This window comes from Eulemur rufifrons, unplaced genomic scaffold (genome assembly GCF_041146395.1).
Source record: "Eulemur rufifrons isolate Redbay unplaced genomic scaffold, OSU_ERuf_1 scaffold_107, whole genome shotgun sequence".
In the NCBI taxonomy this organism is placed as follows: Eukaryota; Metazoa; Chordata; class Mammalia; order Primates; family Lemuridae; genus Eulemur; species Eulemur rufifrons.
The window spans coordinates 294,156-419,568 of NW_027182889.1; the positions used below are offsets into that span (position 1 = coordinate 294,156).

At 59.4% G+C, this 125,413-nt stretch overlaps 8 protein-coding genes across 14 annotated transcripts in view; 4 read left to right on the forward strand and 4 right to left on the reverse strand.

The window, feature by feature from the left end:
- The window catches only part of DPEP1 (dipeptidase 1), a 5,822-nt gene extending 5,055 nt beyond the window's left edge, over nucleotides 1-767 (forward strand). Inside the window, exons 9-10 of the mRNA XM_069464762.1 lie at nucleotides 368-503; nucleotides 584-767. Of these exons, the coding sequence (XP_069320863.1) occupies nucleotides 368-503; nucleotides 584-754 (307 nt within the window). The 3' untranslated portion in view covers nucleotides 755-767. The remainder of the gene's footprint in view (nucleotides 1-367; nucleotides 504-583) is intronic.
- Nucleotides 768-4,981: 4,214 nt separating this feature from the next.
- On the reverse strand, nucleotides 4,982-11,476 carry CHMP1A (charged multivesicular body protein 1A). The gene is made up of 7 exons (XM_069464761.1): nucleotides 11,365-11,476; nucleotides 9,284-9,303; nucleotides 7,982-8,059; nucleotides 6,731-6,877; nucleotides 6,088-6,216; nucleotides 5,464-5,651; nucleotides 4,982-5,046 (listed from the first exon to the last, which is right to left on the reverse strand). Exons 1-7 carry the CDS (start codon nucleotides 11,369-11,371, stop codon nucleotides 5,025-5,027), a joined length of 591 nt encoding a protein of 196 aa, XP_069320862.1. The 5' UTR covers nucleotides 11,372-11,476; the 3' UTR covers nucleotides 4,982-5,024.
- A 189-nt stretch (nucleotides 11,477-11,665) lies between these two features.
- Nucleotides 11,666-20,024, forward strand: SPATA33 (spermatogenesis associated 33). Of its 2 annotated transcripts, none has more exons than XM_069464770.1 (3): nucleotides 11,666-11,714; nucleotides 11,924-12,142; nucleotides 19,611-20,024. In XM_069464770.1, the coding sequence occupies exons 1-3, from the start codon at nucleotides 11,678-11,680 to the stop codon at nucleotides 19,820-19,822; spliced, it is 468 nt and encodes a 155-aa protein (XP_069320871.1). In that variant the 5' UTR covers nucleotides 11,666-11,677; the 3' UTR covers nucleotides 19,823-20,024. The 2 variants fall into 2 exon arrangements, with proteins under 2 accessions (XP_069320871.1, XP_069320870.1); XM_069464769.1 differs by having other exon boundaries at nucleotides 11,670-11,714; nucleotides 11,924-12,097.
- Nucleotides 20,025-22,760: 2,736 nt separating this feature from the next.
- CDK10 (cyclin dependent kinase 10) lies at nucleotides 22,761-30,485 on the forward strand. 4 transcript variants are annotated; one of them, XM_069464793.1, is made up of 13 exons: nucleotides 22,761-22,858; nucleotides 24,984-25,056; nucleotides 25,698-25,769; nucleotides 26,358-26,460; nucleotides 26,597-26,678; nucleotides 26,968-27,035; nucleotides 27,554-27,606; nucleotides 27,820-27,889; nucleotides 28,520-28,579; nucleotides 28,881-29,004; nucleotides 29,073-29,212; nucleotides 29,552-29,604; nucleotides 29,868-30,485. In XM_069464793.1, exons 1-13 carry the CDS (start codon nucleotides 22,772-22,774, stop codon nucleotides 29,963-29,965), a joined length of 1,083 nt encoding a protein of 360 aa, XP_069320894.1. In that variant the 5' UTR covers nucleotides 22,761-22,771; the 3' UTR covers nucleotides 29,966-30,485. The 4 variants fall into 4 exon arrangements, with proteins under 4 accessions (XP_069320894.1, XP_069320895.1, XP_069320896.1 ...); XM_069464794.1 differs by lacking the exon at nucleotides 22,761-22,858 and adding an exon at nucleotides 22,937-23,281; XM_069464795.1 differs by lacking the exon at nucleotides 22,761-22,858 and adding an exon at nucleotides 23,547-23,615.
- An 8-nt stretch (nucleotides 30,486-30,493) lies between these two features.
- SPATA2L (spermatogenesis associated 2 like) lies at nucleotides 30,494-34,912 on the reverse strand. Its single transcript, XM_069464792.1, has 3 exons — nucleotides 34,691-34,912; nucleotides 34,044-34,347; nucleotides 30,494-32,438 (listed from the first exon to the last, which is right to left on the reverse strand). Exons 2-3 carry the CDS (start codon nucleotides 34,344-34,346, stop codon nucleotides 31,458-31,460), a joined length of 1,284 nt encoding a protein of 427 aa, XP_069320893.1. The 5' UTR covers nucleotide 34,347; nucleotides 34,691-34,912; the 3' UTR covers nucleotides 30,494-31,457.
- A 3,850-nt stretch (nucleotides 34,913-38,762) lies between these two features.
- Nucleotides 38,763-50,921, reverse strand: VPS9D1 (VPS9 domain containing 1). 3 transcript variants are annotated; one of them, XM_069464799.1, is made up of 15 exons: nucleotides 50,803-50,921; nucleotides 49,307-49,382; nucleotides 47,873-47,962; nucleotides 47,606-47,768; nucleotides 45,572-45,683; nucleotides 45,423-45,485; nucleotides 44,906-44,958; nucleotides 44,729-44,816; nucleotides 44,194-44,279; nucleotides 43,141-43,655; nucleotides 42,408-42,537; nucleotides 41,862-42,070; nucleotides 41,501-41,600; nucleotides 40,012-40,116; nucleotides 38,763-39,580 (listed from the first exon to the last, which is right to left on the reverse strand). In XM_069464799.1, exons 1-15 carry the CDS (start codon nucleotides 50,899-50,901, stop codon nucleotides 39,484-39,486), a joined length of 1,986 nt encoding a protein of 661 aa, XP_069320900.1. In that variant the 5' UTR covers nucleotides 50,902-50,921; the 3' UTR covers nucleotides 38,763-39,483. The 3 variants fall into 3 exon arrangements, with proteins under 3 accessions (XP_069320900.1, XP_069320899.1, XP_069320901.1); XM_069464798.1 differs by having other exon boundaries at nucleotides 47,873-47,965; XM_069464800.1 differs by lacking the exon at nucleotides 50,803-50,921 and having other exon boundaries at nucleotides 47,873-48,018; nucleotides 49,307-49,367.
- A 103-nt stretch (nucleotides 50,922-51,024) lies between these two features.
- ZNF276 (zinc finger protein 276) lies at nucleotides 51,025-64,411 on the forward strand. The gene is made up of 11 exons (XM_069464772.1): nucleotides 51,025-51,767; nucleotides 52,801-53,104; nucleotides 53,461-53,507; nucleotides 53,598-54,050; nucleotides 55,832-55,910; nucleotides 56,988-57,071; nucleotides 62,354-62,464; nucleotides 62,532-62,607; nucleotides 62,999-63,116; nucleotides 63,937-64,036; nucleotides 64,108-64,411. Exons 1-11 carry the CDS (start codon nucleotides 51,545-51,547, stop codon nucleotides 64,376-64,378), a joined length of 1,866 nt encoding a protein of 621 aa, XP_069320873.1. The 5' UTR covers nucleotides 51,025-51,544; the 3' UTR covers nucleotides 64,379-64,411.
- A 2-nt stretch (nucleotides 64,412-64,413) lies between these two features.
- On the reverse strand, nucleotides 64,414-121,260 carry FANCA (FA complementation group A). The gene is made up of 43 exons (XM_069464755.1): nucleotides 121,182-121,260; nucleotides 119,786-119,895; nucleotides 119,358-119,451; nucleotides 117,226-117,368; nucleotides 117,021-117,116; nucleotides 115,799-115,872; nucleotides 114,540-114,652; nucleotides 113,560-113,642; nucleotides 110,719-110,752; nucleotides 110,256-110,322; nucleotides 109,001-109,113; nucleotides 107,295-107,371; nucleotides 106,796-106,937; nucleotides 106,346-106,479; nucleotides 102,813-102,923; nucleotides 99,662-99,757; nucleotides 99,508-99,567; nucleotides 98,050-98,138; nucleotides 96,513-96,573; nucleotides 96,389-96,438; nucleotides 90,595-90,671; nucleotides 88,933-89,046; nucleotides 86,785-86,921; nucleotides 86,259-86,329; nucleotides 85,912-86,008; nucleotides 85,646-85,815; nucleotides 83,287-83,383; nucleotides 80,894-81,070; nucleotides 79,636-79,709; nucleotides 75,935-76,063; nucleotides 73,927-74,011; nucleotides 71,263-71,420; nucleotides 70,642-70,747; nucleotides 69,682-69,741; nucleotides 69,480-69,584; nucleotides 68,321-68,433; nucleotides 67,212-67,350; nucleotides 66,245-66,307; nucleotides 65,928-66,012; nucleotides 65,460-65,535; nucleotides 65,181-65,337; nucleotides 64,946-65,038; nucleotides 64,414-64,784 (listed from the first exon to the last, which is right to left on the reverse strand). The coding sequence occupies exons 1-43, from the start codon at nucleotides 121,258-121,260 to the stop codon at nucleotides 64,641-64,643; spliced, it is 4,353 nt and encodes a 1,450-aa protein (XP_069320856.1). The 3' UTR covers nucleotides 64,414-64,640.
- Between the last annotated feature and the right edge of the window lie 4,153 nt (nucleotides 121,261-125,413).

Consider the following 125,413-nt stretch of genomic DNA (forward strand, 5'->3'; position numbering starts at 1 on the left):
CTGCACCAGCCCCCTTGTGCCCCGGGGGGGCCCAGGTCTGCAGAGCCTGGTCCTCTCTCTATGTGCCCCGGGGGGGCCCAGGTCAGCCCAGGTCTGCAGAGCCTGGTCCTCTCTCCACGTGCCCCGGGGGGGGCCCAGGTCTGCAGAGCCTGGTCCTCTCTCCATATGCCCCGGGGGGGGCCCAGGTCAGCCCAGGTCGGCCCAGGTCTGCAGAGAGCCTGGTCCTCTCTCCGCGTGCCCCAGGGGGGCCCAGGTCAGCCCAGGTCGGCCCAGGTCTGCAGAGAGCCTGGTCCTCTCTCCGCGTGCCCCGGGGGGGCCCCCGGTCCGCCCAGGTCTGTAGAGCCTGGTCCTCTCGGCCTCCACACAGGCTCCCTACGGGGCTGGAGGACGTCTCCAAGTACCCGGACCTGATCGCAGAGCTGCTCAGGAGGAACTGGACGGAGGCAGAGGTCAGGGGTGCGCTGGCTGAAAACCTGCTGAGGGTCTTCGAGGCCGTGGAGCAGGTGAGGATGGGGCCGCCCCTGCGCTCCCCTGCCCCACCCCCCGCCCCCAGGCAGGCTGCCCCACCTGCGTCTGTCCCCAGGTGAGCAACAACACGCAAGCCGCCGCGGAGGAGGAGCCCATAGCACTGGAGCAGCTGGGCACCTCCTGCAGGACGCAGTACGGCTACTCAGACGCCCCCACCCTCCGCCGCCAGCCGGGGGCCCTGCTGGCCTCCCTGGCCCCCCTGGTCTTCAGTCTGCGTCTTCTGTGACCCACGGGGGACCGGGAACCCTGCTTCATGTACGAGGACTCGCCTCTTTCCTGAGCTGGCACCTGGGCTCCCTGGGGCAGGACACCTGGGGACAGCTCAGGCCACAGCCCCCCAGCAGACCCTCAATAAAAGCAGTGACCTTCCAACCCCGAGGGTGTGTGTGGTCAGTGCTGGCCCTGGAGGGCGGCCTGGGAGCAGGTTCCGTGGAAACGGCTCCTGGCTGGACATCGGGGCAGGAGCTCGGCAGTCTGCAACGCGCTCAGCAGAGACACGGCTTGAGGGCCTTTCAGAACACGCGGTCTGGGTTCCAGCGGCCGCCCCGTGAGCAGGCGTGAGCACACGCACACGCACCCGCGGACACTCACACGCACACCCCGGCCCGGCCCGCTCTGGCCGTGTGCACCTGACCGAGGGCCCTTTGTGACACGCGGAAAACCCGGGTCTGGACTGTGACCCGCAGGTCCAGACACACGACCCTCGTCACCAGCGGGGACTGGCGCTCAGTCCCTTCCCACAGGGCAGCCGCAGGGCGTCTAGGGACGAATAGCCCAACGCCAGCTGCCCCCCTTCCAGCCAGAGCCCCCGAGGACGCCCCGTCTAGATAGCCCTGGGTTCCACAGGGAGGACGGACGCCTCCGCCCCGGCCCCGGCCCCCGGCCCTGCACAGCGGGCTTGGAGTTTTCCCCCAGACGCCCTTCGTGAGCAAGTGTGAGGCCCCTGGGCCCACGTCCCTCAGAGCTGACGTCACCAGAGAATGCAGGACGGAGGGTGACCACGGCCCTGGTGTGAGCGGGAACAGCTGCCCGCTGGGCTCTGCAGGACCCCTGGGAGCCGCGAGCGATGGAGGTGAGTGGGGGCCTGCCGAGCCCAGGTGGGGTTGGTGCTGCCGCCCTGCCCCCCCTGGGTGCCTCCCCCGGCCGGCAGCCCCTCCGGAAGGGACGGCTGCTGAGTGTGTGACAGGGTTTCCGTGGGGAATGGAGCCCGGGGGGCCCCTGGCGGCTGCAGAGGTTCTAGGCTGAGCTTTTCTAACGGAGTGTTTTCTCCTGACACCCCCTCTCCCGCAGCTGCCGCAGGAATGTGCCTGGTCCTCGGCGTCCTCCCTGGGTGCTAAGGTAGGACACTCGTCCCCCACTCCAAGACCTTTCCAGAGGTGGGGAGGGAAGGACCCCCGACTGAGCCATCTGGGAATTCCGGTGAGAGGCTGCATGAAGCAGGGGGAGGCTGCAGCCCACCCCACGGCACAGAGCTCCACTGTGGGGTGCGGGCGGACGCCCTCAGCTGAGGGCAGAGAGGGGTCTCCCCACGCCACAGCCAACCAGGATGGGGCCCACAAGGTGACACACAGACAACCCTAACAGAGGTGGTGCAAGGCGTGGGAGAGAACAACCTAATGGATGTTTTGGCAACTACACACACACACACACTGTTCTCTGGTTAGTGAAGGGCGTCTCACAGGAGTGCGGTCGCAATTCTGAAAATACTTTGTGTACAAAAAATAATCAAGAACCTGAATATGCAAGAGGCAGGTTTACAGTCAAAAAAGTTACAAATAGGCCGGGTGCGGTGGCTCACACCTGTCATCCCAGCACTCTGGGAGGCCGAGGCGGGCGGATTGTTTGAGCTCAGGAGTTCGAGACCAGCCTGAGCAAGAGCAAGACCCCGTCTCTACTAAAAAAAAAAAAAAAAAAAAAAAAAAAAAGAAAGAAATTATCTGGACAACTAAAAATATATATACAAAAAATTAGCTGGGCGTAGTGGCACATGCCTGTAGCCCCAGCTACTTGGGAGGCTGAGGCAGGAGGATTGAGCCCAGGAGTCTGAGGTTGCTGTGAGCGAGGCTGACGCCACGGCACTCTACCCTGGGCAACAGAGTGAGACTCTGTCTCAAAAAACAAACAAACAAACAAATAAAAAAAAGTTACAAATAAAAAGGGCGATGCCAGACTGAATTTATGGCGTCAGTGCAGACCCGTGGTCCCCAGCGCGTGCAGAGGCAGGCGTGCAGCCACCGTGAGCGCTCCTCACGCCGACCCTGTCTTCCAAGCGCCCCCCACTCAGAGCCATCGGGGCCACGTGGGGAAACGGCCGGGGCCGGGCACCGTGCGGTGCTGCCAGGTGAGGGCGAGACCGAACGAGCCGGACGGACACCCCGCTGACACGTCGGGAGCCCCAGAGAATGATGCGGCCCCTGCACCCCACGCGACACGCAGCCCTGGGGCGGACCCACAGCGCAGGGCTCCCGTCACTCACAGCAGCTGTCGCCAGGAAGACTCTGGCCAGGCGCCGGCGTGCGGGGAAAGGACGGCGGCTGCACAGTGTGAGAATCTCTCCACAAGACACTTTAATTGAGAGGGGAGGACGCTCCGCAGTGGAGGAGCCTGACAGATGCCACCCGAGCCCGGTGGTGCAGTCGGTCCCCAGCAACGAGACACGGGGACGCCGCACACCCCATGCAGCCGAGGCCACCGCTGTGGCCTTCTCGCCAATAACCACCACCTCAACTTTAGCACGTAAAACACCGCACCAACCCAAGGTGACAAACGTTCTGCCACGTAACTGGCCAGCACGGTCCCCAACTGTTCAGCCCGTGCAGACAGAAGTGGGGCTGTCCCAGGTCGGGGCGGGACCAGGACACGCTGACTGGGACGACCAGGGACCAGAGACCACCAGCAAGAAGACCGGTTAGTGACGCGGAGGCTGGCAGTTTCCAGCTGGGCGGGCGTGCGTGGCTGACAGGAAGCTGCGGTGAGCAGAGCCGGCGGGAGGCACACGGGACCCCCACGCCCAGCTGCTCTGCAGGTTTAAAACTACTTCAAAGTAAGCAGGGTGAATTCTACAACTGCAGACTCCAGCTCCCTCGGTCTGGTGGGGCCCGAGACCCTGCATTCCACACGCCACCCCACCCAGGGGGCACCGGGACTGCAGGCCCCCCACTCCTCAGCCTCCTAAGTGGGGGGCTCCCCAGCCCCACCCAAGGCCACCAAAGCAAAGCCCAAGAATGTTTTCTGGGATAAATTATAACAGCATTTTAGGAAAAGGGTGAATGGACACACCCACTCTCCTTCTGTGACCCGAGGAGACGGGGCCCAGGCAGCCCCGTGGGTGGCTCTGTGGGCCGCTGCACCCTCCAGGGCACGGGGGTGCCTCCCAAGGCTGTCAGCCACGAGGGACACAGGGATCTTCTCTGCAGCCCAGCACGCGGGCTGATTCTGCGGGAGACCAGACGGGACCACACACAAAGAGCCTCCACCCCCACCCCCGACACCCGACACCCAGGACCCGCCATGTCTCGAAAAGGCTCAAGGTCAAGGTCTCCACGTTCGTGCAGAGCAGCCACGGACACAGGCTGCAGTCCATTGGGGTGGGGGCTGCAGCCGCCCCAAGCTCCCCACCTGCCACCTGCTCCTTCTACTTTGGCAAAAAACAAAAAACCCTGGAATCTTCAGGAAAATGAAGTAAACTTTAGGAAACAGAAAAAACAAAACCAGTGGCCCGTGCCCAGAGCCCCCTCGCGGCCGCCCCAGCAAGCCCGCCGCGGCCTCAAGGGGCAGGCCTGCCTCACTCTGGCCCCTCGAGGCCGCTCTCCCGCACCCTCACCAGCCACCCTGGCTGCCAGGCTGGGAAGGCGGGGGGGCGCAGGTGGGACAGGAGAGCCACACGGCAGCACCGTGGCGGAGGGACGGAGGGACGAGAGGCCCCAAGGACAGGCCCCCGACAGAAGGAGCCGGCACTGCCGGGAGAGCCGCCTGCAGCCCACAGGGCCCAAGGCACCTGAGGAGGTGGAGCAGGGCAAGGACAAGGACCAGGGCACACATGGGCCTAGGGCTGGGCGGTGGCTGTCCCCAAGTCTGGCAGGAGGCAGAGACCCCACCCGGAACGATGGAGGAGGGTCACAGGCCACCAGCCCTCCTGGGCTGTGTCTGTCCACTCGGTGGGACCCCTGCACGCTGGGGGGACTTCAGGAGCTGCGTGGCCGCAGGGCAGCCCCGCCAGCCAGGGTGAGCGGCGTGTGTCTGCCGTCGTGGAGTCCGGACGGCATCTCCCGGCCGGTCCCCATCAACTCCACGGAGAGCCGGGTGAGCCCAGAGTCAGACGTTTCCCGCAGTTTGCGCACACTCCACACCAGCACACAGACCACCGCCCCCTCCGAGAGAAAGGAACAACTCTGGGGCCACCCAGCCCTGGCAGGTGAGAGGAGCCGAGGCAGTTGGGGGACAGGGGCCGTCCAGCACGTGGCAGGGCAGAGGTGGCGGCGCCCACGGCAGGGCGGCTAGTTCCTCAGGGCAGCCAACCTGGAACCACAAGAGGACTCAGGTGAGGGGCAGGCCCTCCTCTATTGGGGTGCAGGGGTCACGCTGCTCAGCCCCAGCTTTCTACAGTTGTCCTGAGACAACGCGAGTGACGGAGCCTGGGAACAGCCACACGCTGTTCCGTGCTTACGCCTTACGCCAGGACGGGCAAGGGTCCCCCTTTCTGCAGTGGGCCGCGTGTGTGTGTAACCCACACCTAGCCCGGCCTGCGCCAGGCCTGGGGACACGGACGGGAGCCGCCCTCCTCAGCGCCCGACGGAGCAGGGTCCGAACCAAGACCCGTGCTCCCCGCAACGCCGGAGCTCGAGCCGTCCTGGAGCAGCCGCCACCCCCCACCCCCTTCCTTCCGCAGCACCGGCGCGTGGGCTCACGGCACGGCACTCGGGGCGCCGACCCCACCTCCGAGACAGCTGGTCCTCCTGGCTGCGCACCGAGCTCTCGCCCACGGCGGAGGCGCCCTCGGGCAGCTGGCTGAGCTGGTCCAGGACCTCGAGGCCGTTCTCCTCCGCGATCTGCACGATGAGGCTGTCCACCTGCTCCTGGGGCGTGGTCAGCGTGGTGGCCGAGCTCATGGAGTCTTCCATCACCTGGGAGAGAGGGGGCGCGTCTGGGCACGGGGGCGCCTGAGGACAGCTTCACGGGGCCTCGACCGCGTGTCTCGCTCACTCCCCCCACAGCCGCCGCCTTCTCAGCCTGTTCTCTCCACGAACTTTCTCTGGCTCTCACCCTCCACCAGGAACCTGCCTGCCACACGCCCGGCCCTATCCCAAGGCTACCTGCTTCAGGCGGGCACTTTCTACACCTCCACGTGCTCGTTACCACTGGGGACGCCCCAAACGGAGCAGGTGCCCGGGAGGAGGTCCTCTGCCCTCACCCCTCCCCCTTGAGGTCCTGGCAGGGACCTGGCACACAGGAGGCTTGGTGACACCAGGGAGCAAACATGCCCATGCAGAGAGCGTGCCAGCCTGCCAGCCACCCCTCCCCGTGCTGTGGCGCGCCCTCCCGTGTCCCCGGACCACGTACCGACGTGTGCACGTCCAGGTTCTGCACCTGCTGCTCAAACCTGTCCATCACCGCAGAGACCTTCTGCAGGTCCATGGTGCTCAGGGCCTTGTCCAGGGCTTTGGTCACCTGCGCCATGTTCTTGGTCACCTGGGACAGGAGAGGTTGGGGGAGGGAGCAGGATGAGTCCCCTGAACTCTCTGATGGGAGAGTTGGGGCCCCTCACCCCAACGGTAAACGGGTGTGGGCTGAGCCGTCACCACAGGTCCTCAGGAAACGCTGTCAGCTGAAGGGACAAGACAAGGAGCAGCACTTGGCCACTCGAGAGGGGACACAGCAGGTCTCCAGCACCGGCTTCCTCTTCTGGGCCACCCTGCTTCGAGTCCCCAGGATGGAACCGAAGGTTCAGACGTGACTCCCCTGCCCCAGCCAGGCCACGTGGGCTCCGCCTAGTGCATGACGCTGAAGGCCCACGGCCCCCCGCGTGGTCCCTCCGGTGACGTTCGTGTGGGCCCAGGGCCGGCCTCACCCGTGTCCGAGCCGGCACTTCCGCGGCCGCAGCTCCCAGCTGGTCCGTCTTCCCGCAACTCTGAGAGCGGCCCCAGATCCGACCCACAACCCCGGCCCTGCCGCAGCCCATCTGGCACCCGGGCCCAGCACTGACCCCTTTCATGGTGACAGCCGTCTGCACCTTGGAGGCCACCGCGTCCACGCGGGACGCCATGCGCAGCCAGTTCACGCCTTCATTCTTCTTGCGGATGGCATTCTCAGCGTACACACGGGCACACTCCACATTCTTCTGCTGAAGAGCCTAAGATTCAGGGGAAAACGACGGCCGGGAGAACTTGGTGGCCTGTGTGTCCCCTGCCAGGAACCTGGTGCTGACTGTTTGCTGCCCTGGGGAGGGGCCTTCACAACCCTTTCCAGGGATGCTCATCGGAGGGGCCTGTGAGCTCCGCGCAGGCGCAGACGCAGACGCCCAGGCCCTGAGCCTGCCTGGAGCACGACGGTCCGGGGCGGCGCAATGGCACCAGGCTGGAAGGGGCTCTGCTCCCGCCGACATCCGGCCCCACGCACACCAGCACCGCCCAGGAGCACAGCACCTGTCGGTGATGCTAAGTGTCCCGGGGCGGGGGCGGGGGGGGGGGGGGACGGGCATGACCGCAAGGGAAAGGGCACAGAGCGCTAGATGCAGACTACAGAGTCACTCTCTGGTCCCAACTGCCCTGGGGAGCCTGAGCTGGGGGAGGAGTCCCCAAAATCCAGTGCCCCACCCATTTCTCCTGTTGGGCAGTGTCAGGAACTGCATAAGACCTGGCTGACAAGCTCCACCAAGCGGGGTCAGATCTGCCCTCTCCTCCTGCCCTGCCCACCCGTAGGCAGCGGCCCCTTCCTGGGAAGCCCCCGAGAGAGCTTCCAGCCTGTGGACGGGCCCCCATGCCCCTGCCCGGGTTCTGACGCCCAAGGCACCAGCCCCACAGAGAAGAGGGGGCTGAAACCAGGACCGTGGTGGGCAGCTGGAAGCCACGTCCTGCACGACTGATGGTTAAAACAAGTTCGGAACATCAGGAATGAATAAGGAACGGACAGCTAAAGAACAACGGCAACGCTCTCATCTGCCTGCTCTGGACCCCCGGTGAGCTAGGAGGGGACGTGGGGGCAGGGGCCGCAGCCACCCGGGCTCCACCCCACCTGGCACCTCCCGTCCCTCGTCCCTCGAGCTTGCTGGTCTCACATGAGAAGCGAATGTTTTAAAGCTAGAAGTCACAGTGAGAACTAAATCATGATGTAGAAAGTGCCTTCTTTTAGATGTACAGATACAAAGACTTAAAAACACACAAAAAACAAAAATAAGGGTAGACAAGAACATAGACCCAGGGAAGCCATGAGCGTGAAGACACCCCCCAGCCCTCACCTTCTTCACTTTGGCCTGCTCGGCCTTGGAGTCCTTCTCTGCCTTCTTGGCCAGTTTCTCCAGCTGCTTCGCTGTGAACTGAGCAGACGGCGGACACCGAAGTCAGATGCTCGGAGCCCACCCGCCCCCGGCCCTGCTCCCCCGAGCCCACCTGCCCGGCCCACGCTGGCGCCTACACGCTTGCCAACCAGCCTGCAGGGCGCCTGCTCACCGCCACCCCGGCTGCGAGATGGAACCAGCTCAGGGAAGGGGGCCACCCCCTGTCTCAGGCTCTATCTGGGAAAAGGGGGCTGCTCTACAATGACTGTCTTCTCCTCGAACATCCTAATCCCACCCCTCCTCCAGAGCAGCAGGGGAAAAAGGTAACTCGCACTCATCTCCACTCCTGCTTATGGATGGAAAAAAGGCTCAAGAAAACCTGTCCCAGGTTACCCCCAAGGAGTAACACAGAATTCAAGACTAAAAGGACACCCGAAGGTGTTATCCTCAGGTTGCTGGGCAGCACATGCGGCTCTGGGTGCCCAACCGCGCTGCCGACACCAGAAAGAAAGGCTGCTCATGTCCCCACAGGGCCTCTGGGAGCCCCAGCCTGGAACCGGAGACAAGGGCCCCAGCTGCCACCTCCCGTGACGCCCTGAGCCAGCCTCAGCCCCGGGTCCCATCTACAGATGCTGCCCCTTTGCAGGCACCTGCCCATCAGTCCCTCCTGTCCCCAGAAACATCTGACAGAGCCACACTGTGACATGAGACTATCCCAGAACTGCAGTCAGCAGCGTGTGCACATCACTCTGCTCGGGGTCTCAGAACCAGTGACAAGACAAGGTTCACACGGATGATCAACCACGAGAGCATCTAAGGGAATGTTCAGAAACACGCCCTGGATTCCTGGAAGGCGCAAACAGCACCCCAGGTAAGAGGAATACTTAGCTGTCCAGAAAGCTCTTCTTCAAATGGGACCTTAAAGGATTTGAGGCCACACTTGGGTTTTAAACGCCTAGCGGAACATCAAGCCATGCACATAATACCCAAGCTCTGTTTCTGAAAGATAACACGGCCAGTCTTTCATGGATGAGCCCAAGCGCTCTGCTTCCACTTAGCCTGAGACAAGGAAGGAATTAATATGCCATCAAGCCAACTCAGTAATCCCCTCTTGGTCAGCAGTCTGAGCACGGTGTGGCAGTCGCTCCCCTGTTATAACCTGTCCCCTGGCTTTGTTTCTGGGGCTCTGGGTGACTTATACGATCTCTCCTCATTCGCTAACTACCAGGGCAGGGTTGGGATGAACGGTCGTTAGGTACATACCTTCAGCTGGAACAGAGTATCTGCAAAGAGAGAGGACATGGTTTGAGGATTTTAAGAGACGTGATAAGTAACACTTCTAACAAGGAGGTGGGCTCACTGAGATCCCCCTGGACATTAGGAACAGAACGCAGACGGGGGTCGTGTCTGCCTGGAGCCTTCAGGGAGGTCCCTGACAGCGGGTCAGAAGACAGACCAGTGTGCCAGCTCTGGTCCCCGCCAGCCACGGGCTCCAGCACAGGCAGACCCTCCCGAAACCTGCTTCCTCACTGGGGACACGAGGATGGCACCAGCCAAGCTCCAAGGGTTAGTGCGAGAACAGATGAAGTGATGGATATAGCACTTGGCTGTGGTGACAACTCAAGAGATATTTCTGGCTCACTCTGTTGCCTGGCTAGAGTGCCGTGGCGTCAGCCCAGCTCACAGCAACCTCTAACTCCTGGGCTCAAGCGATCCTCCTGCCTCAGCCTCCCGAGTAGCTGGGACCACAGGTGTGCACCAGCCTGCCTGGATAATTTTTCTATTTTTAGTAGAGACAGGGTCTCACTCTGGCTGAGGCTGGTCTTGAACTCCTCACCTCAAGGAATCTTCCCGCCTCCGCCTCCCAGAGTGCTAGGATTGCAGGCGTGAGCCACCGCCCCTGGCCTGCAGTCTCTTTTTTATATCCTCTTTCTTTTACTGAAAGCTAAATGGATACAAACAGCGAGGTGGTAACTCTTCTACCATCGAAGAGCAGATTCCACAGAAGCAGCCATTTCTGAGCTGTCAAATCAGGCTCGGGGACCTTCCCTGCCACACTCAGCGACCGAGGAGACGGAAGTGCATTAGTGAGTAAATCTCTCGATATTCACATTTGCTACTTGTTCACCAAAACTCCAGAGCCAGGTACCTTGGGGCTGATGTCAATTTATTCAGTTTCTAAATTTGGAGAGTGACGGTGACACCTGAATCCTAAAAGGGGTTACCACCCTACCCCAAAATGCGGAAATGAAACCTGTAACTCGAATGAGGGTCCCGAGTGTTCCAAATGCAAACCGAGGTTCCTAGCTGAGACCTCCCTGGTTTCAAATGTGCTCTGCGCACCTGTCAACCTACCACGTATCAGCGCAGGTGCTGGCCACGGCCAAAGTCGTCCGTGACTTTGGAAAACGGCTAACCACACCCAGGGTTTAGGCGAAACAGTGCTGGCCTGGTGAGGCCCAGCCCAGCCGGCTTGCTGTGTGATGTTGGCCAAATCACCCTCCCTCCCGGCCTCACCTCTCCCATCTAGACGTGTGGGGTAGAACGAGACTCTGGAGAACAGAAAGCTCGTTAAGGTAAAACCCGGCCCTGGACAAAACTGACATGGGCTCAAGAAAAGTTCCCTCAAAAGAGCTGCGTGAGCCTTGGAGCAAAAGCCAACTTTTGTGGGTGGGGAAGGAGTCAGGTGCTATTTTTCATCTTCTCTCTGAATCATCTGCAGAAAAACCTCTACACGTTTCCTCCATGACAATGACGCGGCTGTACTATAGCTTTTTACACTTCAAACGTATTTTTACAAGCCTCTCACACCAGCCCATAAACATTTCCGCAAACACAGGCACCTTCCTGTACCAGATTGTTCCCGGGCTTTGGTGTCGCTGAGCACGGAGCGGGAGGGCAGGGCTCGGGAGTCACCCGTCGGGGCGCCGGTCCTGCCCGGCTCCCCCAGGCCCGTCTACCCGCCCCGCAGAACCGGGCGCAGAGCTCGCATCTCCCGGAGCCGAGCGGGGGAGGCCGCTCCCGACCTGCCTGCGGCTCAGAGCACTTTTCCCCCGAGCTCCTGCTGTTCCTCCTGGCGCTGCTCTGGGGGCGAGGGCTGCAAGCGCCACCTTTCCCGCTGCCCTCTGACCCGGCACTCGGGGCCCCAAGGCAGCAGCGGGCATCGCCGTCCGTCCCCGGTCCTGGAGCTCGCGGGGAAAGGCGGCGAGACCCCGAGGAGGGCGGGCGGCGGGGAGACCTGGGGTCGAGGCCCCGGGGAAGGGGTCCCGGCTCGGAGGTCAAGACCGGTGGGCGGAGCCCGCGGCGGCCCCGCGCGACCCCGGAGGGCGGCGGCGGCCTCTTACCGTCCATGGCCAGGCCGGCGGCGGCGCCCCTCGAAGAGGCAGAGGGGGCGCGAAATCGGCCGACGACAGGTCCGGGCGGCGACCGCACCGACCAGCTCCGCCCGACGGGGCCTTCCGGGGTCGCCGCCCACTTCCGGTCGCGCGGCCGCTCTCGCGAGAGGGCGGCGCGAGAGGCGCGGAGGGCGGGGCGGCCGGCGCGGAGGGCGGCGTTGCCGTGGCGACCCGCGGCCGCCGCGTTTGTGAGTCGCTCCGGCTGCGGGCCGCGGAGGTGCGGGGAGCGCGGCCTGCGCCGGCGGGGGCGGCGGGCGCGCCTATGGGGCTTTCCAGAAGCAAACACACACCCAGGAAAGGTAACGCGGGCCCGCCGGCCCCGCGCCCCGCGCCGCCCCGGCCGCTCGAAGTCCTGCCCGAGGACGGCGACTGGAGAACCTTTCCCGGAGATGGAGTGTCTCCACGCTGTCTCGTCTTACCCCGGACCGAGGCAGGCGGCCGGAGGGCTGCAGGACGCAGGGCCCTGGAGACTCCGTAAGTCACAGGTGTGGTCACCCGTGTATTTCAGGTGAGGAGCAAAAGAAGGCAGCCACCGGTTCAGTCCCAAAACCTAAGGACAAGTTGGCGGAGAAGCGTCCCCAGGAAGCCAGGCAGGCAGAAAGGGAGGGCGAGAAGCCTGCAGACCCCCGTCCCGGGGCAGACGCGGCCAAGCACCACCAGCAGCCTTCGGCTTCCGGGGAAGGTAGGGGACTCCCAGGGGGACGGATGGAGGCTGCACCTCGGAGGAGTCTGGGGCTGGGGGAGGCCGGAGCCTGTTTCTGAAAGGGGTTTGTTGCAGGACCCTTGTGTGAGAGGTAACTAACCACCCAGAGTTCTTGTGGAAAACACAAGTTCAGTAAAAGTTTAGGTAAGTGTCCAAGTGATGGATGCACGGCCCACGGCCCACAGGGATGTGGGGTACAGCTACAGACGGTCCTCAGCCGAGGCATCCGGGAGGGCTGGATATCTTGGTCCGGCTGTGATTCCTTCAACATCCCACAGAATGGACTAGAACCTCGGGAGGCCGCCTGGGGCTGGAGTGCAGCTGCGGACCACCCTGCCTGGCACAGTGCGGAGGGTGACAGGAGCGGGCAGGACGGGGTGGGACGAGGGAGTTAAACAGTTTGGCAAACTTACTCACTTCCCAACAGCCTGGTGTGGCCGGACCTTTGGGTGTGTGGGCAAGATGAAGCCACAAAAGCAGGAGAAAGCCAGAAGACAAAGTCTCTCCTCAGTTTTTTGTTTTTTGCCTTTTTTTTTTTTTTTTGAGACAGAGTCTCACTCTGTTGCCCGGGCTAGAGTGAGTGCCGTGGCGTCAGTCTAGCTCACAGCAACCTCAAACTCCTGAGCTCAAGCGATCCTCCTGTCTCAGCCTCCCGAGTAGCTGGGACTACAGGCATGTGCCACCATGCCCGGCTAATTTTTTCTATATATATTTTTTAGCTGTCCATATAATTTCTTTCTATTTTTAGTAGAGATGGGGTCTCGCTCTTGCTCAGGCTGGTCTCGAACTCCTGAGCTCAAACGATCCGCCCACCTCGGCCTCCCAGAGTGCTAGGATTACAGGCGTGAGCCACCGCGCCCGGCCATCTCCTCAGTTTTATCACGTGGGTTGTGGAGATGGGACTGTTAAATATGTAAAACAAGGAGGTGTACCTGTAGTCCCAGCTACTCAGGAGGCTGAGGCAGGAGGATCACTTCAGCCCAGGAGTTTGAGGCCAGCCTGGGCAGCGTAACAAAATCCCATCTGTAAAAGAAATTAAAAATTTAAAGATAAAACAAGGGAGGTTGATAGGGTTTGTGCCTTGGAAGTGTTTTTCCAGCTCCAGAGTAGAGGCTGTCAGGAGATGCAAGGAGCCTGACAGAGGAGACCTAACACACCCCATTGCTGTGATCTGTGGGAACCAGTGAGCAGTGGCAATAGGAATTCTAGAAGGATCCAGGAGGTGGACCCCATCAGAACCCACTGTCTGATGAGATGGAGGGGGTGGTGAGCCGGGAGGTGTTTCAGTGGTGATGAGAATGAGCCTTCAGAGGGTCCAGCAGGAGGTGTGACGTGGCTAAGACAGATGAGTCCTGTGTTGTCGCCCCAGCTAGAGAGCAGTGGTGTCATCATAGCTCACAGCAGCCTCAAACTCCTGGGCTCAAGCGATCCTCCTGCCTCAGCCTCCCTGGTAGCTGGGACTACAGGTGCATGCCACCACACCCAGCTAATTTTTCTACTTTTAGTAGAGATGGGGGAGTCTCACTTTTGCTAAGGCTGGTCTCGAACTCTGGACTTCAAGCAATCCTCCCACCTTGGCCTTCCAGAGTCCTAGGACTACAGGTGTGAGCTACCACAGGCGGCCTTGGGACGTATTTTAAATTTGAGATTTGGGTGTTGGTCTTGGGAGAAAGACCTGGACTTGAAATCCCGTCTTTGGAACCCGTCACTTGAGAGTAAAGGCCGCAGGAAGGGCCATAGTCCTAGGGCAGAGGTTTGGAAAATGCTGCCTGTCAGGATGCTTTTAGCTGAAAGTTAGAGAAAAGCCAACTAAATGTAGCCTTCACGCTGCGGGATTTAGTGTCACGGATGAAGAGTCAGAGGCAGGGCTTCAGGGTGGTTTGCTGAGCGGCACGGCTGTGACATCAGGCCTTGGCATGTTTCTGCTTTGCCACCCTCAGCGTCAGGGACGTCTTACCCCGCAGTCCCCAGACAGCCGTACGGCTCCAGCTAGCACATGCAGACGGGACTGCATTTCTCCTTGCTGTATGTAGGCAAGGAAACCTTTCCCGGTTCCTTCGCCTGCCTGTCCTCTGGAGGGTGGGCTCAACTCGGGCAATTCAGCAGGGGCTGGAAGAGGCCGAGAGGCAGTGGAGGGGTGGGACCCCTGCAGCGGGGGAGGGGGGGTCGGACAGGCCCCCGCAGTGTCTGTTACACCGTCACTCACGCGTGGGGCGGGAAGATGGCGGTAAAGGGAAGGCAGCAGGTCAGAGAGCGAGAGTGACGGTGAAGCTCCCAGCACGACGAGGGCTTGTACTCTCTCCACGTGGCGCAACGTGCTCAGCCATGACAAGGAACACGCCGCCGACACATGCCGCGCTGCGAAGGAAGCCCCAAAGCATGCCATTAAGCGAGAGAGGACAGATGTAAGGACCACAGATAATGGTTCCCGTGTATGAAACGTCCAGAAAGGCAAGTTTTTGCACAGACGCAGATGAGTGGTTGCCCGGGGCTAAGGGTGGGAACGGGGACGGGCCACGGCTGAGCACAAGGTGCCTGTCTGGGGTGACAGAAGCTGCATCAGTGTCTGCCAGCCCTGAAGCTGGGGAGGCCACTTGGAGCCACTGCAGTTAGCAAAGCTGATGCCTGAGCCCTTCCAGCCCTGGTGCCAGACCTAAGAGGACAAGCCCCTGGATGGTCCCAGGCCTTCCCGGCTGGGACAGCAGCTATCACATGGCAGCTGCAGCGGTGACCAGCCCTGAGTGCGCCACCTTGGACATCCAGTCCCAGCGAGCCTCCAGATGACTCAGGCTCCAGACGACATCTGACTGCAATTGCCTGGGAAATAAAACGTGATAACTGGGGCTGGGCATGGTGGCTCAGGCCTGTAGTCCCACACCTTGGGAAGCTGAGGCAGGAGGATCGCTTGAGCCCAGGAGTTCAAGACCAGCCTGAGCAACATAGTGAAACCCAGTCTCGACGAAAAATAGAAAAATTAGCCAGGCCTGGTGGTGCACACCTGCAGTCCCAGCTACTACAGAGACAGAGGCAGGAAGATTGCTTGAGCCCAGGAGTTTGAGGTTGCAGTCAGCTGTGATCACACCACTGCCCTTGGTCCGCATGCCCAGGCAACAAAGTAAGAGCCTATATCCACAAAAAAAAAAAAAAAGAAGAAGAAGAAAAGAAGAAAGAGGATTGTTATAAGAAAACGTGAAAGATCTTGAGCCAAATGCAGTCTGGGCACTGGATGAGTCAGTGTTAATTTTCTTAGATGTAGCAAAGCTTTTATAGTTATGCTAAAATAAAATCCCTAACTGATCCAGAGATACACTGCAACATTTATGGGTGAAATTATATGTCTGACATTTGCTTGAAGATACTCAGGAAAAAAAAAGAGGAAGACGGGAAACAAGGGGCCGGAATGTCGACTGAAGCTAGTGGTGCACGTGTGGGCGCTGACGCTGCTCCACCTCCGTGTGTGTTCGAACACTTCCGTCATGTTTTTTATGTAGGTGGAGTATACTTACTGCAAGAAAATTTTCAAAAAGAAGAGAAACGTAGGGAACATTTCCATCAGCTGTTAAAAAATATCAAGCTGAGTGACAAAAGCCAGCCTCACGAGGTCACATGCTTTTGACTCCATTTGTGTAACATTCTCCAAGTGACAAAACTCCGGAGACAGAGAACAGACTGCTGGTTGCCTGGGGTGAGGGACGGGTGTGTTCAGAGAACAGGGATGTCTGTGAAGGGACAGCAGGAGGGAAATGGCTGTCCCTGTGGTGGTGGTGACATGTGATTAAGTGGCACAGATCCGTACACACGTGTACCAGTGCCGGAGTCCTCGTGTGGATACTGCTCTACAGCTGTGTTACCACTGGGGAAACTGGTAGAGGGTGCACGGGCTTCTCTGCAGTACTCTTGCAACTTTCTGTGAACTTATAATTATTTTAAAAATAAAAATTGTTCAACGTATCAAAAGTTTTAATAATTAAAATATAGTTCCAGTACAGGAATAGATGAAATATGAAATAGGGACAAGAGAATTCCATCTCTCCCTCCTCCCCCCTCTGACCTCTTTCCCTCCTCCTCCCTCCCCTCCTTTCCTGCTTCCTCGTCTGTCAGTGTAGTCACTGTGTTTGAGATTGGAATGAGATTGTTCAGCTGTGGCCAGAATTGATTTTCCTGAGTAGATGGCCGAGAATTATGAAGAGGGCCCATTTGCATCTCCTTAAATTATTCAGATATCTACATTATTGCTCCATGTGGAAAACCTAACATCACTGACTTGTGCATTATTGTCTTTTAACTTGTTGCTTAGCTTCCACATGTTTATTTTCAGTACTGGCTGAAAGTGTTAACTCTTTCATATTTTTAGCACAATGTGCTGCATACAACGAGCAAAGAAGGTTACATGTGTATAGAATTTCACTTTAGGTTAACTAAATATTAAAAAAAGAAAAAGAGGCCAGGCGCGGTGGCTCACGCCTGTAATCCCAGCGCTCTGGGAGGCCGAGGCAGGAGGATCCCTTGAGCTCAGGAGCTCGAGACCAGCCTGAGCAAGAGCAAGACCCTGTCTCTACTAAAAATAGAAAGAAATTAGCCAAACAACTAAAAATAGAAAAAATTAGCCGGGCATGGTGGTGCGTGCCTGTAGTCCCAGCTACCTGGGAGGCTGAGGCAGGAGGATCCCTTGAGCCCAGGAGTTTGAGGTTGCCGTGAGCTAGGCTGACGCCACGGCACTGTACCCAGGGCTTGGCGACAGAGTAAGACTCTGTCTCAAAAAAAAAAAAAAAAAAGGATAAAAATTGGAAATAAACTAAACCATGTTCATCAAAGGGAGCTGGTTACATAAATGATGGGACCCCATGACAGAAGAATACAGGCCGCCGTGAAGGAGGCGGCGGGGCCCCGCCGTCCTGTCTGGTGGAAAGCTCCGCCTTCTATGGAGTGTGTGTCAGCACATAAATGGCTGGAAGGATAAGAACCAGGATGTGCAATTGTAAAATCAACATGTATTAATTTTTTTTTAATTTTTATTTATTTTTTTTAAAAGCCAGTCAAATTTAGCAGTGGAGTGTTGAATACCAACTTTAGTGACACTAATGTTAATAAGTTCTGATTACCCACTACCATCGGACCAGCCAACATGTATTAATTTTTTTTTTTTTTTTTTTTTTTTTGAGACAGAGTCTCACTCTGTTGCCCAGGCTAGAGTGAGTGCTGTGGCGTCAGCCTAGCTCACAGCAACCTCAAACTCCTGAGCTCAAGCGATCCTCCTGTCTCAGCCTCCCGAGTAGCTGGGACTACAGGCATGCACCACCATGCCCGGCTAATTTTTTCTATATATATTTTTAGCTGTCCATATAATTTCTTTCTATTTTTAGTAGAGATGGGGTCTCGCTCTTGCTCAGGCTGGTCTCGAACTCCTGAGCTCAAACGATCCGCCCACCTCGGCCTCCCAGAGTGCTAGGATTACAGGCGTGAGCCACCACGCCCGGCCTTAATTTTTAAATAGTCTTTTTTTTTTTTTGAGACAGAGTCTCGCTTTGTTGCCCAGGCTAGAGTGAGTGCCATGGCGTCAGTCTAGCTCACAGCAACCTCAAACTCCTGGGCTTAAGCGATCCTACTGCCTCAGCCTCCCGGGTAGCTGGGACTACAGGCATGTGCCACCATGTCCGGCTAATTTTTTCTATATATATTTTAGTTGGCCAGATAATTTCTTTCTATTTTTAGTAGAGATGGGGTCTCGATCTTGCTCAGGCTGGTCTCGAACTCCTGACCTCGAGCGATCCACCCGCCTCGGCCTCCCAGAGTGCTAGGATTACAGGCGTGAGCCACTGCGCCCGGCCTCTTTTTTTTTTTTTTTTTGAGACAGAGTCTTGCTCTGTTGCCCAGGTTAGAGTGCCGTGGCATCAGCCTAGCTCACAGCAACCTCAAACTCCCAGGCTCAAGCGATCCTCCTGCCTCAGCCTCCCTAGTAGCTGGGACTACAGGCATGCGCCACCATGCCCGGCTAATTTTTTATACATATATATTTTTAGTTGTCCAGCTAATTTCTTTCTATTTTTTAGTAGAGACAGGGTCTTGCTCTTGCTCAGGCTGGTCTTGAACTCCTGAGCTCAAACAATCGACCCACCTCGGCCTCTCAGAGGGCTAGGATTACAGGCGTGAGCTACCGCGCCTGGCCAATTTTTAAATAGTCTTAACATATAAAAAGTTTTTATAATCAGTATGAAAAAATGAACTCTCCAATTTAACATAAGTGTAAAATAAGATGAAATGCATTTTTTGGATTTTTGTAACAATAAAAATGAGAAGAAGCTGGGCATGGTGGCACATGCCTGTAGTCCCAGCTAGTGGAGAGGCTAAGGCAGGATCGTTTGGAGCCAGGATCTTGGGGCTGCGGTGAGTTTTGATCACACCTGTGAGCAGCCTGCACTCCAGCCTGGACAACACAGCCAGACCCTGTCTCTGAAAACAAGGAACAGAGCAGGGATAATCTCAGGGCCCAGCGCTGGCCACGGGTCACCTGGCAGTTAAAACAGATGAGGCTGTGGGTGGCCTGGGTCTGCACACCTCCCTCTGCCACCCCCGGCTGACTAGCCTTGGGCAGGTGATGACCTCTCTGTGCCTCAGTTTCTTCATCTATAAAACGTAGGTCGTAGAAGACCTTCACCAGAAGCTGTTGTGTCATTATTCACTGCTGTTATTCCAGGGCTCAGAACAGACAATGAAAGCTGTCATTGTCATTGTCAACTCTTTATCTCCCCAGGTAACTGGTTCATGATGTGCTCAGTGGGGAGCAAAGCTGCAAACCAGCATGACCACACAACTGTGTTCTAGAGAAAGCACGTCTGTGAGAGTCTGTGTGCAGAGGGGGGAGTGTCCTCTCTGTGGTGCCGTAAGAGGGGCCCGAAGGGACGCGCCCCAGGCTGCAGCCGTGGCCCCCTGGGGAGCAGGCCAGGAGCGCAGCTGCTTCTCTGCGCGGTAACATTTGACAGGCTCGGCGGTTCACAGGTCTTACCCATTCCTTGTAACCTTAACAAGTTTAGGAAAATGTGGGCAACGTCGGAAATGTACATCCCTAGACCATTCTAATCAATAAAGTTCTGCATAGGAAGCTGCTTGTACCAGAATCATTGATAGAATCCTTTGGAAATTGCATTTCTGAACCTTAATCTCTGAGGCAGCCCCTGCCTGGACACGTGACCTCCCTCCCTCCTGTTTCTGTCACCCTGAAGCCATCCTGCAGCGCAGCCATCCCGCCGTGGATCGTGGAAGCCCTTGTTTTCCTCCTTGGAGGAGGGCATCCAGTATTCCCAACCCTCGTGGCTGAGCTGTAGACCCACTGAAGCTTTGGGATGTTCCCGGACAGTTTTGATCACTGTTGGCCTAGCCCATTTCTCTTCCTGCTAACCAGGAATGTAATTCCTTTGCTCCGACAGGCACTGTCTGCGATGTCAAAGGAGTGTCCCGTGTACCGACTGAGTGTCTGGATGTTTCTTTCTTCTAGAGAAACCTGACGCGAAGCAGAAGTCCAGCAGGAAGAGAAGTGTCATTCCACAGATCATCATCACTCGAGCCTCGAACGAGACTCTGAACAGCATCGGCTCCAGTGGGAGTGAAGAGCCGAGGACCATCCGGGAGCACGACACCTGGGGCCCCTACCACCGACACAGGAACCCCAGCACGGTGGACGCCTACAATGTACACACCAAAGAGTAAACAGGTGCCCCCACTGCGCGTGACTCCCTGTGATCTGGGTCTCGCAGCAGCGGCGGAGGGGCCAGCCCACCCTCGGGAAGCTGCGGGTGCCCTTCCTCAGTCCGAGAGGCTCGCCCCGTGACCACCTCGGTGTCACCTTCCCCAGAGCTGCTGGCAGCCTGGTGCAGGCGAGAGTGACTGGCTCAGAGAGTGAACTTTGTGGTAAAAGATGAATAAACTAGTATTTCCTGTTGCAAGTGGCTAGCTGCGCATGACGACGAACGGACAGCAGGTGGCGCCTCGAGCTCCGAGTCACGCTGGACAGTTAGGATCCTTTGCATTCAAATAGGCTGTAAGTACTTGGAAGTTACGAGATGTCTCCCAAACTTGGGGAAGAGGTCAGATCTTGAGGGCTAAACTTCAGGGTGTAATGTTGTCCAAACAGACAGGTGCAAAGTTACCCAACGGCCCGAGGGCTCCTGGCTTGACTGTAATCAGACCAGTGTACTGAAAGGCCCAGGAGAAGAATGTGGTTTGTGTCCTGGGGGTCAGGGGCAGCTGGGGCACCTGGGCTTCGCAGGTGGCCTTGTCAGCACTGCCATGTCTTTCTGGCTCAGGGATGAGGGCTCGTGACAGTGAAGGGCCATTCAGGGGACCCAAGCACAATGCTGTCAAACAGCTTCTCAGCTGACTCTGCCCTCACCAGAAACCCTCGGTCAGGCTTGCCTTTCTTCCAGCGTCGCCTAGGATGCCGTGCCCCGTCTGGTCGCACCTACTTAGTGACAACCTGCTAGCTTTGTTATTTTCTAGGCTGGTTGGCAAGCTCATACACGGTCTCCAAGATATGCTGGCCCAGGTGGACTAACAGAACCAGGGGACAGTGGCGTGTCCACCAGAATCACGGACACATTCCTAGTTGCCGGGGCGAGGGGGCTGCGGTCACACACACACACAGTGTCTAATACAGGCCTCCCTAGTACATATGCGCACATGTGTGTATACACAAGCCCAATCTAGTACATACATACGTATATATAGTGCTACATATGTACACATACAACCTAAATAATGACTGAAAAATGAATTCCAAAATGAAAAAGTATAGCACAACGATATGACATTTTTTAAAGACTTTCGCATAAATGTATTTTAAAGTTCCCAGGGGAGGGAAAGCAATCTGCCAGAAGATATCTAATTTTTTAAATTTTTTTCTTTTCTTTTCTTTTCTTTTTTTTTTTTGAGTCAGGGTCTTGCTATGTTGCCCAGGCTGGTCTTGAAAGCCTGGCCTTAAGCAATCTTCCTTCCGCAGCCTCCCGAGTAGCTGGGATTACAGACATGATCCACTATGCCTGGCTAATTTTTTAAAAAATGTTGAAGACTTGCCACTGAAGTCCTGGTTTGCATTAACCTACGTTACTGGAGCCCAGATGAGCCCATGCTCCTGGGCACCTAGGCGCTCAGCTTTCCAACCCTTACAAGGAAACCTCCCCGAGGAATCAGAGGTGGGTGGTATTCTGCATTCCATCGCGCACCACCCGGAACAACTGAGTGCCGTCCCTCGGCTTCCTGGGCCGCCTCAGCTGCTCTCCAGCAGTGGCCGGTGCACTTCCCTCTCTGCCCTCCTAGATGGCTCCACAGCCAAGCAGCCCTCCCCAGCCTGCAAAGACAAACGTCAGAGTGGCAGGAGAATGGGACATGCAACCCCTGACTTCCTCGTGAATGACAGTGCCTCGCCTCCTGCACAAGGCGCTGTCCCTGGCTAGAGATGGGGGCCAGGCTGGCGTCAAGCACAACACGACTACCACGGAGGTGGCTTCCAGGGACTGGCCCTGCTCCCCAGCGCCATCGGGAGCGCAGCTCTCACAGCTGGCTCTTGGAAGAGCTTAAAGCACTGCAATTGTTACCGATTTGCTGGAATTGACATTTGTAATTTAAGTGTCTCCTGAATGGCTCGCTACTGTAATCCCAGCACTCTGGGAGGCACAAGTGGGAGGATTGCTTGAGGCCAGGAGTTCAAGACCAGCCTGGGCAATATAGCAAGACCGTATCTCTACAAAAAATTAAAAAATTAGCTGGGCCTGGCAGTGCCAGCTACCCTAGAGGCCGAGGCAGGAGTATTGCTTGCGCGCCGGAGTTGGGGTTGCAATGAGCTATGATGACGCCACTGCAAGACCCTGTCAGGCAATCAGTCAATAAAATAATAGGGTGGGGAACCTGCAGCCTCAAGGCCACGTGCAGCCCTCCACTGCATCCAAACAAACCCCTTTATTCTGTAAAGTCTGGATTCGGCAAAAGGCAGAAGTGTTTTCTGTATGCGGATCAAAACCAATCGGAGTCTAGTCCAGGTTTGGCTGGTTTGAGCCCCACCAGCTCAACTGGATTTCAACAGTGAGGCCAGATTAGGGGACATGCCGCCCCTGATTGGGGGCCCACGCGCCAAGGGCGCTTCGGAAACATTGCACGTGGACTTTTCTTGTTCCACCTTCCAGGGCTGGCAAGGCGGACGCCCCCCGGAGTGGCTTGACCAGCCTCGGAGCTCCGTCTCTGCAGGGGAAGGGAGGCGAGGGGCGCCGACACAGCCGGCCGTGCGCACGGGGACCGCGGACACAGCCGGCCGTGCGCACGGGGAGCGAGGCCCGGACCGTCTCCGAGAGCGCCCCCACCTTCCGCCGCGCCCGTATCTGGCGCACAGACCCGGCCCCTCTCCTGGAGGACCCCTCGCCGGGATGGTCGCTGTGGCTTCCCACTCCGGCCTTGTCCTCCGCCGGTCCCGCGGGCAGGTGCCCGGGCTTAACGTTCGAATAAGGCCCGAACCGCGGTGGCCGCGGGATGCTAGGAGCTGAGGTCCTCAAGGGGTTCTCGAGAGGTTCCCTCGGTAACCGTTGCTAAGGAGAGAACACCTCCGGAAGTAGGTTATGCGCCTGCGCACAAGAGACACGGGGGGTGGGGCGGGGCGAGGCGGCGTTCGGCATGGCGGAGCCAGAAGCGGAGTCGGAGCAGATCCGCCTGAAGTGCATCCGGAAGGAAGGCTTCTTCGCGGTGCCTCCGGAACACAGGGTGCGCCGGGGGGCCACTCGGGGCAACGGTGCCGCCTCGCCGGCGGCAGGGCCGGGCGGCGGCACGCGGGGACCCGGTGTCGCGCTGCGGCGCCAGGGTTTCCGGCACGCGGGACGACGGTCCCAGGGCTCCCCGCGGCAGGGGCGGAAGCCGGCCGGGCGGTCCCGGGACCCGGCGGCCGGGCGCGGGCGACCCCGGTCGGCTCTCGAGACGCTGGCCTCCCTGGGAAGGGCGGGCTCCGGCTCCGCCCCGGGCGCCTTTGAGTTTTGCGGCCAGGCCGGAGCAGCTTGTGTTGGGCGAGGCTCTGCCCGTCGGAAGAGCCGGGGCTGGGCGTCTCCCGCCGGGCCGGCAGCTTTCGTAGCGCCCCAGTGCGGCCCTCTGCGCTCCTACTGCCCCTGGTCCTCTCGGCGCCCCCTGGCCGAGGTGCCTCCTCGGGTCGTTGAGTGGGTTGCACCGAGGTGGACGGGCGGTGGAGGGCCGGAGGTTCGAGTTGTGGAAACTGGATTGTGTTTTACCTGTTTGCTGATGCTCCGATAGGCCGAGTCACGGGTCCAGTGAGACTCACTCACAGACGGTGGCGTACAAGTAACAGGAGCCACACTTCCGCCCTGTGACGGTCCCTGTACGTCATTCGGGCGTGCAGTAGGTGCCTGCTGAGTTGAGGGCGCTGTGTCGGACGCGGGGGTAAAGCAGTGAGCTGGAAATCTGTCACAGGGAGCTAAGACACCCAGCCAGGGACAATGCAAAGTGCACCGTGGTAGGTCCCTTAGGACATAAAGTGTCAGGGATTTTAGAGAAAGGAATTGTTTTCAGCTGGGGGCGGGGCAGGAAGATCTTAGTAGAATGGGTGGCATTTCTTTGGGGCCACGAAGTGTGTCTAGGATTTGGAGAGCCAGAGACGAGAAGGGGTAGCGTGCTGGGCTTGGAGCAGCAGAGTCACGGAGGAGAGAAAGGGTAAACAGGAAGCACCGGAGAGAGGGATGTGAGAAGGGGAGTTAGGTGGGACAGGGAGGCTAAGGCGAGGTCATGGAAGGGCGCCAGGCTACGTGATCCCGATCTGGTTCCCCAGGTGTCAGGAAGTAACAAGACCTAGAGCCGCATTCTCAGGGAAGCAGGAAAGCCAGGTAGGAGCTGTTAGAATTCCAGCTTTGCTGCATATACTTTCTATTTTTTTATCTTTATGTATTTATTTTTTGAGAAAGGGTTTCGCTTTGTCACCCAGGCTGGAGTGCAGTGTCGTCGTCATAACTCACTGCGGCCTCAAACTCCTGGGCTCAAGTGATCCTCCTGCCTCAGCCTCCTGAGTAGCTGGGACTACAGGCGTGTGCCACCACGCCTGGCTAATTTTTCTATATTCTGTAGAGACAGGGTCTTGCTCAGGCTGGTCTCAACTCCAGACAGCAAACTTTGGCCTCCCAAAGTCTAGGATTACAGGCATGAGCCACCTCGCCTGGCCTGCATGTACCTTTTAGATGTAAGGGGAAGAGCTCATTCAGCCCACCTAGAAGTGCAGCACATTAAGAAAGTGTATTCAAGTACGGGCTCTCCACTAGGACAGAGAGACCCCAAAATACGTGACTCAGGTAAGGTAGGGCCTTATTTCTCTCTCCCCCAACAATCCAGAGAGAGGCCGCTGTTTTCCACAAGTGGGCCAGGCATTCTGGGTCCGTCCGTGTGGATGCTCCCCCCGTACTTCGGCCACATCTCAGGGTGGGTGGCAGCCAGCTCCCTTTCACCTGGAAGTCACACAGGTCCCTTCTCACATCCCAAGGCCGAATGCCACTAGGTCGTGTTTCATAGTTCAAAGGAAATGGTGATGTACGGTGTTGGGGACCGCAGTCTTTTCTACAGAAGTGTTTCCACACGTGGCTAGTGGCTCCCGTTACTGGACAGCAGACGTTTGGACCATGGGACAGTGAGTGGTTGGGCCACTCTTGATACTCAGAACGCTGGCCCTGTATCATCTCCTCGTTTTATTATCAGAAAAGCCCAAGTGTGTGGTTGCTTTTCTGTTTGGTGAGCAAGTCACGAGCGGGCTTCTTTGTACAAATTACGTGTGAATTTCCATCCTCCATTGACCCATTAGTTGCCAAATACCAACACTGGTGGCACCATTCTCTTCCAGCTGGGCCGATGCCGGAGTGTGAAAGAGTTTGAGAAGCTGAACCGCATAGGGGAGGGCACCTACGGCATCGTGTGTGAGTAGCCACGGTTCGCGCAGGGTGGGCGTGTCAGAGCAGCGCCTGTGCTGGGGCTGGAAGGGGCTCAGACCCTGCGCTCCAAACCAGGGCAGGAACTGTAGTTCCTGGTGTGATTCCCACCAGCTTTATACCATTTCTGGATAAACATAAGCATCAGATGGCTAATGTCAGTCATCCAAATGTGTAACCACAGAGTGGAGATAACGATTAGAGAGATAAAATATAGAACTTCCAAAAGCAGCTGGAGCTTTTAGTAGCTGCAAAATTGGTGTTATTCCAGGAGCTGCACAAATTAGCACAATGCTTTGTGGAGCTATATTCACACAAAGTAAGGGTTATTTATTTTCCCTAGATATAGTATCTTATTGGGTGTTAGAACATGATCACAAGACACCAGACAGTGCTCTGTGTGCTAATGACTGAGAGCAAAACAGCACCCCCGCCCCTCCACAGGGAGACGCCCCCGGGGAACCTGTGTCTTGGGCCGGGGGTGTGGCTTGCACAGTGAGGACTGAGTGTCCCTGGCATTAGGTTGTCAGAGAGGAGGAGGGGAGTCCTGGGAGCCCAGGAAGGGCAGTAGGAGGGAGCCCTGATGGGGGATCGGGCTGGACTCCGTCATGGACGTGTTTCCATTCCAGATCGGGCCCGGGACACCCAGACAGACGAGATTGTCGCGCTGAAGAAGGTGCGGATGGACAAGGAGAAGGATGGTGAGCAGGGCAGGGGGCAGGAAGCTGTGACTTACCTGCGGTTTCCTCAGGATTAAACCCTCCTGAGAGCCGCATGGTGCTGACGTTGACAGTTCCGGGTGGCCCTGAGCCTCAGCTCCCTGAGCCCTGCGTGCTGCTGCCTCCTGTCTGCTGGGCGGGGTCTGCGTCCCTTCATCGTCTCAGCACTGCTGTCACCCTCCACACTGAGCCGCTGAGGCTGTCACCCCCCCCCAGGTGTCCCCACCAGTGGGCGGGGCTCGCTGAGGCTGTTCCCCCAGGTGTCCCCACCAGTGGGCGGGGCTCGCTGAGGCTGTCCCCCCAGGTGTCCCCACCAGTGGGCGGGGCTCGCTGAGGCTGTCCCCCCAGGTGTCCCCATCAGTGGGCGGGGCTCGCTGAGGCTGTCCCCCCAGGTGTCCCCATCAGTGGGCGGGGCTCACTGAGGCTGTCCCCTCCAGGTGTCCCCATCAGTGGGCGGGGCTCGCTGAGGCTGTCCCCCCAGGTGTCCCCATCAGTGGGCAGGGCTCGCTGAGGCTGTCCCCCCAGGTGTCCCCATCAGTGGGCGGGGCTCACTGAGGCTGTCCCCCACAGGCATCCCCATCAGCAGCCTGCGGGAGATCACGCTGCTTCTTCGTCTTCACCATCCGAACATCGTGGAGCTGAAGGAGGTGGTTGTGGGGAACCACCTGGAGAGGTGTGCGATCTCCTGGCTCTGCACCGGGCCCCACTGAGCCCCCGCCCGCCCCTGCCTTGGGGGAGCCCCTTGGCAGCAGTGGAGGCCCTGTACCCGCCTGGGGAGGCAGGAGGTAGCACGCGTCTCCCGTTTCCAGCATCTTCCTGGTGATGGGTTACTGCGAGCAAGACCTGGCCAGCCTCCTGGAGAACATGCCGACGCCCTTCTCGGAGGCCCAGGTTCGTAGCGGGGGGCCTGGGGCGGGGCACGCCTGTGCCACACACGCCAACTCCACGTCTCAGCTTTAACGAGGTGGATTTTACTGCCTGTCGGGCTCTGCGGGAGAGTCAGGAGCCCTGGGAGCTCTGCTCATCAGACTGGTCACTGAGGAGGGGGCGGACGGTAGCACCTTCTCAGCTGGGCTCCTGGCTGCGCGCTGGCCGCTGGTCCTGGTGGCCGCTGGATGTGACAGGTCCGGGCTGGGCTCCCGAAGCGCACCCTGACGGATGCCGCGGGCCCTTTGCACAGGTCAAATGCATCGTGCTGCAGGTGCTCCGGGGCCTTCAGTACCTGCACAGGAACTTCATCATCCACAGGTGGGTGGGCAGGGTGTGGAGCATGGTCTTGGGCAGAGGGTTTGCTGGAGACGGTGCTAGTTTGTGACACTGGGGAGGGGGTCCCTGGCCTCCGGTGCCAGCGTGTCATTCCACGTGCTGTGTGAGAGAGGAGCAGACATGCAGTGGCAGTTCTTTAACTGCTCCTCGGGGAAGGGTCCAGGACCAGACAAGTCACAGAAGCCCTGGTACCCACTGGACCCTCAGGGACGGGTGGCGGGTGGGTGTGCGTGCGGTGGGCGGCGCCCACTGGCAGTGCCGTGACTCACACCAGGCGAGCAGCGGCTTCTGCCCTGGGCCGTCTGGGTGGGAACCAGGCAGAGTTCGACGTGAGACGTCAGCTTGAGGCCGGCTCTGCCTTTCTCCGAGCCGTCCCCGGCCTGCCCGCCCTCCTGAAAGGGCTGAACACGAGGAACGGGGCAGGAGAGTGTCACGTGATGACAGTCTGCCCTTGTCAAGCTTGCTTCAGGGGAGTCCCCAAGGTCTCTTTCTTGTCACAGGGACCTGAAGGTCTCCAACTTGCTCATGACCGATAAGGGCTGCGTGAAGACAGGTGGGTGCAGCGTGCTGGCCTCACGTGTGTGCAGTTGTCCTTCTGTGTCCACCGCTCTGCCTGGGCTGGGAGGGTGTTGGTCCTGACGAGCACCCTCAGGCCAGAAGCTGACGTGCCTGTGTGGCCCCAGGGTGCCTGTGGCTGGCTCTGTCCCAGGTGGTGACTTGTTACCCTCACTGGGTGACACGCTCCACTCTCCCTTCTCTGCTGCAGCGGATTTTGGCCTGGCCCGGGCCTATGGCATCCCAGTAAAACCAATGACCCCCAAGGTGGTGACCCTCTGGTGAGTCCCCCAGAAACGTGGGGCCCCCGGGGAGCAGGGATGCACGGTGCGCAGCTGTTCAGAAGGGCTGGGTCTAGGACGGCTTCCCAGGACACAGCGGGGCTGTCCCAGGGGAAGGGATGGCAGCCAGGCTCCGTGGCCTCGGGGAACCTGCCTTGTGCGGATGGCTGTGAGGGCACCTCAGGACGGGAAGGCCGTGGCCGCCCCACAGACGGGAGGGGGCAGCCTGCGCAGCGGCTGTAGTTCTGTCTCGTTGACGTTTTGAACAGGCAGAACAGGGTTGTGGTTAAGGGCGGGACACTGAAGTAGGTCAGACCCGGGTCAGGGTGTGCACGTGACGTCTTTCTGCCGCGTGCCGTGTAATCCCCATCTGGAAACGGGCTGACGGTGGTGGCTGGGTGTGGCCTTGTGCTGAGGATTCTGTGGTTCTGGTAACACACAGGACGCTGGGGACAGGGTAGCTCCCCTGCCAGCAGCTGCAAGCAGGGCGCAGGGCGCAGGACGGAGGGCAGAGGGCGCTGGGGTTAGCGATCCAGGTGTCCAGGCCCCCGCGGGGTCTCAAGGAGGCTGTGTCCTGTGGTGGGCTGGGCTGGAGGGGCCAGAGGTGTGAGGTGGGCGCTCTGTGTCCAGGTACCGAGCCCCCGAGCTGCTGTTGGGAACCACCACCCAGACCACCAGCATCGACATGTGGTGAGCAGGGGCTGCCGTCCCCCCGCCGCCGGGGCCTTGGAAGGGCCGGGGTGGAGCAGGGTCACCCGGTGCCCGGGCTGGGCCCCAGGACGGGGGCGGGAGCAGGGCTGGGAACCCCAGAGGAGCGTGAGAAGGAAGCTTCAGCCTTCACAGGCCTTTAGCAGTAAGGCCCACAGGGGGCCTGCTGGGATGGGGTCCTGGGCCTGGGTGAGGAGCCTGGTGGTCTCCTGCCTGTCCCACCGTGGTGTCTTTGGACCCAGCACGGGTCTGTGGCCACAGCGAGGCCCACTCCTCCCCGCAGGGCCGTGGGCTGCATCCTGGCCGAGCTCCTGGCCCACAAGCCCCTTCTGCCCGGCACTTCCGAGATCCACCAGATCGACCTGATCGTGCAGCTGCTGGGGACACCCAGTGAGAACATCTGGCCGGTGCGTGTCCAGGGCAGTCCCCCCCTCCCTGTACCCTCCCCCCACGGCTCAGCGCCTGCTGCTTCTAGGGCTTTTCCAAGCTGCCGCTGGTTGGCCAGTACAGCCTGAGGAAGCAGCCGTACAACAACCTCAAGCACAAGTTCCCGTGGCTCTCGGAGGCCGGGCTGCGCCTGGTGAATTTCCTCTTCATGTACGACCCCAAGAAAAGGTGCGACTCCCACCTGCAGCGCTGCAGCCGGGCCCTGCAGGACCACAGGGCCCTGACCTCTGTGCAGGGGTCGGACGAAGGCTACCTTAGACCTGAATCCTTCAGGGGTAGCTTCTCAAAACACAGGCCCCACCGCTGCCCAGCGCCGCCCTGGTGCGCGTACACGCACGTGCCAGGCACCCGGCCCACGCGGCTTCTGTCCACCCGTGCTGTGAGGTCCCGTTTGCCCACCCGCTGTCTTTAGGGACTTTGAACCACAGCTGCTCAGCTGGGTGGGATGTCGGGAACAGGCTGACCGAGGGTGAGGACCCCACTAACGGCTTTGCTGCCTTTCTCCAGGGCCACGGCTGGGGACTGCCTGGAGAGCTCGTACTTCAAGGAGAAGCCACTCCGTGAGTGCCAGACTGCCCCAGGCTCTGCTCCAGGGGGCTTGGCCAGCAGCCCGTTTTGTCTGGGGTGCAGTGTGGGCCCTGGGCAGACCCTGTCTGTAGGGACACGGGCCCTCCCTGGGGCAGGGGTGGGAACAGATGGAGCAGGGACTGCACAGGGCCAGGCCCAGATGCAGAGCTGGGTTCAGCCCCGTAGATGCCCCCCTCACCTGGGGCTCTGCCCGGGCAGCCCCCCACCCCGTGCTGAGCCGCTCTCTTCCCTGCAGCCTGCGAACCAGAGCTCATGCCCACCTTCCCCCACCACCGCAACAAGCGGGCCGCCGCGGCCACGTCCGAGGGCCAGACCAAGCGCTGCAAGCCCTGACGCTGGGCCCTGCACACACCTGCACCCCTCAGCCGGATCGTTCAGTCAGCAGTGGACAGACGGGGGCCCTCAGGCCGGGCTGACCAGACACCTGGGATCCAGCTTGTCCCCTTGGCTGGGACATCCTCCTCCAGCCAACGCCACCCCCTGAGACAGGCAAGGTGTGGCCGTGGGGCAAGGCAGGGGTGGGGGCTCCAAGCCTGTGCACCCCACAAGGGCTGAGCCAGGTCTGGTAGGATTTGAGACCCTCACTTCTCAGCAGGAACTTTGGGTGCAGCTCCAACCGTGTGAGCTGTGCACGTCCTGGAAACGCTGGTGGGTGCTGACCTGGGACTTGTGTCACCTCTTGGTCACCAGCAGCTGCCCAGGGCGGGGTGGGGGCCACAGTGGCACGCCCCTGAGCACACCAGAAGGGGAGCCGGGCTGGAGGCCGAGCGGGGTCTGGCCCCCAGAAGAGGGGTGTGGTTGGGTGTAATGCTGAGGAAGGCAGTGGGTTCCCCTCAGATAAAAGCTTTCCTGACACTGGTTTCTCCGTCCTTTAATGTAGTTTGGGGTTCTGACTCTTGCGACATCGACAGTGTCCTCTGAGTGGGCTGGGTTGGAGGGATGAGGGCGGCGCCCCGTGCCCAGGGAGGGGTGAGCCCAGAACAGCCTCACAATAGCCCAGGCCAAGAGCACCAGCCCCAGAGGTGGGCCCGGGCAGACCCCTCCTCCCCAGCCCGTGGCTACGGGAACTGGCTGCACTTCTACCCACTGCGAGCCCAGCAGCCAGCAAGGCCCCTCACCCCGCCTTCCACCTGGGAGGCCGGGGTGCTGGTGAGGACCCCTGTGCTCACGGCCTGCCTGGCCGGTGCCTCCTCCCACCTGTTCCCTGTCGCCTGCAGCTCTCGGGCACCATTTTCTGTCTGTGGAAACCTGGCCGTGTCGGCTGTGGCAGAGCCTGTGGCACCCCAGGGGCAGGGCCCAGGGCCTCACAGCCAGGTCCACTGTGCACCGGGCAGAGGCCCTGACTGGCCCAGTGGAGCTCGGGGGCCTCAGGGCTCCCCTGTGTGGACAGTGCCCTGGACACGTGGAGGGAGGCAATGTGTCCGGGACCACAGATTTCACGGGGCAGGTCAGGGGCTACAGGCCGGCCAGAGGCCTGAGGGGTCGGGGTTCCTTCTCAGGGAGAGGTTTGAGCACTGTGACACGGACACGTAGCCTGGGTCCTTCTGCCCCCACATGTGGGCACAGCCTGGGTACCAGGGACAGGGAATGTGAGGAGGGGCCGCTGCTGGCAGGGGTTCAGGCTTGGCCCCCCCCCAAGAGGTGCCTTGTATGGAACAAGGACATCCCCCCACCCTCCCAGTCCCTCCCAAGTGGGGCCTGGACTCGAACCCCTCCTGCTGCACCCAGGATGCCCCAGGGCAGAGCAGCCCTGGCCCTAGCCCCCCAAAGAGAAGCACCATGGGAACTGTCTCCCAAAAGCCCCCGACCTGGGGCCCATCGAGGCCTAGGGCCGGGCCCCAGGGCTGTCGTAGAGCAGGGTGTCCATCTGCGCACGCTGCAGCCACAAGCGCCGCTGGGTCTCGCCGAGCAGCACGCGCAGGGAGTGGCTGGGCCGGCAGGCGGGCAGAGCCGAGCAGTGGGCCGCGTGCAGCTGGCGGCAGGTGTCGCAGCACAGGGTGGGCAGCGCGCCGGGGAGCAGGCAGCCGTGCGCCTGGTAGCCCGGGGGCTCCGGGGCAGGCCCGTAGGCCGAGGCCGGTGCCTCTTCCACCCGCATACGCCGGGGGCTGGCCCCCCCAGGGCTCCCGGGGGCTTCGGCAATGGCCAGGTCTCCGGGCCGACTCAGCTCCCGGCGCAGAGAGAGGAAGGAGAAGGCCGAGGGCTCAGGCTCCAGCTCCTCCTCTGAGGCCCCATAGGGTGGGCTGCTGGCCCGAGACAGCTCCTCAGCCGGGGGCTCCCAGGCCCGGCCCCCAGAGCCCCACAATTTGGCACTCTGCTCCCAGAGTGGTGGCCTGTAGGCCAGCTCCACGGGGGGCGAGTCTGGGCCTGGGGACGGCTCCTCGTACAGACTGGCCTCCTCGGAGCCCTCGTCTTCCTGCAGGTCCCGGTACAAGTCCAGTGGGGCCCTGTAAGCGGCCGGGGAGCCCCGGGGGGGCAGGGGCGGCGGCTCCTCGTCCTGGGCCAGCCGCTGCTGCAGCCACGCCACGCAGGAGGCCACGTCCCCGCTGGCCCGCCGGGCCTGCAGCAGCTCCTCGGCTGGCAGCACGCTGGTGCCCAGCTGGGCCAGCACCTCTCCCAGGATCTCACACTCGAGCCGAAGGGCGAAGCAGCCCAGGGCCACCTGAACCAGCTGGCAGGCCGGGGGAGGAGCAGTCACCATGAGGCGGTGGTTGTCCCTGCGCACGTAGCCCATCTTCTGGAAGCTCTTGAGGAGGAGGTCCTCTGAGAGTACACCCTTGAGCACGTGCACGTAGCCCCCTGAGAAGGTCTGCAAGGGAGGGACCTGGTCAGCCACAGCCCCCCCTCCCCAGGCTGGACCCTGGGGCGCAGCAGACCCAGGGTCCGTCCGCCCTGGCCTTCTGATGCTTGGCCACCACCCACCCCCAGACTGATCTAATCAGTCTGGGGCGGGCAGGCCTGGGCATCAGAATTTTTAAATTGTACTTAAAAATAGTATTCACCTGGCTCATAAATTGGAACACAGGGAGCCCTTACATTGACAAATTCTACTCTTATTTCGGATGCACCTGGCCAGGTGTTTGGTTAAACAAACACAAACACAGAGGAATATAACGTGCCCCCTTAGCAGGAAGCCTCTTAAGTGCGCTATTCTGAACTTTGGTTTCTTCCATTTCAGTCTCGAGATCTTTCCCTGTGGGGACAGGGGCTTTGCCACTGGGTTTTCCCCACGTGGCTGCAGCGTGCAGTTGGGCTGAGCCCTGCAGTGACCAAACCGAAGTCCCTTCTAGCTACAGTTAGGTGATGAAGGAAAGGAATGGCTAGGACAGCGATGTGTGTCTCTCCCAGCTTGAAAATTCCTTAACTCTAGGACCTCGGCACTTACGGCATCTCCCACTACTGGGCCCCAACTGTGTGTGCGCGGTGCTCAGCACTCTGCGTTCATTCCTCCCGCCCTATAAACTGGACTATTCGTGTGTTCCTTTCTCAGAGGAGGAAACGGGTTGCGAGAGGTTAGGTAACTGGCCCAAAGCCACACAGCCAAGAGGCAGAACCAGCACTAAGCAGGTCTGCCCACCTGCGAAGCCCGGCATTACTCTGCTGGCCTCCAGCCTGCCAGCGTCTCAAGGGCGGGCCTGTCCGTCCTGCTTTCGCCGAGCGCTGTCCTTCTCCCCTCCCGTCTGAACGCATGGATCCGAGTCCCGGAACCTCACTCGGGCAGCAGGTGTCCCCGTGGAGCAGCTCGCGCGCCCCTCCGGAGAGGCTGCCGCTACCATGGCAACTGGCGGAGGCGTACCTCGCCCACGTGTGCAGTGACATCATCGCCTTCCTACTCTTCGGAATTAGCTCAGCGCTCCCGGCGGCCCTACCCCCTCCTGCGGGCCAGCAGTTCACCCAAAGGGGCCAGGCCAGCCCTGGGCAGCCTCCGATCCCGGGCAGAGGAGTGAACTAGGTCCGTGCCCGGCCCCTGCCGACTTGGCAGGGCACACACCCGTCCGCGTGCTCCTCCCAGCCTCAGCGTCCTCTGCAAATGGGATCAGCCCACATCCTGGAGGAATTAGGATGACTGTGGGACCTCAAGTCCCTCCTGAACGCCTGTCCTCGGATTTCCATGGCAACTAGGGCCGCAAGGCCACTTCGGGGACTGCAGTGATGCGGGCTTTAAAGGGCGGGGTTCCCCCCGCAGGCAGCATCCAAGCCCCTCCGCCCGCCCCAGGTTCTTAGCCCTGGGAGTGCCCCAAGGCCCTCGGTTGGGAGCTGACCCAACACCCTCCAGTCCCCTGAGTGTTCTGAGCCCTGGAGGCCACCCGAAACCCCTCTCTCCCGACGGGAGCCAGCCCCCGGCAGCCTGGTAGGAAAAGCAACCGAGGTCCTGTCGCCCGCGGGCGCGCTCCCCGTCGGTCCAGCGCCCTACCTTGATGGTGGTGAACTCCTTCCTCCAGGGCAGCAGGTACAGGTGCACGGCGGCCAGTTCCAGCAGCTCGAAGGCGCGGGCCAGGCCGCGCAGCGCGGGCGCCAGGTCGGCGCGGCCCCACAGGCCGTCGGTGAGCAGCGCCAGCGCGTCGTCCTGCAGCGCCCCGTGCAGGTCGAAGTCCTCCACCAGGATCTGCCAGAGCACGGCGCGCAGCGAGGGGTCCCCGCACACGCCCGCGCGGCCCCGCCGCAGCTCGCGCTCCAGGCACAGGCGGTAGTCCTCGGACAGCGAGCTGCTGCCCATCCTGCGGTGGGGCGGGGGGTCAGGAAGCGCAGACCCCTCCCGCGGCTGCGCGGCCCCGGTCTCTGCAGCACCCCCACCCTCCACCCGCAGGGCCCCTCCGGCCTGAGAACCCGCCCCTCCCGCGGCTGTGCGCCCCCCACCCCGGATCCGCAGGGCTCCTCCAGCCTGGAGCTCCAGTCCCCGCCAGCGGAGGGGCTTCCCGCACGTGCAGCCCCTCCCTCTAGCCTGCAGACCGCGGCCAGGCCGGCTGTGCGCACGGGACCGACAGCGCCCCGTCCGTGACCCCCGTCCTGACCACAGGCCCCTTCGCCACCAGATCGAGCTGCGGGCCCCGCACGCGCTACCTGTCCGTCCCCGGCGGTCCAGACGCCGCCGCCGCTCAGCGCTGGGATCTCCCCGGCCGCGCGCTTCCGCCGGGCGTGGGCTCCGCGCGCTGGCAGTGCGGTGACGCGAGAGGCGAGCCTGCCTGGTGCCACCCCTCGGCTACCGGCGGAGCGGGCGGGGCCTGGGGAAGGCGCGGGACTGCGGCCCCGCCCGCCGAGCGCGGCGCCTCCCGCCTCCCTCGGCTGGCGTCGTCCACCGCCGGCCCCGGGTGGGAGCTGCGGGCGGCAGCCTCTCCCGCGGGGCGGGGGCCGGAGCCCGCTCGCTCTTCCCGTGGGAGCGGCCTTCCGGGAGCCGACCCTCGGGAGTGCCGGCCGCGGGGAGCGGGGGTGGGGCGCCGGCGGGGCCGCCCCTATTGGCTGGCGGGGATTGGCTGAGCGCGTGGGGCGGGGCCATCCCGACGGGTGCCCCATTTCCTGGCGGGGATTGGCTGGGGTGCGGAGGGCGGGGCCTCTCGCGGTGGGGGGGGTAGGGCCGCCCGCACTTCCTGGCGGGGATTGGCTGGGGGCGCAGGGCGGGACCCCATTTCCTGGCGGCGATTGGCTGAGGTCGCGGGGCGGGGCCATCCCGACGGGTGCCCCATTTCCTGGCGGGGATTGGCTGGGGTGCGGAGGGCGGGGCCTTCGCGGTGGAGGGGGTAGGGCCGCCCGCACTTCCTGGCGGGCATTGGCTGAGCGCGCGGGGCGGGGCCATCCCAACGGGGACGTCCCATTTCCTGGCGGGGATTGGCTGGGGGCGCAGGGCGGGACCCCATTTCCTCGCGGGGATTGGCTGAGGTCGCGGGGCGGGGCCATCGGGCGGTGTCTTGGCGTCTCTGGCACAGCGGCCTCGCGGGCCCGGGGTCTGCACCCGTCAGGCTGCGTGGTCTCCGGCAGCTCTCGGCCCTCGGGGCTGGCAGCTTCGTCGGGGGCTCGTGGAGGCAGCGCGACGGCCCGGCCGGCTCCGCGGGACGTGCTGCCGTTTGCCCGGCGCCGTCGGCCCCTGGCTAAGTCGCCCCCGCGGCGGGCGGAGCGGGCGGAGGGTCCGGCGTAGCGCGAGGCCCACCCGCCCCACGCGACGGAGCCGAGCTTGCCACGTGGCCTGCCGGCCGCGGGTCCGAGTCTCAGCACGTTCGCCCGGCACTCGGTTGCGACCGGGCTGGCGCTTCCCGGACCCTGGTCCTCTCGCTGTTGACGGGACCCAGCCTCGCTGCCACGCCGACCGCGAGGGGCCGCCGACTTCGCGCGCCTCCACCTGCCTTCGCCTCCTCGAGCGCAGGGTGGGTCCCCCGCCCCCAGCTCGCGACTGAGTTCGTGCGGCCCGGTGCCTGCCGCGACTCCTAGGATGGGCCCGACCTGGTGTGGCCCTGCCTTGCCTCCGAGGAAGCCGGCAGCCGCATGGAAAGCCCTGCCCAGGGCTGTGAGGTCCTCTTGGAACCCGTGTATGTGGCTTTATACGGAAATAGGGTTTTTAGAGATGTAATCAAGTCAACATGAGATTATTCTAGATTAGGACAGACCCTAAATCCAGTATGACTGGTGTCCTTGTAAGAAGTGAGAAATTTAGACACATGCATGGGGAGGAGGCTGGAGTGATGCAGCTTCAAGCCAAGGATACCCGCAGCCGCCTTCTCCCGCGGGAAAAGGCGGGAAAGGCTTCCCAAAGCCTTCCGAGGGACGCAGCCCTGCCCACATCCTGGTTTCGGGTTTCTGGTCGGCAGAACCATGAGAGTAAATTTCAGTTCTAAGCCACTCGTTCTATGGCATTTGTCATGGCAGCCCCAGGACACTCATCCGAACCTCATATATCTGCTCTGACAGCTCTGCGGTCCCAGCCGACAGCAGCCACTGTGGACAGTGGACAGAACCCAGCCCTGGTCACTGGGTCACACTGGGGGAGGGACAGAGACAAGCTGTCCCCTCTGACCCCTGCCCAAGTGGAAGATTCATGAACAAAATAAATGACTTGTGTGTTTCAGCCAGTGAGTTGGGGTGGTTTGTCACAGTGGCAGCTGCCTGGGACAGGTGGGCTCACATTTCCTTCTTTGCTCCCCCAGGGATGGAGGCGCCTTGGCTCCGTCTACACACGTGGCCTCCTGGGGACCCTGGGCTGGGAGCAGCAGACTCGCCAGTCAGGGGGTCCACCTGTGCTTACCTGGCCCGGGACTGCCACCTGGTCCTCTGAGCTCCCTGCCCCGTGTGCCCCACAGCTGTGCACATGGGCTCGTCTCTCCCCCCACACCACCGTGCTCAGCATTCTCTAGCTTGATAATTTTCCCCAGTCTAGTGGGTGCAGTTATATGTTCATTTGCATTTGATTTTTGCTATGATTTGAACGCTACTTATGCGGAATTTTTTTGATTTCCCCCTTTACAGGTGGCCATTTGTAATCTTTGTCGATTTTCTAACTGAGGCTCCTGCTTTTTTCTTGCTGACTTGCAGGGTTTCCGGTCGGAAAGTTCTACTACTCATCCCTGTTTTATGGAGGAGCTGCAGGCTCAGAGAGGCTAAAGGAGTAGCCTAAAGTCACACAGCAAGAAGCGCCCCTGAACACAGCCTGCCTAATCCGTGCCAAGGAAACAGCTCAAAGTACTGGCCTGACAGGTGTGGCCCCTGATGCAAGCCAAAGGTGCTTCACGATCAGGGTCTGCTCAAGACAGCTCATCACCATTCTCTGAAGTGGGGCTTTAAAATCCCACCTTCAGGTAGGGCACGGTGGCTCACGCTGGTAATCCTAGCACTTTGGGAGGCTGAGGCAGGAGATCTGCTTGAGGTCAAGAGTTCAAGACTATCCTGAGCAAGAGTGACACCCCCATCTCTACTAAAAATAGAAAGGTTAGCCGGGCATGGTGGCGCATAACTGTAGTCCCAGCTACTTGTGAGGCTGAGGCAGGAGGATCTTCATTGCCCTCTAGCCGGGGCAACAGTGCGAGACTCTGTCTCCAACAACAACAAGAATCCCACCTTCAGACATCCATGCTGAAGCCTGGGGCAGGGATATCACCCCATCCCCACCCCTAGAGACACCAAGACTAGCTGGGGTCCAGGTCCGGGGGACTCAGAACTCCATGCCTCACAAGAGCACAGACTTATGACTGGAGAGAAGCATCTTGGAGTCAGCAGAGCACCAGGGCGTCCGGGGCAGGGTCAGGGGCTGAGTTTGGGTCTCCTCTTTGCAGAGGGCCGGGGCGCAGAGGACCGAAAGCTCTGCCGCACACGGGCAGGCAGGTAAGTGGCAGCCCCTGTTTTCCTTGGACTCTGGATGAGGGGTTGGGGGTGGGGAATCACTGAGAAGTGAAGCCCCAGGGCTGCCCACCCACGGAGGACCACCCAGGCCAGAGAACGGCCGTGTGAGGGACTCGGTCGCCCTGCTTGGTCCTGCGCCAGTGCGTGCTCCTGGGGTCCCCATCCCAGGCATCCCTGGCACTGTCTGCAGGCGGACTCTGGAGTCACCCTGCTGGGCTCAAAGCCCGTTCTGCTGCCACCTGCAGGGGTACGTCCCGTTTGCTCCCCAGGGGTCCTGTGAGGGGTAACCCAGTTATTACCTGCAGAGGGTTTGACACACGGAGCATCTGAGACACATCAGCTGTTACTGTTTTGTAAGACTCTTTCCCCAGGGAACCCAAACTGTCCCCACAGCCAGCCCCTGGTGGAACCCGGGGTCGGGGCTCCCCTTTCCTGTGGGGGGGCAGAGGGGCCCTCCCTCCCTGAAGGAGGCCACCCGGGCTCAGCCACCTGCCCTCCTCTCCAGGGCCACATGCGTCCACCGCAGGGCACTCGTGTACAGACCCACAATGACTCCCGAGAGACCTTCAGGGGAGAGCTCTGGGCTCAGGTCCTCAGGGACGACCTGTGACCCCGACCCCACCCAGCCCACTGGTGCCCGGCTCTGGAAGGCAAAGTGTAGCCCTGCCCAGCCAGCTGCAGCCCCAGGGGGTCCTGCTCCCCGGCACTGATGAGGACGGGCCAGGCTTGGTTTGGGGGTGCTGTGGCTCTCGCCACCCACCTCAGTGGCTCCTGGTGGATGGGGTGGGGGCTGCGGAGCCGTGTCAAGCGAGACAGCAATGACCTCTTTATTTTAGGCTGGGTTGGTGGTCATGAGCGGACACGTGACCGTCGGGCGCCGACCCGCAGCTCACACCGACCTGGGGGAGGATGTTCAGGGCAGAGTTGGCCGGGGGTCCCGAATGCTCCCCGCCTACTGCCACGGTGAGCGGGAGGCAGCCCACGGCGCCGGTGCCTGGCCCGTCAGGCACGCAGAGCAGCCCAGCCCGGGGAAGAGACACGTCTCACACCACCTGTGCCCAGGCCCGGGCGGGGGTGGCAGGCTCTTGTCTTAACTCCGACAAGGAGATGGCTCAGAGGAGCTTTGACAGTCTCGGGGGACGGGACCAGACGGCCGCTGCCACTGTGGGTGGGCTGGCAGCCCCCTCTCTGCTCGGATGCCCCCAGGGGCTGCCCCGTGTCAGTGAGGGTGTTCTGGGGCCCTGCCAGATGCTCACGGCTGAGCCTGCAGCCTCGGGGGGACAGGGCCTGTGTCAGGGCCTGGGGGACCCCCCAGCTCAGCTCCCTTGATGGGGCCTCTTGGCGCTGCCTGCGGCCCTGGGGGCAGATGTGCGGTGAGGGGGTGGCACGGGCTGGAGGACACCCCCAGCTGACATGCCCCCTGGTCCCGGGGCCAGGCGTGCAGGGCCCTGTGAGCTCCTGGACAGTCCTCAGTGGGTCCTGTGGCTCTGAGGAGCAGGAGGAATGGCCCTGGGGACCCTGGGATCTGGCCTCTACGATTTGCCCAGGGCCCCCCGGGGCAGCAGCTCCACGTAGCTGAGGGCGCTCTGCAGCGACGTCAGGCAGTAGCCCTCCTCTCCAATCAGGTACCTGCACGGACACAGGCAGCACGTGTCATCTGCAGGGACAAAAGGACGCCCCGGTACTCCAGAAGGCACCACGCTGCCCCCAGGTGGGGCTGTCAGGGCGGCTGGGCTGGGGGGGGCCTTTCCCACCTGTGCTGCCCCTGGGCCCGTCAGCCCCCCCCAGGCAGGTGTGCTCAGGGGACGACCCCTCAGCTCCTGCCTCAGGAGGGTGGGCCGAGTGAGGCGCCGTGGGACGTGCTGGTGGGGGCAGCCTATGAACAGGTGGCGCGGGAGGGGGGCCCATGGGCGTGCTCTGTGACAGGCAGGGCCACACGCCTGCAGCCTGTTGACACCAGACCACAGGCTAGGCCTGGGGATGAGGTCCCCTGGCAGGCGAGGCTGCCCTGTCCCCAGCTCTTCCCGCAGAGCTCCCGCCCTGCCCCCGCGGGCTGCTACCCCTCGTGGATGAACTCCTCCAGGGCCGCGCACTCCGACACCAGCTGGGGGAGGCCGCTCCGCAGCACCACGAAGGACAGGATGGGCAGCAGGTCGTCCGCGCCACTGCTGGGCAAGGCACGGCGCTGTGGGCTGGGCGGGGCCGCTCCCTCCGCAGGCCTGGCGGCCCTTGGAGCGGCCCTGCTGTGCCGGCCGCCCTCTCTGTGCTTCCTGCACACCTGTGGCCCAGGGGACCACCGGGGGCAGCGAGGCGGCCCGGCCCCTCCAGCCTGTGCCATCCCCCCACAGTCTCAGATCTCGTGACTCCAGGGCCTGGGGGCAGGATGGCGGCCCCTCCCCCTGTAGCTCCCTCCCTCACGCTCCGCAGGGTCCCCTCCGGTCCCCCAGGGCCCCTACACCAAGGGTCTGGGCAGGAACAAGCTGAGAGCGGTGTCACTGGCGTGGCACAGCGGGCACCCCGGATCCGTCACAGGACTTGGGGAGCCAGTGGAGCCCTGTGGGGCGCTCAGAACCCCACAGGGCAAAGAGCCCAGGGGACCGTGAGACAGGGGACCCGCCTGCTGCACCTGCAGGGACACAGGCAGCCCCCACTGGCCCCACAGACGGGGCTGGCGTGGGGGCTGCGTCTGACACTGTTTTACCCACAGTGACTTGTGCAGAAACCCAGCTTACAAAATGGGCGAGGCTTGGTCTGGCCCCTCCCACCAGACCCTGCCACTGAGGCCCGGTGGCCTCACCCTGGGTGGATGGGAGCGTCTGTTCCCTGCCCTGGTCGGGCTCAGCTCGTCACCTGCAGGCCCTGAGTGCAGGGCAGGTGCCACAGCCCCACCCCAGGCTGCCAGAGCAGGTGTGCTCGGGGCTGACCCCGGCCCATGGAGTAGGGTCGCAGGGACTGCGGGGACGCCGGCTCCAGGTGGACACCAGGGCGAGGTGAGGAGGTTGCTGGGCTCAGCTGAGTCCGGGGGAGACTGAGTGGGCTTGGGCATCCCTGCCCCGAGGCCTGCAGAGCCCAGGTGGGGAAAGCCCTGCCTGCCCCTCGGGAGGAGGAGGGTTGACAGACATTCCGGGACCCCTCGCTTCCGCTGGGAGGCCTGTTGGGGGGTCAGGCTCTTCACCAGGGCCCAGGTGGCTTAGGGGGGCCCACGACTCCCTTGCTGTCCTACATGTGAACCTGAGGGGCCGAGCACCTGCTTCTGGGAAAAGCAACCCTAAATTTCACCAGAAGAGCCGTGGGGTTCCTGATGCCCAGGGAGCCCTGGCCCAGCCCAGCGGCACGGTGTGAACAGCCCTGCCCGGGTGGCAGGAGCCCCCCCTCGCCTCCTCTGAGCCTGTGGTCCGCAGTGGCCATGGGCTTGTTCTTCCAGAAGACGGGCTCTGCCGCTCAGGAGAGTTCTCTCCCCCTACCCGGCTTCTGAAGGCGGGAGGACAGCCCCTCGCTTGCCCGCTGCCCTCCCGGGGTGGCCCCCAGCCCGGCCCTCCTGGGACTCACATGGCGGCCGCAGCCACGGGCTGGGGTCCGGCCTCGGACGCGACCTCGTGGGCGTGGCAGTAGTCCTCCGCACACACACAGATGACCCGCAGGGCCCGCACTGCAGCACGGATGTGTGGCTTGAGGGGTGCCGGGGTGCAGCAGGAGGCCCAGCAGGGACGGGAAGGCTGCCCCACTCCCTGGGACCACCCACTTGCCCCCGGTGTGCTGGGCTGGGAAGGGCCCGGCGAGCCCTGTGGACACTGCTCTCACCCCACGCACGTCCCAGGCCCCACATCCGACAAGAGGCACAGGTGTGGGCTCCAGGTCACCCACTGGGAGGGACCCTGCCACACCTGGCCTTGTCCCCTGGTCTCCTCACCTATGCACTCCAGCTTCTTCTGGGGACAGGTCTCCAGGACGAGCAGCCCCAGCTCCTGAGCTGCCGCGCAGTAGGGGTAGGCGGTGGCCCCCTTGGCCTCAGGGTCCCAGGGGAGCAGCTTGCTGGGGATGCCAATGGCCGTGGCGGGCGCGTTCCTGTAGAGCTCCATGCTCCTGCTCAGGGCAGCCTCGCGGGCGCGGTGCACGCTCCTGTGGCAGGGACAGGCCGGGCTCAGCTGCCCCGCGGACCCTGCCCCAGGGAAAGGCAGGCTATGGCCAGAGGCCTCTGGAACTCAGAGCTGGAGAAAGCTGGCCACGCAAAACAAGCAAATGTCCCAACTGTCCCTGAGACCCCAGCCACGGGAGGTGGGCGTGGCCCTACCTGCAAACTGGAGACACCTGAGGGCGGCCTCAGAGCGCAGCCCCCGCCACAAGTACCAAGAAACGCCTCAGGGATTGAGAGGAGAGCGACGGTGCCCGGGTGAGCCGGGCAGGCCCTGTGGGGGACCGGAGCTGGTCATGGGTGGCTGCCGGGCGGGGGCCGTACCTGTACAGGGCCAGCAGCAGCGGCCACAACGGGGAGAAGAAGGGCTCCTCGATGCACGCCAGGCAGCGGTCCTTGCAGGCAGCCGTGTTCAGGCTTTCAAAGGCCAGAAGCGTCAGCGAGAGCAGCCTGTCTGCCGGGAACAGAGCCGGGACGTCCCAACCGGGCCACCACCCCCAGCCCCACCTCTAGGCTGCAGCGCTCCTCCCCCTCGGAGCCACCCCAGCCCCTCAGAACCTGGCGGCGCAGTGAGGATGCAGCCCCGCTGTTGGGCCTCCCTCTCCAGAGGGCTCGGGGGTGAGGGGTCTACACATTCCCAAGTGGAGAGAGGCTGAGGGTTGAGCCTCGTGGCACCACCAGGCTGCACACACTCAACAGCTCCGGGGTTGAGATAAAGTGTCTGACCCCACGGGACAGCCAGGACCACCTGCTGACCAGAGGCTCTGACAGACTGACCCGGACGGGGCAAAGGAGCGAGAGGTAAACAGGCCCCATCTCCCTCGTCCCTGTGCGGCCCTGGGAGGACATGGTGGGGACTCGCACACCCGCCCCACCAGCTCTCCGAGGGCCTGCTGGGCAGAATGCTTGGCCCCAGGGGAGGGCAGACGGAGCTGCGGACCAGGGCTGGCACAGCTGCCTCCAGGGAAGGGCCCTGTCCCAGGGCCCTGGAGGGCTGCACTTGCCGGCTGCCCTGGAGTCAGAGCAGCTCCCCCACTGCCAGGCCTGTGGGCCTCACCGATGGCGTTGTGTATGTCCTTCACGGCACTCTTCAGCTGCTCCAGCAGGGGCTCCTGCTGTACCCCGGGGGTCTGTGGCTCGGGCTGCCCCCCAAGACCCCGGCCCCACCTCTCGGATGTAGCCAAGAACTGTTCCAGGTCCTCAAAGGAGCTGTCTTTGTCTTGCAGGTGGGATGAAGCATCCCCCAGGGGTGAGGGTGGCTCCCCAGGGCTGCTTTCTGCCCCTCTGTCCGGGGGGCCAGGGTGCAGCGGGGGTGTGGTGGCGGGGGCCGGGGAGCTGTCCTGGGGCCGCAGGGCCGTGCCGGGCTCTGGTGGGGAGAGCATGCAGTACAGGCTCTGTGAGGACCGGAGCCGGCGGCTCCCCGGAGCCAGCAGCCGGTCGGTGTCTGGGGTCCCGGAGCAGCAGCCTGGAGCAGGCGCGGCTCGGGCGGCCCCGCTCACGACAGGGTACAGCGTGCTGTACACGGCACACTGGAGCTTCTTCAGGAGCTGCGAGATCGGATGGTCGGGAAGGCTGCAAGGAGAGGGGTGGCTGTCTAGGAAACGCTGCAGCCCCAAAGAGGCAGCGCCCACCACCGCCCTCCTGCCTCCGCAGGGATCATGCGCCTCTGTGGCCACCCGTCAGAATGGAAGGGGCGGCAGTCTGCCTGCTGGCCCAGCCTGTCACTGACCTCACCCGTCTGGGCTTCAGGCCCTCATTTGTGACATCCACCTGTCTACAAAGTTGCCACACTGTGAACCGGTTCAGAGAAGTGATTCGTGGGTTACTTCCTGTTGGTGATGTTGCAAGTAAAGTCTGACTCACCCAAGTGGGGAGGTGGAGGAAAGCCAAGGGAACCTTCAGTGCAAAGCCGCTGAGGTCCACAGGGGCCATGGTAGGGGCCGTGGGCAGTCTGCCCCTCTCCCCGGCACAGCCTTCCAGACCTCCCAGTTAAGCCCCTGGCTCGGTAACCCCCCTTCCATGGCATCCAGCAGCAGGGGAGGAGCTGAAGGCCAGTGGACAGGAGCTCCGTGGGGCCAAATCAAGAGGGGCCCTGAAGGCTCAAGAGTACCTGAGCAGGTGCGAGACCAGGTTCGTCACCAGCGACAGGTCCCCCGGGCTCCTCTTGAGCTTGGCCCTCCAATGCTTTGGCCAGTCCTGCAGGACAGGGCACCTTGGAGGAAAGCACGGGGTTCTCCCACGACGGGATGCCCCTCATCCCATGCCAAGGTTGGCCCCAGGAGACTGTCCAGGCCTCTCCAGGGCCCTGGCTCACCCCTGCTTTGCCCCGCCCCGGCCCCGCCCCACCGAGGGAGCCCCGCCCAGTCCAGACCCCGCCCCCACTCGAGGGAGCCCCGCCCCGGCCCCGCCCCACCGAGGGAGGCCCCGCCCCCGCCCTACCCAAGGGAGCCCTGCCAGGTCCTGGCCCCGCCCCACTGAGGGAGGCCCGCCCAGTCCTGGCCCCGCCCCCACCTGAGGGAGCCCAGCCCCGGCCCCGCCCTACCCGGGGAGCCCCGCCCAGTCCTGGCCCCGCCCCACCGAGGCAGCCCCGCCCACCCGGTGGAGCCCCGCCCCGGCCCCGCCCCCGCGCGTGCCGCCACACTCACGTGGTCCTGCTCGTACTCGAGGATGGCGGCGTAGAGCGCCCGCTGCTCGCGCTCCTCCGGGGTCAGGGCGACCTGACTGCAGAACCTCCTGCGGAGCAAGGGCGAGGTGGGCCCCGGGCCGGACCTGGGGCACGGCCCCCCCAGGCCCCCCAGCTGCCCGGGCGGCGGCAGACGCACCTGTTGGCGGCCTCCTGCAGCCGCAGCCGGCGCTCCTCCATCTTGCGCTGGAGCTGGCGGCAGAGTCAAGGGGCGCAGAGTGCGAGCCGCGCGGGCCTCCGCCCCTTCCCGAACCCCGCCGCTTCGCGGCCCCGCGCACCCGGGGAGCCCGGCCTGCGGCGCGGGGCGCGGCGGGCGGGCGAGCAGGGCTGGGAGGACGGGCCCGCCCGGGAAGGGGCTGCCCAGGGGAGGCTTCTGGGGGAGGCACATCTGAGCGGCGAGGTCGGGTCGGCGCTGGAGAAGGCTGGGGGGCCGCGGGCAGCCGGCTCACGGCCAGGAGAGCCAGAGGGGGGCTGGGAGCTGCGGGTGAGGGGGCGCCACCCCGGAGGACGTGCCCCTCTAAGGCGTGAGGATTCTCATTGCTACGCTCCAACCCTGGCACCTCTGCTCCCCCACGCCTCCCACTTATCTGCCCTCAGCTCAAGGCCAACGCTGTGAATTTTCCCTCAGGGACCACCAGGATGATCAGAAAGGATGCTGTCTCCTCCCGGGCTTTGGCGATCACCAGGTTCTCCATCATCTGCCTCTGCAGAGACAGGGTCTAGGAAAGGAAGAAGTGAGGCATGCTCCCGAACCCCCAACCCAACCCTTCCCGAGCCACCCCAGACGTCCCTGGGCCCCACTCACCAGGGATGTCTTCTGCATGGCCTGGCTGGGGTCCAGACGGGCCATCCGGGCCTCATATGCAGCCTTCAGCTTCTGGTTCTGCAGGGAGGCCTCCTCCAGTGGTGTCAGCTCTCTGGAAATGGGGACAAGCTGCCGTCCAGGCCCCAGGAAGCCCAGGGGTGCTCCGGTGACCTGAGGAGCCCTCTTCTCATCCCTCCGCACCCACTCTGGTGGTGATGGGGACAGGCAGGACATGGAGAAGGAGTGGCCTGGAGAGACCTGCTCTTTCTAACCTGCGCTGCTGAAATATAGGCCTTCGTGTTGCCGGGACTTTTGCGGAGAAGCTGCATCGGCCACTGGACTTTTATGAAGACCAGTTATGTATGTTTGGCAATGACGTGAAACTTTTTCTTTTTTTTTTTTGAAACAGACTCTCACTCTGTTCCCTGTGATGTCAGCCTAGCTCACAGCAACCTCAAACTCCTGGGCTCAAGCGATCCTCCTGCCTTAGCCTCCTGAGTAGCTGGGACTACAGGCATGTGCCACCATGCCCGGCTAATTTTTTCTATATATATTTTTAGTTGGCCAGATAATTTCTTTCTATTTTAGTGACATGAAACTCTTTAAAGGCATTGCATGGGCCAAACAGACTAGATTTCCTGCAACCCAGGAAAGGACGAAGTCTGTCTCTACTTTAGGACAGTTGCCAATAGCCCTTCCCGCTTGAAAGCTTTTGGTTTCACCTATCTTCCTGCTGTCAGAGGTGGCAGAGTATAGGTTGTGGGAAAACAAGACTGAGTAGGAAAAGTCCGTCTTTGGACTGAAGTCCTGTGCCTGGCCCTTCCCAGGAGCTGCACATGCAGGAATGAGGTGACTGGGAAGCGCAAAGAAGCCACAGCAGGGCCAGGAGGGGTGGGTCCTTCCTGTGTATCCCACTTGGGGCTCTGGGCATCTTGCATCTGTGTCTTGGTGTGTTTTCATCAGTTCTAAGAATTATCTGCCATTATCTCTTCAAGTAATGCCTCCCCTCCCATTTTTTTTCTCCTCTCTTTCTGGAACTCCAATTAACTTATGTTAGACCTTCCATCTCTCATATTTTCTTTTTTTAAAATGCCCCTTCCCACCCCGTCTCTCATATATTTTCTGTCTTCATTTCTTTTTTGTGTCTGTGACACATTTATGGGTATCTTTTGAGCTTTTTTCCAATTCACTAATTTTCTCTTTGGCTATGTCTGCTCTGGTGTTATAAACTTGTGTATTCGTTTTTGGGTGTTTGTGGATTTTTACTGGGAGGATATAATTTATTCTTGTTCCCAACTAGTATTTAAAAATAATTTTAGTATTGTATTTTTTGTTTTACTTTTACTTAGTTTTTTATTAGTTAGGTCAGATTTTATAGTTTCTTATTCCCTTTAAATGTTTTCAGACTAGTTGTTTGTTTCTACAAACATAACATATAGTTATACCTTGGTGTACACGGGGGATTGATCCAGGAACACCCCCCGCCCCCTGGGATACCAAAATCCATGGGCGCTGAAGTCCCTTATTTAAAATGGCATAGTGTTTGCATATAACCTGCACACAGCCTACTGTATACTTTAAACCAGCTCTAGATTACTTATGATACCTCAAACAATGTAAATACTATGTAAATAGTTGTTATGCTGTATTGTTTATTTTGTATCTTTTTTTCCAACTATTTTCAATCTGCAGTTGGTGGAATCTGTGGATGTGGAACTCGTGGACACAGGAGCCCGACTACATATATTTAATCTGTGTCTGGTAACTCCGAAGCCCTTGCAGGTCTGTTTCTGCTATCATCCCCTCACGGTTTCCTGTTTCCTTTTGTGTTTGATTATCTTTGACTGTGTGCCACTTATTTTATGAAGGACGGAGGTGCTTTCCTCCAAAAAGAATTTGGATTTGCTTCTGCCAGACAAAAGGGTATTCCATTCCGGGACCCATTTTAACTAAGTTCCCCACAGTCAGCTCACCTTCCTGGGCCTCTAAACCTAATCCCAGACTCAGCCCCCGTCCCATCTCGCCCCATCTTACTTCTTAGAGCTTTGTGACTCTACCACCTGAAGCTTCTGGAAGATCTCAGGTGGCAGAAAAGGAGAGAGCTTCCCTCCTTCATCTGAATACACCCGGCGGTGTCGGCTGGTGGGTGAGGGGACGGGAGCAGCCACGGGCATGGCTGGCTTCAGGCGTGTTTTCCCTGCAAGCCATACAAAGCCAGGGGTTGGCCGGGTGGGCCCACATCCCACCAAGGAGATGCAGACTTGGGGGACGCCCCGGAACTGCCTCCTGCGAAAGACCCACCGAGCTTGGCGGCCGTGGACTGGGCCCTCTCCAGACACTGCTCCGCCAGCTTCAGCATCTTGGAGGTGTCCGAGGGCACGGTTTCCCCAGCTTCTGGGAAAGGGACAAGAAGGTCGGTCACAGCTCGCTCACTCATCAGATACTTGCTGAGGTGAAAACAAGAAAGTGGAAACGCTGGGCAGACCGACCCTCCACTCACTGCCGACCCGGCAAGCCCACCTGTCCTCACTCAGCCCTGATCACTTGCCAGGGTTCACCGCGTGGCCCTGCACAGGCTCTGTGCTTGGCCAGCCCAGCGTCACACCAACCCTGTGCCCCTCATCGGGGCCTGACTTAGGGCCTTTACCCCCCACTGAGGCTTCACTGGCAGCCACAGCCCCCCGGGAGGCAGGACACGCAGCCTCCGCGGCCACTTCAGAGAGTCAGGGACGAGCCGAGGGGTCTCACTGCCCATCTGCCATGTGTGCACAGACCTGCCTTCCCGTGGGCTCCACGGCACCCTCAGCCTTGCTGGCCCCACACTGCTTGCTCACCCGAGCCTTCTCTCCCTGTCCCTCTGGGATCTCTCCTGCCCGGAGACACCTGTGGGAGCTGCCACTGTGTGACTGTCCCTGGCCTCCACCAGCCCCAGCTCCTGACCCACCTCCCTACCCCTCTACAGCAAACCCGTGTCAGGCCCCCATTTTCTTCTCATGCCACACCCACTTTTAGCCCATGACTTCCCCCCAAATTGCCAAATACGGTGGGCCATTCAGGTTTCTGTGTCCTCTGCCACCTCCTGCTCCCAACTTATCAATCTTGGGGTGCCAGAGTTCGGCTGAGCTCACTGGCTCCCTCGGGCACGGAGGCACCACTAGCTCTGCCTCCCTGACCCCTAACTTGCCCCCGAACTTAACGTGCTCACTGTGGAACTTTCTGTTCCTCCCCTTACAAGACTGCACCTGCCCCGTCTGGCGCAGCAAGTCTAGCCCGTTGCACCTGCAGGGCACATCCCCAAGCCATTCACTCCTCCCACCTCACAGTCCTCGCTCGAGGAGGCTCTGCCCCCACACTGGCGTCTCCCACAAAGTTCAAAGCCTCTTTGAGCTTCCCTTCATACCAGAATGACCCCACTTCTACCAAAGGTGCACAAAGCCCTGCCCCACCCACCCCTCTGGGCCTTTGCACAGCCTTCTGTTGGGGGTGCTGCCCCACCTTTGTGTGGCTCACTGCGGCCAGTGTCTTGCCCCACCCCAATCTCCACCCCCTTACCCACAGCACTGGCCCCTTCCTGCCACCAAGTCACACTGTGACAGCTCACAGTCACTGAGTGCTCACCACCTGCTGGTGACCAGGATGGAAGGACACAGGGGACGCCCCAGGCTTGGGACCCACTGGGGGCTAAGCTGCCCACGATTTGCCCAGCATGGAAAGAGCAGCGAGGCTGAGCTGTACCTTTAGCTGTTTCCACCTCTTCCAGCAGCACCTGGGAAATGTAGTGGATGCTCCTCAGGTATTCCGTATATGCCTCCTGTGTCCAGGAAAGAGAAATGGCAGGGATCAGACCTGTGTAGGGTAATGGCTCTTGCCATGCCTGCCTGGTGCCCTCGTGGGAAGTACAGGAGCGATGGTGTTTATCTCTGAGACACACCCAAGGGACGTCAGCCTGCAGTGTGGTCGGCTCGTCATCCCTCGGGGTTTGATCTGTGGTGCTCTGCCCAGGACACAGAGGGTATCCCCACTCTCCAGACTTGAAGGAAAACATGTCAGCCCCTGACAGTGATGTCCAAACACTTCCTCCTACCACTTCTGCGTTAGGCAGTTGAGCCAGGGACCAGCGGCCATCGACGTCGCTCTCCCTGCCTCTCTCCAGTGCAGGAAGGAACTGACGTTCTCTTTCAGGGGCCTGGGGAAGCAGCCTCAGCAGCTGCTGTCACTTTCCACCCTACGCAACACTTTCCTTCCTGGGCAACTCAAGGGCCATTCATTCAGTGGCTTAAAAAGATGTTCCCAGAGAAGTCTGGTGTTGCACATCCTAGAATCGTTCAGGGAAATCCCTTTCCTGGAACCCAGAGTAAGTGTCCCTTGTGCACACAGAGCCTAGTACACATGAATGCTGCCAGCTTCAAGGGACGGTGACTGCTCTGTCCAGGGCTCTCTGACAGAGCACAGGGCATCGAGAACTGTAACAGCACAGTGTTTGTTTTATCCCAGCTGTAAAATTACCCACCTTTAATTAAGTCTCCATCTCAGAGATAAGACAGAACAGATTCCAGGCAGGATTTCTGACCTGTGGGGGCACCTGCTGCCCCGGAAAAACAACTTGGGAAGCAGCAGACTCAGGAACTAGGATGCGTTTCCTGGCACAGGCAGACCCTCCCCTCCTTGGGCAGCCCAGTGTGGCTCAGCCGGCTTTTCTGCCTGGCCCCACTTGGAGTTGGCACCCACTCTCGGGAACAAGCCACACCCTCCCCTGCCTGCCCTTCCTTCCAGACACTCCGAAGGCGACTGCAAACAGCCACATCGTGAATGGGCGGGCAGTGGCCTTTTCTGGATTCCATACCGTATGGCAACCTGATTAAATCCACAGGGTCTCTGCCCGGAAAATACACATAAGCATGGGATTATTTGCCACATATATTTTGGAGGATTGCTTCACAGGCCCTCCTGAATACCCTGCGCAGCTAAAATCTCAGCTCTAATTCACCGACTCACTGAACAGACAGGGAAACTGAGGCCAGGAGAGCGCTGTGAGCTGTCCAAGGTCACACTGCAGACTCCGGAGCCCAGCGTCCCAACTGTGCCTCCCGCCTTCGTCCCGGGCCCCAGGAACTGCCGGTGGAGTCCGGGGTGGGCGCCCGGTCCGGTCGTCGCCCACCCGGCCCGCCGCTCGGCTGGGGTCCCTTCTGGAGCCGCCGCGGCGGCCACGCCCTGCCCCCGCGTCGCCTCACCCGGGGCCGGTTGCCAGTGTCCAGCTCGATGGCCCCGTTGGCCAGCTTCATGGCGCTCTGCAGCGGCTTCACCGCGCCGTCCCCGGCCGCAGCGGCCATGGCGCCGGGCGGGGGAGGCGGCGGCGGCCCGGGGCGGGGCGAGCGCTCGAGAGCCCGGAACGGAGCCTGCGCGGGCGCGGGAGCCGCGGAGCCGCGGACCGGCGGAAGTGGCCTGCACGCACTTCCGGCGTCCGGGCCCAGCGGACCTGGGCCGCGGCAGGTAGAAGCGGCGGGGGCGGCGGAACCCCGGGCAGGTCCTGTCGCAGGGGGATGGTGACAGAAGCTCCTCACGGAGTTGCCGCGAGCGCCTGACGGCAAAGCCGACGCGTGTCTGTTCGTGCGCGCCCCTTCCGCTCTCGGCAGCGCGCTCCGGCACCTGCGCGCCTGCGGCCTAGGCCGGCGCTGCCCGCCCCGCGCCGCACTTTCCTGGCGGGCGAGGCGGGAGGAGCAGGTCCCGGCGGGCTGGTCGCGAGTCTGGGGAGCCTCGTCCGTCCCGCGCCCCGCACGGCGCCCGCAGCGGGGGCAGCGGGCTCTGTCGCGGTGGGTCGGAGAGGGGAGCGGTCCGGGTCGCCCGCCTTGCCGGCCCCGCTCCCCTCTGCCCTCCTGCTCCGCTCTGCTTCCAACGCGCCAGGCGGAGCCAGACAGCGGCGGGGCCGAGCGGGGCCGAGCAGTACCCGGCCGGCCTTGGGCGGCGGCCGCCGCCATGAAGCGGGACCGACTCGGCCGCTTCTTATCGCCTGGGGCAGCCCGGCAGCGCGGGGGCTCGGGCAGCGGTGCCTGTGGCGGCGGCCGGCCTCGAGGCCGCCCCTCCCGCAGCGGCGGGCAGAGCGTGGAGGGGGCGGCGGCTTTGGTGGCGGCGACGCGGCTCGACTGGGGCCCGGCGCAGGCCTGCGCGGACGCGGGCGAAGACGGCGCCGACGAGCCAGGTGGGTCCGGCCGGTCTGGGGGGTCCAGTAGTGACGGAGGCTCTGGATGGGCGGAGCCAGCGCCCCAAGAACCACATTCCCTCCACCCCCCGAACCCCAAGTGACCACGTCCCCAGGGCCGCCTCCTCTTCCCCCGCCCCTTTAGGCCTCCCAGCTCGAAAGAGGCCTCATGTGGCCAACTGGGCCAAGAGAGCTGTCGCACTGCCTCTCTGGCTTCTGTGGCAGCTGCGTGGGGGTGACCTTTGGCAAGACAGCCAACCCTTTGGTGCCCAATTCTCTAAGCTTGTTAAGGACTTAGTGCTCAAGTTTCAGAGTCAGTTTGGGGCTTCTGTCCTGGTCTTGCTTCGTGTTCTGTAACACTGAGATAATTGCCTAATCTCCCCGAACCTCAGTTTTCTCTTGAGTAAAACAGACCCCAAGGGTGTCCTCAGAACTGCTTGGTCGCCGCTTGGCAGCTGGGGAAGGGTGGTGACAATAGTGCACTTTTCATGATGCCTCTGCTCTCTGAGGTTGCCTCGTGCGCGCTGTCGCTTACTCCTCCTGGGGGCAGGAGAGGAGGCGGCACCACCTACGCTTGGCCCACAGGAAGCCCAGGTGGTTTCCCTGAAGGCACAGCGTGGACACAGCGGAGGAGAAATGCAGTTCCTGGCCTCACCTGTGACTGTCCACAGCTGTGGGGGCTTTCAGAGTTCCCTGAAAGGTGTCTTGGGCCCGTGGCCCTCCACTAGAAATGCAGTTCCTGGCCTCACCTTGACTGTCCACAGCTGTGGGGGCTTTCAGAGTTCCCTGAAAGGTGTCTTGGGCCCGTGGCCCTCCATTAGCCACATGCTCCAAAAGGCCGAGTGTTCCGCTGGAAGCCCAGCGCCCAGCCTGCCTTTGGTGTCTGCGGGGGCCCATGGAGGGTGCTTCTCCACCCCAGGCGCCGGGAGGCCGGACGATGGCGCTCCCCTGCTCAGAACTTGCGTCTTTGGTGTCCCGTGCTTACCGGCCAGCCTCCCAGGCTGACGCTGCTGCCTCCTGTCACTTTGCCCAGGGACAGGCCGGGCTCTCGCCATGGGGCACTGTCGCCTGTGCCACGGGAAGTTCTCCTCGAGGAGTCTCCGGAGCATCTTTGACAGGGCACCCGGGGGGCCCTCAGAGAGACCGTCCCCAGGGGAGCGAGTCTTCCTCAGGGACTTCCAGTGCCTGCTGGGGGTGGCTGTCCACCAGGACCCCGCTCTGCCTCAGTTCGTCTGCAAGAACTGCCACGCCCAGTTCTACCAGTGCCACAGCCGCCTCAAGTCCTTTCTGCAGAGAGTCAACGTCTCCCCGACAGGCCCCTGGAAGCCTTGCGCAAGGTCGGCGCTCCCGCTCTGGTTCGGGGCGTGTCCGGGGGTTCAGCACCCCACGTGCTGGGTGCTGTTCGAGGGACAGGGAGCGCCTGGGGAGGAGCCTCTGGGGTTGGGGCGTGGGCTGAGTGGCTGAGCAGAAGCCAGTAGGAGCACCTGTGGGCCTGGTGCGAGGCAGGCGGACAGGCAGGTGTGTGAGATCTCTGAGGGCGAGGGGCAGCCCCGGAAGGGAAGAGGGGAGGGTGCTCAGGAAGGGGTTGTGGGTGGAGGCAGAGGTGAGGTTTGAGGCCTCAGGAGGCTTCTGTACGAGGAGCAGTGTGAACCCTGGGCTGCCCGTCTGCTCACGGCCACACTGATCTTCGCAGGGTCGGCGCCCAGCCCCCGACAGGCGCGGAGGAGGGAGCGTGTCTGGGTGAGTCTGCCCCTGGCGTGCGGGTGGGCTCTGGAGGTCGGGCTGGGGACTGACCAGCCTGGCGCTGACGTCTCTGTTGACTCTTCTCAGTGGATCTGATCACTTCGAGCCCTCGGTGCCTGCACGGCTTGGTGGGGTGGGTGCACCGACACGCGGCCGGCTGCGGGGCCCTGCCCAGCCTCCAGAGGACGCTGTCCTCCGAGTACTGCGGCGTCATCCAGGCCGTGTGGGGCTGCGACCGGGGCCACGACTACGCCATGGACACCGACTCCAGCCGCAGGGCCTTCTTGCTGGACAGCGCCTTGGCGGTCACGTGGGCGTGGGACAAGGAGACGGCACCGCGGCTCTCGGAGAACCGCGGGTCTGACCCCACTGGGGCTGCGCCTCAGATCTCCCAGGGCAGAGGGACGGGGACCACGGCTGGGGCCGAGACCAAGACCCTGCCTAGCACGGACGAGGCCCAGCCCCCTGCAGACGGCAGTGCTGTGCGGCCCGGGCCGGGCTCCCCACCTCAGCCAGGCCCACCCCCCAGCGGGGCCCCAGGTAGGAGGCACGGCCGGCTCGCGCCGGGCCCGGATTCTGTGTTCCTGAGCGGGACAGGGTTTCAGCAGAGAGTGAACGTTCCACCATCCTGGGTGGGGGTCGCAGTGTGGCCTGAGAGGAGCTGACGGAAACGACGAGCCTGTGGCTGAGCGCCACACCGCAGGGCTCGGGGAGGGGCTGCCAGCCTGTCGTGGCCTCTGGTTCCTCCACGTCAGGACCTGTCGGCAGTTTCTGTGCAGACACGCGTGTCCGGCATCCAGGCTTCTCTGAGCCTGTGCGCCGTCCTTCCTGTGGGCCAAGGGGACTGAGGGAGAGAATGGGGCCCTTGTGTGTGGGACATGGGGGAAGAGAATGGCTGTGGCCTCAGCGGCGGCTGGTCTGGGCCAGCTGCAGGTCATTCTCTGGGCCCCAGCCAGCTGCCTGGTGACACCCTGTGGGGGCCAGTGTGGACTGGTCTCTTCTGCTCACAGGCAGAGGGGAAACACAGGGCCCTTGTTTGGGGCCTGGACCCCACAGCGCTGTGGCTTGGTGCAGCTGCTCGTGGCATCAAGTTAGAAGGGGGCCAGCTTCCCGCCTGTCTCCCTCATCTTGTCCGGGCGTGCGCACCTGTCCCCATGTGGGCACTTGGCTCCCACCTGCGAGTCCTCAGTGGAGCTTTAGAAAAACACAGCTGGCCTGGCACGATGGCTCACGCCTGTAATCCCAGCACTCTGGGAGGCCGAGGCGGGAGGATCACTTGAGGTCAGGAGTTCAAGACCAGCCTGAGCAAGAGCGAGACCCCGTCTCTACTAAAAATAGAAAGAAATTAGCCAGGCAACTAAAAATATATATAGAAAAAATTATCCACTTGTGGTGGAGCATGCTTGTAGTCCCAGCTACTCGGGAGGCTGAGGCAGGAGGATCTCTTGAGCCCAGGAGTTTGAGGTTGCTGTGAGCTAGGCTGATGCCATGGCACTCTAGTCTGGGGAACAGAGTGAGACACTGTCTCAAAAAAAAAAAAAAACCAAAAAACAACAAATCATAGTGACAATGACTATGAGATTCAAACATATTTAATGGCCAGGCATGGAGGCTCACACCTCTAATTCCAGCACTTTGGGAGGCAGAGGCAGGAGCTTTGCTTGAGACCAGCCTGGACAATAGCAAGACCCTGTCTGTACAAAAAGTTAAAAAATCAGCCAGGCATGGTGGCTGCTGCCTGTGGTCCCAGCTACTGGGGAGGCTGAGGCAGGAAGAGCCCTTGAGCCCCGGAGTTCCAGGCTGCAGTGAGCGAGGCTGACGCCACGGCACTCTGGTAGCCCAGGCAACAGAGCAAGACTCTGTCTCAAAAAAAAAGAAAAAAAACCCAGCTGTCCAGATGATGCCTTGGCTACAGGTGCAAATGAGACAACACGCTCCAGGGGCCTCGGGAAATGGAACTGTCACAGGCAGCTTTTGAGTCCTCGTGTGTGTAATGCTTTGATGATAATTTTTTAGATGTCTCAAAGCATGCACAAAGCACGGGCCACCTAGGATGCCTGGAGCTGGTCTGTGGGAGGCGCTGGGCCTGCTGGTGGTGACTGTTGGGGGTTTCGGATGCCCACTGCTGCCGGTGCCGCTGCCGGTCGCGGGGGTGGCACGAAGGGCCAGGGGAGGGGCTGGGAGGTGGGGGGCTGAGGCTGAAGGACCCCGGGCTCCCTCCTGGAAGGAAGGCTCTGTCGCCAGGTGAGGGCGGTGCCTCCTTGCAGGCGAGGCACCTTCTAGGCCCTGTGGTGACAGGGGCCTTGTTCTTTGTTTCTCAGGGCAGTTGGGTGAGAAGCAGGTTCCGCCTTCAACCTCGGATGATCGGGTAAAAGACGAGTTCAGTGACCTTTCTGAGGGGTGAGAGAAGAGTGGGTTTAAACAGCCTAAAATTTCTCCTTTGAAAACCACATTCCGCCGTCCTCGGGGCCTGCTGCCCGCGCCCTGGTCGGACGCTCCTCGGGCTGGGAGAGAGGAGTGGCCGGGAGCTTCCTCGCCTCTGGCTCCTTCCTAACTGGGGGCTTCTTGGGCACCAGAGGGTCCCCCCAGAGCTGATGCAGTTGCAGAGGGAGCAAAATACTGATTTTTAACCCAGAGCAGTGTGGAAGTTCCTCTGCTCGGACTGCCCAGGGGTGGACCCTTTGCTGCTGCTGCTGTTCCTCCTAGTTTTGTGCCAACCCCACGTTACTAGAACACAGGAAGCCAGACTCCAGCCCTGTCTTGTGACGTTATGACTTGAAGCAGAGGCTGTGTGTGGGGGACACGCCTGTCTTGGCAGGGGAGCCAGCAGAGCCTGTGGGCTCCCAGGGCTGAGAGCCCCGGGGCGGCTGCGTTCACACCTTCCACCGACCGCCAGCCCTGGCTGCGGCGCATTCGCACCGTCCCGACAGGCGCAGCCCAGCGCGTGGTGCAGCCCAGCGCGTGGTGCAGCCCGGCAGGTGCCCAGGGACGAAACCTAAGGTGCTGGGTGTCAGGTGTGGCCGCAGGCTGTCCCATAGATGCCAGGGGGCTAACCAGCAAGTCATGTTGTAGCGTGAAAGTCACAATTTTTCTTGCCTTTGTGAATTTTGGAATGGCTCACAGGGAGGGCACCAGCTACACAGGCGTCACGGCTACGGTGAGGCAGTGGCTTTCTCCGAGGCTGCCCCCCAAGGAGCCCGCCCGCCGCGTGGAGTCTCTAGATCCTCCTGGGACCCGTGGGCAGGCTCTGTGCAAGTCCAGGTCCTGGCACAAGAGAGCGTGGCCTCGGGGGTGCCAGCGTGTGGCCCTGGCTTGCCCTTTGTGTTAGGAGATAGGATTGGAGATTGGGGGATTTTCTTAAGACATTTTCAGGAGGACTGAAATGTGGAATGCATGTGGCATCTGTGGACAGCAGGTCTTGCTGGGTCTGCCACCCACCCAGGCCGGGGCTTGGCTAAACGTTCTCTCCTTTTCCAGAGACTTCCTGAGTGAGGATGAAAACGACAAGAAGCAAAACACTCAGTCTTCGGACGAGTCCTTTGAGCCTTACCGAGAAAAGAAGTAAGTGGACGGCGGAGCTGCCAGGGCCTGGCGAGGGGGCGCCAGGTGGAGGCCCCACTTCCTGTTCTGCTCCCCTCGGCCCACACGCTGCTTCTCTCGGGCCCACGAAGTGTGTCTCCCGAGAGTGAGCCGGGGGCCAGTGCGCAGGGCCGGGTGGGCAGATGAGGTCGGTCCTCGTGGCTGTCAGGCCTGTTCCTGGGGGCTCCAAGCTGGGACCTGGCGCCACACTGTGGGTGGCCGGCAGGCTGGGGGAGGCGCCTCCGGCGTCCTGGCAGCGGCTGGCCTGGAGTCCGTGTCTTTGTGGCTGCCCGGCAGGCTGGGGCCTGGGGCTGAGAGGGGAGGGGACAGGTGGCCCTTTTGCCAGACAGAGGCTCACAAGATAAGGGTCCGCTGTGCTGAGCCCCTGCTGCTGACAGGGACAGCACACTCATCTGCGTCACTGGTCCCTCTGGGCCCCTGAGAGTGCAGACAAACGTGCTTTGGATGGGGGACCAGTGAGCTATGTTTTGAGAAGCCTATAGGGGCAGGCGCGGTGGCTCAGGCCTACAGCCCCAGCACTTTGGGAGGCCAAGGCAGGAGGATTGCTTGAGCCTAAGGAGTTTGAGATCAGCCTGGGCAACACAGTGAGACCCCGCCTCCACAGAAAATGGAGAACTTAGCCAGGCATGGTGGCACACGCCTGTAGTCCCAGCCACTCGGGAGGCTGAGGCAGGAGGGTCGCTTGAGCCCAGGAGTTCATGGCTGCAGGCTGTGGGCACCACTGCTCTCTCCCTGGGTAACAGAGACCCTGTCTCAAAAACAAAACGGAGACATTTATAGTAAACGGGGTTATTTTATTTTAGTAGAAACTGCTCTGCAGGCGGTGAGACCAGATGGTAGTGGACGTGGTCCGCTGCTGATGGTGACAGCCCCTGGCTTGCAGGCTGCTTGGTCCCCAGTGCTACAAAATTAGTCCCAGCCGGGAACCTGGAGGGACCAGGCCTCTGAGCATTCTCCTCACCTGACCGCAGCGCCCTCGCTCTAAGCAGGCGTGCTCACCTCGGTCTTCAGCTGGGGCACAGAAGAGACTGCCGCCATGTGTTAATTAGGGCTGCCTGGTTCAGGGCAGACTGAGCCGCCGGGGGGCAAGGGCGGCCAGGCAGCAGGGGCGGCCCTGTGACCACAGCTGTCTGTCTGCGGACTGGCTTGGTAAACACGCAGGCGTAGAGACCGCACGTGCTCTGCGCTTAGGAAGCTGGGGACAGTGTGGGACCAGAAGAGCCAGTCATGGGCAGAGGCCACCAGCCAGCCAGGCGGGGCAGCGGGCTCGTTGTGGAAAACAGCCGGACCCGGGGAGCAGCAGCAATACCGAGTTATCAAAAAGGTTCTTTTTAGTGTATCGTTACGGGAAAGGACAATTACTTAAAACCTGCGATTCACTGCAACCATTTCTAAGTGCGGCGTCAAGCACATTCGCAGTGTTGTGCCACCGTCACCGCTGTGGCCACCGTAGGCGGGTTTCGTCATCCCGAACAGAAACTCTGTCCCACTGGGCCATGGCTTCCCCTCCTCCTCCCAGACTTGGTAACGCCGACCTAGGTGCCCATCCTGGGTGCCTCGTGTAAGTGGGACCAGACGACATTTGTCCTCGTGTGACTGGGTTCTGCACTTAGCATGAGGTCTTCGAGCTTCACTCGTGTAGTAGCGTGTCATCATTCCTCCCCGTGGCCCAGTGACATTCCGTTGTGTGTGGACCACAGTGTTGGTCCATTCGGTCCTTGTTTGGTTGTTTCTACCTTTTGGCTACTGTGAGTGACGCCGTGAAGTCTGGTGTGCACGTCTGGGCCACCGTGGTGACTCGGGGCCACACCTAGAAGTGGAATTGCTGGATCTTGTGGGGATTCCGGGCTTAACTTTTTGAGGAGCTGCCGGCTGTCCGCGGAGGCTGTGCCGTCCCCGTCGCCACCAGCTGCACGAGGAGGCTTCCGGCTTCCCCACCTCCTCCACGTTTGGTTTTCTATCAGAAATTATCCTAACGGACGTAAAGTGGGGTCTTGTCATTGTGGTTTGCGTTTCCTAACGGTGGGCGGTGCTGAGCGTCTCTCCAGGTGCTTATTGGCCATTTTTGTGTCTTTGGAGAAACATCTGTTCAAGTCCTTTGTCCATTTTTTAGTCAGGGTGGCCTTTTGCTGTTGGATTGTAGCGGTTCTTTATATGTTCTGGATATTAAGCCCTTACTGGTTATATGATTTACAAGTATTTTCTTCCATTCTGTGGGTTGTCTTTTCACTCCTAATAGTGTACCTTGAGCACAAAGTTTATTTATTTTTTTTTTTTTTGTTGAGACAGAGTCTCACTCTGTTGCCCAGGCTAGAGTGAGTGCCGTGGCGTCAGCTTAGCTCACAGCAACCTCAGACTCCTGGGCTCAAGCGATCCTCCTGTCTCAGCCTCCCGAGTAGCTGGGACTACAGGCATGCGCCACTATGCCCGGCTAATTTTTTCTATATAGATTTTTAGGTGTCCATATAATGTCTTTCTATTTTTAGTAGAGACGGGGTCTCGCTCAGGCTGGTCTCGAACTCCTGACCTCGAGCGATCCGCCCACCTCGGCCTCCCAGAGAGCTAGGATTACAGGCGTGAGCCACCGCGCCCGGCCAAAGTTTATTATTTTTTAAGAGATAGAGTCTCACTGTGTTGCCCAGCCTGGGATGTGATGGCTGTTTATAGGTTCGGCCATAGCACCCTGTAGCCTTGAACTCCTGGGCTCCAGCGACCCTCCTGCCCCAGCCTCCTGGCACTGTGCCTGGGTACACCACGTTTTAAATTTTGCTGAAACCCAGTTCACCTGTTTTTACTTTTGCTGTCTGTGCTGTTGGTGTCATATTACAGAACCATTGCCAAATCCAAGGTCATGAAGATTTGCCCCCGTCTTCTCCTGAGAGTTTTATAGTTTTAGTTCCTAGATTCAGGTCATGATCCATTTGAGTTTATTTCTGTGTGGTGTGAGGTGGGGTCCAGCTTCCTCCTTCTGCGTGTGGCTGTCAGTGTCCTGCACTGTTGGTCGCAGAGACTGTTCTTGCCCAGTGAGTGGTCTCGGTGCCACTGTTGACAACGAGCGGATCACACGTGTGAGGGTTTTGGTCTCGGTTCCATTGGATAACTCTGTACGTCTGTGATTATGCCAGTAACGCTGTTTTGGTAAGTGTAGCTTTGTAGTAAGTTTGGGAAACAGAAAGTTTGAGTCCTCCAACTTTGTTGTTTTTCAAATTTGTCTTAGTGTAGTTGTCCTTTGAAATTCTATGTTAAATTTAGGATGGATTTTTCTATTTGTACAAAAAAAGTGCTGTTGGGGCTGGGCCCGGTGGCTCACGCCTGTAATCCAGCACTCTGGGAGGCCGAGGCGGGCGGATCGTTTGAGCTCAGGAGTTCGAGACCAGCCTGAGCAAGAGTGAGACCCCACCTCTACTAAAAATAGAAAGAAATTATATGGACAGCTAAAAATATATATATGTGTGATAGATAGATAGAAAAAATTAGCCGGGCATGGTGGCGCATGCCTGTAGTCCCAGCTACTCGGGAGGCTGAGACAGTAGGATCGCTTAAGCCCAGGAGTTCGAGGTTGCTGTGAGCTTGATGCCACGGCACTCACTCTAGCCCAGGCAACAGAGCAAGACTCTGTCTCAAAAAAAAAAAAAAAAAGCTGCTGGGATTTTGACAGGCAGTGCAGTGAATCTGTGCAAGTATTGCCATCTTAATGTTCTTATCCATAAACACAGCATTGTCCATTCATTATGTCATGTTAATTTTCTGTCAGCAGTCTCTTGTAGTTTTATTTTTTTCTGAGACAGAGTCTCACTCTGTTGCCCAGGCTGGAGTACTGTAGTTTCAGTCTCGCTCACAGCAACCTCAGACTCCTGGGCTCAAGGATCCTCCTGTCTCAGCCTCCCCAGTAGCTGGGACTACAGGCATGTGTCATCATGCCCAGCTAATTTTTCTACATATATTTTTAGCTGTCCATATAATTTCTTTCTATTTTTAGTAGAGACGGGGTCTCGCTCTTGCTCAGGCTGGTCTCCAACTCCTGACCTCGAGTGATCCTCCCGCCTCAGCCTCCCAGAGTGTTAGGATTACAGGCGTGAGCCACCGTGCCCGGACTCATGTAGTTTTCATTGTACAAGTCTTTCTCCTTAAGTTTATTCCTAAATATTTTATTCCTTTTGATGCTATTGCAAATGAGTTATTTTCTTAATTCCCTTTTGATTGTTCATTGGCAGTATATATAAACATAACTGGGTCTTGTGTGTGGATTTTTATACCCTGCAATTTGGTGAAGTCATTTGTTAGCCTTTTTGTGTGTGGATTCTTCAGGATTTTCTACATCTAAGATGTCATCTGTGAACAGAGATCATTTTTCTTCCTGTTCTTTTATTCGTGCCCACCTGCTCTGCCTGGGACCTCCAGTGCTGTTGAGCAGCAGCGGCAGAAGTGGGCGTCCTTGTGTCTTCCTGACCTCAGGGAAAAGCTTCTGTCTCTCACCACTAAGTCACCACTGAGCACGGCGTCTGCTGTGGGTTCCTCGTATGTGGCCTTTGTCATGGTGAGGGGGTTCCCTTCTATTCTTTAAACAGGGATTTCTTTAAATGTCTGGATCCAAGAAGGGAAGACGAGTGTGGTTCTCTCTCTGTCTTCTGGCAGAGCCGCAGGGGAAGCTGCTGCCTCTGCTCTGGCCCTCAGGGACCTGCCAGGACCACCGCAAGGCAAAACCCCGCGTTTCTGGAGGGCTATGGAGGGCGTGGTCCCCATGGCCCATCCTGGCCCCAGCCAGCGTCTCCAGGAACGCGGGTCCGTGTCCCTGCAGCCCGTGTCCCTGCAGCCGCGGGGAGAAGGGGGAAGGGGCAGCGGCTGGTGGGCTGTCGCTCACCAGAGAAGAGCACCCTCCCTTCTCATGCCCCCCTGGCTGCTGAGTGATCAGGCTTGAGATTCTGAGCTTTGCCCTGGCAGTTGCGGGGGGGTGTTGTGAAGCCCCTAAAGCTTCCCCACCCCAGCCCGCCATTTCCCGTGATGTCTCCAGTTTTCGGTTTTGATGCCCAGCACAGGATTCAGTCCCAGGAACACGTGGGTGCAGCTGCGCTCGGCCCTCCCAGCCTCCCAGAGCTGCTCGGGCTTTTGGGGCCACGGGGGTCTGAGGTGCCAGTTCGCACGGAAGGAACTGGGTCATGGACGCCGAGAAAAACCCTCTCGTGTCTGCTTGTGGGTGCAGGTGAGACACGTCACTGAATTTGGGCATGTGTTTTTTTCTCCAGGATCTCTGGTAAGAAGAGTGAGAGCAGAGAAGCCAGGAAGGCCGAAGAACCAAAAGTGCGTAAGAAGCCGGGGCCCAAGCCCGGGTGGAAGCAGCAGCTGCGCTGTGAGAGGTGAGGGACGGGAGTGCGGGGCCCGCCCGGCCTGCGGGCGGCGTCTCCACGCGTGTTCTGCCTGCAGGGAGGAGCTGCCCACCATCTACAAGTGTCCCTACCAGGGCTGCTCGGCCGTGTACCGAGGGGCCGACGGCATGAAGGTGAGGGCCGGGGGGGCCACTGAGGGGTCAGCGTGAGCCGGGTGGGGGGGGGGCAGGGGGTGTTTCTGCAGGGCTGGGCACACACTCGTGCCCAGGGACTGTCCTGAGCCCTGGCTGATGGAGGCTTGCAGTAGCCACCGCCAGGTTGTCCCCAGGGGGAGGACGTGGAGCCGGCCTGTCCCTCTAGAGCCGCACCCTCGTAGGCCTAGATGCTTCTCGGAGTGAAGCTGGGAGGGGCAGCGTGTGGTGCCACTGCCCTTCCTGGAGGAACTTCTGCTACCGCTGAGGGCTCAGCCACCGGCCTCCCAGGGCGCCGAGCAGGGTCCCTGGGGCGTGGGACGTGCCACTCAGCCAGGTGAGGCCCTGAGGGTCTCCCTGGTCCTTCCTGCAGAAGCACATCAAGGAGCACCACGAGGAGGTCCGAGAGAGGCCCTGCCCCCACCCTGGCTGCAACAAGGTGTTCATGATCGACCGCTACCTGCAGCGCCACGTGAAGCTCATCCACACAGGTAGCTGCCCTCGCAGGCCGAGCACCCCAGGGCGCACAGCACGTGTTGGGGGTGCACCCCAGAGTATACCCAGCCCGCAGTTGGGGGGCCGTGCCCAGGTGGGCACCCTCCTGGGAGGCCCAGTCTGTCTGTGTGGCTCCGCCTGCCCCTGTGACAGACACCCGGCGACAGTCAGTCTTTCCCAGGATCTGGGCGGTTTGTCGTAACCGACAGCCAGGAGACCTTGGTGTCCTTTTGCAAGTTCATTATCTAAAAAAACCCACTTGTTTTAATCCTTTTTGGATTATAAAAGTAACTCATGTGCATTTAGGAATTTTTAAAACACAGGAAGAGCACAGAAAGCTGGGGACCAGCTCCCACGCGGGAGTGCTTGGCTCTCCTGGGCTTTTCCCTGCGTGTCCTCACCGCGGGCCCGGGTTACAGACTCCCAGCAACCCTGTGACTCCCTCCAGTGGCAGCGCTGTACTGTACGCAGCACACAGGTGTCAGGAAGCAGAGCTGTCCCCAGGCCTGCGTCTCCCACCCCTGCCCTGTCCACGGGGGCCAGTTCCCCCGAGTTGAACTCCTTCCCCTGTAAGGTAAGTTTATCACGTACACAGCTGGCCCTCGGACACAGGTTCCACTTACACGTGGATGCTTTTGAGCCAAACACGGTCCAGTATTCGTGAATTCAAAACCTGTGCAGAGGGTGACTCTGCAAGGCCGGCCGCAGGCCTTTAGTGCGCCGTTCCTGACTGTGCCACTCGAGACCACCCCTCCCTGCCGCCCCGGGGAGACCTGAGCATCCAGGAGCCTGTGCTCACCAGCCTTGGCCTTTCAGAGGTGCGGAACTACATCTGCGACGAGTGCGGACAGACCTTCAAGCAGCGGAAGCACCTGCTGGTCCACCAGATGCGCCACTCGGGAGCCAAGCCTCTGCAGTAAGTGCCGGCCGGGCGCCCCTCGGGGCGGGGCTGGCACCGGCCCTTCCCCACACGCCTCTGTCCCCCAGGTGTGAAGTGTGTGGGTTCCAGTGCCGGCAGCGGGCCTCCCTCAAGTACCACATGACCAAACACAAGGCAGAGACGGAGCTGGACTTCGCCTGCGACCAGTGCGGCCGGCGGTTCGAGAAGGCCCACAACCTCAACGTGCACATGTCCATGGTGCACCCCCTGACACACACGCAAGACAAGGCCCTGCCCATGGACGCAGAGCCGCCACCTGGGCCACCGAGCCCCTCTGGGGCCACCGAAGACCAGGCTGTGAAGCCCGAGCCCACCTGAGGCCTCCAGGTGGGACGTGGGGTTCCTCTCACAGCCCTGTGTACACGTCGCCAGGGCTGGTGGTGGTGGTGGCCTGGTGTGTAGCTCACGTGGCCTGTGAGCTGTTCTGGGACCAGTGGTTTACGTTCCTACAAACACCAGCTCACTTGGGGCCAGACAACGTATAAATATTTGAATCCTTTCCCCAGGAAAGCAACCAAGGAGGTTTGTAATCCACTTTTTAGTGCAACAAAAGCTCCATGTTATGCTTGTAATAAATTATTCACAAAGGAGCGGGGCTGGTGCATGGTGACGGGTCCAGGCGGAAGAGGGGGGGCTCCCGGTCCGGGTCGTCGGGCGCAGCCTGCTGCCCGCGCAGGAGGGCGGCACTCACTTCGGGGTCCCAGTCCCCACGCTCAGCCAGCAGCTGTGGGGAGACACGTGTGCTCGGCCCACGGCCCCTCGGGACAGAGGGGACCCCTGCAGACCGTGGGGGAGGGGGAACCCAGCCGAGCTGTGCTGGCAGCACCGCTGCCCGGGGACCTCAGGTGTGACAGACCCACCCCAAGGTAAGCCTCCCGGTGTCACCTCCGCCATGTCTGAGAAGCTCTCTTTCGGGCACCGAGGTATCAACTGCAGCAGAAAAAGACGCGCTTTTGTGATCAGTTCTACAGGGCTGCCCTAGAGAGAAGACAGGCAGAGCCGCGCGGTAGCGGCGCGTACTGCGGCAGGACCCGGTGCCCCCACCCCTGCGGGCCGTGCCACCGTGGTCCCGGGCGGGAGCCTCAGGCTGGGGGAGCCTGGAGGTGGGACTGGCACCTGCCTGGCCCTGGAGCTCCGGGTTCCTGCCGGCCGGAAGCGCCACCGCACTCGTCTCCCCAGCCACGAAGAGCTGGATCAGCTTCAGGTACATGTCGACGGCCACACGCAGGAAGGCCGCCTCCCTGACGGCAGCGTCTGCGTCGAAGTAGGAGAGGAGACTAGGGGCAGAGACGACAAGAGCTGTCACTGATGGTCTCTGCTCGTCTGGGAGGCAGCGCCACAGACGACCCTGACTGCCAGAGTCCAGGGGCTTCCCTGCACCAGCCCCGGGTGGCCTCACCTGTAGAAGGCGAAGGGCAGCAACCGGGCCTGCCGACCCGGGGCCACACAGAGGAGCAGCTGCCCCAGCCCGGCATCTGCAACAACCAGGACAGGGTCAGTCGGCCCCGGGCACCTCTGCCTGTCCAGGGCGGGGACGTCCTGTGCTCCGGGAGGCCTGGGGCTCGGGCTGAGGACGCCGGGCACCAGGCAGAGCTGCTGGCAACAGGACCAGGCAGACCCCAGGGGGCCCCACCAGCCCCAGGAAGTTCTCCTGTTGCCTTGAACAAGTCTGCACTGAATTTGTCCCAAGTAAAATGGAGCTGATGAGCTCCTAAAAACGAATGTGAGGTGAGCCCCAAGGAGGGCTCGGTACCACCCATCTGAAAGCTGCTCCTGCAGAAAATGACAGTCGCCATCAGCACCTTCCCCACTGCTGCTCCCCACCCGGGACAGGAACGTCAGCCCCGGGTCCCTCAGTGTCTCTCACCCGTCTCCGTGAGCTGGAAGAGCACGAGCCAGGGAATCCTCCTCCTCTGCAAACACGCCAGGACCTCGGCGCACACGGCCAGAGGCTGCAGGGAGCCGCCGGCCTCCTGTGCCCCGAGACAGGAGAACCTGAGAGGGGCCGTTCGCAGCACTGACCCGAGCTCACCCGGGGCCTCTGCACCGAGGAGGGGCCGGCAGGACGCAGGCGGCCGGGGACCCCCTGCACCTCCTGAGACGCCCAGGGACCCCGACTGGGTCTGGGGCCACTGCCCAGCCACAGTGGGCGGCGGCCACCTCCACCCGTGAGGTCCGACTTACTTTTGGGGTCAGATGTGACGACAGCAGGCCCATCAAGGAAAAGAAGAAAAGGAAAACCAAGAGCTGCAAATAAAACGTGCCGTTATTACAATAAAATCACCTGTGTGCTGTGATTCCAAGCCAGACCCACACGTGCCTGCTTCCTTCCCTGAACCTGTACTCACCTAGGCCATAAGCCCTTCCAGTGGATCGTCTCAGAATAAAAGCAACAGCTTAATTGCAAACAAATGATTACTGACTGCATCATTTTATATTTGTCTCTAAGCACAGCTAAAAGCAGTTTGAAAAGTGACCAAAGTGACAAATCGTGGCTGCTGGAGTCTCCTGGGCTGTGGGAGCCGTGAAGACAAGCTGCGGCCGTCCTGACCCCGGGAGGCCACCCTCCTGCGCGGGCAGGAAGTCCCTGCAGCCACTGAAGTCCCTTCTGCAAAGGGACTGGGAACAAGCCTGGTCTGGCTTTTGTGATCACGAGAGCCCTCGGCTCTGCTGCTGTGAGCCGAGTCCCAGACGCACCCCCGTCAGGAGTGGGGGCCGGCGGACGGCGCAGCCCAACTGCCTGCTGGGAGTTCCCTGCTGTCCCCTCAGGGAGTCGGGACCTGTGCACTGGGCACTCGGCATAGAAGCATGTGGGTGCTGCTGGCCCTGGGGGTCGGCGGCCTCTCCAGGGTGGAGTCCAGAATGGCCCCTGGCCTGGGACTGGCTGGGAGCGAGCGCCCTCCTCTGCCCCTCGCCAGCCCTGCCCTCGGCCTTGTGTGCCCAGGGCTCCAGTGCCAGGCTGCCGTGGAGTGCAGCTGAGGGTGCCCATTAAAAACCCAAAAACTCAGTAACAGATTTACTTCCAAATAAAGTGACAAAAACTCCAAACCCCATGTTTGTTCTTGGAAAAAGTTAATTAAGCAAACCCTGAGAAATGACGTTGACTAAAAGGAAGTTTACTAGGAAAATACAAGTGGACCGGGCGTCTTACCTCCTCTCTCGCACCGTCCAGCCTCTGCAGCCGCCTCCCGACGTCTTCCCTCCCGACGTGCTGCATCTCGAAGTGCAAGGCGGCAGCCGAGACCCAGGCCAGCTGGGGGGACGGGGAGGCTGCCTCAGGGGACAGGGAGCTGGAACAGAGAACCAGGTCGTGGGCCACAGTCTCCTTCCTGTGCCGTGACAGCCGCAGCCACCTGTGGGGTCACCTTGCCCCAGGGCCCCGGGGCTCAGAGCTGCGGGCAGTGAGGGCTGCACCCCCGATGCCCTGGCGCAGCGTGAGGACCGGGGCGGGCGCGAGGGCCACCCCAGGCAGCGAGGCCGATGCCATGGCCTTCTGAGAGCTCCGGCCAGCCTCAGGGAGAGGCAGGGCTCGTCCCGTCACCTGCCCTGTGCTCTTGGGCTCTGGCTGCCAAGCTCAGCCCTCCACACCTGGCCTGCGAATGGGCCAGGTGTCCCCTCCTGAGACAGAGGACGAAGGAGCATCTGCTACCAGTGTGGCACCTAACACTTTCCCAGCAAGTTGACAATGTGGCAGAAAATAAAATACAATGTAGTTGGTTTAGGAAACTCTACCCCATCTGATCTGTCTCTGCTGAGGGGTGGGGGAGAGACCTGCTTTCCTCTGGTTTTCTGAGCAGAAAGCAGGAGGGCGTCAGGGACTCAGAGCTCTGGTGACAAAGCCACTCTGCGAGGCCCTGAGCACACAGCTCTGCTCCAGCTCAGCAGGCACCGTGGACCATCGGCGGCCCTGAGGACGGTGGGCTGACCTAGACCACTGGGCCCAGCCCAGAGCATCTGACTGGGGTCCACGGGTCGGAGTGGCCTGAGAATCTGCACCCCGACACACCCCCGGGACACTGCCAGCCCCAGGTCCTGCCCCGGGACCCCGTACCCAATGGAGGAGGGGCAGGCGGGCAGGAGACGCTGAGCTGGAGGGAGACGGCTGAGTCTGCCTTCCCCAAACACGCTCGGGCTTCACAGCTCGGTCCCTTCCCCTCCTCCCGAGGATGCGACCGCGGCGGCCCCAGATGTCTGGACCAGCCCAGAGCAGGTCCCCAGGCCCAGCCCGGCGCCCCGCCCCGCCCTGTGGCCGACACGCACCCTCCGGCAAGGCGCCGGGCGTCCTGCAGCCTCTGCAGCTCCCGGGGCAGCGGGTTCCGGCAGCGCCGCCGCCACTGGCACAGCAGCACGGGCTCCAGCCTCGGCCACCAGCGCTGCGGAGAGAGGGCGCCGAGTGGGACACACTCCCGCGGCCGGAACCAAGACCCAGAGCCTTGAGTGACCAACACTCGTCCGTCACCTCGTAACTTACTCATGAACTGACTCACTAATTATCTTAAAACAGGGTCTGGCCCGAGCGCAGGGGCCTCATCACAGCGACTGCACCATCGGACTCCCGGGCTCAAGCCACCCCCTGCCGCAGCCTCCCGGGGGCCGGACCGCAGGCGTGTGCACCCTGTGGGGGGGGGCTGGACCGCAGGCGTGTGCACCCTGGGGGGGGGGGCTGGACCGCAGGCGTGTGCACCCTGGGGGGGGGGGCTGGACCGCAGGCGTGTGCGCACAGGGGGCCGGACTGCAGGCGTGTGCACACCGTGTACGGCCTCCCCCTCGTGTCACGCTCACAGCAACGCCAGGAGGCGTCTCGCCCTCACCGACACACACGGGTCTGGGGAAGGGGCGCCCTGCCTGCCTCGTCCTGCCGGAGCTCCGAGCAGGGACGTCCCCCCAGCTGAGGCAAAAGCAGCCAGACGGGAGCTGCCAGGGCTGCGCAGGGGCTCCCTGGGGACGAGATGGGCCCCGTGTCCCACGGCCGGGCAGTGGCCGGTCCCCGACCTCAGGACGCCGAGGGGGAGGACAGCGCTCCTTTCCAGAACCCTCACCAGGCAGCCAAGGTCACCCTGCAGGCTCCTCCCACAGCCGGGACCCCAGAATGTGACGTCACACATGGGAGTCTGCCACACAGCAGGGAGCTGGGGCAGCCTCTGTCCCCACCCCCCGAGGCAGCCAGGTCAGGCACACGGTCACACCACGGGGGACACAGGCTCAGCCCTGAGTGAACACAGAGACCGAGTGAGGCCACGACACCCACAGACACGTCTGAGATGAGCACGGGGTGGGGACGGTGCTGGGACGGGAGACTCGCCGTCCCCTGCTGCTGCCGCGAGAAGGACACAGTGGGCCACGCAGCAGCCTCTGAGAAGCCCCGGGCGGCTGCGGAGCCCCCACGCACCCCGGGCCCCCAGGGCCGACGGCAGCCTACCAGCGCGGACGTCAGGATCAGGGGGCACCGGGCCTGGCACTCGGCCAGCAGCAGGTCGGCCGTCAGCGAGGGGTCGCTGCTCTGCAGGCAGGCGTGCAGCAGGCCCTGCGGAGGACGACACGCCGCAGCTCAGCGCCGGCCGCGACCCGGCCCGCGGCAGACCGGGCGCCGTGGGGCTCGAGGAGGCCGGGGCGCGGCTCACCCTGAAGAAGTGGGCGGTGATGTCGTGTGTCAGGGTGCCTCCCTGGGAGCAGCAGTCTCTCTGCAAGAGTTCAGAGTTCAGCGAACGGTAAGGAGGGGCCACAGGGCAGGAGGCGACGCCAGAGAGACCGCTGAGCAGATGCAGACTCAGTCATGAACGGGACGCTCGGGGGGCTGAGCCGGGAATCGCAGCCCAGCCGGCCCTCGGCCTGGACCACCGACCTGGGGCCCAGCCTGGCCTGCAGCCCACAGGCCGTGTCACGGCGTCTGCGCAGCCTCATCCCTCGCCCACCCGCTCGGCCACAGACGGGACTGCGGGTGGGAGCGCGGGAGGTGCGTGTGGCGGCGGAACTGCTCAGGGACCTGGGATGACACCACTGCCCAGCCGCCATCTGCCCTCTGTGCTCTGCTAACCAAGCACTTCATGTCTTCTCAACTAACTGCCATCGCGTGCCAGTCTGAGAGCTTCCAGAAAACCACCGTTGGTAAGAATCTGAAGACAGTCATAAAGAGGCCAGGCACGGTGGCGCCTGCCTGTGGTCCCAGCACCGTGGGAGGCCGAGGCGGGAGGACGGCTCGAGCCCAGGAGCTCAAGGCTGCAGGGAGCTTATGGGGCCACAGGGCGAGACCCTGTCTCCAAACACAGCAAGAAAAGGCCCCTAGGAGAAGCCGCCCTCGGGCTAGTCTGGCCCCGACACTGGCATGTCTCTAAGTGCCACCTTTGGCTTCTGTTGGTGTCTAAACCGAAAGGCAACAGGGCTGCCTGGCAGCGGCAGTTACCAAATCACCACTCGGCTTCTGTACGCAGGAAACAGTCAAAACTGGGAAAAAATAAGGGAGGTGTGTGGCATCCAGAACCATCTCCAAATCCCCCGGGGCCAGCTCGTTAAACCTCGAGGGGAACCTCGCGGAGAAAGGACGGCCAGCCGGCGTCTGCGCTGGGCCCCCCGCGGGCACCTACCAGCTCGGCGTTGACCAGGTGGAAGAAGTCCTCGCAGCTGGGGGCGGCGGGCGGCTCGGCCTGGAAGCTGCCCAGGAGGACGGAGGGCGGCAGGCGGAGGAGCAGCCTTGGGAAGAAGGCGGACGGTGACGGCCCAGCACACGCTTCCCTCCCGCCCAGGGGCTCAGACCCGCAAACCCGGCGCCCGGGGCTGCGTCCCTGTCCCGCCGCAGGGCTGCCCTGAGCTACGTTCGGGCACCGTGCCGGCCACGGCAGGCCTCAGGAGCGCGTTACCAAAAACACCGCGTCTGAACAGCTGCGTAAAGCAAGCAGCACGCACCGCCGCCGTGCCGCACCCTGCAGTAAACACGGCTGCCGGGGACATCTTGGAACACGCCATTCTCCTCACCCGGACGTGAGGTCCCCACGCCACCTCCCCCGACAGGGGCTCCTCCGTCGGAGGGGAAGGTTTTCACCCAAAGCCCCTGTCCAACCTCCAGAACTCACTCCCTGGGACGCACCAGGGAGATGGAACCGTCACGGGCTCGGGGTGGGGACACAGAAATGAGTAACTGACGGGGAGAACTGCATGTGGAGACAAAGGCTGGGACGGTCGCTACGGGGCTGCTGGGCTGGGGTTACCGTTTGCACATGAGCAGCTCCTGCTGTCTCTGGAGCCCGGCGGCCACGTCCCACCCGCTGGGCAGAGCCTGGAGCCTCGTGCGGAAAACCCGGAAGAGGAAGTGAGCCCGCGACGGGGGGCGGCCGCCCCGCTCCAGCTCCAGCTCCACGGCCATCTCCTGGAAAAGGGGGGGCCGCGACACTCACACCCCCGTCTGCAGGGTGCAGCTGTCTCTCTCGGCCTCGGGGCTCGCTGCTGGCCACGCTGGGGACCCGGGGAGAGGAGCTGGGGACCTGGGGGAGAGGAGCAGGGACCCGGGGAAGAGAGGTGCCGAGGACCTGGGGGAGAGGAGCAGGGACCTGGGGGTGGGGGGAAGAGGCGCCAGGGACCCGGGGGGAGGAGCCGGGAGCGAGGTCTCCGCAGGGCCGGGGCAGGAGGAGCAGGAGCAAGTGGGAGCAGCTTTTTCACCCGGAAACCATTTTCAAATTGCTGACGTGAAGGGACGGGGCAAGGACACCCATGTACCCTTCATCCAGGTGCGGCCACCCGACATCTCGCCCAGCGATCACGCTCGCTCGCCCAGTCGCCGGGTGTGCGTGCGAGTCTCCCGGACAGTGTGCCGGTGAACTATGAACACAAAGGCCTTGACCCCAAACACGCCAGCCTGCGTTTCCTCAGCTGGTTCCGGCTCCCTCCGCCGCGAGGGACTCCACCATCACATGCGGCCACAGCTGTGTCTGTCCTGTCAGCTGCCAGACAACGGGGACCCCAGAGGGTGCAGGGACAGGGGCTTCTACTGCCACGGCTCACCAGCCTCCGTTACTCTGGAACATTCCCAGAGTCTTTGCTTTTTATGACACTGACATTTATGAGAAAAAGGACTGTGACGTCTTAAACGCCAAAGGACGCTCAGTCTGACCAAACAAGTTGTGAGTTCCGCGTTGGAACCCTCATTCACACTTTGTGCCCTCCTCTCTGAGGTACCTTCGACGATGACAAATTCCTCTTTCCCAAGGACGGTTCGGACTTTCAGAGTCGACCGGGAACCACATCACGGGCAGCACCGCAGCCACAGGACCTGCCTCTCTGCCCTCCTCGTCCACCTGGGGCTCTGAGCACTCCGGCAACACATCCACCAGCAGAGACCATCTCTGCCTTGCCAGCAGGCTGCCACTTCCGGAAGCTTCCAGGGAGCTCGGTGGAGGCTGCGTGTGCTATTCGCTCCAGCCTGGGCCACTGCAACTCTTACCCTGCCACGTGACGGCTGACGTCTGAGCTGACTGGGGGACGCTTTGTGGGTGGCCTCACCCCGGCACCCCTGGTGGAGGGTGCAGCCGTGAGCACGGGGTCCCACAGCCGGGCAGCCGCAGCCCGAGGAGTAATCCAGGCAGCCTCGCTGCGAGGGAGGGCAGGTGGGCCAGGCGTGTCTCGGAGAAGGCGCGGCTGAGCGAGGTGGTGGGCAGGGACCGGGCCCAGGACGGCACGGACGCAGCAGGCACCAGTGCAGGTCTGCGTCCTGAACGTGTGCGTGTGCCGTCCGTGTACAAATGCGGGTGCAGAGACGGCGTGTGAGCACGCCCACGCCGGGCACTGTGCCGACCCCCGCGTCTGCCCCCCTGGCACACGCTCCCTTCGACACCAGACGTGGGTCGAGAGAGGGTCAGGGTCTCGGGTCTCCGTGTGGGATGTAAGTTTCCCAGCACGCAAAAACACCCTCCAGGGCCTCTCTTTCGTTTCCCACATTTTCTAAATCAGGTGCTTTAAAAGAGGCACCAGGAAAACCAGCAGGAGGCACGAGGCCCACACGTGCGATGGTGCCAGTGAAGCGGGGCCCGCAGGGCCGTGGGCGCACTGTGCTCCCAGGGGGCCCGACACCCGCAGATCCGGGCAGGAGGGGTGTGGACGGTGGCCTCCCTGCTGTGCCGTCCCAGCACCTCCACCACGGCGAGACCCCGATGGCCCGTGTGGGCGCCCAGGTGTCCTCGCAGGAGGAGAGCCCAGCCCCCACCTGCGAACCCCACGCTGGCCTCGCCACCACGTCACCTGCGCAGGGCCTGGCGCCTGCCTGCAGTCTGGAGCGGAGAACAGGACAATCTCACCACCACCGTTGGTGCTTTCTTAACGTCCACTTTTTTCAAATTTTAAATGTCCCAAAGCTTGGAGATGTTTCTAGCATCACAGATTTTTTTTTTTTTTTTAAGAGACAGGGTCGTCTCACTCTGTTGCCTTGGCTGGAGTGCAGTGGTGTCAACACAGCTCACTGTGACCGCAGACTCCCGGGCTCGAGGGATCCTCCTGCCTCAGCCTCCCGAGTAGCTGGCACTACAGGTGCACACCCACCACGCCCAGGTACGTTTTCTATTTTTTGTAGAGATGGAGTCTCACTCTTGCTCAGGCTGGTCTTGAACTCCTGACCTTGAGTGATCCACCCGCCTCGGCCTCCCAGAGTGCTAGGATGACAGGCGTGAGCCACCGTGCCCGGCCAATTTTTCTGTTTTTAGTAGACACGGGGTCTCGCTCTTGCTCAGGCTGGTCTCGAACTCCTGAGCGCAAGTGGTCCTCCGGCCCCGGCCTCCCAGCGTGCTGGGGTCACGGGCGGGAGCCGCGGTGCCCGGCCTACAGTGAACGTCTCACCAGAAGGCGGCTTCACTGCAGCGCACCCCAGTCTGGCGTGTCCCTCTCACCTGCAACCTGGAGAGAATGTCCGCATTCCCGGTGCGGCCTCCGGGGACCCAGTCAGAATCCTCTGAGTGGTCACAGCTCCTCGAACTGAAACGGAAACACAGTGAAGCCTCCTCAGCATGGCCTGCGGTGCTGGCTTAGTGTTATTAAAATGGCAATATTACCCAGATTGATCTACAGATTAAAGGCACTCCTTACCAGGATCAGGAGTGTCTTTGTCAAAATTGACAAGCCGATCCTAAAATTCAGATGGAATTGCAAAGGACCCTGAATGGCCAACATAGTATTGAAAAAGAACCAAGCTGGAAGACTCATCGTTCGCGTTTTCAAAACCTGCTACAAAGCTACCGTAATCAAATGCTGCACCACGGGCCTAGGGCAGACGGGCCAACGGGAAAGAACTGAGGGTGCAGACGTAACCACGTGAACAGTCACCTGACCTTTGACCCGGTGCCACACCCCTCAGTGGGAAGGGACAGTCCTCCCGACCAGCGGTGCTGAGAACACTGCACAGCCACGTGCAAAAGAATGAAGCTGGACCTCACCACACACAGAATAACTCAGAACGGATCAAAACCCTAAAGAGCCAGCCTGAGCAAGAGCGAGACCCCATCTCTACTAAAAATAGAAAGAAATTATATGGACAGCTAAAAATATATATAGAAAAAATTAGCTGGGCCTGGTGGTGCATGCCTGTAGTCCCAGCTACTCAGGAGGCTGAGGCAGGAGGATCCCTTGAGCTCAGGAGTTCGAGGTTGCTGTGAGCTAGGCTGACGCCACGGCACTCACTCTAGCCTGGGCAACAGAGTGAGACTCTGTCTCAAAAAAAAAAAAAAAGGAATGACGTTCTGATCCGTGGTACAACACGGATGAAGCCCAGACGTGTTGCTCAGCGAGCAAAGGCACACACGTGTTGTATGATTCCACTGACATGAACGGTCCCAAGCAGGCAAATCCACAGACAGAAAGCAGAGTCGGGGGTGCCAGGGGCCGGGCCGTGCAGAGGGAGGAGGCTGCACACACTTGCCCGTCCCTACGGAGCTGCGCCCACGGCCCCAGGGGACAGAGGCACTGGCTGCGATTCTGTTCCCAGCCACCGCGCACCAGCGGGAAGAACTTCCCACACTGCCGGCTGTGCCGAGACGGAGCCTGTACGCAGGAAAGAGACCTCGCACGGTGAGCTGATGAGAACCGACCGCGGACACCCGCGTCCCTGGGCCCTTGTGGAGGACACGAAGCCTCCTTCCTGGACTGCGCCTTCAGCAGGACTTGCTGGGACAGAGTGTCCTGGAGGGTGACAGCAGAACTCATCTTCAACAGCTCAGGGAACATGCCGTTATCCCGAGCCTGCGGAACATGGAACCCTCAGCCTCAAAGCAGGCCAAGCACCCCCAATCTGAAATGCGCGGGGTCAGCAGTTTTGGATTCCCCCCCCTTTTTTTGATTTTGGAATATCTGCATTATACTTAACAGTTTAGCATCCCTGATCCAAAAACCCAAAATGCTCTAATGAGCACTGGAGTGTCACGTCAGTGCTCAAAAAGCTTCAGTATCTGGAGCATTTCAGACCTGGGATGCTCGACCTGTAACCAGCCAGACAGTCACTCTGAGTCCAGGAAGTGGCACCTGCGGTCACCAACGGAGCCCTGGGGGTGGAGACGGCGGCAGACGACCCAGACGAGGCAGAGAGCGGCTCCCAGCCAGCCCGGCCCACACGCGGCCCCTCGCGGGCTGCTGCCCTGAGGACCCCGAGGGTCCACGTGGGCTCCCACCCCTGCCAGACCGTGTTCCGTTCTTCACCTCTGCCAGCCCGAGTGTCGGCTGACAAGTCAGAAAGACACGGCTGCTGCTCGTGGCAAATCCATGTGCATAAACCAGCCACCGACCGGGACGCGGACAGACTCGCGCTTCGAACAGACTCAGACTGGCTGTAACGATGCGCTCAAATGTGCTTCCCCAGGAACAGTTAGACTGAGAGAGGCAAGCAATTCCCGTGCTTGCGGCGCTCACCTCTGGCAGAAGTCCATCAGCACGTCGACAAGGACCGCGCAGGCCACCTCCAGGTCCCCGTCGCAGCCCCCCGCGGCGGCAGGCGCAGGGAGGTAGCGCTCACGGATCGCCCACTGGTGGAAGTCCTGCCTGCAACACGGAACCCTGCGTGAGCAGTTCTGACACGCTTCCCAGCCAGGGTCTCTGTGAGCTGGAGGGAGCCCCGCACTGAGGAGCACACAGCGCTCATGCCTGCCGGGCACATGGCAGGGCGCGGCCACTTTCTCCGCAGGACACGGTGCCTGGTTCGCTCAGGGCCACCTCAGCAACCGCCTCCAGCACCGATGGACACCCATGCAGGGCCGGGCGCGGTGGCGCATGCCTGTAATCCCAGCACTCTGGGAGGCCGAGGCAGGAGGATCAGTTGAGGTCAGGAGTTCGAGACCAGCCTGAGCAAGAGCAAGACCCCATCTCTACAAAAAAATAGGAAAAATTAGCCAGGTGTTGTGGCGTGCCTGTAGTCCCAGCTACTCGGGAGGCTGAGGCAGGAGGATCGCTTGAGCCCAGGAGTTGGAGGTTGCTGTGAGCTAGGCTGACCCACGGCACTCTAGTCTGGGCAACAGAGCGAGACTCTGTCTCAAAAAAAAAACAAAAACAAAAACAAAAAACCCCTGCAGGTGCCACTCCACCGGGGCACTGCTGGCCCACAGCTGACGGGCTTGCGGACAGGGGCCACTGCACAAACACAGGCCAACACGTCACCCAGGGTGTCTGCACCCCCGGGGCCACCACGAGGGGGGCAGGTGAGTGGGAGCCGCTGAGCGGGGAGGCCCCAGGGCCACACTGACTGCGAACGGCACAGACCCATCGGCACCGGGACCCACTTGTGTAGAAAGAGCCAAACCCAAGGGAAATCTCTCCACACAACCACAGTCGGGCCACGGAGCAAGTGCTCTATCCACGCCGTCCAGAATTGGTACGGAATCCACTGGAGTATCACTTGTGTAAGGAAAAAAGGAAACCCCAGGAACACCCTGGACACAGTTTCAGCATCACTCCCGCTCCCCTCTCCCCTAGCGTCCCTGGACTCCATGAGAGACAGACGAGACACCGCCCAAAGACAGGACACTGCCCGCGTGGAGGTGGCACAGCCTGAGCGTAAACAAACACCCTTTTGTTGTTCTTGCTGTTGCCCCAGCGTCTCCACTTCCCAGCACTTGTGTGTTCCCTGTGAACCGCACACGCTCACCAGCGCGGGAAGCTGGCCGCACACACGCCTGGAGCTCTCTGCCCACGAGGGGCGCGGGGGGTGGGGACCGGGGCTGACGGTGGCCCGAGGCCAGCTGTGACAAGCTCTCTCCACATCTGTGGGGACGTTTCCCTCCCTGACCCCCGCCCTGGACCCAAAGGCCTCTCAGCTGCCCACTCACGAGCCCAGAGCAGAACGTCTGGCCTCTGGTGTCGCAATCTTCAGCCCAAGACCCTCGGGGCCCAGTCCTTCCAGTACTGGTTCTTGGTGCTCCCACTGCAAAGCCCTCGCCCTCCCCAGAGCCCGCACCCCACCCCTTCTGCTCCCCCCTGGCCTCTCGCCCTCACACAGCCCTGCCTGAGGTCCGGGCGCTCCCCCTGGCCTCTCGCCCTCACACAGCCCTGCCTGAGGTCCGGGCGCTCCCCCCTGGCCTCTCGCCCTCACACAGCCCTGCCTGAGGTCCGGGCGCTCCCCCCTGGCCTCTCGCCCTCACACAGCCCTGCCTGAGGTCCGGGCGCTCCCCCCTGGCCTCTCGCCCTCACACAGCCCTGCCTGAGGTCCGGGCGCTCCCCCTGGCCTCTCGCCCTCACACAGCCCTGCCTGAGGTCCGGGCGCTCCCCCTTGACCTCTCGCCCTCACACAGCCCTGCCTGAGGTCCGGGTGCTCCCCCCTGGCCTCTCGCCCTCACACAGCCCTGCCTGAGGTCCGGGTGCTCCCCCTGGCCTCTCGCCCTCACACAGCCCTGCCTGAGGTCCGGGCGCTCCCCCCTGGCCTCTCGCCCTCACACAGCCCTGCCTGAGGTCCGGGCGCTCCCCCTGGCCTCTCGCCCTCACACAGCCCTGCCTGAGGTCCGGGCGCTCCCCCCTGGCCTCTCGCCCTCACACAGCCCTGCCTGAGGTCCGGGCGCTCCCCCCTGGCCTCTCGCCCTCACACAGCCCTGCCTGAGGTCCGGGCGCTCCCCCCTGGCCTCTCGCCCTCACACAGCCCTGCCTGAGGTCCGGGTGCTCCCCCTGGCCTCTCGCCCTCACACAGCCCTGCCTGAGGTCCGGGCGCTCCCCCCTGGCCTCTCGCCCTCACACAGCCCTGCCTGAGGTCCGGGCGCTCCCCCCTGGCCTCTCGCCCTCACACAGCCCTGCCTGAGGTCCGGGCGCTCCCCCTGGCCTCTCGCCCTCACACAGCCCTGCCTGAGGTCCGGGCGCTCCCCCTTGACCTCTCGCCCTCACACAGCCCTGCCTGAGGTCCGGGTGCTCCCCCCTGGCCTCTCGCCCTCACACAGCCCTGCCTGAGGTCCGGGTGCTCCCCCTGGCCTCTCGCCCTCACACAGCCCTGCCTGAGGTCCGGGCGCTCCCCCCTGGCCTCTCGCCCTCACACAGCCCTGCCTGAGGTCCGGGCGCTCCCCCCTGGCCTCTCGCCCTCACACAGCCCTGCCTGAGGTCCGGGCGCTCCCCCTGGCCTCTCGCCCTCACACAGCCCTGCCTGAGGTCCGGGCGCTCCCCCCTGGCCTCTCGCCCTCACACAGCCCTGCCTGAGGTCCGGGCGCTCCCCCTGGCCTCTCGCCCTCACACAGCCCTGCCTGAGGTCCGGGCGCTCCCCCTTGACCTCTCGCCCTCACACAGCCCTGCCTGAGGTCCGGGTGCTCCCCCCTGGCCTCTCGCCCTCACACAGCCCTGCCTGAGGTCCGGGTGCTCCCCCTGGCCTCTCGCCCTCACACAGCCCTGCCTGAGGTCCGGGCGCTCCCCCTGGCCTCTCGCCCTCACACAGCCCTGCCTGAGGTCCGGGCGCTCCCCCTGGCCTCTCGCCCTCACACAGCCCTGCCTGAGGTCCGGGCGCTCCCCCTGGCCTCTCGCCCTCACACAGCCCTGCCTGAGGTCCGGGCGCTCCCCCTGGCCTCTCGCCCTCACACAGCCCTGCCTGAGGTCCGGGCGCTCCCCCTGGCCTCTCGCCCTCACACAGCCCTGCCTGAGGTCCGGGCGCTCCCCCCTGGCCTCTCGCCCTCACACAGCCCTGCCTGAGGTCCGGGCGCTCCCCCTGGCCTCTCGCCCTCACACAGCCCTGCCTGAGGTCCGGGCGCTCCCCCTGGCCTCTCGCCCTCACACAGCCCTGCCTGAGGTCCGGGCACTCCCCCTGGCCTCCCGTCCACGTCCACGTGCCACCCCGCTGGTGGCCGGGACCACACGCCGGCACACGGCTCCTCGACAAGCCCAGTCAGGGCCGGGTGCAGTCCAAGCCCTCACCTGCACAAAGGTGCCATATGGGCAGGCTTGTCCCTTTCCCTCTGTTCCCCCAGCTTCTGGACTATTCTAGAAGTGCCTGGTACCTGGTAGAAGCTCAACAAATGTTTCTTGAATAAAAGAATGAACAACCGAAATCGTGTCGAAAGTTACACAGCTGAACCAGACGTTAGGATGAGGAAATGGTGACCAACGTAGGTTTGAGACAACACAGTTTAAAGGCAGCTCCTTTCCACACCGACCTCGCCGTGTCCGAAAGCGTGTCGGCTTCAGGCCGCACCTCCAGTTCCAGCCGCAACCAGTCTCTGTAAGTCAACTGAGAGAAGGAGGGACTCACGCGTGTGCACAAACCACGGCAGGGTTACGGAGCACGGTGTCATTTCACCTCACCAGGTCCCGGTCCCTGTTACCATGTTATAGCAAAACTGCAGCTGCAGGAGTCTCCCAGCACGGACACTCACCTGACTGCGTCAAGAATAACTTACATTCTTACGAATAATTTCTGTTTTTATACCATTTCCCTGGCATGAACCCACTCTAGCACAGAGACGGTAGCACTGTGACACTTTTTTGCAAGCCTAAAAAGGCCATTTTTATGAAAGGCATCTCACAGCGGCCCGAGAGGGTCCTGCTGACCCGATGCTGAGACCACACCCTCACTCTGCACCCCCTCGGTGTGCGAGAAGGTTCCACACGCCTGGACGAGACGTGCCTCCCTCAAAGCCCGTGACAGCGTCAGTGCCTTACCCGTTCCACATGGAAGAAAAAACTAAAAAAAAAAAAAAAGGAGAAAAATTGAATTCTCCAGCGTGAGCGCCATCGCCCGGTTTCGGCAGTTAACCTGCGGCAGCTGCAAGCTGTTCCCGTCGGGTCAGCTCAGCAGCCCAGGAAGGAGAAGAATCAAACAGATCCCGAGGCCAGAAACATGCCTTGAATATTCATGACTGCATGTTTCTTGTTTGAAAATTCTCAGAACAGTTCCACAGTCAACATGGACTGACCTCAGAACCTCACACTATGGAAAGCAGAAACACGTGTGCCGTGCTCTCCATTTGCTGAGGGCCACACGCCCTGCGGGGGCCACACGCCCTGCGGGGGCCACACGTCCGTGCACACGGGCAGGGCAGGACGGCCCCCAGGCTGCCCGCCGCGCTCACCCTCCCTGGGCTGCACAGCCCCACCCCTGTACGAGTGATACCGCTGGCGGCAATACGATGGAAAAATGTAATAAAACAATTTTGAGATTTTTTTCTAGAGACCAAACCACCAAACGTCCTAGGAAGCCGCTGGTTCCACGGGCGTGTTGGTGGGAGCAGCCCCGGCAGGCGGCGCAGAGAAGCCGAGTCGACCTCGTGGAGCCGGGCGGGTCTGTGTTTAGAAGTTACTCTTGGGAGAAACTGGGCAAAGCGTGGCAGGGTCCTTCTGTGTTGGGAACCCGATGGAGACCTCGCCTCGGGGCACGGGGCTCACGGGGACCCAGCGCGGGCGGGCGGGACCTACGTGCAAGTCTGTGTCCTTCAGCAGCTCCTGGAAGCTGCTCTGTCTCCACAGCAAGAGCGTGGCTCTCTGCCAGTCTGCAGGCGCAGGGCACAGGGGACTGCAGGGAGGGCCAGCTGTGTCCTCCGGGCAGGGAGGTTCCCGGGTCTCTGAGAACAGTCTGAGCACGAGGAACTGGAACTGAAACAGAGGCACAGCGATGCCTTACCCTGTGCAGTATCACCGCGCGAGGCTGGACCTGCCCATCCGCAGGCATCGGGCCCTCGCCCGGGTCGCAGGTCTGGAGGCAGGACTGCAGGTCACAGCTGCCCCAGGGCGGGGGCCGCTGCAGGCCTGCGGGAGCAGAACCACCTGTCCTGGGTGTTTCCACTACAAAGCGTGACAACAGGGCCAGTGACACGCTTTATCAATTACATCATGCTAATTTGCGTGTCTGCTCATCAGGGAGACTAGACTTTCTTCCCGAGCAAACACACTGAGTCGCGGGTGCTCAAGGGACCACGGCCCCTGGCCGGCGAGGTGAAGCCAGGGCGGAGGGTGCCGGGTCTCTCCCAACCTCACTCCACACTTTCTTTACTAAGTTCCTCAAAGTAACTGGCTGGGAAGTGCAGGCGCACCCTGGATGCCCGGGGCTGCACCCGGTGCTGACTCAATTTATCTGGACAGGGCCGGAATCTGTACTTTGACAAGCTTCTCTGTTGATTCTGGTGTGAAATCTGCAATTGAAAACCACTATTTTATACACAAGGGATGTACAAAACTCTACAAAAGGGTATCACTGGTTTGCATTGTAACCGTACCTTCACTTTTTTTTTTTTTTTTTTTTTGTTGAGACAGAGTCTCACTTTGTTGCCCAGGCTAGAGTGAGTGCCGTGGCGTCAGCTTAGCTCACAGCAACCTCAGACTCCTCGGCTTAAGCCATCCTACTGCCTCAGCCTCCCGAGTAGCTGGGACTACAGGCATGCGCCACTATGCCCGGCTAATTTTTTCTATATAGATTTTTAGTTGTCCATATAATGTCTTTCTATTTTTAGTAGAGACGGGGTCTCGCTCTTGCTCAGGCTGGTCTCGAACTCCTGACCTTGAGCGATCCACCCGCCTCGGCCTCCCAGAGTGCTAGGATTACAGGCGTGAGCCACCGCGCCCGGCCTATACCTTCACTTTTGACATTTAGGGTTTCTAATACTCATCCTGCACTCACTAGATGAAAGGAGTTAGAATTCTTCTTTAAATGGAAACATACTTTTTACAAATACTTATCTTTTAATTTACCTATCTAGGTTGGGTGCGGTGGCTCATGCCTGTCATCCCAGCACTCCGGCAGGCTGAGGCGGGAGGATAGCTTGAGCTCAGGAGTTCGAGACCAGCCTGAGCAAGAGCAAGACCCCATCTCTACTAAAAATAGAAAAATGAGTCGGGCATCATGGTGTGCACCTGTAGTCCCAGCTACTTGGGAGGCTGAGGCAAGAGGATCACTTGAGCCCAGGAGTTTGAGGCTGCAGTGACCTATGATGACACCACTGTATTCTAGCCCAAGTGACAGAGTGAGACTCTGTCTGAAAAAAAGCAAAAGAAATTACCTATTCTATAAATATCAGTATCTATTTCTTTTAAAAAGGGGGGATGCTTATCACCAGGAGTTCAAGACCAGCCTGGGCAACATAACAAGACCCTGTCTCTACAAAAGATAAGAAAAAATTAGGCCAGGTGCGGTGGCTCATGCCTGTAATCCCACCACTCTGGGAGGCTAAAGAGGAAGGGCCACTTAAGGTCAGGAGTTCAAGACCAGCCTGAGCAAGAGTGAGACCTCATCTCTATAAAAAATAAAAAATACAAGCCGAGCATGGTGGAGGGCACATGTAGTCCCAGCTACTCAGGAGGCTGAGGCAGGAAGATCACTTGAGCCCAGGAGTTTGAGGTTGTAGTAAACTATGATGATGCCACTGCACTCTAGCCTGGGCAAAAGAGTGAGACCCTGTCTTAAAAAGAAAAAATCAGCCGGGCATGGTGGCGCATGCCTGTAGTCCCAGCTACTTGGGAGGCTGAGGCAGGAGGATCACTTGAGCTCAGGAGTTTGAGGCTGCTGTGAGCTATGATGACACCACTGCACTCTAGCCCAAGCGACAGAGTGAAAAAAAGCAAAAGAAATTACCTATTCTATAAATATCAGCATCTATTTCTTTTAAAAACGGGGGGATGCTTATCACCTTGCAGCCCCAATTTAAACTGGAGCAGGAAGAAAGGGCGGCCTTTGGCCGTCGGTGTGGGAGGCCGCCCACGCGGAGGAGACAGCACCAGATGTGGTGAAACCACACACCCAGGTGAATGCTGAGGTAGCGAACACCTCTGCCCGCTGGCCGTAGAGAAGAACTGGAACAGGAACCTAGCAGACCTACCTTTTTTATGAGGCCCGGAGGTAAACAACTGTGCAAAGTATCACGTGACTGGGAAGAAAATTTGCACAAAGAATAGGAAATGGCCGCTGTACAAAATCTGAAAATAGAAAAACAATATACAAACGTGATCCACATAGAACAAAACATGAAGGAAAAGTAAGTGTGACTTTCACAGAATGGAGTTTAGTGCATCCTAAACCACGTGGTCCAGGCGTCAGTACCGGGTTTGCAGAACCTTCCCGCAGCCTCCACGGGCTCGGACAGGACAGGACAGGACAGGACAGGACGGGACAGCCTCCACGGGCTCGGACAGGACAGGACAGGACGGGACAGCCTCCACGGGCTAGGACAGGACAGGACAGGACAGGACGGCCTCCACGGGCTCGGACAGGACAGGACAGGACAGGACAGGACGGCCTCCACGGGCTCGGACAGGACAGGACAGGACGGGACAGCCTCCACGGGCTCGGACAGGACAGGACAGGACAGGACGGGACAGCCTCCACGGGCTGGGACAGGACAGGACAGGACGGCCTCCACGGGCTGGGACAGGACAGGACAGGACGGCCTCCACGGGCTCCGCCCACGCCGCAGACAGACACGAGGCAACACACGAGCAGGGGGCCGTGTGCAACACAGGTTTGCTTCCTGTGCACACGCGTGTGGAGAACCCCCCAGAAGCGGAAGGAACGTGGGGTGTGGCCAGGCCCCGAGTGGTGGGGAGGAGGCTCGTGGCGGCACAGACACCCCTCGCCGAGGGGGCCGTGTGCAGCCATGTGCAAGGCAGGCGACAGAACTGCAGAGAACACGCGCTCGCTCCGGCACGGCCCCTGCGCAAGGAGACACGGACAGAAAAGCGTGTGCCGTGTTTCCGAGATGATCCCGTGTTTGTGCAGGGCGTGAATGTGGCGCAGCATCACCCAGGGGACAGGCCGCAGAGCCTGGGAGAGGACGAGTGGGGACAGCACTGGCCCCGGGGCCCCGGGAAGCCGAGGCAGGTGACACAGATGGGTGCCACAGGTCCGCACGCAGGCAGCCCCTCACCCTCTCCCAACGTGCCGGCAGGAAAACAAGACAATCCACACGGGAGGAAGCGGCAGTGGGACAGTCGGCCCCTGTGAACACTCGCTCCCCACTCGTCACCAGGAACGTCAGAGCGACAGTCCTCAAGGCCATGGTGATGTGCCCACGACCATTCCCAACACGTCACTGCTGCGACACCAGGCGGTGAGAGACACACAGCACAGCTCGTGGCTCTAACGGCACACACGTCCAGAGGCCCCTTCCCTTCCGTCCCCCGATGCTGGTGACGTCCCTCCACAGCTGCCAACCTCGACGTGCGGCTGACCGTGTCACCGCGGCAAGGAGGCAGACGTCCAGCACTGGGTGTTCTGGGCTCCGGGGCCGGCGAGGTGCCCAGGGCTGCTGCTCACGGGCCATCGTCCGCCGAGTGCCAGCAGGGGCCGAGCGCCGGCTGCGCCAGGTCCACGTGTGGTGGGCGGAGACAGCACGGCCCACAGCTGCACCCCCGTGCACACTCCCTGCACCTTTTCTCAGACAGCTGCTCCCGTCGGTGCCTCCGCCCAGACCCTGTCCTAGTGCCAACTGCCCACTCGGCCCCCACAGGGCCTCTGGGCCATCGTGATGCGGCTCTCGGCCTAACCTGGGCTTAGCTCTGCCCAAGGAGCCCAGGAGCCGGCCCAGTGCTAGCTACCAGCTCCCGCCAGTCTCTGGCCTCTGTCTGGCCGCAGCGAGCCCATCCCCCCCACTCAGCTCAGGCCCCGGCGAGCTGCCGCTGCCCTGCGGAGAAAGGGGCGGGGCAGGAACGGGACTCGAGCAGCCGTGCCCAGGGAACACGTGTGGACTAACACACAGGGGGCGTGTACTGACACACACCGTAAGGACGAGCGTCTCAAAACCCGTCCGTTTACTTTTTGGCCGTGGTTCCTGGCGGTCCAGCCTAGGAAGACGGCACACTGCGCGGCCGCTGAACACCGGGAACCCGGAAACCAACCGCAGGGAACCGGTTCAACCCACGGCCCAACGACCCCAGGACAGAAGCAGCTCCCGGGTCGCAGGGGGAAAACAACGGCGTGGAAAGACGTTTACCATCTGTTATTACCTTTAGTAAGGTTAATTTCAGCAGTTCAGTGCACTAGTCCAACCCGTCTTTATAAACAGAGAAACAAACATGCACAGCACACGTGAAACGAAGACCCAGGAGGACACCACATGCTAGCAAGTGACTCCCTGGGCTGGTGTGGTTTTCTGCACGCCTGTGTTCTCCAACTTTATCCAGCGACCCCACGTTACCTGTCTTGCGAGAGGAGGGGGGCGTGGCGGGGCGGCGGTGGCTTACTTCAGGCAGAAGAGCGAGGACTCCCTGGTCGCGCAGGTCAGGAGGCTGTCGAGCAGGTCGGGGAAGGGGAGGCCCCCGGCAGGGGCAGGAGGGAGCGCAGAGCCGGCCTCCCCCAGGTGCACGGCCAGGGCGGCCAAGCCCAGCACGTGGGAGGCACTCAGGCTCGGGCCCTGGAAGGAGAACGAGGCCGGTGGCAGAGCGGGCAGGGGGCGCCGCCCAGCCGCACGGCCCGAGGCACTGACGACAGGCCGGAGGCAGGTGCCTACCTGGAGGCGGAGCAGCTGGCAGAGCCGGGAGAGCACCGCTGGCAGCAGGGAGCACCCACACACGGTCCTCACGAACAGGGTGGCCCAGGGGCCCTGCCTGCAGGGACAGCCCCGCTCCGTCAGCGCCGGCCACCCTCGGCCCTGCACGCGCCCCAGCGCACAGCCCAGGCACAGGGGCCCCAGCAAGAAGCCAGGTCGTTCCCACGACAACCAGCTTCCCTGCCCAGCCGCGTCCCCACCTGTGGGACTCGGTGCTGCCGTCTCTTCCTGCCGGGCCCAGGGTCTCAGCGCAGCAGGAAGAGGCAACAGAGCAGGTCAAGCTGCTCAGCGAGACCCAGAGCCTTTACCTGTCGGGGGGCGCGAAGCTGGAGGCCGCCATCAGGCTCTGACAGAAGGACGTCAGCAGGAGGTCCGCCACCTGCAGGGACACGACCCTGAGACGCAGCCCGCGGAGCAGAGCAACGCGGAGTAACCCCGAGTCCGTTCCCACCACGGACACTGCGGTGCAGACAGAGCCCAGACAGGCTTGCGTTTGGAGAGAGAACAACGTCGGTACCAAGGACCCTCCCCAGATCCCAGGACCAGGACAGTCACAAAACATGACACTAGTGAGCAGCATCAGCAAGTCTGTAGGAGCCAAAAAACACCATTTTAAGCTTTGGGGCTGCAATGGCCTTTGTCACATATTCTTCACCGACGATGTAAAGAGAGCTCTCCACACACACACAGGCTGGGGCACAACGGGCCACCCAGGCCCTGACACCTGATCTCAACACGCAGTTTACCGAGCAAAACACACACACACCAGGCAGACGGCACGGTCGGTGCTTCTGCACGACCCGAGAAGCCGCACTGGAAGGCACTCGCACCCACCTCCTGTTCCTGCTGCTTGAGTCCCGCAGAGACGGCGCCGAGCCGGCCCTCTGACGTCTCGCAGCTGCTGTCGTCCTTTCCGTGACGCAAGGCTGCGCCCAGTCTGTCGCAGATCACCGCCATCTGAGCAGACACGACTGCAGAGGACACGCGAGCCGGACACGGGGACATGGATGGACAGGCGCGTGGGGCGGGGACGTGGAGGGACAGGCGCGTGGGGCAGGACCTGTGGTGGAGCCCCGGCCGCCCTCCAGGTGCGACTCTGTCCCCACCCCAGCTGCTGTCGGGCAGTGGCGGGGACAGTGTTTCTCCACGTTGCAGGGGGGCCGTGCCAATGCCGGGAGGCGGCAGCCCTGAGACGCGGGGCAGGTGCTGGCGGCAGAACGGGGCCTGGCGTCCCCCGGCTGCTCTTCCCCACCCCCTGGAGGCAGCACACCCTTCACCAGCACGAGCCCCCGCTGTCTTCCTGTCCGAAGCCCCAGGCCGACTGTCCCAAAGCCGTAGGTCTGTCTGAGCACACGCAGAGGCTCCACGCCCGCCGCGGCCTCCAGGACACCAGCTCTCCGGCCACACCTCGCAGGCCCAGGTACAACACGCAGGCCCAGCCACGCCACGCAGGCCCAGGCACAACACGCAGGCCCAGCCACGCCACGCAGGCCCAGGCACAACACACAGGCCCAGCCACGCCACGCAGGCCCGGCCACGCCACGCAGGCCCAGCCACGCCACGCAGGCCCAGGCACAACACGCAGGCCCAGCCACGCCACACAGGCCCAGGCACAACACGCAGGCCCAGCCACGCCACGCAGGCCCAGGCACAACACGCAGGCCCAGGCACAACACACAGGCCCAGCCACGCCATGCAGGTCCAGCCACACCACGCAGGCCCGGCCACACCACGCAGGCCCAGGCACAACACGCAGGCCTGGCCACACCACTCAAATGTGGGTACCACTGTTCCTTTTAAAGACAGGGCAGCTCTGACATTTATCAGTCTTTTGACTAAGCACTGAAACTTGTCCTCAACATCCCCAAACACCACATTCTGCGCAAGCACCGCCTCAAAACGGGCTGCTGGCGACATTCGTGGCTTGGCGGAAGCCGGGCTCGTGTCTGAGACGCACCCCCAGCCGGGGCGGCCACGCTAAGGAAGCTGTGCCTGTGTTTCCTCCATGAGACTCTCAGTCTGGGTCTGAATGAAATCAATTTGCAGTAAACATAAAACTATTGTAGCTGCTCAGTAAAAATATGTCTGATTTATCTTAGATTCCGCGTGTATCGTGATCAAACTCGCTGCGCGTCACCACTGCGCAGCGGCAAGTGCTCTGAGCTGGCGTCTGACTGCAGGCCACACCCGCACTTCCTGTGTCACGGGACGGTCACATGGCGGCAGGGTCACAGGGTGAGACCCAATGTGTGACGTCACATCCACTGAGGCAGAGAGGATGAGAAAGATAGCCACACGGCCTCCTAACTTTTCTCTCTTCTCCATCTCCCGCCCTACTCAAGACGCCAAACAGCAGAACATCCATCTTCTGCCAGGGGTTTGGGACAGCTTGGGGGGGACCCGTGCCCGCCGTCTCTGAAGGAAGGCAGCGCCTCCAACACGCGTCAGCCCGAGATCAAGGTTAACGCCCACAGGCTGGCCCGCACTCCACCCACAGGTGTGCACGTCACAGACACCCGGTCAAGGTTAACGCCCACAGGCTGGCCCGCACTCCACCCACAGGTGTGCACGTCACAGACACCCGGTCAAGGTTAACGCCCACAGGCTGGCCCGCACTCCACCCACAGGTGGGCACGTCACAGACACCTGGTCAAGGTTAACGCCCACAGGCTGGCCCGCACTCCACCCACAGGTGCGCACGTCACAGACACCGTGGTCAAGGTTAACGCCCACAGGCTGGCCCGCACTCCACCCACAGGTGGGCACGTCACAGACACCCGGTCAAGGTTAACGCCCACAGGCTGGCCCGCACTCCACCCACAGGTGCGCACATCACAGACACCCGGTCAAGGTTAACGCCCACAGGCTGGCCCGCACTCCACCCACAGGTGCGCACGTCACAGACACCGTGGTCAAGGTTAACGCCCACAGGCTGGCCCGCACTCCACCCACAGGTGCGCACACTCAGACACCTGCGCTCACCGTCATAGCGGTCGGGGTCCCTCATGCAGGCTCTGAGCTCGCCCAGCGCAGCCGTGAGCCGGCCCAGGGCCTCCTCAGCACCGCCGGGCTCTGCCCTCGTTCCTGGGGCTGCATCTGTGGGGGGCAATTTTAGCAGTTAGGCCACACGGGCAACACACTCAACAGGACTCTTCATTACGAAAAGGGAAACCGCACCCAGCTGAATACGGAACTGTTCATTCCCCCGCGGACGGGGCGCAGAGTCGAGGGGAGGCATCCACTCATGCTGTCATTTCAGAAACTAAAACTTCCGTAACGCCCGAGGGACAGACGGTTCTGCGTGCAGCATCACCGCAACCGAGCAGCTCAGCCGGCGGCTGAGACCAGGGCGGAACCACACGGCAGGCTTTAGCGCCTGTTCCTTGCACTGCTGAGCACACGGTCACCCTGTTTTTACAGCAGTGTGTGACACACGACGGAGAATCAGCGTGAGAGACAGTGACCAGTGCGCAACCAACGCTGGACAGATTTACCACAGAAGGACGAGCCCCGACTGCGCACTTGCCAAAGACCGTCGGTTGAGCCTCCAACACACCATTTTCAACATAACAAGGAAGATACACCACGTTATAAAAGCAAAACAAGTTCAAGTTCTGGGCTGCAGAGACACAAGCATAAAAACGTACCACAGCCCACGCGGGTCTCACCCAAAATGGAATCAGAACCCACAGGCTCTAGGGTTCTGCTCCTAAGCTCTCTCAGACAAATCATGAGAAAACATACTGCAAGTCCCCAAAACTAGAAGGAAGCAGTTAGGAAGGCCCAGGGGTGAGGAGCACAGCTCTCAGGAGTGGACCCTCGCCCTCCTCCTCCTCCCCCCCCCCGCCCCCCCGTTCTCCTCCTCCTCCTCCTCCTCCTCCTCCTCCTCCCCCTCGACATCCCAGCGCAGCCATGAGCTGCTCCAGTGCTGGTCCAGGTGGGAGCCCAGGGACCTTCACTCTCTGCCCACCCAAGTTTCCGGGGTCTCCACGGTGGCTGGAACTTTTCTAAGCTTGTGAAAGGAGGGGTTTTGGCCAACAGAACTGGGAAACGGCTGCGGTTAGAAAAGTCCCACTTAGCCTACCCGGCCGTACAGATGTCAAACACCAACACAGCTTCAACGGGGCCAGGCCCCTCCTGACAGCCTCTCGCTGCTGCCCAGGTGAGTTGGGGCCCCGGGCACCAGGAGGGGAGCGTGGGGCTGCCACGGATTCAGTTCCACAGTCCCACGGACCTGACCTCCCCTGCACGGCCGGCCCCTAAGGAACCCCGGCTCACGCTGCTCACGGAGCTGCCCGGGGGGTCAGAAAGCGACGCGCCGACCCCACGGCTGCACACGTCAGCACGGAGGCCGCGGCCGCGGGGACACCTGGACCTCAGACGGAGGCACATGCCGGCCTCAGCCAGGCACAGAGACGGCGGGTCATCAAGCGGGACTCTGTGCTGCACACAGCACATGCTGCACAGTGACTTCGCAGGAGCTGCAAGGACAGCGGCCTGAGCAGCCCCTGCCGCGCCAAGACTGGCCTGTGCTGTCAGGGACAGGGACCCCCTGAAGCCAGGACACCGGCCCAGCCGGCGCCACCTCGCACGCCAGCCCACGGTCAGGGAGCCGCAGGGCACAGGCGCAGCCGTGCAACTTACTTTCTGGAGTCTTCTCTTCAGCGGCGGAGCAGGCGCGGCAGTAGGCGGAGTACAGAGACGGGGGGATCTTATCTGCTCTGGGTCGAAGCAAACAATGAAATCACGTCAACTATGACTCGAATTGATTCTGAAATTTACAATTCCAAAAATTATTATAAAGTAAAAATATACTGTTTGAATAAATTGTATTAATACAACACCGTGTGGTATGTACAGTATGGTCCTGTTTTAAGGGAAAAAATTATATATATGATTAAAAATGTCCATATATTGATTTAAATGGTACTGTTTCAGAAAAAGTCATATTAATCACGTATTAGTATCTGGGAGATTAGACTTTTAACCACACCACTGGGCAGTGGGATTATAAATTATTTTTATTTATCTCATTCAATTTTTGATAATTTCCAAATTTGAAAACTGAATTTATATTACTTTTTTTTTTTTTTTCGGCGTCTGGGATTCCGTCAGCGAGGCCCGGACAATGGGCCGCTGGGGGAATCTGAGGTGCACATGAGTTTCCAAAGGCAAACCACATGCTCAGCCAAGGAATAAAATTAGACCCCACCAAAATACATAAAATTTCAGAACACGAAGAACAAAGAGAAGACACTATAAGCCTCCAGAGAGGAAAAAACAGGCCACATGCAAAGAATCCTAAATTATAGCAGCTTCTAAATTCCCAACAGCGGCGCAGGAGGCAGGAAGGACCGGACCAACACTGCCTACAGCGTGAGGAGCGACTTTCCAACCGAGATTTCCACCCAGCTAAACTACCAATCAAGTGCGAGCGAGTAACAGTGTCAGCAAAGCTGACTTCCATTCCATCCGTTCTTAAGAAGCTTAGTGTCCATTAACAGACGAATGCATAAAGAAAACACGGTATATACACAATGCAATACTGTTCGGCCATAAAAAAAGACTGAAATTCTGTCACTTGCAGCAACAGGAATGAACCTGGAGGACATCATGTTAAGTGAAAATCAGCCAGTCACAGAAAGGCAAATTCTGTACGATTCCACTTCAGAGCAGTCACATCCCAGGGACAGGCGCAGGGTGGCTGCCAGGGGCTGGGGGAGGTGGAGAGGGCGGTCAATAGTTAATGGGGACAGAGTTGCAGTTCTATAAGATGAAGAGTTCCTGGCTGGGCACGGTGGCTCTCGCTGGCAACCCCAGCACGTTCGGAGGCTGAGGTGGGAGGATGGCACCATACCAGGAGTTTGAGACCAGCCTGGGCAACACGGTGAGACCCCATCTCTACAGAATACAAACAAAAAATCAGCTGGGGCTGGGCGCGGTGGCTCACGCCTGTAATCCTAGCACTCTGGGAGGCCGAGGTGGGCGGATCGTTTGAGCTCAGGAGTTCGAGACCAGCCTGAGCAAGAGCGAGACCCCGTCTCTACTAAAAATAGAAAGACATTAGCTGGACAACTAAAAATATATAGAAAAAATTAGCCGGGCATGGTGGTGCATGCCTGTAGTCCCAGCTACTCGGGATGCTGAGACAGGAGGATCGCTTGAGCCCAGGAGTTGGAGGTTGCAGTGAGCTAGGCTGACCCACGGTACTCTAGCCTGGGCAACAGAGTGAGACCCTGTCAGGAAAGGAAAGGGTCTGGTGGATGGTGGTGATGGTTGAACAACATTAACACCACTGAACTGTGCACTTAATGGTCAGGATGGTAAATCTTCTATCATGTGTATGTTAAAACGATAAACAAATTGGAAAGACGAAAAAAGCCTAGTGGCAAAAACCTGTATATTTGGAAAATAAATTTTCTTGGCTGGGCGCGGTGGCTCACGCTTATAATCCCAGCACTCTGGGAGGCCAAGGCGGGCGGATCGTTTGAGCTCAGGAGTTCGAGACCAGCCTGAGCAAGAGCGAGACCCCATCTCTACTAAAAATAGAAAGAAATTATATGGACAGCTAAAAATATATATAGAAAAAATTAGCTGGGCATGGTGGCGCATGCCTGTAGTCCCAGCTACTCGGGAGGCTGAGGCAGGAGGATCGCTTGAGCTCAGGAGTCTGAGGTTGCTGTGAGCTAGGCTGACGCCAGGGCACTCTAGCCTGGGCAACAAAGCGACACTGTCTCAAAAAAAAAAAAAAAAAAAAAAAGAAAAGAAATTTTCTTATAACTTATAAATTGTAAGAAAATCATAATGCAAATGGCCCACACTTAGAACTGAATGCCAGTGTTTGTGCCACGTACGGAAACTTCCAGAGGGCAGCTACAGCAGGGATTAGAGGGGAGATTTATGAAGCCATATGCCTTTATTAAAACACAAGAAAGGTTATAAGACAAAGAATTAAGCGATCAGTTGAAGAAGTTATAAAAAGAGCAATGAAGTAAACCCAAACAAAATAAAGTTAAAATCTAAAATTAACCAAATAGAGGATTTAAAAAGTCGACTGAAATGATCACACCACTGTACTCCAGCCTGGTGCCATAGCAAGAGTGTGTCCTAAAAAACATTAATTAATTAAATTAAATTAAAACACCCAGCAGGGATGACAATATAAAATTATTTGATAAAATTAATAAAACAGTCAAATCTTTAATAAAAATGAGTCAAAAAGGGCATCACTAGCCCTTTTCCTTTTAAAACAAAAACGAATAAAAAGTACAGATAAGGTAGCCTGATTTTGAAAATCATAATAGAACATTATGAATAACACTGTCAGTAAATTTGAAAACTTAGATGAAATGGACAGTTTTCTAAAAACACACACAAAAACAGATTCAAGGAGAAATAAAAACTCTGGCTAAACTTGTAAGGATTCAAGAAACCGAGTCAGCACCAAAGCCTGGGCCTCCGCAAAGCCGGGAGGGCCAGATCACTGCACAGCCAAGTGTGACCAGACCTTGAGGAACACAACACACCCCGGAGCACGTCCTGGAACACGCCCCGGAACACGCCCTGGAACACGCCCCGGAGCACACCCCGGAGCACGTCCTGGAGCACACCCCGGAGCACACCCCGGAGCACGTCCTGGAACACACCCCGGAGCACACCCCGGAGCACGTCCTGGAGCACACCCCGGAACACACCCCGGAGCACGTCCTGGAACACACCCCGGAGCACACCCCGGAGCACGTCCTGGAGCACACCCCGGAGCACACCCCGGAGCACGTCCTGGAACACACCCCGGAGCACACCCCGGAGCACGTCCTGGAGCACACCCCGGAACACACCCCGGAGCACGTCCTGGAGCACACCCCGGAGCACGTCCTGGAGCACACCCCGGAGCACACCCCGGAGCACGTCCTGGAACACACCCCGGAGCACACCCCGGAGCACGTCCTGGAGCACACCCCGGAACACACCCCGGAGCACGTCCTGGAGCACACCCCGGAGCACACCCCGGAGCACGTCCTGGAACACACCCCGGAGCACACCCCGGAGCACACCCCGGAGCACAGCCCGGAGCACACCCCGGAGCACAGCCCGGTTCAGAGAACAGCAAAGCTGCCCCTTCGTCCTGCGAGGTGCCGGAGCCTTGAGGCCAGAGCAGCCCAGATACGCACAGAATGACAGACAGATGCAAAAACCCCAGGGCAAGGATCAGCGAATCCAATCCAGCGGTTTACAGAACAAAAACTCATCACCAAGTAGCAGACACAGCAGGGGAGCAAGGACAGTTCAACAGTGGAAGAATCAATGTAACCGACCATGTCACATCTTCAGGGACACAGACAGAGCATCAATTCATGCTAAAAACCCCTAGAAAATTAACAAGAAATAATTTTCTTTTCCTTTTAAATTTTCATTCTATTTTAGTTTTATTTTGAAAGACGGGTGAGTCAGGAGAGGGATTGATTTCCCTTTTTTTTTTTTTTTTTTTTTTTGGAGACAAGAGTCTCATTCTGTCACCCTGGGTTGAGTGCAGTGGCGTCATCACAGCTCACTGCAGCCCCAAACTCCTGGGGTCAAGCGATCCTCCCGCCTCAGCCTCCCAGAGTGCTGGGATTACAGGCATGTGCCACTATGCCCGGCCAAGAGAATTTTCTGAATACAATAAAGGGTGTACATAAAACAAAGGAAATATCAGAATTAACTGTATAACCTTATAAGTATTCCTATTTTAATAAGAAACAAGATGCCAGTTTATGACTCCTATAATTCTATATTAAACTAAAAGTCCTTCCCAATATAAGACAAAAACTAAGAGGCATAAAAATTGGAATACAGGAGACAAACTGTTGTTCTTCTAAACAACGTGATTATCTACAGAGAGAATCCACACCCAGCAAGGAGAACCCAGCCCAGCAGTTGCTGGGCACCAGGCCACCTCCACACACCCCAGCACCAACCAAGCAAAGAAACCAACAAGAAATAACACGGAGTTCACAACAGCAACACGCCCTGCTACTTAGTAGGAACCCTAACAAAAGATGCACAAAATCTTTATAAACAGAAATCACAAAACACTATTAAAAGACCTGAATAAATAAAAAATACACTACAGAAGGAAAAATAGCATAATAAAGTCAGTAGTTCTCAAATTAATCTATAAAATCAATAAAATTCCGTTCAGAATTCCAAAAGCGTTTTCATAGAGATACACACAAGGACGGTCACTGAGGCACAGTTAAAGCATAAAACGGAAATAACCTAAGCGCCCAATCACAGGGAACGAACAAACTCGTCACACGCGCACGACGCCGTATGTACTCTTGCGGTGAGCCGCAGCACCTGGGCTGAGCAACACGGCAGCTGCCAGAGACACGGACCAGAGCACAGTGAACACACCCTGCAGAACATACACGTCAGCTCCATGTGGAACACCCGCACATGACTGACGTGTGCATCAATGTAAATACACATACATGGTTTTCAAACACGTAACAAAGCAATCAAAACACAGAGGAAGGAATTCTACACCCACTTCAGGATAATGGTTTCCTTGGAGACGGATGCGGGGGCTGGGATCAGGGAGTCGGACTAACGGGGCTTCAGCTGTATCTGTAATATTTTGTTAAGACAGACCAGGCGCGGTGGCTCACGCGTGTAAACCCCAGCACTCCGGGAGGCTGAGGCGGGAGGATCGTTTGAGCCCAGGAGCTGGAGGCTGCGGTGAGCTGTGATGGTGCCGCTGCCCTCCAGCCTGGGCCACAGAGACCCACCCTGTCTAGAAAAAAAAAAAAAAAAATAGCAGCAATATGGGTGGGGGTACATGGGTGTTTTTTAAATTGGTCTCTGTACTTCTGTATATATTTGAAATATTTTATAACAAAAACATATAAAAACAAGGATCCCAGAGATAAAAAAAAAAAAAATTTTACTTTCTAGGCTCTTTCTCCTTTCAATCTTCTCAGAGGTGCAAACACTTTGTAAGTTTCACTAGAAAACAGGGTTCAGAGTTCCTCCCACCAAGGATGAGCTCAGCGAAACCAACCGACTTGCTGCCACCGGAAGCCACGGTGCAGGTGAGCCAGGACGGACCCTCGTATTCTCACAGGAGCCCAGCTCTGTCCTACGGTTTGGCAGCCTGAGGCTTTCTCAGGGCGGATTTCCTTCTTTGCTTAAATTACATGGTGATTATTTAGTGAAACGCTAACGTTTTTAATCCCAGACCCATCATCCTAAAAGTTCATTAAAGAATGATGCTAAGTGGTCATATTCAAAATCAAACAATTTTCTTTTAAAAATCGTAACCACATGATTTTTGAGCCAACATTTTGTAAGTAAGACATGTTAGTAATAAAACAAATTTCTCTAGAAAGGAACCGTAGTTCTTTCCGCTATCAAAAACCACTGGACGCAGCAGCCCTCCGTCCCGGCTCCGACGTACCTCTTCAGGGACTCTATGAACGCCGCTCGGGAGTCAGGCACTTTCGGGAGCTGAGAGGAGAGAGAGCCCAGTGAGGCCGGCGGGAACGCCTGCTTCCTGGTCGCAAACACACGGGGACACTCACCACTCGGGGTGTGAGCAGGGCAGGGAGGAAGTGCGACACGTAGTAGGGCCTCCTGAATACGCTGCAACAGAGAAAAGCACACGACGCCTCGTGAACTAACGGGAAGGCCGGCACGGTGGCACCTGCGGTCCCAGCTGCTCAGGAGGCCGAGGCAGGAGGGTCCCTCGAGCCCAGCAGCGGGAGGCTGCTATGGTTACGCCACTGCACTCCAGCCTGGGTGACACAGAGCAAGCCCGTCTCAAAAATAAAGAAAACAACGAAACCCAGTTGTCACAGAGGGCAGCACCGTGGTGGCTCTTTTCATTTCAAGGCTGCTGTTTGCTCACGTTTCTATCTCCTCGTCCACTGCGGGGCACACGGCAGGCACAGGGCAGCTGGCCACACCCTGCGTCCCAGGGAACCCGTGCCACGCTCTGCGTGCCTCTGGGGTTGGCCATGGAACCTGGGCCACGTAAGACCATGACGGTGGCCTTGCATCCACTCTGGGCACTGTCCTGGGAGCTGACTTCAAAGTCCTGTTCACCACATTGGCAGCCACCAGAATTTAAGGTGCTTGGGGATCACAGGAAGTGAATACAGTTTCGCTATTCACCTCTCTGTGCTGGCTCCAGATTGGTCACCAAGAAAGCATTAATAAAAAAATCAACGTTCACTCGGTGTCAGGCAGGTGGGGGTGGGCATACGCACACCTAATGGGTGCGGTGCGCACCATCTGGGGGATGGACGTTCTTGAAGCTGACTCAGGTGGGGCAAGGGCCATATATGTAACCTAAACATTCATACCCCCGTCGGCCGGGCGCGGTGGCTCACGCTTGTAATCCCAGCACTCCGGGAGGCCGAGGCGGGAGGATTGCTCGAGCTCAGGAGTTCGAGACCAGCCTGAGCAACAGACCCCGTCTCTACTAAAAATACAAAGACATTATCTGGCCAACTAAAATATACATAGAAAAAATTGGCCGGGCATGGTGGCGCATGCCTGTAGTCCCAGCTACTCAGGAGGCTGAGACAGGAGGATCGCTTGAGCCCAGGAGTCTGAGGTTGCTGTGAGGGAGGCTGACGCCACGGCACTCTAGCCCAGGTGACAGAGTGAGACTCTGTCTCAAAAAAAAAAACCAAAAAAACAAAACGACACAAAAACAACATTTGTACCCCCGTAACTTATTGAAATTAAAAAAAAAAAAAAAATCACTGTCACCAAACTGTGAGCCCATCGTCTTCCCTCCCACGGTGCGGGCTCAGCCGATGCCACCTGTCAGCTGGGGCGGGGGGGGGGGGGGGGACCACAAGCTTTTACAGGAGGAAACAGGTTCCAGCAAGAGCACAACTCTCCACGTCACTCTGTGCCCCCCGAGGGCAAGGTCTCCGCTGCTACCTTTTTGCCCCCAACTCCTGCCTCTCCGTGAATAGACGGCGACCACCCTCATGACGTGGCCAAGGACACAGGACACGCTCACAGGAGCCCCCACGGCGACGGCCGTCACAGTGGAGTCCGCGTGGGCGGCAGCCACCAGCTGCGCTCCGGACAGCCCGGCCCTACCTGGCCTCCATGACGGTGACGGGGATCCTGCCCGTGTGTTCAAACACCGCGATGGCCCTCTCCACGTCCTGCGGCGCTTGGCTGCGGGGCTGGGTCCCACAGGGAGGAAGGGGCAGAAAGAACACAAGGTTTAAAAAAGAAAGTGAGCAGGTAAGGCCAGCACCAGCCTCTCCCTTGTTGTGATGATTCTCTGCCCAAATCAAACGCGAAGGCTGACATGGTCGACACACAGCAAGGACCTGGGACATACGTGTAAACTCCCCAAATGCCAGCAAAACGTGGAAAGGGATCACACTTGTCTTCTACCCTCAGAAAGCTCAAACTCAAACTGGCTGGGCGTGGTGGCTCACGCCTGCAATCCCAGCACTTTGGGAGGCCGAGGCAGGAAGGCTTGAGGCCAGGAGTGCGAGACCTGCCTGGGCAACATATCAAGACCCCATCTCTACAAATTAGTCAGGCATGAGGCGCACTCAGGAGGCCGACGGGGGAGGATCACTTGAACCCAGAAGCTCAAGGCTGCAGTGAGCTACGATCACACCACTGTACAACAGGGTGAGACCTCATCTCTAAAAAATAAAATTAAATTAAAAAATAAAAACATTTCCAGGTGGGAAGAAGTAGGGACTTAATTTTTGAGATTTAAAAATTGGCCGGGTGCGGTGGCTCACACCTGTAATCCTAGCACTCTAGGAGGCTGAGGCGGGAGGATCGCTCGAGGTCAGGAGATCAAGACCAGCCTGAGCAAGAGCGAGACCCCGTCTCTACTAAAAAAATACAAAAAAATTAGCTGGACAACTAAAAATATATATACATAAAAAACTAGCCAGGCGTGGTGGCGCATGCCTGTAGTCCCAGCTACTCAGGAGGCTGAGGCAGGAGGATCGCTTGAGCCCAGGAGTCTGAGGTTGCTGTGAGCTAGGCTGGAGCCACGGCACTCACTCTAGCCAGGGCAACAGAGCAAGACTCTGTCTCAAAAAAAAAAAAAAAAATTATGAAATGGCAACTTAGGAACAGCAACGAATTTTCAATGGAAAATTGCGTTAAACATTTTCACCTAACATTTTCACAGCATCCGTAACTGGTCTTCAGCAATTCACAACCTCGAAGTAAATGGGTCTTAAAAATTAGAAAAGGTTGTTTTTACCCTTGACATACACACACCACATGGCCATCTGACCTTCGGCTTCCAAAGTTAACACTTTTCTGCAATTCCCAGGAAACAACAGACCAACTCTTCCATCCAACCCCACATCACAGGCCTCCTGAAAGGACCAGCGACCCGCACCGGGCACTGCCCGCCCCCGAGGGGACACAGCAGCCCAGGACACCTCGGAACAAAGCACCTCCGGAACTTTCGCCTCACTGCACCAGGCGGCTGCGCTGCACTGAGTCAGGGGAGCACTGAGTCACCCGCACCTGGGGGCCCTGAGCACGACCGAGACCCCCGCAGGGCCTCACCTCGGGCACGTCCCCGGCTGACGACACGTCCTCATAGAGCCCCATGGTTTCGATGCCAACCTTCAGAGAAGACACGGAACAAGAACGTGAAGATGGAGACGCCGGGCTCTGCCGGGACAGGTCTCAGGAGCAGGCGTGGAGGCCACGGACTTGCCTTGAGGTCAGCCAGGCGCGTCCTGGCCAGCGCCACGTAGTCCGTGAGGAGGGAGCGGAACTTGTTTGGCACCAGCGGTGGGTGGAGGATGTGCACCTGACAGGCAGCAGAGCGTGAGACAGCGGTGCGCACACCACGGGGGACACGCACCACGGGGGGGACACACGCACCACGGGGGACACACACACCACAGGGGGGACACACGCACCACAGGGGGGACACACGCACCACAGGGGGGACACCCGCACCACAGGGGGGACACCCGCACCACAGGGGGGACACCCGCACCACAGGGGGGACACCCGCACCACAGGGGGGACACACGCACCACAGGGGGGACACACGCACCACAGGGGGGACACACGCACCACAGGGGGGACACCCGCACCACAGGGGGGACACCCGCACCACAGGGGGGACACACACACCACAGGGGGGGACACCCGCACCACAGGGGGGGACACCCACACCACAGGGGGGGACACCCACACCACAGGGGGGACACCCACACCACAGGGGGGGACACCCACACCACAGGGGGGGACACCCACACCACAGGGGGGACACCCACACCACAGGGGGGACACCCACACCACAGGGGGACACCCACACCACAGGGGGACACACACACCGCAGGGGGACACACACACCGCAGGGGGACACACACACCGCAGGGGGACACCCACACCACAGGGGGGACACCCACACCACAGGGGGGACACCCACACCACAGGGGGGACACCCACACCACAGGGGGACACCCACACCACAGGGGGACACACACACCACAGGGGGACACACACACCACAGGGGGACACACACACCGCAGGGGGGACACCCACACCACAGGGGGACACCCACACCACAGGGGGACACCCACACCACAGGGGGACACCCACACCACAGGGGGACACCCACACCACAGGGGGACACCCACACCACAGGGGGACACCCACACCACAGGGGGACACCCACACCACAGGGGGACACCCACACCACAGGGGGACACCCACACCACAGGGGGACACACACACCACAGGGGGACACACACACCACAGGGGGACACACACACCACAGGGGGGACACACACACCACAGGGGGGACACACACACCACAGGGGGACACACACACCACAGGGGGACACCCACACCACAGGGGGGACACACACACCACAGGGGGACACACACACCACAGGGGGGACACCCACACCACAGGGGGGACACCCACACCACAGGGGGACACCCACACCACAGGGGGGACACCCACACCACAGGGGGACACACACACCACAGGGGGACACACACACCACAGGGGGACACACACACCACAGGGGGACACACACACCACAGGGGGGACACACACACCACAGGGGGGACACACACACCACAGGGGGACACACACACCACAGGGGGACACCCACACCACAGGGGGGACACCCACACCACAGGGGGACACACACACCACAGGGGGACACACACACCGCAGGGGGGACACCCACACCACAGGGGGGACACACACACCACAGGGGGGACACACACACCACAGGGGGACACACACACCACAGGGGGACACACACACCACAGGGGGACACCCACACCGCAGGGGGGGACACCCACACCACAGGGGGACACCCACACCACAGGGGGGACACCCACACCACAGGGGGACACCCACACCGCAGGGGGACACCCACACCGCAGGGGGGACACCCACACCACAGGGGGGACACCCACACCACAGGGGGACACCCACACCACAGGGGGACACACACACCACAGGGGGACACACACACCGCAGGGGGACACACACACCACAGGGGGGGACACCCACACCACAGGGGGACACACACACCACAGGGGGACACACACACCACAGGGGGACACACACACCGCAGGGGGACACACACACCACAGGGGGACACACACACCACAGGGGGGACACCCACACCACAGGGGGACACACACACCACAGGGGGGACACCCACACCACAGGGGGGACACACACACCACAGGGGGACACCCACACCACAGGGGGACACACACACCACAGGGGGACACACACACCGCAGGGGGACACCCACACCACAGGGGGACACACACACCACAGGGGGACACACACACCACAGGGGGACACACACACCGCAGGGGGACACACACACCACAGGGGGACACACACACCACAGGGGGACACACACACCGCAGGGGGACACACACACCGCAGGGGGACACACACACCACAGGGGGGACACCCACACCACAGGGGGACACACACACCACAGGGGGACACACACACCACAGGGGGACACACACACCACAGGGGGGACACCCACACCGCAGGGGGACACACACACCACAGGGGGGACACCCACACCACAGGGGGACACACACACCACAGGGGGACACACACCACAGGGGGACACACACACCACAGGGGGACACACACACCGCAGGGGGACACCCACACCACAGGGGGACACACACACCACAGGGGGACACACACCACAGGGGGACACACACACCACAGGGGGACACACACACCGCAGGGGGGGACACCCACACCACAGGGGGGACACCCACACCACAGGGGGGACACCCACACCACAGGGGGACACACACACCACAGGGGGGACACCCACACCGCAGGGGGACACACACACCACAGGGGGACACACACACCACAGGGGGGACACACACACCACAGGGGGGACACACACACCACAGGGGGACACACACACCGCAGGGGGGGACACCCACACCACAGGGGGGACACCCACACCACAGGGGGGACACACACACCACAGGGGGACACACACACCACAGGGGGACACACACACCGCAGGGGGGGACACCCACACCACAGGGGGGACACCCACACCACAGGGGGGACACACACACCGTGGGGACACACACACCACAGGGGGACACACCGCGGGGGGCATTCGTCAGCCTCCAAGCACTAACACAAGCTGAGCAGAGACACAGTCCTTTGCCCAGCAAACATTTAGCAAAGTTAAACCCCGCAACACCAGGCTGCTTCCCGGGCAAACACTTCAGGAACCCTAACCCGGCCGGCCCTGCCAGCGTGCGGCAGGGAGCGAGTGCGGCAGGGAGCGAGCGCGGCAGGAGCCGCAGGCGCCACGGCGACATCTCACCTGCATGTAGCGGGGGGCCTCAAAGGGCACGAGGTCCGACAGGAACTTGAAGAGGAAGACCAGCGCCTTCTTGCTGCAGGCGTGGTGGCCGCGTGAGCTCCCAAAGGAGGCCTGTGGAGACAGGGCGTGAGCCGCGATGGCCGGGCAGGGTCCGGCCGCCACAACAGCCCGTCTCATGAACGGATAACTGCTACTGTGAAAGAGAAAAGTGACCGAAAGTGATTTTGTTTCGTGCATTTAAAGACGTCATGGCTGTGCTTTGACGAGATGATCTCAAAGTTCCTTCACAGGAAGAGAGTGAAGAGTAACTTGCTGTAGGACGCAGGAGCTACGGTGTCCTTCCGTGACCCTCGGCGCCCGTGCTGAAGGCCCGACAAGAGCTCTCTGCTCAGCAAATGTGCCTTCGTCCCCAAACTCCGCCTGCGGGGGGGCGGCCGCGGGAGCACAGGCCGAGGGCGTCGCGCCTCAGGAGGTGGGAACCCCCGGACGGCACCAGAACACTGTGCAGCAACAGACCCCCAGGGAGACCCGCAGGGGGCTGCTGCGGACCCCGCGGCCAGGGCAGGAAGGAGAACCTACAGCATCCTGGCCCGGAACGCACCACGAAGGAACCTGTCAGAGAGCGTGCACGTACAGGAGAACCACACGGACTCCCGCGGCCCCGACCACGTGCGCGGCCGCACCCCACAGCCACACCGGGTTGCTGTTCACGGTGAAACGCTCACCGGCAACGGGGACTGAGGGCTCGCCGTGGTCTTCTGAAAGCGGACAACGTGCTGTCAAAATCTGCCCATTGTTTTGAATGTTACCACGCAGACGGGCGTGAGCCGCGAGGTGGAAAGGGGGACATGCTGGTGACATTTGTAACGCGTCTCTGAGAGGGGATGGCAGAGAGGAACAAAGCTCAGACGTCAACTACGTGCCACATGCCAGCAAAGTGGCTCGACGCCTGTCACTTAGAGATTTAAATAAAACCTGAGGCTACACCAGGGGCTCCCCTCCCCCACTGTGACCGCCCAGCCCCCACCTGCGTTCAGCACCAGGTGCAAAGGGCCTGAGCTCCCTCCTCGCTGACCCGTCCACCCCTCAACTACCAGCGAGCCCCGCTGGCGCCGGCTGCGCGGGGACACACCTGTGCCGGCGACGGAGACCCACGCTTTACCCCACACGCAGGTGAGGTACCTGCAGCAACACACGTGCCAGGGCGTGGTCACGGCCCTCAGTTTGAGTTCTCTCCAGCAAAAAGGCAGTTCTTCCCATGATTAAAAAAGTACACTAGGCCGGGCGCGGTGGCTCACGCCTGTAATCCTAGCACTCTGGGAGGCCGAGGTGGGTGGATCGTTTGAGCTCAGGAGTTCGAGACCAGCCTGAGCAAGAGCGAGACCCCATCTCTACTAAAAATAGAAAGAAATTATATGGACAGCTAAAAATATATATATAAAAATTAGCCGGGCATGGTGGCACATGCCTGTAGTCCCAGCTACTCGGGAGGCTGAGACAGGAGGATCCCTTGAGCTCAGGAGATTGAGGTTGCTGTGAGCTAGGCTGACGCCACGGCACTCACTCTAGCCTGGGCAACAGAGTGAGACTCTGTTTCAAAAAAAAAAAAAAAAAAAAAGTACACTAACTACACAATGTGACCTGCTCAGAACTATGCGAACCACCTGGAGGGCTCAAATTAGCAACCATTTGGTCTATTCATTAATATATTAATGTTTCCCAAACATAAAGGCGAAAGCAGATATTCAAACATTGAACATGCACGTATACATCTACAAAACTCATCCAACTACACACTTAAGTTGGGTGCGTTTGATTTAATTATAATTTTCTTTTATTTTCTTTTGAGACAGAGTCTCACTCTGTTGTCCAGGCTAGAGTGCCCTGGTGTCAGCCTCGCTCACAGCAACCTCCAACTCCTGGGCTCAAGCAATCCTCCTGCCTCAGCCTCCCGAGGAGCTGGGACTATAGGCATGCGCCACCATGCCCGGCTAATTTTTTATGTATGTATATTTTTAGTTGTCCAGCTAATTTCTTTCTATTTTTTAGTAGAGATGGGGTCTCACTCTTGCTCAGGCTGGTCTCGAACTCCTGAGCTCAAACAATCCACCTGCCTCAGCCTCCCAGAGAACTAGGATTACAGGCGTGAGCCACCGCACCCGGTCTATTTGATTTAAATTATACCTTGATAAAGTCGATTTTTTCAAAAGGTGAGAGGTAAAGCAAACAAAACCGAAACACCCCCCCAATACAGCAGTCCAGAAGCGTTCCTCTCCCGACCCTGTCACCTTGGAAAATGTAAACCCCGGGAGACACCTGGCCTGAGACCCCAGCTACCCGGTGGACTGCGGCAGTCCGGAGAGCAAAGCCCCTGCCGGCAGGCACCGCACACGCAAACACATGAAACCAGGCCAGACGTGTACACAGCCCAGGGTGGTGGGATTCTGGCACCAACCTCCCCGCACCCCGCTGGGGACAGAGCAGCCGCCCACATCTGCCTTCAGGGGGAGCCCCAGGCCAGCTGGGCAGAGCTGGGGAGCCCGAGGTCCCGTGACAAGGGACTGAGGCAGGAAGAGCCAGCCAGCGATACAGCTGCACCGCCCACCACAGGGCAGGAGAGCAGCTCATCTGTGTGGGCAGCCCCTTCTCAGCGGGCCCAGGTGCCACTGCCCTCTGGGCACAGGAGGGTGAGATTCCGAGAGGCAACTACCCCAGCGAGGTGGAAAAACCTGAGACTGCCACAGAATCAGCCCTTCACACGGAAAGTCTGCCTGACCTTCAGGGCCGGTGTCCCAAGACACCCGCAGCCAGCAGGGCTCACACCGCCGGCTGAGGCCCCGGGGTCCCCGGCTGAGGCCCCGGGGTCCCCGGCTGAGGCCCCGGGGTCCCCTTCGGAAGCGCGGCCTCGGTGGGCCTAACGCCGGCCGAGGACCTGCATCTCCAAAGCGCTCTCCAGGCGGGGCTGCTGCCACTCAGGTCTGGGAGCAGCCCGTCAACCTCCCCCCGGAGAACGCCAGGTGCGTTGCAGGAAACAAGGAGAACACGGGACTTCCCTGAAGAGCCAAGCTCTTGCCTCAGTTCTTACGAGAAAACAAGGCTCGGTACATTTTGCAAAGAGCAGCAGCGACACTTCTGTTTCCCCTCTTGCTAATCGATTTCACTGATTTTCTTACAAAAGAGGGAAGGGGCCTGCCAGGGAGGGGACAGCCCGCCAGGGAGGGGACAGCCCGCAGGGAGGGGACAGCCCGCCAGGGAGGGGACAGCCCGCAGGGAGGGGGACAGCCCCCAGGGAGGGGACAGCCCGCAGGGAGGGGACAGCCCGCAGGGAGGGGACAGCCCGCCAGGGAGCCCTGCTGGAAGGAAGCTTCCTTTAGTGACGCACGTGGCAGGTCTGTCCAGGGACACAGCCGCAAGCTCCTCTCCTCGAGCCCACGCGTCCCACCTGCACAGAGCTCCAGGGAGGAGCCCCCAGGCTCCCACTCCAGGCCTGCTGAGGACCAGGAGCTCAGGCAAAAGGCTGCCAGGTGGCTCACCTTGAACCAGTCTGCGTAGGACGGGAACACGGAGGGGCCCTCCAGAGCAGCCTGGCGCACGACCAGGAAGGCGGTGAGCAGGCTGTCCAGGTGGTAGCTCTCGAACGCTCGGGCCGTCAAACGGGCCACCCAACCTAGGTGAGAGCCAGGACCAGTCACGGCTGAGCGCAGGCGCCAGGTGGAAATGACACATCAAGTGCCCGGCTGGGACAACGTGCTTGTCCTTGCCCAAGCGGGGACTCTCAAAGGACAAGTGCAGCTCCAGGAGACCCTGCAGAAGCAGCGCACACCCCGACCTCACAGCAGCCGTCGGCGCTGAACAGCACGAGTGAGGGTGTTCCTGGGCAGGCAGAGACAGGCCTCCCCGAAAGCGCTGGGATTCGGCGTCCCCCGAGGCACAGGCCACACCCACCACACCCGACCAGCAGCACCCGGCTCACTGGGACGCACCGCTGACCAGCTGCTGTGCTTCTGGGACGCAGACAACCAGCGTGGACACGCAGGACAGCACCCGCTGCCAGTTCACCTCCTGCGTGTCCAAAACTTCTTGCAAACGGCCAACCAACTCCTCTGGACTCAACATCACGAAGAGCTGAAACACAAGCGCCCACTCGCTTCAAAGTCGCAGCAAACCACGCCAGGCAGAAGCCAGGCCCTCACCTCCCTCGAGCCCTGGCCCACCGTGGCCACCTCCCGCCTCCCATGGCAAGGATTCAGAGGCGGCCGGATCCAGCACAGCGGCCGTGAAGACGCTTTAACGTCTCTCCAGTGCGTGGCATCGGTACCGGCTGGGGAACCCTCCTCTCAGGGAGGGCCTCCCCCACGTGGACAGCCACGGCCCCCCACAGACTCCAGACTCTGCCCACACGGAGTCCCTGGGGGTCAGCTGGACAGGACTTGGCCCGTCAGACACAGACCCGCCGTGAGCCGGGCGGGTCCCCACTCTCACCCTGCGGTACAGAGCGCTGAGCAGAGGGTGGGTCCGCGCGAAGCTCCACTCTCTCTGCACCTGGACGGCATCGGACGCTGCAGGAAGCAGACACGGATTTCACGTCAGTGATTGCAAAGTTGGGTCTTAAAGCTTCAATGTGAAAAAACTGTCTTATTTTAATTTGTATTTTTTTCAATGACTAGTAAGTACGCCATTTCCCTGTTTGTTGTCTATTTTCTACATTATCAACTCTCTGTGCCTGTAGCCCTAATTACGTACTGGTAATACTGGGTCCTTCCCCCTACAAATACTTTCCAATGTATCAGCTGCATTTTAATCTTGCTGCTTGTGAGCTTTGAACTGTCCGGAAACCAGCACGGCGAGGACGCCACTCACAGGACACTGGGCTGGGAGCAGTGCTGAGCCCTCTGGGAAGGACCTCACAGCAACCGCCGGCCTCTCCTGCGTCCGCGCCGTCCCCACCCAAATCCCGCCCCATCGCCTGCCCTGGGGCGCATGACAGGGCACAGAAGGCTCAGCGGACAGCGAAGGCTTGGGAAAAGGCTGTCACATACAGGGTAACAGGACGCCCACGGGCAGATGACACACTAAACCTTGCAAGAAACCCAAATAACTGCCTCAGAAAATGCTCATGATACAACGACATTAAAACGGAATCACAGTATTTACAGTACAATAACTACGATTTTAAAAACTCTGTTTAGAAAAAGGCCAGAGTGTCTACGGCCATTCCAGCCTGAACACCCGATCGCGTCTGGTCTCGGAAGCTGAGCAGCGTCGGGCCTGGGCAGTACTTGGATGGGAGAAAAGGCCGGCAAAAAGGCTGCACGTTAAAGATATTTCTATTCTGGTGACAATTCCTCTGTGTCCCCTTCTTCACTCCTGGATTTTCTTGTGAGAACGTGTTCCCTTCAAATGAAAGGACATTTTGCAATCAAGTGTCCTTCGTGACCACGGCCTCTTAGATCCTCACACTGCGAGGGCCCACTGGAAACTTACACTTGCTCGCCAGGTGACCAACGTCCGCTTGACCTAAGCCTGTAATTTAAACCTATGCTTGCTCACTAGGTAACCTAGACTTGACTTGACCTATGTCTATAACTGAAAAGATGTACCCTACAGAGATAAAACAAAACAATTAACTTATAACTAATTATTTAAACTTTCCAACTGCCTGTCATGAAATTTATTGTACCTACTTAAACGCCTAAAAAAATGTTCCTTAACTGGTGCTATCTATTTCTGTAAACCTACTCACTTAAAAATTGAAACCAAAACGGGGGTCGGACACTGGTGCCAGACCCCACAGCTGTGGAAAAAATGATACAGTTGTTTCAACCACGGTGCCTAAAGTCACATAGCCTAAAGTCACATAACTCTAACTTAAAATAGTATAAAACCTTACTGTTTTTTCGGCTCAGGGCCATTCTCTGTACCTGAGCCCTAACAGGGCAGGGGTGGTCGCTGGCCAGCTAACACAGACTCATAACTTGACTCAATTCGGTCTCTAGGTGGTCATTTCTCACACTCCACACTGTAACCCAGTCTCGTCCACAGGCTTCGGGGCCCCAGCTCGGGCCGAGGACAGAGCCGAAAAGCTGCCGAGAGCCCCTGGCCTCTCCCCGTTCGAGCGGCACCGCGGCAACAGGGGAAACCAGTCCCCAACTGGGTAGCGGTTCTGCGGCTTCAGCACCAGGACCCACCTTTCAGCACAGGGTTGTGTGTGAGGATCTGCGTCAGAGTATGACTGAAAAACCTCTTCGGAGAGTCTGGGGACGTCATGCCGCAACACGTGTCTCCACCGAGCACGCCAAACCTGCCAACGCAGCACAAACAGCGTCTCCGGAAAGGGAGTCGGAGCCATCTGGTTACGCAGGTCATACAACCAAGCCCCTGCCACAGACTGAACTGTGGCCTCGAGAGATTCCCGCGCAGACACCCTCACTCCCAATGTCTTGGCATCTGGAGGTGGACAGTGCTTAGGGGGCGGTGGGGCCCCCGTGATCAGAGCGCTGCTGGCCTCCCCGCACCATGTGGCCCTGGGAAAGGCAGCCTCCGCACGCGGACCCGCCACAGCAGCCCGACCTCCCAGCTTCCGGCCTCCACGGCTGTGAGTCGGCCGCTTCGCAAGCCAGACTAGCACTTCGCTGCAGCAGCTGGGCTGACTGACACCCGCACACACTCAGGCCAGTGCGGGGCTCTGCACGCCGCTTTCATCAAAGTGCTGCGCTGTGCAAGGCAGTTAAGGGGGCGCTACCCAAGGAGTTGTGGGGGGCAGGAAAGGAGGCGGAGATACGCAAGGAATGAGAGGACTGGGAAGGCCGGGGAAGGCCGGGGGTGCTCCCGGCTCCAGCACTGGACTTCGAGGTCCCCCCACCTTAGTCTGAAGCAAACCCCGGCACCCACCTTCCCCCAAACCGCGCCTTCCCAAGGCTGACGCCTCCCCTCCCGCCTTCCCGTGCACAGACAGGTCCACACGCACCAACACACAGCTATCGGGGGAGAAACAAAGGTGGCAGAACCACGGCCACTGAGGAACCTGGGCAGGCGGAGGGTCCCGGGAAGACACGTGACTGGGGTGTGTTCCAGGAAGTGTGAAGGAACAGGGAGGGAGGCCGCAGCACCCGGATCAGATGGGGGGGGGCGAGGAGGCCACCTGGGCACACTCAGTGGGAGGTTTGCAGTGACTCTCGGGGTCCCAGTTCTGGGACCGGGAGTGCAGGGTTCCAGAGGAGACAGGAGCCCGGGAAGCGGTGCCTGGCTTCCCGCTCCATCGGCAGAGGCGGAGGCTGAGCAGAACGTTCCCAGGGTTCCCAGCGGCCGTCTGCCCCTGACGTTACCACCAATGTCGGAGGAAGCGCTCGGGAGGCAGCTGGCGGCACCAGTGTCTAAAATACCCTGGGTCTCTCGTGCAGCAGGAACCACCCCCCCCCCCAGGCATCCTGCCCCGGGACATACCAGCACCGCACCGCCTTGTGCCAGGGGGACCCGTCCTGTGCGCCGGCAGCCAGAGCATCCAGGGCAACTGACGAGGGAAGCCGGGAGCAGAGAACGACGTCAGCACGTGTCCATGGAAAACAATCCCTAACCAAGTATTTCCGGACAATTCCCAGATTCCACCCCCGGAAGGCACCACGTCCACCAAGCCTCGTAAGTGCCCCCAGCGCTGCTGAGATCTGCGGGCCTTGGAAATTAATCGGAACGTGCAGCGGAACAAAGCACCTCCCCGCTAACCACGGGCTAAAACGCTGTCACTTCCCATCACTGCTCTGCCTGTCACATCCACAGCCACCAGGAGCCGCCAGGAGGACAGAGGGGAGGGCGGAATCCACCCAGAGAGGCAGACGGGCAAAGCACTTCGAAGGGAAAGGCAAGACATGCCAGAACGGCCGCGAGCAGCCAGGCAGAGCGGGGAACTCACAGGTCAGCATCCGCTGCAGCACGTCAAGGGCGACCTGCCAGACGGAACGTACACGTCACTTTGTATCCTCAGGCAGTCCCATGCTCACACCAAGCACGAGAACTACTCGCTATTCTAAAGTAAAATAAGTTAACTTTACAAAGAGGTCCACTTTTTAAAACTTCCTCTTAGACCTAGAAATTATCCCAACACCAAGGAGACCAAGGCAGTGAAGGGACAGAACTTTCTGGAATCTTCCCTGGTAACACCCCCGACTGCTCCGCATGGCCTGAGGCTGGGCAGGACACTGGCTCTCACAGGCCGCTGGGAAACTCTGGGCCCGAGACTCAGCCTGGACGGCGGCACAGAGTCCCCCCCGCGCCCCCCAGCCAGGGGCGCAGGCCCGGGTCCTGGCCGAGGTCCTGGGACCGGCACCCTCGAGGCCTCGGGAACCAGGAGACCTGGGTGAGAAGATGCGGCCGCCGGTTTTCCACTCCTCCATCCACTGACTGATGGGGGGGTGAAACCCAAGAGCACCTCACGACACAGCAAAGCAGATTTCCTCCCAAAACGCTGCAGCCCGCGGTGCGGGGCACGGTGTCAGCCTGCGGTTCAGGAACTTCCAAAAGGGAAGGAAAACTTGGAATGTTACTGCCCGGAGCTATCTTCAGATTCAACACAATCCCCATCAAAATACTAATGTCATTCTTCACAGAAACAGAAAAAACAATCCTGAAATTCCTGAACAGCCCATCAAAAACCATGCCTGAGTATTTCTGGACAATGGATCAATTTCCAAGTTACATCCCCAGAAGGCACCGCGTCCGTCGGGACCTCTTACGTGCCCCGGTGCCCCCGGTGCCCCCGAAACCTGTTCACCTGAAACACGGAACCGAAAAGGAGCCCGAGTAACCGAGGCAACCCTGGGCAAGAGCAGCAAAGCGGGGGCACCACACACCTGACCGCAGTAGCCACAACAGCACGGCACTGGCAGGAAAGAAACCCACATATCTACAGCAAAATGATTTTCCCCCCGAAGTGCAGCAGCATAACCACCGCTCACTGCAGCCTCGAACTCCTGGGCTCAAGCGCTCCCCCCGCCTCGGCCTCCCAGAGTGCTGGGACTACAGGCGTGAGCCACCGCGCCCGGCCGACCCAACTGATTTCTGACAAAGGCTCCAGGAATACGCACTGGGGAAAACAGACTCTTCACTAACGGATGCTGGGAAAACTGGATTCCCACGTGCAGAATGAAAGAGGATCGCGCTCTCCCCGCCCCCCGCCCCCGTACAAAAATCAACTGGAGATGGATCAAAAACTTAAATGTAACAACAAAAACTACAAAACTACTAGAAGAAAACCTATGGGAAATGCTTCACGACATTAGTCTCGGCAAACATTTTATAGCTAAGACCTCAAAAGCACAGGCAACAAGGATAAAAATAGACAAATGGGACTACACTCAACTAAAAAGCTTCTGGAAAGCAAAGGAAGCCCTCAGGACAGTGAAGAGACAGTATCTGCCAACCATTCATCTGATGAAGGACTATCACCCAGAATATACAAAGGGCTCAAGCAACTCAGGAAAAAAAAAAAAAAAAACAAATAATCTCATTTAAAAGTGGGCAAAGAGGCCCAGTGCGGTGGCTCACACCTGTAATCCCAGCACTTTGGGAGGCTGAGGCATGAAGATTACTTGAGGCCAGGGGTATGAGACCAGCCTGGGCAACATAGCAAGACCCCATCTCTACAAAAAACCAAAATTAAAAATTAGCCAGGCATGGTAGTGCACACCTGTAGTCCCAGCTACTCGGGAGGCTGAGGCAGGAGGATCGCTTGAGCCCAGGATTTTCAGGTTGCTGTGAGCTAGGTTGGCTAGGTTGATGCCACGACACTCTAGCCCAGGTGACAGAGCAAGAGGCTGTCTCAAAAAAAAAAAAAAAAAAAAAAAGAAAGAAAAGAAAAGAAAAGAAAGAGAGCCGGGCGCGGTGGCTCACGCCTGTAATCCTAGCACTCTGGGAGGCCGAGGCGGGTGGATTGCTCAAGGTCAGGAGTTCGAGACCAGCCTGAGCGAGACCCCGTCTCTACTAAAAATAGAAAGACATTATATGGACAACTAAAAATCTATATAGAAAAAATTAGCCGGGCATAGTGGCGCATGCCTGTAGTCCCAGCTACTCGGGAGGCTGAGACAGGAGGATCGCTTAAGCCGAGGAGTCTGAGGTTGCTGTGAGCTAAGCTGACGCCACGGCACTCACTCTAGCCTGGGCAACAGAGTGAGACTCTGTCTCAAAAAAAAAAAAAAAAAAAAAAAAAAGAAAAGAAAGAGAAAGAGAAAGATGGAAGGAAGGAAGAAATCATGTCATTCGCAGCAACGCAGGTGGAACTGCAGGATACTATGTTAAATGAAATAAGCTACACACAGAAAAACAAACACCACATGTCGGTCTCGTGGAGGAGAGCAGAACAGACACCAGACGGGGGAAGTGGGGCTGACGACAGGGCAGTTAACGGACACAAACGCAAGTCAGACGGGAGTGAGCTCTAGTGTTCGACAGCAGGGCAGGGTGACTGAAGTTCACAGCGCATCGCACATCTCAAAGTAGCTAGAAGAGAGGACCTGCAATGTTCCTGACACAGAAACGATAAACACCAAAATCATGGATGCTCCAAACACCCTTAGTCATTACACATTCTGGGCATGTAACGAAATGTCACATGCACCCCCAAAACGTGCAAATATGTATCGGCAAACACGTATGTACAAAAGGCTTGTGACGGGGCTGGGGACGGCTCCCTAGGGCACAGCCATTTCCACAATGAGGTCAATCTCCAGCCTCTTCACTTGCCTCCTCCTCCTACCTGGGGCATCTTGTCTGGCTCCACAGTTCTTCTCGGATCTGAGTGGTTCTGAAATCCCCGCAGAACAAACACTCGTACAAGACCTGAAAAAGCACAAAACCCAAGTATTTACACATAACGTGGTCTCTAAACAGCTGTGAAGCACAAAACACCCTTCAGAGGGGCGTGTGCACGTGGCGTGAGGGCTAAGCGGGCCGGGGCAGCTGCCAGGACACGGCTCCCGGCCCCAGGGAGCCCCACGGCCGCACGGCCCCCGCCCACAGCACATGGCACCCACCAAACCAGCCAACACAACCAGACTTTCCTTGCCATTCGATCCGAAAGAGAAGCAAGTTTACAGCAAGGACTTTTCTCTCCTAGACAAAGTGGCTCCCAAGGATGCCTGAGGGACGGTCTCTCCAGCCATCTCCAACGCCGGCAACAGAGGGACCGGGCACGTCACAGCCTGAGGCGTGAAACCCGCTCCCCCTTCTTCAGAGGGCAGGACCAAGAGGGCTGACATGAAAAGGATTTTCCGTCTAATCTCCAATTTAAACTTAACCCACCTGGGACTAGATTACAGGAGTTCAAGAATCGTAAGTGGCTCGTGCCACCAGGAAAGTTTTAGAGAAAAAGAATGTGCCGTTTGCAAAGCGAAACCACCACAAGCTACCTGCACGGAACATTCCACCCACGTTTAATTTTTATCGTAGGAATCACTCCTCGGGGGTTACTGGCAATGCAGGGGGGCTCTCCCGCCACAGACGCGGCCGGGGCCGCTCTGAGGGAAAGGTGTGCGGAAACACAGGTGCCAGCGGGCTGAGCTACGGGGACTTCACGCCACTCAGGTTAACTGCAGACCCGCCGGGACAGACTCAGACTGCGACGCCGCCACGCGGGATTCCCGCGGCCACGGCTGGCGGGAGGCGGTGCTGCCGCCAACAAGGCGTCACAGCGGACGACATGCCCAGTGGTCAGAATGAACCTTGCCCGGAACGTACCAGAAAGCACAGCTCTGGCCATGTCGGTGTCCTCACTGGGCTCCTCTGTCTGCTCGCACAGGAGACACAGGTTCCTGAAGAGCCACAGCCCCAAGGCCCGCACGTCGCAGTGGCTGGACACACAGACGCACGGCTCAGCCTCAGCTGCCGCCCACTGCCAGCGCCAGCCGCCCGCGCCCCCCCAGGGAGCTGGCCACGTCCCAGCCTTCCTGCCCCAGGGAAGGGGCACCACGCGGGTGCTACTGACAAAACAGTCATCATTTTCACGTAGTTTGCTTATGTGGAGTAGCTCACTGTTGTTGTGGGGGAAAAGGAAGGTTCAGTGATGACAAAATCGCCCTGGACAAAGCAGACAGCCGCGGTCACGGGTCACAGCCACGCAAACACCCGCGTGATCCGCGGCCTTCCCCATGCGCGGCGTGAGGGAGTTCGCGCCCTCCCTAGTGCCTGACCGCGCCTGTACCGGCCATTCGTTTCTTTGCAGAAATGCCTACTGAGCCCTCTGTCCATTTTTAACCGATCACTTGTCTTTTTACTGTTGAGTTGTAAGAGTTCTTTACTCTAAATACTAGACTCTCATATACAATACGTAAATGAGTTCTCGGACTACACTGTCTCGGACGTGTTCTTTGACATACAAGTTTTAAAATTCAGGCCGGGCACGGTGGCTCACGCCTGTCATCCCAGCACTCTGGGAGGCCGAGGCGGGTGGATCACTCAAGGTCAGGAGTTCGAGACCAGCCTGAGCAAGAGCGAGACCCCGTCTCTACTGAAAAAATAGAAAGAAATTAGCTGGACAACTAAAAATATATACTGAAAAAAATGAGCCAGGCATGGTGGCGCACGCCTGTAGTCCCAGCTCCTCAGGAGGCTGAGGCAGGAGGATCTTCCAAAACGGTGTTTCTGTGACCTCCCTTCCTACACTCGTCCATCGTTACGGGCTTACAGCATTCATAAAGTTCCTTTTCTGACTCCTAATGAGCTTTCAGGAGGGAATAAAAGTGGCTTATTCTACACATATTCTATCAACCACATTTACATGGATGCCTTTTTTTTAATTCAGTTTTTAAACATATTATCACAAAATGTACCTCATACAAAGAAAACATGTATGATAAGCACTTCAGTTACAACCAGTGTTCTCTTTAAGTAATATAGCAGTAACCTCTTGAGGTGATTTTTGGCTTTGAAATATAATTTATCTTAGACTAGACTGCAAAAATAATCACATACTATTACAATAACAGAATCATCGTTACCTTTCCACCAGCTCCTGTAGGCTCACCACGTTTTGTACATGAAGACACCACACAGCTTCAAGCAACAAAGAATTCTGAAGAAAGTAACAGTGTTTTGAGTCCTTCGTGCATGTGTTTCCTACACGACGTTCACCCTCGGTCCCAACCATCGCGCCCTAAGGAAAACTCAACTGGAGTAACGCACGTGGCCTGAAATACACGTTGTGGTTTCCAAACTCTCCAGCCCTAGACACTCACGACTGGTACCTCACGTTTACTACTTCTCCCCCACTGGGCTCTAGCGTAACCCTCCTCCAACCCTCTCTCCAAACCATGGCCGGTATTTCAAAACACACACCGGACACGCTGGTCTCCTCTCCAGAAGCCTCTGCAGCCTCCTCACAGCTCCCAAGACCAGTCCAAACGCTCAGCGTGGCGCATGCCCCTGTGACCTGGCCCGCATCCTGCCCGTCTGACCCTCTCCCACTTGACAAGCCCTCTCTGCAGCACACACACACACCACCCGCCAGGACACTGTGCCCCAGTCACGCTGGCCTGAGCCCGGTGGCCTGCCGTGTCCTCCCCTCCTGTCCCGCTAACTCCCACTCCTCCCCCACTCCCGACTCTCCACCCTGATGCACACGTTCATCTTCCTTGCAATTCACACACTGAGTCGGCCTTTTCCACACTTTCGGGTGCCGAGTGCAGGAATCGTGACAACGCCTGACAAATCAAATGGACTCTATGATGTACGCTGAATAAAAGAATGGGGGAAACACTGAACAATCACCTTCGTTTTTTCTTTCCTTTTGCTATATACATGCTAATCCTCATTTAGTACCAAGCGGTTACTTTGAGTTCTTTTAGCTCTTCAGAAGTCCGTAAGTACACTAAGTTCAAGATGCTTCAGAAATGAGCAGGTAAGAATAATTTGTAAGTTACATTTTACAGTTTACCGTCCTGGTGAATTCTTTACAATCATGTACTCAAGAAGGCAGGGCAGCATATTTTGTGGCATGTTCTATCCCAGGAAACACCACCAATGACGGGTGTGCAGGGACAACTCGTGACTGTAGGTGGCCTGCCCCGGCCACGGAGGCTTTGCTGAACCTTTTCTCTTCCCTGTCACTAAGAGCAGCTCAGTGGAACTCCTAAGAAAACTACAGATTTTGCTGGCTCCACCCACGTCGACAGAATGCCACTTGGAAAAGCTGGAGAGGCGGAGTCGTCACTGCAAACTGACCTGCACTTTCCAAAATTCTTGACAGAAGACGAGACGGGAGAACATGCTGTGCGCCAGGAAGTACTGAGCAGTCTCCAACACAGAAGACAGTTTCTTCTGAAAAAAGATTAAACCTTGTAAAAAACAGGCAAATCACCTGAAACGGCATTAAGGAAACCAGGGAAACGTAACAGTCAGCAGGCGCCCTCGTCTCCCTGCGTCTTACTCTCTGCTCCGGGGCCAGCAGGGCAGCGCGATGGGGCTCGGCTGCGGCCGCGCAGATCCGCTCCACGCTGGAGGCCACCGCCCTGGCCGACAGAACTCCCACCGGGACCCCCAGCCTGGAGGCTTGGTCCCGCAGAACAGACCCTTGAAGACAAAATAAAACCACAGCTTTCTCTTAAAACACGGGACACAATTCAAGACCAAAGACGTGCAGTTTAAAATGCCTTATTTTAACTTATAGCATCACAGAAAACTGCCTTTGAAACGGGAGAACATGTGAAGGAAGACTACTGAGATAGAAAACGAAGATAATTTCGTGACCAAAGCGGCTCACAACACAATTAGTGGCGACATCTGAACCCCAGAGTTATCCGTACATATTTGCTGGGCTTTGGGTGACACAAAACAAGATCAGGAGGTACTGACAGATTCTGACCTTTTCCCGAGGGAGCACAGTGAACTGAGAACTGCAGCAGGCTCCTTCAGCTCATTTGTTTTTCTGATTACTTCTGGGTCAGAGACAAGCCTGCTCCTGTTGACTTTATATACATTTCTCTTTTTTTTTTTTAAAAAGACAGGGTCTCACTCTGTTGCCCAGTCTGGGGTGCAGGGGTGCAATCATTGCTCATTATAACCTTGAACTTATGGGCTCAAGCCATCCTGGTACCTTGGCCTCCCAATTAGCTGGAACTACAGGTGTGGCCCAGTGCCTCACACCTGTAGACATTGATGTTTGCGTCAAAATTAGGCAGGGATTTTTGCAATGCTCTGCCAGGCACGTGCTGGGCAGCAGAAGTGACAGGTGTGCTCAGACCTCAGGGCTGCCAGGTGGAACCTGCAATGCTGGCCCACAGGCAGCACCGGCCTCTGGTCTACATTCAATAAAGCCAGAGCCGTGCACCGTGGCCCACACCTGCAATCCCAGCATTTTGGGAGGCTGAGGTGGGAGGAGCTTTGGGCCCAAGAGTTCAAGGCCATAGTGAGCAATGGTCACCCCACTGCACTCCAGCCTGAGGAACAGAGCGAGACCCTGTCTCTTTAAAAAAAAAAAAAAAAAAAAGTGAGAGATGCTGGGCAGCTGGAAAAAGGAGATGCCTATGAGCAAACTGGTGTCTAATTCATTTGGCTTCCAAAACGAACTTAACCAGACAGGAAACTGCAGTACACGCCTGGCATCTTCTAAGGCCCTGAAAACACTTACAATAGTTAGAGGCTTCAAACTACAGCATCAGAAATCAGCACCTGCTGTGGTCAAGATGTAATTCACGGGAGAAAGGTAGAAAATGCCAATCTCTAGACATTTGTTTCCAATTTATCTCCATGGGAAAGTTTATTTCTGTTTTTATTTACAAGGCTTTTACCACATATGTAAATATAACTACAGTAACTCTACCTTTAGCAGGAAAAACTAAAAACAAGTCATGCGTTAAAGGTCTACCCATATTTCTGTGGTTCAGATAAAAGAGCTTATTCTTATACGAGTTCTCACGACTTGATCTCAAGTTCAACACGAGAAGTGTAAGCCTGAGCCTGCTTCCCTCCAGCAATTAAAATCTGTGAAATGCAAATACAATTACTGCATGCAAATGGGTGCCATTTACCAATGACACTCAGTGATCAGCTGTCAAGGCAGACCTATTACTTAAGGTTATTTTAATAGAAATTTAAAATAAAATACTTTCTGAAATGACAATCATTACGTAATAAAAATGGAAAGGACTGGGAAACGGCTTTCATTTTGTTACTGCCCCAGAACTCCCCCCATCTCACACTCTCAGACCGGGGGCAGACGGGACACCTGGACACACAATTTTGGTTTCCTGTGCTCTGTGGAGCTCCGCACAGCCTGTCTCGGCCACATCCCTGCTGTGGCTGTCCCGAGCTTCCCAAGGGACATTTTGGCTCCTGCTGCTTCTGAGCCCCACGCTGAGTCTGTTTTTTAAACACGACATCATAAAAAGCCCAAAGCAAATCACAAAAACATGATTTGCAATGTGTGACTATGCACCCAAGTGGAAAACCATTATCTGCGAGGAATTTAAATTTCTACTTATTATAAGCAGGTCATGGTCACTTTATATAAAAAATCCTCTGTAACTCAGTATGTTAAACAAAAATAAAGCTATAACTTACCTACAAGTGAACTAGAATGGTCGGTGGAGGGCTCAGGACCCTCACAAGCAATCAATTCGCTGACACACAATTTTTTGCATGATGGACCTTCTACCTGGAAACCAAAATACAAAGAATTTCAGTTTTAAGACTCAAGCTGTGTGCATAAACACAATCTGTGTGTATATAATACCTACTGAGCTATTTTCAAATATTTCAAAAACTGAAAAATTTTAAAACCTTTTGAGAATTACTAAATTCATTTTTCAATTTTTTTTACATCCAAAGACATAAATGCTGCCAGTGTTTCTTCTCGCCTAGTCAAAATTCAGTGGCTGCTCCTATCAGAGTCCAGGCCTTCCAGATGTTTTCTCACGCAGGCAACGCCTTGGCCGGGTTCAAAAAACCCGAACCTGTGTCTTCCTGCAAAGGAAGATCAATTTTCTTACCTCAAGCAAAAGGTCATTCAAGTCCTGGTGGCTTCTCAGCAGGTGCACAGCTGATGCCTTTAACTTCTGTTCCCTTTCAGGATTATACTTCTGCCTCTTGACCCTCCCTGCTAATGGGGAAAATCAGTTTCAAAAATCACTACTTAAGATACCGTGACATCCTGTAGCACTGGGGACACAAGCTGTTTCTGCGGGATTCCTCGATTCAGTGGTGAGAAAACATCAGACAAACCTAACTGAAGGACGTTCTGTAAAATAACACACCAGCACTCCTTTAGGGTTGAGGTCTTGAAAAACAAGGAGGAGGAGAACTGTCCCTAGGAGGATGATAACATACAACATGGGATCCTGAGACAGAAAAAGGACATTATGGGGAAAACTGATGCGGTCTCAATCAAGTCTCCAGTTAACAGTACGGAACCAGTGTTAATTTCTCGGGTACGATTCTTGCTCACCACGGATTGTGTGGTTCTCCTGCTAAGTTAAATTTAATGCTACCGGACCAACATTTGGGGTGAAACTTAAACCTCCAGTTTGCAGAGCCCCTATCCTGATGTCCTAGTTTGCCTGGGTCCGCCGGGAAGGTAGGGGGACACTCGGGTCAGGGGCCCAGAGGGGGTCCCAGGGGAGGTAGGGGACGCGGTGGGGGGGTAAGGGCCGCAGAAGGGGTCCCGGGGAAAGGAGAGGACGCCCGGGGGTCAGGGGCGCGGAGGGTGCCCCTAGGGAGGGAGAGGAGGACTGGGGGGGTCAGGGGGCGGGGGCCCTGAGGGAGGGAGAGGACGCCCGGGGGTCAGGGGCGCGGAGGGGCCCCTAGGGAGGGAGAGGAGGCCCGGGGAGTCGGGGGCGCGGAGGGGCCCCTAGGGAGGGAGAGGACGCCCGGGAGTCAGGGGCGCGGAGGGGGCCCCCGGGGAAGGGAGAGGAGGCCCGGGGGTCAGGGGCGCGGAGGGGGCCCCCGGGGAAGGGAGAGGACGCCCGGGGGTCAGGGGCGCGGAGGGGCCCCTAGGGAGGGAGAGGAGGCCCGGGGAGTCAGGGGCGCGGAGGGGGCCCCCGGGGAAGGGAGAGAAGGCCCGGGGAGTCAGGGGCGCGGAGGGGGCCCCCGGGGAAGGGAGAGGACGCCCGGGGGTCAGGGGCGCGGAGGGGGCCCCTAGGGAGGGCGAGGAGGCCCAGGAGTCAGGGGCGCGGAGGGGCCCCGAGGGAGGAAGAGGAGGCCCGAGGGGGTCAAGGGGCGCGGAGGGGGCCCCGAGAGAAGGAGGGGGCGCTCGCGGAGGAGGCCTCGGACAGAGGCCGCCGCGCCCGTGAGGCCCCAGCCTGGCGGCAGTCTCACCGGCGGAGGCTCGGGCGAGAAGGGGTCGGGGGGCCGCGCCGCCCACCCTCGCGGCCTCGGGCGCCCACCTACCCAGCAGCTCCGCCCAAGGCCTCCGGCAGACCGCCGGCCCCGCGCCGCAAGCTGCCTCCGGCGTCCCCGAGCCCAACATGGTTACTGCGCGCAGCCCGGTCGCAGCTCGTGGTTCCCGAGCCCGCGCTGGCTTCCCATTGGCTACGGCCGGACGCGCTTACCCATTGGCTGGCGGTCGCCCGGCCACGCCCCGCGGCGTTAGCCTGCTTGGCAGCCATCTTGGCGGCGGGCCCTGGCGGCCATCTTGGTGGTGGCAAAGTCGGAGACGGGCGGGCGGGCGAGATGCGGGCGGTGATTTGGAGCTTGACGCCTGGCGCCAGCTAACGAGGGAACCGCGAAGGGACTGCGAGGTCCCTTGTGCATTGTTCTGCAGGGAGAGATAGCCTTGGCTCGATCTTTTCTGCCAAAGTGTGAGGAGTAACGCACTTGTGCATACCCTCCTGTGCCTGCCTGGCCCAACCCTAAGCGTTTGCTACGCCGAGGGCCCCGCAGCGTCTTCCTCGGTGTCTCGGCGACACCCCTCAGCGGCCAAGTCCCGCCGCCGGGCTCAGACGCAGCCACAGGTCTGCGTCGGGGATGAAGGGGACAAACCCGCCGCAGAGCGCGCCGGCGCCCTCGCGATCAGAGGTGACGGTCTTGCCTGGCGACTTGCAGGGTCTGACCGGTCCCTCGACGGCACCGCGGGTCGTTTCTAACAGTTCCTGCCGGGAATGGGAGCTGGTCGTGAAGCGACAACCCGACAAATCCCAGGAGAGGCTAAAAACCACTGGGCTGCGTTATTCGGAACACGCAGCGCCACCCCGTCCACCCACAAGCTGGAAAACAGGAAGAATAAGCTCGGTGGCGGCTCCGGTGCGCGGAGCGTCCCGCGGCGCTGGAGTGGCCTGTGCACGCCGTTCCCTGCAGCCCGTGAGCGCCGAGCGCGGCCTCGCTGCACCGTAGTCAACTCGAGCGCCCGTGCCGGGCTGCTGGGCGGCCACGCTTGGCGGGGTTACCACCTGTACCTAACAGGCTGCAGTGAGGCCCGGCGTCGGGACTGCTGCTCTGTGGTTTGCATCTTCCCCTCGGTAGTATCTCTGGAAGAGCCATCTACATTGTGGACAGCTGCGATTAGTTCACTTTCATGGCTGCATAGTATTAGGGTGGTGCAAAAGTAATTTTGGTTTCAGACCATGAATTTTAAATCCTTACAACTAGGCTCAAACACACCTTTATTAATCAAATCAGGAACCATAACAACACATTTTTGCCAAAGAGAAGTCAGTTTGTTTATTCCTGTGGTGTAAAAATCTGTGCTTCGGGATTTGACGAACTCTTGGAAAGCACTTTCTGCGTCCTGCTGGCTGTGAAAGCGTTTTCCCTGAAAAAGTTGTCGAGATGCTGGAAGACGTGGCAGTCGGTTGGCGAGAGGTCAGGAGAATACAGCAGATGAGGCAGAACTTTGCAGCCCGATGCGTTCAGCTTGTTAGGCATTGGCTGTGCGTCTTTCGGTCGGGCCTTGTCATGGAGAACTGGGCCCTTTCTGTTGACCAATGCCGGCTGCAGACGTTGCGGTTTTCAGTGTATCTCCTTGATTTGGTGAGCAGACGTCTCAGACGGAATGGTTTTGCCAAGATTCAGAAAGCTGTAGGGGATCAGAGGGGCAGCAGACCACCAGGGGCCGTGACCTTTTTTGGTGCAAGTTTGGCTTTGGGAAGCGCTTTGGAGCTTCTTCTTGGTCCAACCACTGAGCTGGTCTTCACTGGTTGTATAAAATCCACTTTTCACCGCAGGTCACAATGCAATTAAGAAACGGTTCCTTGTTGCGTATGAGAAGAGAAGTCAACACTTCAAAATGACGATTTTTTTTTTTATTTTCAGTCAGTGCATGAGGCTTTATCGGGCTTTTTCACCTTTCCGATTTGCCTCAAATGCCAGGCAACCCGTAGCATGGTGGCGCATGCCTGGAGTCCCAGCTACTCGGGAGGCTGAGGCAGGAGGATCGCTTGAGCCCAGGAGTTTGAGGTTGCTGTGAGTGAGGCTGACACCACGGCACTCTAGCCCAGGCAAGAGTGAGACCCTGTCTCAAAAACAAAAAAAAATTTTTTTTGTAGCGATGGGGTGTTGTTATGTTGCCCTGGCTGGTCTCAAACTCCTGGCCTCAAGCGGTCCTCCCGCCTCAGCCTGCCAAGGTGCTGGGGTTACAGGTGTGAGCCACCGCTCCTGGTGGGAATACTTATCAATTCAAATAAATAGGAGGATGATCAAACCTTTAAAAGTCACTGTGCGGCCGGGCGCGGTGGCTCACGCCCGTAATCCTAGCACTCTGGGAGGCCGAGGCGGGTGGATCGCTCGAGGTCAGGAGTTCGAGACTAGCCTGAGCAAGAGCGAGACCCTGTCTCTACTAAAAATAGAAAGAAATTATATGGACAACTAAAATATATATATACAAAAAATTAGCCGGGCATGGTGGCGCATGCCTGTAGTCCCAGCTACTCGGGAGGCTGAGACAGGAGGATCGCTTGAGCTCAAGAGATTGAGGTTGCTGTGAGCTAGGCTGATGCCACGGCACTCACTCTAGCCTGGGCAACAGAGCGAGACTCTGTCTCAAAAAAAAAAAAAAAAAAAAAAAAAAAAGTCACTGTGACTCAGTTGAGGAGTTACCAGACATAGAATGGTCTTGAGAACGTGTGAGTTGATAGTTCTTTTCTAGTAAATTAGTTTACGTGTACTTGACAATCTTGAATACCAATTAGAGAAAAGCAGGGAGAAGCTTTTTCACAGAACACCGTCCCTTCAGTCGGAGTCACAGAGTGAGGCTGCTTTGGGCCGTGGTCCTCAGCCTGTCCAGACCAGCAGCTGCCACGGCCCCACCCAGGCACGGGACCCTGGGGCTGGAACTCAAACATGAGGATCTAACAAGACTTCTGGGGGATTCAGATCCTAAGGTGTAGAACCATTGCTCTAGAAACGTAAATAATTATGATGATCTGGAAATGTCAAGTCCCATGATGAGGAGCTTTGCTAATGGGGTAAGGATCGGACCTGTTTTATTCACAGCTGTATCCCTATCAACTAAGACACTGTCTGGCACATAGAAATGGACCAACAAACACTTGTTGAACTGAATACTTTTCAAAAGAATCTTTTGTTAACTCTGTTGTGAAGACAAATGCCAATTAAGCCATTTTTCACCTACCAGAGGTTCAAAGGTTTGATCATGCCGTGTGCTGAGGGGTCTCAGGGAAATAACTGCTCTCAAACGCTGCTAGTGGCCGCGCAGATGGGTACAGCGTCTGTGGGAGCAATTCGATAATATTGATTAAAATAAATTCATATATTCTTTGATCCAGCAAGTCCCTTTCTTAGGACTTACACTACACACTTATAAATGGACAAGTATCCTACGGTGTGTAAGGTACTTGGGTCCCGCAGGGACTGAGCAAACAAAATTCCTGGCTCGAGGAGCTCACGACATGTGCCAGGTCGTTCATTCAAGACTGGAAGCAGCCTACACGTCCGTGGCAGAGAACCGTCTGGGGGGATCATGGGGCACCCACCCACAAAGGGCTGTGCATTCCACAGGAGAGAGCAAAAGCTCCGCAGACCGTGGTACAGATCATCCCCCGCCCAGAGTGAACAAAACGAAGTCCGAATCAGGGTGTCTGACACGCCACCCTCTGCGTCTAAAGCGGGTATGTACGTGTACGCAGTGCCGAGCGGCCAAGGCTGGTGTGGGTGAGGACTTTTCTGTTTATACCTTTCTGTGCCTTTGAGCACTAAACCACGTAAAATTCACCAACACCGATTTGTGCAGGAACATCACACTCGCCTCTAATCGTACAACGTTAGGCCCCAGACACATGTTGGAGGCAGACACACAGCAACTAGTGTCTGAGCAACGCGTGTGGGAAGTGTTCTACTCGTTTTTAACCACCCTGCATTATCGGTTCAAAACATAAACAAACCCAAAATTTGTAAAGGGCTCCGAGTGTCCTCCGTGGGAAGCATTTCAACGCCCGGTCCGGAACGCCAGGGCGGGCACCTCCTCTCACCGTCCCCACTCCGCGGTCCTGGCGCTCACAAGCGCAGTTAACCCAGCCCATCCGAGGGCCAGGGTTCCTCTCCTCACCGTGGCCTCGTGCGGGGACCTCACCGTGGCAACGTGTCCGCTGTGTCTTCCCAACCCCCAGCCTCGATGCCTTGCAGCCCCCCGCCAGAGCCCCTCCCTCGGAGCTGCCCCCGTTCCCTTT

What these genes read in the sequence shown, in the direction of transcription:
- FANCA (XM_069464755.1), bottom strand. Translation starts at nt 121,260, where the DNA reads ATGTTGGGCTCGGGGACGCCGGAGGCAGCTTGCGGCGCGGGGCCGGCG. An exon ending in TCACCGCCCACTTCTTCAGG is followed by an intron (nt 69,585 to 69,681) that starts GTGAGCCGCGCC and finishes CGTCCTCCGCAG; the next exon opens with GGCCTGCTGCACGCCTGCCT. An exon ending in TGGACGGTGCGAGAGAGGAG is followed by an intron (nt 66,308 to 67,211) that starts GTAAGACGCCCG and finishes TTTTATTTGCAG; the next exon opens with CTCTTGGTTTTCCTTTTCTT.
- VPS9D1 (XM_069464798.1), bottom strand. Translation starts at nt 50,901, where the DNA reads ATGGCCGCTGCGGCCGGGGACGGCGCGGTGAAGCCGCTGCAGAGCGCC. An exon ending in GGACATACACAACGCCATCG is followed by an intron (nt 42,538 to 43,140) that starts GTGAGGCCCACA and finishes TGTTCCCGGCAG; the next exon opens with ACAGGCTGCTCTCGCTGACG. An exon ending in GAGGAGTTCATCCACGAGGG is followed by an intron (nt 39,581 to 40,011) that starts GTAGCAGCCCGC and finishes GTGTCCGTGCAG; the next exon opens with GTACCTGATTGGAGAGGAGG.
- CHMP1A (XM_069464761.1), bottom strand. An exon ending in AGCAGGCCAAAGTGAAGAAG is followed by an intron (nt 6,878 to 7,981) that starts GTGAGGGCTGGG and finishes CCTGAATCTTAG; the next exon opens with GCTCTTCAGCAGAAGAATGT. An exon ending in GAGGACCAGCTGTCTCGGAG is followed by an intron (nt 5,047 to 5,463) that starts GTGGGGTCGGCG and finishes TTGTGGTTCCAG; the next exon opens with GTTGGCTGCCCTGAGGAACT.
- CDK10 (XM_069464793.1), top strand. Translation starts at nt 22,772, where the DNA reads ATGGCGGAGCCAGAAGCGGAGTCGGAGCAGATCCGCCTGAAGTGCATC. An exon ending in GATGGACAAGGAGAAGGATG is followed by an intron (nt 25,770 to 26,357) that starts GTGAGCAGGGCA and finishes TGTCCCCCACAG; the next exon opens with GCATCCCCATCAGCAGCCTG. An exon ending in ACCACCAGCATCGACATGTG is followed by an intron (nt 28,580 to 28,880) that starts GTGAGCAGGGGC and finishes TCCTCCCCGCAG; the next exon opens with GGCCGTGGGCTGCATCCTGG.
- SPATA33 (XM_069464770.1), top strand. Translation starts at nt 11,678, where the DNA reads ATGGGGCTTTCCAGAAGCAAACACACACCCAGGAAAG. An exon ending in CAAACACACACCCAGGAAAG is followed by an intron (nt 11,715 to 11,923) that starts GTAACGCGGGCC and finishes CGTGTATTTCAG; the next exon opens with GTGAGGAGCAAAAGAAGGCA. An exon ending in GGAGGCTGCACCTCGGAGGA is followed by an intron (nt 12,143 to 19,610) that starts GTCTGGGGCTGG and finishes TCTTTCTTCTAG; the next exon opens with AGAAACCTGACGCGAAGCAG.
- SPATA2L (XM_069464792.1), bottom strand. Translation starts at nt 34,346, where the DNA reads ATGGGCAGCAGCTCGCTGTCCGAGGACTACCGCCTGTGCCTGGAGCGC. An exon ending in AGGAGTTCACCACCATCAAG is followed by an intron (nt 32,439 to 34,043) that starts GTAGGGCGCTGG and finishes CCTCCCTTGCAG; the next exon opens with ACCTTCTCAGGGGGCTACGT.
- ZNF276 (XM_069464772.1), top strand. Translation starts at nt 51,545, where the DNA reads ATGAAGCGGGACCGACTCGGCCGCTTCTTATCGCCTGGGGCAGCCCGG. An exon ending in CGTGAAGCTCATCCACACAG is followed by an intron (nt 63,117 to 63,936) that starts GTAGCTGCCCTC and finishes TTGGCCTTTCAG; the next exon opens with AGGTGCGGAACTACATCTGC. An exon ending in TCGGGAGCCAAGCCTCTGCA is followed by an intron (nt 64,037 to 64,107) that starts GTAAGTGCCGGC and finishes TCTGTCCCCCAG; the next exon opens with GTGTGAAGTGTGTGGGTTCC.